Source organism: Oenanthe melanoleuca, chromosome 1 (assembly GCF_029582105.1).
Source record: "Oenanthe melanoleuca isolate GR-GAL-2019-014 chromosome 1, OMel1.0, whole genome shotgun sequence".
NCBI classification, from domain to species: domain Eukaryota; kingdom Metazoa; phylum Chordata; class Aves; order Passeriformes; family Muscicapidae; genus Oenanthe; species Oenanthe melanoleuca.
The window spans coordinates 2,325,866-2,470,044 of NC_079333.1; the positions used below are offsets into that span (position 1 = coordinate 2,325,866).

The window sequence follows — 144,179 nt, forward strand, 5'->3', positions numbered from 1 at the left end:
TCCTAGTGTCAAAAACATGTGCTTACATAAGAACACACACTTCTGGGGGAAAAAAGCAAAGCCATTAAATGGTAAGATGTTAGTAAATCAGCCTTGGGTCACCTCAGCCCCACTGAGCACCTGCACATGCCTTTCCCTGTGCTCCAAAGCCCCTCTGCCACATCACTCACTAAATCAATCCATGTTTCACTGAATGAAGGAGCTCAGAGCAAGGACTGAGTCACAATATTTATTTGAATTTCATTGACCCCTGGTGGGAATGAGGGAAGAGGTGGCACAGTCCAGTTCTGTGAGTGCAGTTTTCTTGTCCCATGCCAAGAAACTTTATTTTTACTGGGACAACTTCTGAGTTGGAGACATAAATAGCAAAACCAGTATTCCTGCTGGCCACCTCCTCAAGTGAGGACTGGATGGGGAGGAAGGAGATTTTGCTCAGCTTTTGCTGTCACCAGGCAACAAAAGAATAAACACAATGACACAGGGCCAGTGTAGAATGAAGTGATGTGTTTTGTGTCTTTAAATTCTGTATTGATTATGCTGCATACAAACATATATAATAAAGATGTGTTTCTGCATAGGAGTATCTGTGTAAAGGCTAGTAAAGGTTTATATTTTTATATATATGATTTAACATCATAGAGGAGGATTAGATACAAGGATAGAGGTGAAGTCCAAGCCTTAATTATATTTTTCCTCCACTCCAAACATGACAAACATGATCAAGATGGTGGAATTCCTCCTCATACCTCTTCCTGCTCCTAAAAATTGTGTTCTTTATTTATGTTCACAAAACTGCTCCTCTCAGGTCTGTCAGCTCTGTAAACCCACTTGGGATGTCCCATCACAGCCTCCAAAACTGGAGAGTGACTCCTGTTGCTAGGATTATTCTATTTACGTTCCTTGTAGATGAGGAAAGCAGCAAAATTAAGTGAGTTATAGTAGGAAATGGGATGTATTTATTTTCCTTCAGGGCAATCAGCAAAACAAATGTGGTGTTAATTACCTCTAAATATTCCTGCATAGCAAAAAACCACAAAATAAAATAACATATCTGTTGACTGAGCTACAACATATCTTGGTGCAATGTTGACTTTTCAATTAGCCCTTAAAAGAGTGAAGCAGTTATTGTTTTGATATATGGCCCATAATATTTCAGATCCTGTGCTGGCCTGGAAATCAAACTTAATGATCTCCTGGACTCTTGAAAATCCCTGACCCTATAACATTGAAGCCCAATGCAAATAATTTGTCAGGATTTGCAGCATCTGAATTGCTGCCTGGGTTATTCCAGTTTTAGCACCTGGGTCCACTTGAGCACACTGAGGCCTTTGGGTTGTGTCATGCTGCTGCAATGTTTTGGTAAGTGATGTTGAAAACTTATCAAGATGAATTACTCTTCTTTGGACACATTACCACCAAAATGGCCCAGCATTACCAGCAGCACTGCTGCACAGCTCTGCTCACTTGACAAATGGGCTTTAATAGCCTTAACAAGAATGTAAAACTCCTCACAGCTGGTGCTGAGATGAGATCAGCAGCTAGCACAGCTCAGGTGGCAACTGGTGCCTGTTCCCTGCAGCAAAACCAGCCAGGTTTCTAGGACGAGTGGGATCACAGAAACACAGAATATCCTGAACTGGAAGAGACCCACAGGATCACTGAATCCATCTCCTGTCCCTGCACAGACACCCCAACAATCCCACCCTGGGCATCCCTGGCAGTGCTGCCCAAACTCTCCCGGAGCCTTTGGGGCTGTGCCCATTCCCTGGGGAGCCTGGGCAGTGCCAGCACCTCTGGGGGAAATCCTAAATCAAACCTAAACCTGCCCTGGCACAGCTCCTGCTGTTCCCTGTCCCAGAGAGCAGAGATCAGTGCCTGCCCCTCCTCTTCCTCTCAGGAGGAAGATGTGGAGTATTGGGGCTGTCCTGTGAGCACTCAGCCATGTGCTATTCTCCTGTGCATTGCAGGGTCTATCAGCAAGACTAAAATATCATGAAGAGGATTTCACCTGGCCTACTTCTTCAGGTTTTTTATGGTTTTTGTTTTCAAACTCTAATGTTCCTGTGAGGGAATTACAGAACAATTCCTGCCATGTTTCTCTGTGTGCTGCAGGTTTGGGAATTTGGAGGTTGGTTGTGCCCACTTGTGCAGCTGGAATCACTGAGACAGTGATGTTACCAGAGTTAATAAGCACAGATTTTATTTCTCTCTTCCACCTAATCAGAGTCAGATTTGCAAGTCTGCTCTCAAAGGTTCCTTTTCTAAACTCTTTCTGTGCAATATTTTCTAGTAGAGATTTGAAGTTTTTATGTTTTTAAGATACATATACATCTGACTGCTAAATAGAAGTGTGGTGATTGAAAGTTTGTCTCATCTTTGCCTCATGTATTGATATTATCAATCATATGAGAGATGTCTATAACCATTAACTCATGCCTAAGCATGCTTTCTTTCAAAATTTAAAAAAAAATGCTAATATGGACTCCTGCAACAATTATCCAACTTCTTAATAAAAAATGTCCTTAGGGAAACCACAGTAACAATTCAGTACCATAAAGCATACAAGCAAAGAATAGAAGGTTATTAATGATTTCTTCATGACCATCTCTGTTCCAGAACAGTTCAACTGCTGTCAGAGAAGGGAATAATGTTTGGAAGTTTCCTGCTCTGAATCAGGTCACAGCAACTGCAAGCCAAACTACACTTGCTGGGAACACCCTTCCAGACAGGAAGGATCTTGGCTAATGAATGCATCTGGGAGATATGGGTCTAATAAACTTGGCACATATTTGCTCTATCTTGAAAAAAAAAAAATAGCAAGAGTAGGGATCTGGAAAAGTGGAGTTAGGAAAAGCCTGTCAGTGCTATGCACTTAACAAGGTTTTATGACTGTTACCATATTTTCTCTACTCTATGGAACTGAACTATGACAAATTCCTCAAATAACAGTGTTTTACTTGGGAAAGAAATGAAAATTCAGGATTTAGTCACCAAAATAGATCTAGACTTTGATACCTAGATTGAACTATCTGCAAAACTTTGTTGCTATGAGCAGTGTTTGAGGGTGCAACTAAGAAACCGACCTGTCAGAAATTATTATTCATATTAAACCACAGTATGTTATAGAGAGTGAGAATGATAGAACTATTTAGGGAGAAAATACAGAAATTGGACTCTTACATTTTCTTACCAGTGTATCCTGCACTAATCTTTTTCACAGAACATGGACTATCACATCCTTGAATGAGGAAAAAAGAGCTGAGGCAGTAACAGCTCTCTGTTGGGCTTCAAAATCTTGTGGGCTTGTATTGTACAGAATTGCATTGCTGGAGACCAGTTCCTTTTCTTTTTCCAGCTGCTTTTGCATGGATGTATTTATTTAGAGTCATGGATGATTCCTAGGATGATTCTAGGATTGTACAGCAAGCAAAGAGAGGGAGAGGATGCTCATTTGAGCTGAATTCAAGCTGAGAAAAAAAGATCCTCACAAAGAGCATCAGCTTCAGAGTGACCTTCATAAAGTGAATTTAGGGAATGGACAGTATCCCACTCTTCTCTGGGGACTTTCACAGCCCCTTTGTGAAAGTAGTAAAGTAATGAAAGTAAAGAAAAGTCTGTCCAGGTTCTTCCCTCCCAATTCCACCTGGGCCTGTACACATGATCCCATCCAGAGCTCTGGAGGGAAATGTCTCACAGTTATCACAAGTTTCCTCTCTCAGCCTGCATCTCCTATATTCTCATTTTCTACACTTGATCACACTTCCCAGCAGTTAATCCCCACACAAAACCAGAAGCCATTGTCCCTCATGGTGTTCTTTTCTAAAATACCATAAATATTTCCTATCAAAGCAGACCAAATTCTCGGCTGCTCCAGGACAGCTTTGGTTTATAAGCCAAGCATCACATTACCCCACACTTCCACATCCATCACAGGCAGCTGTCAGTACAGCCTGAGCTCTACTCTTCATTTACTCTTGCTAAGTTCTAACTGGAATGTGGGAAAAAACTGATTCTTAAAACAGGAGTGTGAAAATGGTATGGTTGAGACTGCAATAAAAATGGCATTGTACCTCGAGGTGCTTTTCATTTTTGGGGAAGAAGGAAACCTAAGGAAACCCCTCCTTAAATTCAAGTTGATAAGATGAACTTTTCTGGTTTACACAAGTGAACAAAAGATGGAAAAATAATGAGAATTAAAGAGAAAATGCTCACATTTATTTTGAAATCTAGTTTGAGCCAGTATGTCCAGACACAGAGGCAGCAGCACAGAGCTGACAAAACAGCAAAGGACCTCCCCTTGCTAAATAAACAAATTGTCCCTTCAAATCCACTTGGATGCTGAAGGTTTCCAAATGATAATTGATAATTGCCATTGTTAGAATCTGAAAAACATATTCTTATTCAGACCAGGCTGATGGTTATATTGCAGTCTGGCAACTGAGAACTTCTTTAGTTCAACTAAAACAAAAAAGCTGTCAGTTCATCTATTTCTTTTTAAAATGGAGAAAATATTTATATATATATATATATATATATATATATTCATATAAAATACTGATTCCAATTCAGGATAAGCAAACTAAATTGTTGTCTCAGAAGGTGCTTTAGTGAATAATTTTATGATATCATAAAACTATAAGAGCTCACTGTAAGACATGTAGAATCATTAAATTCTCCAAAATAACTTCATCTTTTAAATATATATGTATATTATGGATTCCTGTATATCCATATATATATACATGAAATATCAGATCTGATTACACCTAACAGTTTATAGTCTTCCTCGAAATGACAAGTCCATTTAAACACCTAAACCCAGGAATAATGCAGATTTCAAACAAGTTTATGTACTTTTTATGATGAAACAGTTTCCAATCAAAGGCAAGAGCTCCCTCTAGACAACAGCTTGGGAATTTTTTCCTGCTTGCATTTTAAGTGAACTTCGAAGAAAACAAAAAAAAGGTAATGGATGTGGGAAGCACACAAGAAATTGGCCTATTTTTTATAAAGAGGAAGAGACTGAGAAGAAACAGGGCACAAGATTTAAATGACCTGGGGCATTTTGGAGCAACCTTAATTTGTTTCATTTGAATTTAAAGCCTTCCAGCTATGGCAGGAATTGCCTGGATAAAGCTGTCTCAGTGCCAGAGAATGGTGTTGGTGTCCCATCCCTTGGGACTGTCCTGTCTGGGATCCCACACCAACTTCTTGGTGTCCACATCTCTGTAACCACATCATCTCCTTTTGGAGAACAACCTAAACATCTCCTACAGTTTCTGGATACTTTCAGAGGAGAAACTTAATTATTCCTTTCTCTGCACGTATGTGGTGTTTAGTTCTAATTAATGATGGTTTTTTCTTCTCCAGGACATTTGCTGCAGTTGTTAAGGGTCATTCTGAGCTCCTTCTGCCACCCAGTGTGCTTCACTTCTGTCCACATTGTCCACCAGCTGTTGGGACTCCTTTCTCTCCTTCACTCTTCTCCACAAAAACAGGATTGGAAACCTGCCTGCAAATTCTTAAGAGGAAGACTAAAAGCTCAATCAAATTCAAATGAGCAGATCTGTGTTCTCCAACCTGTTCCTTCCCTATTTTATAATGAAACCTTGCTCTGTACCAGTGATATTAACTTCATAAACCTCTTCATTCCACTTTTGCTGAAGATATTAAATGTGTCAAAACCTTAAAGATGTTTAGTACTTTAATTTGGACTGAATATCAAGCTACTCCTTTTTGGGAATGCAAGAAATGTTTCCTATAACTATGTCCAGAAATACAATTTTTAACATGTGATACTGCTATTATTTGCATTTTGATTTGCAAAACTTGGCAAGTTCCAGTGAACCCTTCAGTGCTGACATATTTTGCCAGTAAACAGCAGTTTCCAGAAACCAGGAAAGAAATAATAGTATCAACTTACAAGCTGGTTTGAGGGAATTCTAGACAAGAATCAAAGCATCCATCAATGATATTTTCACAAAGTGATTTACATGTCTACATCACAGCTAAGAGAATCAGAGTGATTTGAAGAAAATTTTCTCTCAAGCACAATTAGTTTGGTTCTAATCACAGAAAAGATTCAGCCTTTTCCAATTAGGCTGCCTCTAAGCCATGTATTTATCTGGCTCAATAATGTGTAAAACAAAAGCATTTCTCACCATTTTTCCAGAGTATTTTTGCAGCTCCTTCTACCAAAAAGGAAACTCTATGATAAGGATGAGATTTCTGTTCATGAGCAGGAATAAATTCTCACTTTACCTGATTGTTTTATGAATATTGAAATCAAAATGGTTTGCTGCCAAATATTTTACTCATTTTGTGGTAATGATAGTCAACATTTTCCATGTTTATGACCTTTTTTTACAGCAAAATATTTCTCTGCCACCACCACCACCACCCCTCCAGTTTAGCTATAGAGGAAGTTCTGGCTGTAGAGGGAATTTTGGACCCTGTTTATGACCCCCAGAAGAGTCTAACCTGCAAAACAGTGCACTGGCAATGTTAAATGCCAGAACATAAATGAGGAAGTAAAAATAAAGTATTCAAGGGACTGTTCATAGAACTTCAGGGTAGATTTTCCAGCTGCAGCACAGAGTTGGGCATCTCAGCATTGCACAAAAGCAAACTGCACACTTAATTAAATTAAAAATTAAATTAAATTAAACACTTTTAGCTGGTGAAAAAGCCTTAACTTGCTGAGCCCAGAGAAAGGATTGGCAAAAAAACCCCCAGAAGCACAAGGAGATGGTTCTGGTTAAGACAGCAGGAGTGCACTGACATGCAAGCCAGAAATTACAACCCAAAATATCCATGTGCCTGCCAAAAAATGATGTCAGGCTTTGGTGTTTGGTACACATCAGAATACCCCTGCTACCAGAAACAGAGGCAGGTATGTGTGAGCTGTAGATAAATTTCCCAACTTAAGAGGGCCACACACCTTGAAAATGGGTAAATTAATGGTCAGCATCACAGCACACATTTATGTACAGTAAGATTCTGTATAAAATGTTAAAGATAGATTAGAGTTTGGAATTTTTATTTGCTATTACACACCTGGAAAAGATTAATAGGCATTTAGTTTCCATTTGATGGGGAAAAAAAACCCCCTCCTACTTCAAGTAAAGGGTTTATAACAGTATATGAAGAATAGGGAATACTTTTAACAATACAACCTTATTAATAAGACACATCTTTCTTGTTATGTACAGTTTAAGAGGCAGGAGAATTCCCTCAGTATGAATAATGTGAGGAGGCTAAAAAGATTTAAAAATATGAGAAATTATCAAAACACTGGTTTTGGAGGATCCCTGAGAAACTATGCAAAATTCAAATGAAGGTTTTAAAAATTATGAGGGTATTTTGTCTCTTCCCAAGCAGGGTCTCAGCTCTCTTTTGCTTTTCCATAAATCTTCTGAGAAAGGTTGGCTGTAAATATTCCTGTCTTCTGGCTCCTGAATGGATATCAGAGCTTAAAACCCAGAAACTTCCCTAATATGGTTTTGATAGCATAGGCCCAAAGCAAGCATGCTTTCATCTTTGAAATATTTCTAGACTTTTAAAAGGAATTTTACCCAGGACTGATAAGCAAACCCAAGCAGTCTCTTCACAGGCAATTTCAGCTGCCTTGATGGAGAGATAACAATGGGGAGGTAGGAATCAGCTCATTCAAGAGACAATGGGCTGCAGACGTAAGACAAACACTAATCCAAAATGCAGCAACGCAGTGGAAAGTCATAATAGATCCTGAATAACTTCCTTTTCCTCCCACACATCCAGGAGCTGAGAAAATATTGAGGGAAAGATGAGAAAATTCAGAGTCATTTCTCTTGAGTGTAGAGCCAAGCCTGCCTCCCTCCTCCCAGTGGAAAAAAGCTCTGTGACCATCTCCTGTGCAGAACTGGGGAGCATGAATCACTGTGCTGTTGAACAATTCCCTTGTCCAGACATTTCTAAAGGGCTGCCAGCTTTCTGATTCTTTTACTGCCATGCCTCCAGCGATTCCTGTACCTGTGAGAGAGCAGGAAACAACTGTGCTGCATCTGCAGGTGACTTATACAGGAGTCAGAGCTTAGCTGGAAAAATAAAGCAGCCCATTCCTACTGGTTTATGGGGTAAGTTAGGATCCCAATCAGATATCTCTGCTGCAAAGAGCAGCCTCCTGCAAGGAAAGGAAGCAGATTATCCCCCAGTCTGGCACAGACTGGATTTCAGAGAGGGTAAACTCACAAACATTAGAGAAGAGGCTCTGCCTTCCTTCACCACCTGTCCCTCTTGTGTTTGTACTCCTTGTTGAAACATTGCACCTCACAGTGTACTCACCTCCTGGCTGTGTTACAAGTCCCATAAAGTAATAAAGAGTAAATAGTGATAAAAAAAAGTGGTTGTCAGAAACAGGATAATGACTTTCAAACACAGGATGGTGACACAAATTGTAAAAATAGGACTCTCCCTTTTTCAAAGCCCTCTACTGAGCATCTTTTTCCTACAAGCCTTTGTAGGCAGTGACATGGAGCTAAGAAGGGAAATAGTGGTTACAGCTGTGCAAGTCCTTCCCAATCCTGTTCACATGGAAATCTGCTGCCTTTCTGGGGGATCAGCCTCATTCACTCCCCTCAAGGCAAAACTTGAGTCAACAGGGACCTCTTGGTGAAGAGTCATCTCATCCTGAGAACTGCCATGACACCCTTCATGCATGATCCTGCAAAAAAAAAGGATTGGGTTCAAACTAACTAGGGAAGGGAAAACACCAAAGATTTTCAGCCATCTCCTCAGAAAGTGTTGAGCAGCCTTTGAACTGTGGATTTGCATTTGGGATGTGCTCAAATGTAGCTCATTGGTACATGCTGGAAGTCACAATACATCCTTATGAAATATGAGCTTCTATAAACTGCTGAAGGTCATGCAGATTTTCCCAGGGATCTTTTGTTCTGTCTCAGGAAAAGGGACATCCTTTCCACCCTCAATGAGCTGTACCAACATCCCACATCCTCTCATAAAAAATCCCAGAGTGGGAAACACTACACCTAGAGTAGGAAATTAAATCATGCCCAGGCATATTCCTGGGAACTTGGGATGTGTTCATGGAATTAAACTGGAGGACCAGACAATGACTTTTTGGCCTTCACTCTCCTAAATGACTCCTGGTTTAGGCAGGGCACATTAAAAGACCTGAAGAAATCATCTTCTTCCATTTCAGAAAAGACAGGATGGAATAAACTGTGTGAAGCTGAGGTCTGAACAGCCACCCAAAAACTTTACTGCCCATGCAATTTCATGTGTAGGTCAAATATCCCCAGAGTTGTAAAATCCTGGGTTATTATCTTTGCATGACAGGTGGGAAATTGATGATCTAAAAGACAGATTACCAGGGAACATTTCACCTTTTAATAGCCTTGTAAATCTAACAGGCTGGCCAAGGCTGGACAGGAAGGGAAGTGATGAAGCAGGTTATTGGACAAGGATGTCCTGAGTGCTTTATTGTCACTATGATCAATGGATTGTCCTGCCCTTCAATGCCACTGCCACTATGCTGGGCACAAAGTTTAAATTATGCACAGACTGTGCCAACAAATGAAAAGAGACAAATCTAGTAAGAATTTAAAATCAAGTTGTTTGCTTCTGAAAAATATGGGGTTTTTTTCTGTTTGATTATGAAAATTATAATGTTAATCAGAATGTAGGTTATTTAAACCCTTCACAGGAGTGAAAGCAAAGGTATTTGTTTTAGTGCAGCTTAGTCAAATAACAATAATAATTGAAGAAACACCTTGTGCACCTGCTGATCTCACATGCCAGATGTCCTGCCTTTAACATAATAGAAAAAAAAAAAAAGCAGGTTTAACATGGTGTAATATTTCTCAGATTATCTCAAGTCTACAAAATACAAAGGTTAATGATGGGCAAAAAGCTGCATCAGACTATTCTGCATTCCCAGAGTTTCAGACAATGACAATTTATAGTGAGTTAGAAGGAACTGAGAGCACCAGAAGTAACTAAACACTAATCTGCTGGCTTGGAGGATCTGGATATCTCTCCACAGGGAATATTACAAGGAGTAATAGAAAAAATATGAATTTGTTACCATGCATTGTTAGCTAGGGAGCTGCACAAATCACATTCCCATGCAGAACAGCAAACTGAGCCTCACTCAGCTTTGGAACCACACAAAATTTTAAGTTGGGCAGTTTCTTTGGCAATTTAGGAGTGTTAGGTAATGTATAGAGCATGTACACATCAGGATCCAGCATTTACAATACTAATTTCACATGGATCAGGAAAAAATGCCTAGAAAATATCTAGTATATACTAAAATTTCCTGGCAAATTGCTAATGAAAATGCTGAGGACTAATGATAGGACCATCCCATGAAATGATTTAATCCTGTATTTAATCTGCATTTCCTGTAGTATTACTTTTGAATTTTAACAATTTCACATTATAATTCAGTACAAAAGAGGGGGCAGAGAACCCTTATTAAAAATTGTGCATAAGAACAGGTATACAGCAGACATTTTGGGCTTTAATTAACTAATAGAGAGACCTGCCCAATTTGCCAGACACATGGGGTTTATTTCTGAACAGCAAAGACAACTTAAAGAATTTTGAAGGCTTTCCAAAGGGCTGAAAAATGCAAATTCATCATATAGAACAAACAAAACAAAACTTATTTGATCAAAAGGAATTGGTGCCAGAAAGTTCAACAGCCACAGAAAACATGCAAATCTCTCCACAAGGCAAAGTGGATTCTAGAAGGAGGGAGAAGGGAGATACTTTGCTACATTTCCCCTCTTGCTTTTTGCACTGTGATTTCACCAGTGCCACCCTTTCCAGTCTTGGCAGATGTGTGCTCTGAGAGTGCCTCTGTCCACCTTCCTCAAGCCAAAAAAAAAAAAAAAAAGTCTTCAAATTGAGAATGAAATCCCTCTGAAATCCAGAGGGTTTCCTCTATTTAAGTTAACAGCTGGTGAGTAGCAGCATGGATATCATCTCTTGATCATGATAACTTATTTTTTGCTATGTGAGCCCCATAAATACAGTTAAATTTTATAGTTTATTACTTGATTGATCATCTAACATTCTCATAATTTATCCTATTTTCTATCAGAGCACATTGTATTGCAGTGTCCAAGCCTTTCTTATCCAAGTTTCTGCACTGCCCAAAATTTGGTCATATCACTACAACACATTGATGGAATTTTACTCATTCAAAGCTGAGTTCCCCTTACACTTCTGGTGCTCTGCTGTCTCCTTTCACTATTCTCAACAGCCTGTGTGTCTCCTGGCAGATTATTGATTTTTCTGTTTCTGGGAAGAGTTTTGTAGGGAAGACAGATTCCTCTAACTTAATATTTAAAATAATACTGGCTATTTTTATGATCCTTACATCAATTCTGCAGTGTTGAACCAGTTAACTTTAATAGCATCCTTAATTGCATTTTTCATTACTTATGCTGTCTTCCTTGTATAGTATTATTTATGCTAAGTAATATTTACTTAAACTCCTGCCATTAGATATCTTGTAAACATGGATAGAACATTTGATATTCATCTCAGAGGAATTTAAAAACAAAGATTTATTTAAAATAATATTAGATGAATCCAGGAGAATCTTCCAAGAACTCTATGGAAAAACAGATTTATAAGGTGAAAACTGGAGAGCAGAATGCATCTCTTACAACCAAAAATTCTATTTCAAATCAGATGGATGCAGGAACCTCATTCATATGCCAATAATGTTTATATTGCCATTGTTAAGACTTGTGTCTCCTCTGTTTACAGCTGAGTTGCAATGTTCTATTTTGGCCCTCTCCTACTTCTTTTTGATTTAAAATGCCCTCATGGTTCCATCACTGCTGTTATATTCAACATTTTTTTACTATTATGTTGGGGTTTTTTTGCTGTAGTTGTGACTTATTACTCCTGGCTGGAAGCCATAAAGGGATGGAAAATGCAGAGGTGGCACATTTGATATTGCTGGAAATGGCTGAAAAGTCTTCCTGAGGGCCAGGCATAGGCCTAGGGACTGATTGGGTTTTTAAAGAAAATGCTAAGTTAATCTTGTTGTCTTAAAGATTTTCTCTCTTATCATCCATACATTCTTTTACCTTTTAGTATCTATATAAATATGTTAAATTTGTATCTTTGTACTTTTAATATACAGAAATTATTCTAAATACTCACTCTATAGTATTTCCTATTTTTTCAAACTTCAACAGGTTCAAAGTCACCCCTGTAGATACTTATTATTTTTTCCAGTCTGTTATTTTGATGGATACACTGATCCCCACACTGATCCCCCTCAATGGAGAAAACAAATAGCCATAAACCCCAAAAGGCTGAATTTGAAGGTTGAACAGCAATTGAATTGGACATTTGGACATGGACAGAATTCATGAAGTCATTCATGGTGTCTTAAACCAGCAGATCATAAAATCAGAACCTTCTGGTTTCACTCAGAGCTTTGGATTCATACTAGGAGGTATTCATATTAACAGCTATCCATGTTATATGTACATAACTCTTATTGAAGTCCAAATGGAACAGCCTTTCTGAAACCTCAGAGCACTAATCCAGGAACATAAAAACCCTTGAACTGGATTTCCTCTGGAGCATTCAGCTTTGGTTTATGCCTCTGATTCTTTTCCTTTTGAATTGGTATTAGTAAACATACTGGACTCCTTTGAAGGTTTTTCAGGTTTTTTTTTTTCCTTTTTTTCACAGCATCTAAGACTGGAGGAGTTTGAAAGGCACCTCTGGAGATCATCTCCCAGCAGAAAAGATTCTCCATTTGCCTTTTAATTCCTCCACAAATGCAAACTCCAGTAGCTCTCTGGGGAATCTCTTCAAGTGTTTGTCCTCTCCTACAGTAAAAAGTGCTTGGCTGTGCTCAGAGAAGTGTCTGTGCTTCAGTTTGCACCCACTGCCTCATTTATCCCTGTCTCTGCAGGGCTGAGCTCTCACTCCCTCATTCCCATGTTTATCCCCATGCAAAATCTAATTTTTGTGGCTCCCTCCTCTGAGCCCACATGTACTGGGAGGACCAGAACTGATCACTTCATTCCAGGTAACTCTTTTCACCATTGCAATAACTGTACTGGCAGCAGCTCCTGTTCCTGATAAGGTTATTGCAATTCTTTGTGTCCCTGAGGAGCCAACGGACTGGTTCCCTGCTGCTCAAAGGGAGAAATACCCCAAGAATCTTCATTTAGTAGCTAGACATTCTTATTCCTCTCTACATCAAGATCCCAGTGTTCAACTCCCAACTTGCAAGTGTAGGCAAAATATGCTTTTATCTATAGAAAAATAGGGTGTAGTCTGGAGAAGCTGAGTAATTCACTGATGATCAGTCTTGGCTACAGTGATGAATATTTATCGTTTTCCCTTAATAATTGTTTTTAAATAATCTCCTTCTTGCTTTTGATGATTTAGATCTAAAAAGAGCTCAACTGCTTTCAGTTCACTTATTAATGAAGGTCAACAGTTGCTTCAAAAATTATTCTATTCCTTTACTGAATTATGGACACCTTGTTCATACACCTCCAAAAAATTCCCCTTTTCTCAGTGAGAGTTTTCACATGACTAAAATAAACACTGGTGAATCAGAATTCTTCTCAGTCTGCACTGTTTTTTATATACTCCATCTATACATCAAGCATTTTAATTATGAAGTTTAAGTCCTGCCTTTCGAGAATTTTCTGCTGCACTTAGATACTTGTGTTTCTTAATATACAATTATTACATTCATTTGTTTTCCACAAAGATAAAACACTTCCATATTTCTATCATGTTTAAATAATTGAAAGTTTTCCACTAAGGATCTGTCTATGAACTCTGCAGAATATTAGGGTTGGTTTTGACAGTCCTGTGCCCTTTTAAAATCCTCACCTAGACACTGCTCCCTAACAGAACCTGTATTTTAAAAGCAGGATGAAAACTGCTCTTTGCTATCTCATCTGATATCTCAGTTTCTTTTCCCTCTCAGTAAAAAGTTCAGCAGAGATAAATATCTCTCAAAAACATTCATGCAGGAGCAAAACAAGAAAAAACTCTGGCCATCAGATATCTCCACAATTTTCTTCTTTTATTTTCTGCCAAATAAAGGACATTATGTAAGGGTGTGTTTCAATACCTTTGCCTCTCCAGGAGAAATCTTCAAGATGAGTCAAAAATTTTGGAAACTTTGTGGAAGGTTTCCAAAAATAAAAGAGTCAGAGCAAGATCAGCATTCAGGTAGGTCTTGCCTGCTCTCCTATCTACTGTAAACATGATTACACAGATACTGGTTCAATATCTTTTTTTAAATTAAATATTTAGAAAGTTCAGAACAGCTTTTTGGCTGGAGAGTTTATTAGAACTTAGTACTAATGAAGGAAGGCTTGTTTTAATTTTAATTAGGGTTTGGTTTGGGTCTTTTTGGTTTTTTTTTAACACTAAGATGTGCACCTCCTAATTTTAAACACTTATTCAACGAAGTCCTTAAATATATGCTTTGTTTTAAGTGGGTACTTAAAAGTTTTCTCAAATAAGACCAGTTCCTACATGATTAAGCACATGCCAAAATAAACTCAGAAATCTGTAAGCTGGAATCATATATTTGGTTTAGCTTTTCAGCAGAGCACATGGAATGAAGAGAATTCTTCTCCTTTTTTGGCTCCACTCAAGTTCCACTGCCAGCACCTCAGGCAGAACTGCTTCACTTTTCCCAAAGGACTTTTCTGGACACTCCTCATCTCCTGTTCTGTCACCCAGCACAGCTAGAGCCAAAACTTCCAATGGAGTGATGGACTCCTTACCCCAAACATGGATTTTTTTTTTCCTTCCACTGTGGATGAAAGGCTTTGTTAGGCCTGGCTTAAGCTGCAAACCCAAACCTATGAGTCTGAAGTGAGGAGAGGATGATGAAAGAGCCAGGTTTTGATAAAAGGGAATGATGATTGTTATTTTCAGCCTTCCTGGGCTGGTTTTTCCAGATTCCAGCAGGGAGCATGGAATGCCTGCCAGGGCTGATCAGATCCTACCAGCCTGACACTGGAGATCTCTGCAATTCCTTCCTACCTATACTTCTTCCTATTTAAAACTCCTAAAAGATTTCAGAGAAGGAATGGGACAGGATGAAGATTTCAATCTCCATATATCTCGTACCTCTTTCTTTGCAGTTGTGGAAATTTTAATTCTACTGGCTGCTGTAAAGACAACATTTTGTTTGGGATTTTTTTAAAACTATAGAACATGTCATCATTAAAATCATTACAAAAACATCATTAAAATTACAGTCCCCTTTAAAAAAAAAAAAAAAAAAGTGATATTCAGTACAAAAAATCAAAAAACCTCCTGAATTCTGTTTAACTGAAAACTTCTGAATTCTAAAAGCATCTAAATTCTGTCCTAATTTATAGGTACAGGAAGGAAATGTTAATTCTGCTTCACAAAGTGGGTTAGGAGTCTACATTTGATTGAAAATTCTACAACATTTCAAAAATATTCATAAAAAAGAAAGCAGCACCAGCATTTCTATTTCAAATTTATTTCATTTTAGGGCGTGGGTAAGGGCAAGATAGCAGAAATATTGGTTCTTTGCTTGGACTACCATACCCAAAAAAACCAAAAAGGCCTGAGAGAAAAAGGGGTGGCAAGTTTTGAGGAAAGACAATCACTGATTTAACTTCCAAAAGCTGTGAGTAAGAAAACTCTGCATAACCCCTCTCTCTTTTTAAAGAACTGTTCAAGAAAATAACTGCTGCCATTAGCAACAGAATTTTTATTGCAGCAAAACCAAGATTTTAAAAAGAAATCAAAAAAACCCAAAAAAAAAACAACCCAAAAAACCCAACCAACCAACCAACCAACTAAAAAAAAAAAAAAAAAAAAAAAAGAAAAAAAAAAAAAAAAAAGAAAAAAAATAAATCAAAAGATGAAAAACTCTTAAAAATATTTGAGATGGAATAAGTTGGGTTAGGACGATTTTTATGGAATTTCACTTGTGCTTTGTGATACAAAAAGCACCTGCAGGCCCCAGATCTGGTCATTAAGTACCATGTGTGTGGTGTGGACAGAGGATAATGGAAAAGAGTTAAGGGAAAAGGTTATTCATACTGCCTTGGACTGGATCAAAAGCTAATAGAAAATACTGTGGTAAAAGAGAAATCAACATCTGTATTCTGGGAAAAGGCTGAGGAACACAAACGTCAGAAAAAGAGAAAGAAATAAAAAGAGAGAGGACTGGGAATTCTGTCAGTGATGTCTTGGAGGAAAGCCTTAAATAAGTGCAAATTACAGCAGTCTCAAACCAGAACTGGTTTATACTGGTAAATGCTGCAGGAAACAGCTGGAAAACAACCCACTAAAGCTCTGTCTTGTTCCTGTTGCTGCCTGATTCTCCCTCCCTCATCTTTCTGCTGAGAGCCAGGAGTGCTTTTAGCCCCAGCTGCTCTCTGGAGTTCAGTGATGACATTGATTTCTTCCTGGAATTGTGTAAAAGCTGTAAGTGCTCCCCTTAGGTAAGATAAAGGAACTCCACTGTTTCAGAATGTCAGTTCTGAGGCTACTTGCAACCAGAAAAAAGTGTCAGCTCCCAGCTACCAGGCATCTTCTTGGAAGTTTCCTGAAATTCCAGCCAGAAGGAGAGCCATGCATAGGCTTTTTTTTTCCAAAGTTCTAACTTGTGGTTGCAGTCAGGGAAAAGACATAGCAAAAATATGTGACTAAAAACAGGAATTGTATTTGCAAATAGATAATGCAAAGAAGCAAAAAGAGTATTTCACAAAATTAACTCCAAATAATATATTTGTTCAGTATTTCAAAGAGGCAAAACACCACAGTTTTGTGTCATTAACCCTGCTCATTGTTTCATTAAGGCAAGATCACTATTTCTCAAGGAGTTTTTAATGCTTACAGTGAGAAAGGTTTGATAGCTTTATCCAAATGAAGGTGAAAAGGGCTTCAACTTTTTAACTTTTATGGAGACTCAGAGCTATTTTCTCCACCTCAGCATTTCAGGGCCACTTTGGCTGACTGACAGATCCCCAAATAAACAATCTGTTCCACCCATTCTTCCAAACATCAGCATCTATTAACTAGGAACTGATTTCCTGAGGAATAATTGGTTATATACTACTTGAAAATCTAAGGCCAAGGAATTGAAAACTGGGCATAATTTTGACTCAGAATAAAAATACTTCAATTCAGACCTGCCATAATTGTTCACCACTGCTCACCCAAAGAGTGACTCCTTGTTGCCATCACTTTCAGATTTTCTTATTATTTCTTTGTCACATAAAATTGAGGCAGACTGGACAGTTTCTTCTCCAGGAATATTTTTAAAACCCCAAGCAAGCCAATGTTGGTTGGTATGAGTATTCCATGTGATCTAAATCATTTGAGGGTGGTTTTATGTGCCAGAGATAAAGATTTTTCTCTGACAGCTTGCTTGGACATAAAGAGGATAAGGAATAAGGCAAATATAAGTGTAGCCACTGTCAGAGCCACTGAAAAGGAATTCAGAAACTGGTAATGTAAAGGTTCACCAAATTAGAGTTATGTTTTTGTTACCACACAAAAAGTAATGTTCCTAAAGTTTTTTTCCCTCTACATTTCCATGGTTATAGATAAGCCAATGCATTCACATTAGAAATTAATTTAATTTTTTTAATAAATGGGTGCACTCAGTGTAATTAACCTGCACGTCTGTGGTGGCCAAATATACAACAGCAAAAAATGTGGCTTTGATTCTAGTTACAGACACAGGATATAGTCTGTCTAGACCATCAAATAATGCACCTCTAAAGTGAAAGTTTTACATGTGAGATTGCATCTCTGAAATGAGAACTGCTGCAGGAATATTGGCCAGAAAAGGGAAAAACTAGATTCCTTTACACTGTCCTGTTTTTTTACCCACCTACTCTTCCAGCCAGACCATTGGAAACCTTAATTTGCAATCTATTGGATATGTCAGCTTTTCATAGAACATAAAAATCAGGTGCCATCTGCCTTCCTCTAACACCTTGGAAAAATGCATATTTTTCATTTCATTTCATGACCAAATTCAAAGAAAGCAAAACAGACAACAGATAGAAAAATTAATGATCCAATACAAAGCTTTACAACCCATAACAAAGTTATTAACTTGCAGACTTAAATTCATATGACATTTCAAATGACTTTTTTTTTATTTTTTTTTATTTTTCTATTATCTCAAGCATGGATTCAGATTCACTGAATCTTGGGCTGGGAGATGTCAGAAATGTGATTAATGTGATTGAAAACTTAAATATAAGGACTAATTTTGTTTTGTCAATTTGTACTGTAGGGTCATGAGGAAAACCTCTTGTTCCCAGCAGTGCAGCTGATGCCTAAAGGAAGCAAAATACACTTAAAGAATTAGAATTAAGGCAATAAAAAACCCTGCACTGCCTTGAGCATCTTTGTCTTTTATCTTCTGCATCAGGGAAATAACAGAAAACAGGTAGACTTCAGAAAGTGCTTATGAAAATGGTGCCCTCACTGATCCTGTGACCAACACATCATACTTGGGTAGAAAAGGAGGGCAGAAACACATCTCGTGTCTCACATTGTCAAAAAAAAGCTCTTCCTTTAATTAACACCAATTATGAAATAGTTCTGACACAGCTGCCATTATTATCGAATTATTCAAAAATATAGTTTTTATTTTCAATCCTTTTTCTACCTAATCTTTTCTCATTGTGAAAATTCAGTTGTTTCAGGCTCATGTTTGGCTATGTTTTGTAGTAAATCAAAGAAATCAGGAGAAATTGTAAGATGTGGAAAGATATTAAATAAATACTGATATTTCATGAAGGGCAGAGGAAGAAATTTCCTTCACCTTTAAGTGATTTACAGAAACTATTTTCTGGCAAGACATTTTGGCTTAATTCACCATTGGATATCAGCATCAGTAACAGACTGGATGTCTACCATGGGTCTTCAGGAGCTCAGTGAATTCCTCTTGTAAATTTGGAGGAAACACAAGAAAAGTATCCAAAGTAACAGAACTTATTTTTTGATTTCCATGCCTGGAAAAATTAGAGGCTCCTAGTCAAGCAAACATTGGTTTGTATTCCCTAAAAAAGTGAATTTTTGCTGGGAACATGTGCTTGGTTATAGCCCTGAACTCATGTTGGACCAATGGCCAAATCTTTACTCCTACCTAAGAGTCAAAATGTTTATTTTTCAGCAAATTCCAGCTAATCACTGAGGATATTTGATGGATGAGGCCTTTGCCAGTTAATTGACAGAACACTGCTGGAAAAGCAGTTTACACTTTGGAAAACAAAGTGATGTCTCCCAACATTTCCCAGGCATTTGTTGAAAAGCTTGTTAATAAAATTGTTTTCAGTTTTTCCTGACAGTGCAACTGGAAATGATTGCTGCTTTGATTTAGTGTTTATCTGGTGGGAGCTGAGAAGAAGATATTTGGGTACCTGAATAGAAATCAGGTAGACAAGGCTGCACATGGTACAAATCCCTAGAGCTGGGTAGAAAAAAGGATTCCATAATTTTCTGTAGCCAGAATCTGGAGAATTAAACAGAAGTGCATTAAAGCAAACATTTCCTTGGAAATGTGGTAATAATGTGTGGGAAACAAAAAGTAAAATCTGAGCCTAAGTTCAAGCAAAGTGCAGTGAAACAGGCATTTAGAAATACTCAAGGCTTGGGCCACCTGTGTAAATGACTGGAAATATCTCATTCCCCATTATATTTGCTTTCTCTTTCCACACCAACTCCCTCTACATCAAGTGGTGACTAATGGTGACAGTCATTAACAGGTTTCTCTGTGCAAATAAACTTGACTTTTTATTTCACTTGTCCCACTTTCAAGTGAAGGAGAACACAGGATATCTGGTAGTGTTAAGTTATCCATTCTGAAAACATTCAGGAAAGCAAGGTCTTTGATATTTAATATATATTATTGATGTAGAAATTCTAAACTCTTTGATTTGTGGATAGGCAGTAAAGTTGTTTTCTCCCCATCTTAATAGTGGGGAAACAATTCCCAAAGTACCAGACTGTGAGACAAGACAGATTTTCAGGCATCACCCAGAGCAGTCATTAGGGTTTGGAGAATCTCTATGCTAGCACTAAATTAAGGAGCACCATTCTCAAATCAAGACATCTGGCCATGGAGCACAGGGAAAAAAGGGAGGCACATTCAGGGAATAAAGTGCTGGAGGAGATTTCAGCAGGAACACTGAACCTGTCTGTGCTGTGCTATGCTGGATGGAAATGGTTTTAAAAGGCAAAACAAACCCATAAAACTGCTCAGCTAATCAGAACTACAGCAAGAGCCAAAATATCCTTATTCATTTCACACTGATGACAGTTCAGGAGGACACAGCAGAGCAATCCCACCCTGCCCAAGCCTGACATTTACAGTCTGGCACATCAGGAGCAGTCTCTGAACCAAGCAAAGCCATTCCTGGAAAAGTCCAATTACCTGGAATGTGGGAGAATTAAGGGTGTCTGCTACTGATTTTCAGTCATCCCAACAGAGAAAAGCTGCAATTTGTTTTTAGAATTTACGTCTAAACCATGTGGAAAATGTGTCAAGCTCAAGACAGAGCTTCTCTCCCTTGCTCCTATTTCTATTATCCTCACAGGTTTTTAAGACCACATTTACCACCAGCAAGGGGCAGGCTTAATGACATCTGTAAGCCAAAAATAAAACACCCACAATCTGAATTTCATGCCTGAGAGAAAAACACCTTCAAATACAGAAAAAGTTGGGGAAATTTGTCACCTCCAGGCAACCCCTGAAGTACAAAATTACTCACATGCTATTTGGGGGCCTAGTGTGAAGAAAGCTGAAATGGCTGTAAACCTTAATTAATCAAATAGGACACCCACAAAGACAGATGTTTGTGACTCATGTGGCCACACTGTGTGCCCATTTCCCCTTTCATTCCATAAAAAAGGTAAGGGTAAGTCCATACAAACCATTTATAGAATCCTAGTAACCTGGTAGAACTTCCAATTTTCATTAAGAACAGCACTGAAACTGTGAAAATAAGATAAATGAATGGAAAGGAGAGGCTTTCTATTTCCTAAAACAACTTTTGTGCCTTCTTATAGGAGCATAATGTTACCAAATTAAAACATGATGGGCTAAAAACATGACAGAAGAGTCAGTAATTATAGAGGTTTCTGTGGTCACTGTCTTTTTACTTGGGTATTATCACAGAATTACAGGATGGATTGGGCTGGAGGGGGTATTAAAGATGATCCAATGCCAACCCCAGCCATGGGAAGGGACACTTTCCATGATCCCAGGGTGCTCCAAGCCCTGCCCAGCCTGGCCTTGGACACAGATCCTCTGGTAACTTTTTCCAGTGTCTCACCAAGTTCACAGTGAAGAATTTCTTCCTGATATCTAAACTAAACCCCTTTTTTTTTTTTTTTTTTTTTTTTTAAAGCCATTTTCCCTTCTCCAGTGACCCTGGGAAACCTGTGACAGACACTGCTCCTGTTCTATCCACTTCAGGAGTAGGACAGGGAGAGGCAGACACACAGACACACATCAAGCCCAGGAGCTGGGTGAACACCTGCATGAGTGCAACTGTCCTCATTTTCCTAAATATAGCTCTTATCAGTGTCTGCATCTCATATTGCTTTGGGCCAATTGATAAGCTGGGTCTGTACCCAGCCTGCTCCTTTCTAGGAACACAGCTCCCCAGGCAGCCCCATCAATTCACACTGCCCATCTTTTATCCTGTGATTGCTCAGGTGGGAGCAGGAGGGAGAGAGGAATGTCACATCTCTCCATTCCCCAGCAGATTACCTCACCAGATCGCTGCCAGCCTGACTCACACCAAAACAAACCATAACCACACAAAAACACACTTGGATTACAGCAAACTGCTCCTATACATCTCCTCCTGCTGCCACACATTCCAACACGATTAGTCCTCATCAGGTGAAAGATTCTCTGCTAATATGTGCATTTGGGAGCCAGCCAAATCCAACAAGGCTCATGCCATCAACAATCTCACTGACTTCACCTCACTGTTGATGAGGAAAAACTCCTCTGTGTTTGTCTTGCAACTGTGGGTGCTACGAGACAATGGATCTATTTATATTGTTTATAATTAAAGAGCTTGAAAAAAAATAAAGGAGGGAGATGGTGAGTTGCTAAGGCAGACATTGGAAATTTCTCCACCCAATAATCCTCTGGAACTTAACTTTCTTTTAGGAACAATTCTCAACTATCAGCTCCTAAGAATGTGGGGAGATATTGGGTGACTTCTCCTTATCTGGAAAAAAGAAGTTGATAGCAATGTGAGCAATACTCCTTTTCCTGTCTGGGCTTTGATGGTGCCAGAGATGGGCAGAAGTCACTGAGACCTGCTCCAGATTTGTCCCTTAAAACACACAGCAGCATTTACTAGAAACTGAGATTATAGTCCAGATTTGTCCCTGTAAAACACACAGCAGCATTTACTAGAAACTGAGATTATTTCTAAAATCTCTATGACAGACAGCACTCAGAATTTTCCCTGGCTCCCAACTGATAAACAATCTACTCCCTCATGTAAAATAAAGCTCCATGTTGTACAGGTGACATTCTATTAACCATGGCTTAAAAATCCATATTCCCATTATTTTACTGTTTTCCACAGGACTGGGCTAGAAGTATCACTTGTCATCTATTCAGCTGCCATTTGGGGCTCTAATTCTGCCATATTCCTCTTTGGACAATTTTCTGAACCTGCTCTTAAAAATCCTTGAATAATGGGTGCAGGGCTTCTGCTTCCACTGTTTCACTTAAACATGAACTTCATGTATTCTTCCTAAAGCGAATTCCATGTGAAATTATTATTTATTTGGAGAGGGAAAAGAGGGGATGTGGCAAAGCCAAAATCATGCATCTACACTTTAATTTTTTTCATTTCAGATGAAGACAACAGTTCTGCTCAAGAATGTGCAGCAGTCTGGGAGACAGGCTGCAGAACAATTGCAGCTTGCCAAAGAAGCTGGATTCCCAGTCTGTGGGAAAATAAAGAGTTCTTGGAATTGGTTTCAATCCAAATGGGACAAAAAAAAAAAATAAAGAAAAAATATACACAACAAGCCCCCAAATACTAACAAGCTGGATCCAGTAAAAGGTACAAAAGGTGAGTTTCATTCAGCCACGGGGGTCACCCAGTGATGCTGCAGATGTCACCAGGCCACCCATGAGCAGCATCTCCCTAATTTCAGGGAGGACCTGCCAAACCCAGCCATGTGGCAACACTTCCTTTCTTCCCCAGAAAACTTCCAGTGAGCAGCAGCCACTGTGCTTGCGAAAGCACGCCCTGGTCTTGGAGAGCAGAGATAATTTGAAAATGAGGAGCAATCAGAGTTTGCTGTCGCCACCAATGCTAGCCAGAGCACTAACTGTGCTGCACTAACACGCTAATTAATTAATTATCCTTCAAATTTGGTATCACTGTATGGAAATTAAATTTTTACTTCTATTCATCAACATTTTATGCTTTCAAAATATGTTTTAAGAAGCCCATTAACAGGAGCAGATTTTTTATGCTGGCTTTGGTGATTCAGACAAAAATCCCGTTATTTTACACAGTAAAATCCCGTTGAATCTCCATAAGGAACTCCAGTGGAAAACCCCACTGGATTATCATTTGACATCAAATCTGGCACAACACAACCTGAAGACATCTGACTCATGGTGTTGGAAACTTCCAAGGAGTCTTTCCAGTATTTAAACCAATTTAATTCCCTGGGAAAGAACAAATCTGAAAACAAATTTGCCTTGAGAAATTTTTGAGTGATCCCATTCGGGAAGGGATTGGCTTTCTCTGAAGGAACTGGTTGGGAATTCCCATTTAGGTTTTGTGGAGGATGAAAATGGACACCTTGGGGGAGTTAGTAGTTTCCTATAAATGTGAATTAGTCATTTATACTACGAATTCTGCTTATTAGCTGGGTGGGTTTTTGTCTGTCTTGTTTTTTAAACAGAAAAAGTAAAAGACTTACAGAATTGATTGATTTCCTGATATTGTCATTCATTATCATTAATATCCTGATATAGGGCACCAATTAGTGGATTTAATTTATAAGTATATATACACACACACACAAGTTTTATTAGGTTTATCTGCAGATTCCCCCCCAAAAAAAAATATTTTTGCCAAAAGCACAAGTTTCTGGATCCCAATTGACTGCCTGGCTTAATTTAAGAAAATTCTTGCAGCAGTGGAGGAAATTATGGTCCTGCATTATTAAAAGAATACAAAGTTGCTTTGAAAAAAAAGAAAAATCTGATTTATATTTTTCATATAAATTGCAATATTCCTTGAATATCAGTGCATGAGAGGGGAATGAGAAATGCAAGCAACACCAGCTCCTTATCATTATCAGACTGGGCAATACCTACAGAAAGAACTACTTCAGGTTTAAATAGTTATAGACAGAATGTGAACTTCAAACTTTAGCTTCTTGCTTTGGAATAACAAAAAGCTGCTGCCAAAATGGTATTTCAAGTTCACAAGTTTGTGGCTTTTTTCCCCAGATCTTCTCCTGACAATAAATTAATTAGATTAATTGGAATTGAACTTTTATTGATGTGTTCTACCAGTTTTAATTCATCAAGTCTGCAAGCTGAGATCCTCTGATGACAAAGTTGTTCATTGGGATTTGTTACCCAAATATAGGTTGAACACCCAGGAATGAGGACAAGGACTTGGCAAAATGGAAGTGAATCAACTCTTTATGCTCATGTAACAGCTTTATCACCAGCCTGATTTCTGTGAGTCTGAGGGGGACAGAGAAACCTGCCTGCCTGACCTCAAAAAACAAATGACAGCCTGTGACCAGTGCCAAGTCATGCCAGGTTGTCATCAATTTGCCCTGTAAAATCTTTTCCCTCCTTATTTTAAACACAGCAGGATGAATATTCCACCATAAAGAGGAAATGTTCAAAGCCTTAAAATGATGCCATATCTCACAGTTCTTTCATTTTTTTGTGTTGGTTTTTTTTAACATATTGACCATGGCTCAGTCGTATTCTGTAGCAAACTTCTCATTCTAATTACCACCGAAAGGTTCAGTAGAAAGGATAAATTCTAAATATATGTTGATTCCCTGATGACTATATTGACCATAATGACATTGGTTTGTGCACCTCTGACTAAAGGCACAAAATTTTTCTTTCACACCTATATTGCCTTAAATAGTTTTGAAATTTGGTCTGAAACTACAGTAAAAGTCTTTAAGCTTAGATACAGCTACAATTTTTTTCAAAAAGGTGAATCCTCCAGTGAGTCATAAAAAAAATATGCACATCTCACCATGGAAAAATATAGTTCTGAACTGACTAAAGGAAGAAGATGGAACTGAGTAAACCTTGTCTGACTTTTTCCTTAAGACAGGTAAGGGATGCACACTTTTGTTCATACATTCCACACTCAGGGCATGATTGGCTAGCCAGAATTTGCCTAAATAAGGTTCTGTGCATGGTCCAAGGAATTTTAGCAAGCCCTTTTTTGTTCCTGCACATCAGGAACACTCCTGGAAACAGCTGAGTGTTTCCACAAACAACATTCCTATTTGTAATCTTTGCAGAAGGAAATCATCTAGAACCATTTCAGAAGCAAACAGCATTTCCTTCAGCTTTATTTACAAAAGATTATTTGACTTCCCTAAAGCCCATTGTAATTAAAGTTCCATATGGAAGGCCATGTTTTTAAAAAAGAGCCCTGGATTATTCTCTTATATAGATCCTCTTGTAGAGTTATATATCAGTATAAGGAAATAGACACCCCAAAAATGTGCCAAGGCATATGTTCCAAACTGTGGCCCTGTTTCATTTGGCAGCCTCATCATCTCCCTTTGTTTTATAATAATATCTAAATTAAAATTAATTACTTGACATCTTGATTCAACTTTTTATCCCTGGCAATGCCACAGCTAATTAGCTTAAAGCAAGTTTTGCTGAGTAAAATTGTAGAATCATAAAATATCCTGAGTTGTGTTCTCCTGGAACATGTCCAGGGATCCACAGCTCCTCTGGGCAGCCTCACATTTTCTTACTGCTCCATGCTCTTGCTTAATACTTACTTAACATAGATATTCATTATCAATACAAACCATCAATCCAGAGCTGAATGAACAAAAAAGAAAGGCACACTCAGGGCAAGAGTAAATGCACAATCTCCCAGCAAGCAAGGTATGGCAAGGGGAAAGCAGGAATTAAAGCAAGGAGGACAGGAACTGGAGCACTGGAAAGCAAAAGGAATTTAAAAAAAACAAGAGAAGAAATCATAAATAAGTCAGAATGATGGCAGTTAAAAGGAGCTATTCAGAGGAATGATTGATGAAAAGAGTGAGAAGATGAACCAAAGAGGGAAAAAAGGCACAAAGAAATGGAGTTAGGGTTAGTTTGGTATGTTGAGAGGAGAAATTTATTCAGACACAAAATTTCACAATGAACATTTGAGGGCCAATCTTTACAAGCAGGAATTTTCAACAAAACAGGATTTTTTTCCTGTCTTTAATTTGTAATTTTAAAAATTTCTAACAAATAATAGGGAACCAATTCCTCAGAATGTCTGCTCCTGGGTGGCATGACATCTAGCCCATGATGTCAGATGTAGCCCCAAAACACCTGCCCCTCCAAAGGCACCTCCAGCCCAAGGTGGGGAAAGGAAAATGTGTGCCAAGTGTTTTCACTTGAGTTGTTCAGCACCCACTGGAGGGAAGCAGAGTGAGCCTTTTACTCCTGCAGTGTTTCTACAAGACCAGGGAAGCCTCTCAGTCTCCCATGGGACATTTTGCCACCCTAAGGAAATCAACAGAGCAAACCCCAGGATTTATGTTACATCATTAATGATGCTTTCTGTGTTTCACAAACCATGTCTTGATCCAGAAGGTATTCTGCTGGGAAAACCTTAGGGTTATACAAGCAGAGAATCCTTTTCCCAGTTCTCTTGAAAATGAAATTCTGCTCTTTCCAAAAATTAGTCAGAGCAAGCCACATCCTCTCAGCACCATGTGAGGATCTAATGCCACAAGATGCTGTATTCCTAAAAACATGATGAAACTGCTGAGGGTGTTTCAATCCCTGGTCCAAATTTAAGCTTGACATCCTCAAATGCATTTGGAAATTATAATAACCCAACCATTAAACCAGATAAATCTCTGTTTCCTGCCTGCCAGTAAATTAGGTGTTTGCCAGCAACAAGCTGCTTTGCCAGACACACAAATGTTTAATTACCATTGCTTCATGCAAACTCAACAAAGCAAAATGAATGTTTGGAATCAAAAATCTCAATACATAGTCCAGAGTTGAAGAATAGAAGCAAGTCATACCCATATTAATCCCAACAGCTGTCAGGCTTAAATTGGTATTCTGGGGAATTAATGCCATGATGCAAAAATGTCATCCCCTATGCAAATCATGTTATGAAATATCCAGGAATAAAACCTCTTCCTTCTACTGACTATTGAAACAAAACAAAGAAATCACTCCATGTAACATTTTCCATGGATCAGGATGAATAAATTAATAAAGAATATCTCCAGTTCACACCACACCTGTTGAATGAGATCTTTATGACTGTTCAGGTTTGACATCAGGAGCGTGGGCTAAAAATTCAAATATGTTGTGAGAAAGAATTCAGGAGCGAAGACCCAAGTGATATTTTTATGTTGCCCTCCCAAAAAATTTAATAAAGAAGGCAAAATGAGGAGAAAGGGGGGAAAAATAAACCTCAGAGAAGCTGTGGCTGCCCCAACTCTGGGACTCCTTCAGTTCAGGCTGGGGGAGCAGCTTGGTCTGGTGAAAGGTGCCTGGCAGCAGGTTTGAACAAGATATTCTTTAGGGTTCTTTCCAACCCAAACCATCCCATGATTCAAGTTATGCATTTGGATTAAGAATGGCCCTGTTGCTGTGAAACAACCTGGAAATATCAATAACTACAAAACAGTCACTGAGCATATTTGTACAAAGTGGTGATAAAGGAGCATTTTTACACATTTAAAAGTACACACTAGTGCACACTGAATTCCACAAATCAAAACCTATTTTCTTTTCATAAAGATATATTTTTAGGCCACTAACACTATGTGGGAAAGCTTAGAAAACAGTCAAATAGCAGAATGCACTTTGGGGACTAATCTTCTTTTAAAATCTTTACTAATATCTTTAAAACAGAATATAAAACTATCAAAACTATCTGTACATAAAAAAAAAAGTTATTTCCACTAGAGGAAAAAAAAACCTCACAATGAAACAACACAAACAAACAAAATACAAACAAGGTGAGGAGATGATGTTAGCTGGATTAAGAAAGTCTGTGAACAATAAAGGATTATGTGGCAATTGGGGGAAAAGCTGTTCCCCCTAAACTTCTCATTTCCAGAATGCAATGATGTATTTCTTAAAACCAGCCAGAGGTATGGCATTCCTCCCAGCTTGGGAGTTTGGGATGAATTTTTTTCAAGGATAAGGGGCAGGTGGTTGGGCAAGCTGGAGGCCTCTGAAACACACTTCCACTCTAATTGTTTTTCCACTCCATTGTTTGACTTGTTAATCTATGCACCATACCTAAGAATGAAATGTTTAATACATATTAAGGCAGCAGGAAAGTTTTCTGAGCACATTTTATACTGCAAACGCTGTTAGAGAGAATAAATCCCATTTGTTTTGTTTCAGTCACCAAATGTGCAACCCAGGAAGGGTCAATGTGTGTAAAGCTGGGTCCCAGCAGGTTGTAAAAGCCATTCTCACCTGGCTGGATGCAGCAGGGCAGGAATTTCCACGGTCTGTGGGTGCCACCTGCTGCCCATCTCCAGAGCTGGAGCCCTTCACTCCTCCACCCTCCCTAGTGCTTTCCAGAACTGGAATTTATTTTGAATAAATGCAAACCACACAGAATATTCACTGGAAACTTCTCTGCTAATCAGTGCCAGGGGATAAAATTCATCCAGAATCTGATCTCACAAGAAAAACCATCAATAAACTTCCCACTTTAGGGATCTTTAGCCACTCTACCTCACTGCTGCCACAGACATAACCTGAACTGCAGCTCCATTGCACAGATGTCAAACAGCTCCTCATGCAAGGAGAGGCTCAGCATGGAATTACAAAACTGCTCTAAGACAATAAAACTCAAATAAGCCTAAAAGAATTGCAGGGCTCCTCACTGAGATCCAAACCATATTATCTATAACTTTACCTGGAAAAATCTCCATCATCTGTGCAAATATTATTTTTCACAGGCAGAAAAATAATCCATTATTACTGCTACTACTTCTGTTGACTGTGTAAGATTATTATCAGATTCACAGGGCTGCATCAAAGTTTAACTGATGGATCTAACACAGGGTTATGGCTCTGGCCACTGGCACTGTCACAGTGTCCACTGTCCCTCTGGGATGCTCATCCCAGGCAGAAGGAGTGGGAGATGAGGGCTAAGGAAGCTGAGGATTCTGAAAACATGCAAGAAATAATAAAATTCACAATCTACTTCCAGGAAACACAATGGACAGGGGATATGGACTCAATCCCTTGTGCCAAACCATGGAGAAAATAAAATTCATATTCTGTTCAGGCACCTGCTCAGATCCTGGTGTTTGAGGGAGGTCAAATGAGGCTGGGATTTATCAGCTATGGAAATCTTTACAGCAAGGCTGTTTATCTTTAACAGGTGTGGCTTATATATTAAAATGCAAATTAAGCCAATGCTGGAAGATTAGCAGGGAGATAATTATCAATGAGCAGTATCATATTGCAGTAGGCCTAAGAATTAGCTTTAAACAGGCATTTTCAATTTCAGATTTCTAGGAATATTAAGTGTTATTTTCTGTTTCCCATTCCATTGTTAATAGTACTCTCTGATCTATTTCAGCCCATTAATGTGGACAAATTACAGTAATAAATGGACAAAGTAGCCAAATAAATGGAAAAAAAAAGGACTTTCCATCTGTCTGCACTGAAATTAGGTGTTTTTTGAGAGTCTATCAGATATCTATCTGCAGACTAATTTCAAGAAGAAAATAGTAGCATTCAATTCCTTTTTCCAGGTCCCTTTCCTGATCATTTCTCTAAGGAGAAATATTATTCTCTCTTCTTTCTGTCATTCATCCTGAACTCTGCCACCTTTCCCAGGACTCGTCCCATAAAAGATGTTACTTCACAAAGTCCATTAGAAAATGTTTTTGTCATTTATTAAACATTCAGCAAAGAATTTGAAACTAGTATTTTTGGAGGGTACCCTGCATGATGTCAGGACTGAACTTGAGAGCAGGAACATAAACAGCTTATTAAAAAAATTAATAAAATAAAGCTGCCTTCCTGTTTCTCTAGGAGCAGCTGAAACAGGAGTGCTACCCTGGAGTTTTATTTTAGAATGCCATAGCATAAAGGCTTTCATATTTTTACTGTGAGAAAGAAGCTGAGAAGTGCTGAAATTATATGAAGAGGAGAATAAAACTCTCATAAAATGGCAAGAGGCAAAAAAAAAAAAAAAAAAGCAGGAAGTGAAGGAATATCCCACTCAGGCAGTAAGGAGAAGACAAAAAGTGGCAATGACTCACGTTTCCTTAAAAAAAAAAAAAAAAAAAAAAAAAAAGAAACTGAACAGCTGAGAGCAGATAGAGTGAGAAAGTTGTTAGGAAAACTGTCACACCAAGCAAGGGACAGGGCTCAGAGCCTCCTTGCACATCCCAGATGCTCATCAGCAAATGGAGTTTTAAAACCTGTGTGTCACCCTGCAGCTCCGAGAGGAGTGGGATACATTTTCATCCAGCATGATTTAATGTTATTTGAGTTGACCTATTTCCTTCAGTTTCCCTTTTAAGGGAAGCTTGGATTCTGCAGAAAGCAGAGGGCTCAGTTCCACATTCTGCCAGGAATCTGCTTTGTGTCTCTGACCATGCATCTATTTTTCTTTGCCTCTGTTTACCTTCTCATCCATTTTCTTGGCTTTATTCCAAGCCTCAACGGGCTGGAAGAGAAATCAATGTCTTCAGTACCAAGCTGAGAAACACAGGGAGGAGAGGAAAGGGGAAATTACCCTGGATTACGTGTAAATTTCTTGTGTTATTTATTTTTTTCCTAACCAGTAGAAAAAGCCAGGAAGAAAAATCATCTCAGACAAAAAAATCTGACTCAGCATAAGACACTTTGTTCAGGAATTGTAAGAAAAACATGGGAAATGAGCAGCAAGCCCTGCAGCTGATGTTTCCCCCAGAACTCTCCCACAGGAGCACCAGGAGAGCAGAGGCACAGCTGGATGAACCACCTCAAACTTGGGCATTTTACCCCATTCCCAGAGCCTAGAGGGGGGTTTGGGGACCTTAAATCTCAGCTGGACTGAGGGAAAGTGGCTTCTCAATTTCCTAGAGAGGACATCCCACTTTCAGCCTCTGCTTTGCTGTGTTTGGGAAATGGCAGGACAGCAGTGACAGCCTGGGAATGGGGGCAATTCCCAGGAAAGTCTGGGAGAAGGCAGGATTCACCCTCATTTCACACAGCTCAGGTAAAGCCCTTTTGAACAGCAGGGACTGAACTTCCTGAGTGCACCCTCTGGAGAACAAGCATTTAGCTCAAGAACTGATGCTTCACTTAGGAATTTGTATTAAAATCCAAATTCAGCACACAACCTTCACTTACATCCCAAAACCAACCAAACAAACCAATCCAAAATGAAAATTCCCCTCACAAAAATCCAAGTAACAACACAACACTGAGTGAAAGAGGACAATTAACACAAATGTGGGCAAAACCATCCCATGACTGTTTCCTGCCCCATTGTTAGTTTGGGAACAAATGTTAACCATAACCAAGAGCTTCCTCTTTTCCACCTCTGCCCTTCCTTTCCACTGTGGAAGTGTTTTCTGGTACTTAGAAGCTGCTACTCCACCAAAATATCTGGAAAACACATGGGAAAAATAACTACCAGTGAACAGGTAACAAGTGCAATTGTGTATTTACAGAAGGATATTTCCAACTCCCTAACACAACTCAGAATTAGCTTCCAAGCCTGGCTTAGCATCACTTAAAATGTGAGAAAAAACAAACTAATTTGATGTCTTTTTGTGTAAGAAGCCTTCAGCAAAATATGTGTTTGAGAGACTGAATGAGAAAAAAAGTCGCCTGCAGTGATTTTCAGGCATGCATGATGTGCTGTGCAGGACAAAACTGGGTTTTATTCACATATTGATTAATGCAAAGCACTTATTTCTTTATATTCTTTCTTTACATGCTCACTGCTTGAGCAAGTGATGGTGGTGACAATACCTTTATCTAAGGAAATATTTAATACCTGGTGAGCTTAATTTTCTGTCTCCAATTATAAATGACTTGTGTGATCATCCTTTCCTGCAGCATGGCAGGAGCCAAAGGGGAGGCCAAGCTTTTTTCTGTTGGGTCATTTTTTCTCTCCTAACAATATTGCTGCTCTAATACAGAAATCTCAGAAAAGCAAAGTCTGCACTCTATTCTTTGAGACTCAGCAGATGTCTTTAAAACACTTAGTCTATTAAAGCTTATAAAGCATGATTAATGACCTGAGAGCTGCTGATCTGAGGTGAAAGACTCAGCAGAATTTGCCCAATGGCTTTTGCAGATTTCTGTGCTCTGCATTAGAGACAGAACCATCAGTGTAATTATTTCACAGAAGCTCAGATGCAAAGCTCAAAAAACCTCTCCAAAATACTAAAAAGCAACTTAACAAGCAAAAGTGAAGAGCTCTGTAGCTCCAAAGTACCAGCTTCTGTTTGCTCCTTTTTTTTTCATAGTAATGTAGGCAGAAACTAATTTATGTGTTTATTTTCATAAGATCCCATTACAGTTTTACCCAATTAAAACAACTTTTTATCCAGATCAAAAAGAAATTAATTTTCTACAGACTTTTCCCTCTAGCAGAGGACATGGGTTAGTAGTTTTCATGGTAGACATTCCTCATTTAAAAATCAGTGCCTTGAAGTGCCCATTTGTGTGGTGAAAGTATCACTTTGTTCAGCTTATAAATAATGTTTAAAAAAAAAAAAAACCATCCATTTTGCATTCCTTTCTGGATCTGTAAGTAAAGGGTAGTAGTTTTGAGAGAAATAAATGCTTCCCAGCCAAACATCAACCTCAAAATAGTATCCATAGATGGAAATATGAAATGCATTTAGTTAATTTAAATGTTTTTATCATAATTCTATTTTTGAAAAAGTTGTTGCTTTTTTATTGTTTATCTTTGCTTATCTGGTGCATGATAAAAGTACTTAGAACCTTCAATTAGAGCATAACTCTTTGTTCTCAGGTTCCCAAAAGAAAAAAATGTGCAATAAGGGCTAATTCTGGAATATTTCCGAGTCTCAGTAACCTTATATAAAAAAATTAATTAAACCTGCCCTTTTTGGGTAAAAAAATGTCATCTCTTGTTCACTCACTCCAGGCTTTAGTAAAACATATCACTCATTCTGTACATAGAAAACCTGCTGGAGTTGTTAAATAATGCTGATCCCAATGTGGATCCTTGGGAGACACAACTTGTTACTCATTTCCATTTGCACATCAAGCTGCTGACTGCTGAAATCAGCCACCCAGACAATTCCTTATCCATGTCACACTCCATCCATCAAACCCATATCTTTTCAATTTAGCAGCAAGGGATGCTGGGGGTGACTTTGCACAAGTCCAGGTAGGTGAAAGAATGTACATTAATTAATTGTAATGTCACTGCTTTCCAAAGTGAACTGGGGAGTTCCCAACAGTTTTATTTACACTCCAGTTTTCCCAGGCACGGACTAATCAGTAAGATTGGAGATAAGACAGAGAGAAAGAAGAAAACTCATTTTGTGGCAACCTCCCCCCCATGGCCATCTGAGTGCCCGAGGCTTAAGCAATCCCAGTGCTCACCCCTAACCTTGATTTATTGATCCCAGCCCTTCTGAAGTGTTCCATGAGCTCATGAAATATGAACAGAAGGGCTCCTGGTTTTGCAGGGCCTGGGTTTTGGTAGCAGGGTGGCCCCAAGGCTGGCTCCTGTGAAAAGCTGCTGGAAGCTTCCTCCACGTCCAGCAGGGCCAATCCATGATGGTTCTGAAGATTCTGCTGGCCAAAACTGGGCCAGTGAGAGGGGCTGGACACGCCTCTGGGATGACATATTTAAGAATTAAATCACAACAAAGTCACACAGTTTGTCTTCTAGTCATAGGAGAAAAGGAGTGAGAACATGTAAGGGAGACAACAAGAACACCAAGTGCAGGAGGAGGGGAGGAGGTGCTCCAGGTGCCAGAGCTCAGATCCCTCTGCAGGCCATGGTGAAGGCCATGGGGAAGCATTTCTTCATTTTTTTTCTCTCCTCTGCTCAGCTGTGGCAGAGGAGGGTGAGCAAGCTACTCTCATGGGTGCCTGGCATTGGGCCAGAGTTAAACCACATTAGTTCCCAAACTGAGAAATGGGGAAATAAGTGAAATGGTGTAAGAAACAACCACAGGGTTTACCTCAGGATAAGTGGGAAAAGGAGAAAGATGAAGAATCATGAAACTTCTTTCAGACTACCTAAACTTGTCCTAGGCAGTGTTTAAACTCTCTCCATCACATCTGGTACCAGACTGCCATCATATGTCTAAATACATAACAGCGACTGAGGCTACTTTTATATAAAAACATCACTTTGCATCCAGTCTCCAAGATTCAAGTTCACACATATTCTTTGGCAAACACACCCAGCCATGTGAACTCCATTCAGCTGTCAAAACCACCAGTATTTATAGACAAATCTTGTCGACTTTACTCCCTCAAGTCCTTTCCTTTGAACAGGGTCTGAGATTGAGCAAACCTCCAGGTTAGAAGTGGATGGGCAATGCTGTCTTTACAAGAACTAAAGCAATTAGGAAACAGAGAGCTCTTGGTATCCTTAAGTAGTTCTCAAGGCCTTTTGTGCTGAGGCAATTAAGCATCAGTGTAATGATCCCCTAGCCCCAGGCAGGGGCACAGAGCTTGTCCTCCTCCCATCCAATGCCCTCCCTTGCTGCTTTGAACAGTGGCAGCAGCTTGGCTGACAAACAGCACAAGGTGGGGTTGATTCTGGCACAAGGAGCTCCAGAGGCACTACCAGATGCTGCTGGGAACAGATTTCAAGGTTTAGGAGCTAATGGTCATCACCAGTCATGGTTGTGTTCCCCCTCCTGAACAAGGCACCCTCTGTTAGCAGACACTTCAGAGAAATAATGGAAAAGCAGTCACATGAGAGTTACTCCCGTGACAAAAGCAATTTGTGATGTTTCCTATCCCATCCCATCCCCTCCAGCATCTGCTCATTCCTGCCCTCCTGAACTTTAACAGCCCCTCCTAACATCTGAGCTCACTCTGTCACCCAGACTGCTGAAATAATCCAATTTGGAAGGGAAGGAAAAACCACACAACACACATACACACCTAGTTCAGAATAAAAAATAATTGGGAAACAGGGAGTGGATACTTTCTTTTTTCCAGTGCTGATTATTCCACTGAATTTGTTTGTGCTGCATCCCCACCAAGGTGTGGGTGGTAAACTCTGCTGCAGGATGTGCCACAAGTAATCAGGAAACTAGGAAAAGGTCCCTGTAATCACATCCCGTGTTTTTTACAGGCAATAGGAACATTTCTTGGAGTGCCACACACCTACCTGTGGGATTTGGGGATCTTTGGAATTACCTACAGCAGGGCTCATCTTTAGCAGGGCTCTCAGGAAGGCACAGAGAGTTTTACAGAAAATTTTTGGATGACAACAGCAGAATCTATCTGGCTTTTCAAATTAGCAATGTCAAAATCATGACTAGGAATTATGATGACAGCCTTGGATGTAGAAGTTTTGCGATATAAACCATTTGAATATGCTACACAGGCAAAAAAGAAAACATCCCTCCGAGTTCTGAGCATCTACAAAGCCATAGAAAGAAAGATTCTGTCAGAAATACTAAAGTTTTCAACCTTCCAGGTGCATGGTACTTTGTATTAACACTTTTCACCAGAAAAAAAGATGCATGTCTGATTTTAACTCCTCAACTTGTATTTCTGCAAGAAATCTGTCTGATCCTAAAACCTAAAGCAGATCCAAACTCCCCCAGATGTGTCAGGATAAAAACAGCCAGGCCACATTGCTTCCATGGCCAGGATAACAGCCTGGTGAGCTGAGAGGCCTCAGGTTAGATCATACCACAGTGGGGCTGTGACCTCTTAAAACTCCTATTGCAAAATTGTCTATCCTTTGATCCCTGAGGCACAGGCTCTTGAGGGCATTTGTCAGGAAAGGGATAACAGATCACTCTGGGCAGTGGAACCCTGCTCAGCCACCCGAGGAGACTGCCTCTTTCTGCCAGATTCCAGCTTTTTGGACACTCCTCAGCAGCTCAGGACATGCATAAGCACATATGGTGAGTGTTACAGGAGGTTTTCTTAACCCAGGCACTCTCTGAGCTGAACAGAGCTCGGGAAGGAGCTGGAGGCAAAACATGATGGATCACCTGCACTCTTCCCTTTCCATGCTCCTTCTGTCACTGCAGGATGTGCTGGAGATCAGGTCTGCCTTTGGCTGAGAGCCTCTCCCCTGCTGCTGTTTTCTTCCTCTCAGCCTAACAGGACTCCCTCAGCAAGGAAACCATGTCCCTGTGATTCTGTGCTGGGAGAGCTCCTGTCCTCTGGTCTCTCCTCTGCAGAGGAGCTGCTGAAACTGCTTTTCCCTCCTGGTGTCAGCCATCCTCCAAGGAATTTAGCAGAACAGAGCATGAAATTAAGTCTCCAGTAATATCAGGGTAATTTAACCTGATGGCTGTAAAAAAATAATATAACAGAGTAGAACTATGGGTAGGAAATTACAGCACAGGATTGATGTTTTCTATTAAATACCATTAGGATGACTCAGGTTTGGGTACCTGTGCTCTCTGGAAAAGCTCTGAGAGGGAGACAGAAAAAGGCACTGACTTCACAGCTCTCAGAGGAGGAAGGACTGATCTCAGCCCTTTGATACCCACCTGAACTATGATACAGACCTACAACTGGGCCTTTCCCACCCTTACCCTTTTTGCTCCATGAAAATATTTTGCAGATGCAAATTTGTTTACAACAGCATTCTATCCAGCTCTTATAATGAGTTTTGTGTAATCAAAGGCTGCACTTTTCATGTCCTATAATGATTGGAAAGTTTATGAAAATTCCATTTTGTTTCATTATCTCCCAATATCTTCAATATTCCTTCAATTTCCTGATGAAAAGAGGTTATAGCCAAGTAGTGGGTGGCCTCTGCTCCCAGGGAATAGGGACAGGAGGAGAGAGAACAGCCTCAAACTAGACAAGGGGAGGCTTGGGTTGGACATCAAGAATTTCTCCATAGAAAGGGTGACCAGGCCTTGGAACAGGCTGCCCAGGGAGGCTTAAATCCCCATTCCTGGAGGTGTCCAAGGAAGGCCTGGATGTGGCACTCAGTGCTCTGGGCTGGGGACCAGGAGGGGATCAGCAACAGATTGGATTCAGTGATCCTGAAGCCCTTTTCCAACCTAAACAATTCAATAACCCTGTCTGCCCAAGCTCACTCCCCTTGATATCCAATTATCCCAGGCAATTATGGCTGGGATATGCTCAGCATGAGCCTGAAAATTCTTGAGCAGCATTCCTGGTCACTCCTGTGCACCTGAGGAGCTCCTGCCTGCTCTAGAGCACACTGGATCCATCTGCTGGGCTGGCTGCAGCAGAAAAAGAAGACAAGGGAGCTGTTTAGTAGCTGATGGATTCTTCTGGGCTGATGGCATTGTTGCTTGGCTCCTCAGGGTGCTGTCAGGGCAGCTTTGTGGCACGGGAAGGATATAAAATGTTCTAATAATGCTCATGATGGTCTGGCTGGAGGCATCGACATGTAAAGTAGGTCAGAAAGGAAATCTCTGCTCCAAACAGGACAGTGGCAGCAGTCCACTGCACAGAAGGGTTTATGTAAGGCAGTGCCTGGGGCTGCTGCACTTGGAGTTTCACAACCAGCACAAAGCCCAGCACTGAAAATGCCTTGCTGCTCCACAAAAAAGCAGGAACCAGCTTATGCATGAACATATCCCCAGCACCACAGTTTTGTACTAATCTAAACATTCAAATACACTCAAAGAACATTTCTGTCCCTGTCACAAAGGATACACTGAAACAGTATCTTTGAAGGCACAACCAAAGTTCAGTCAGAAGTTATTCCTATGGTGTCTTGCTCTATTCCCAGATATTCCAGGGCTTCTATGTGCCATCCCACGAGAGTAAAGAGACTTTAAAAGGATGCAATCAGCTCCCTGGACCCTCTGAAAGAGATATAGCTCATGGAAAGGGATGTCTCAGCAGTGTTCCCCAGCTCTGGCAGGAATCACTATCAGCTGTGTAACCAGGGAAACTTGTGCTGTTCCCACATTTTCAGCCGCCACAGGCCCATGAGAATGAGGGGCAGAGAGATACAGAAAGCATCACTCATGTCACAGGAGGTCCCACTCTGGTGACACACCAGGAGCTGGTTGAGACTAAGCCAGATCCCATGACAAAGGAGGGAAAAGTGGCTTAAAGCAAACTGAATTCAGCCCCATCATTTTCACCTTTGCCTGAGGGTGCTGGGAAAGGGGATCTCCCTCATGCTTCAACTACTGGACACTCACTGACTAAATAAAGAGACTGGGCTTAGAGACACAGCCTTATTCAGGGAACTAAATAATTAAATGGACACTTCTGTGCAGCATAAATATTTGCCCATCAGTGATTCTGCTGCTGGCCCTGCTGACTGTGCTCTTTGCAGATCCTTGTTTTTGATATGCTCCAGTTTCCAGAGCCAGAACCTGAGCTGATCCCCAAGGGCAGAAGCACATGCTTGGAAGTGGCAGGACCCAGAGGATAAAATGTATTTTGGAGTAACAAGACCTTCAGCACATTGGGAAGTAACTAGTTTGGAAATCATTCTCTCACATTGAACAGCCTGCCTGGAAAGGGCTGATATAACAAAACAAGTCTCTTTCTCTAGTAAACACACCAGGTGAATGTATTGAACTAAAGAAACCCTCTAGTGGATCATGTGCACATTTATTCTGAAATAAAAAAAGGGAATATTTCATCCTGAATGCTTTGGGCTGTGCATAAACTTACACTGGGCCAGGAACAACAACAACAGCAGAAAATCAGTCCCTGGAGCAGCCCATTCCCTGCTCCAGAATTTGCTTAGCAGATTTTCCAACTCTCCTAGGCCTGACCTTTCACTTTTAGCCCTCTGTTGACTGTACATGACCAGGCAGTGACTGGAAGATTTTAATATCTCCCATCTATCACAATGGGCCATTAAAGCTGATGCCTATAAACACACAGACCATGGGGTTATTGGATCTGTTGCACAGTCTGGAATTAACATGTTCCCTGCTATGCTATTAAAAGACAACTGCATTGCTTAAAATATTATTTTGGAGCATTTTCATGGCTTTAAAAGTCAAGGTGATGCCCCACAGTGCATTGAAGGATCTGCATAAATAGACTTTTAGAGATGTGGTGTCCTGTAAGGGATTAAAATAAACATTTCAGACTCCTCATGCATTCAAGCACTAGATGCATATCAGAGACAGGAGTTTTAAGTAGTGAGGAAAAAAAATCAGAGAAAAGAGTGAATCAAAGAACTGTGTAGCTGCAGTTTAATCAGGATGGTGGCACACTGGTGTCTGGCAAATGCTGACATCTCTTCATACAACCAACTTCTGTAATTTCTTTTTATTTTCATTTCTAGGAGCTAAACCTTACCAAACTACACCAGCTCCCTTGTTCCTCTCTAAAGTGAAAAGGGGCTTTCATAGGCACTTTCCTATGGCAGACTTCCTTTGAGTGTCTCTCACTCTTTAATTGAGATTCTTAATTATTTTTTGCATGCTTTTCAGATGTTACAAAGTACTTAACAATTGGCATTGTGATGGAACTCTGCTGAATGTTTACAACTTTGTTTACACATTTAAAAATGGTATTTAACAACTTTGTCCCCATTATATTCAATTTGCAGAAGCTTGAACAACAGGGCAGCATTTCACTCCTCTGATCAGTGCAGATACAAGTCCAGTCATTGTTTATCAAAATAATCTTACACCCTTGAATCTAAGAAAAAAATGTTCATATCAAGTATTTTCATGCATCAAAAATCTAGGAATGAATAACAAAATTACTGGCAAGAGACAGCATTGTGAATCCTGCCATAATATCTGGATTTTATCTGAATTTGCTAGTACCCATGTTGTTCACCAAAGAGCAATGTGATCATGTTTGCAGAAAATACCTAAAAAATCTGTTTTGGGAAAAAAAAAAAACCCAGTCTCAGTAAGGTAAAAGCCAAAGGTTTTGTGCTGGCAGCAACATTGAAAGGTGAGAGAAAGGAGCAGCAAGGATCAGGAAACAACTCATCTCTTTTTAAACATGGACTGAGATCTCCACTAAAATGTAAAATCTCAGGAAAGAAAATATCTAATGAATCAAGCAGTCTTGCTATGCTTTCACATAATTTCATCAGAATGTTAAAAAATCAGTTTTCACTTTTCAATAGAATATTTAAGCAGTTTTTGAGTAAGCAAAATCAGTGTAGGGTCAGGGGAGTATGAAACAGCCCTGGTTAGCCTTGCACAGACTCTTCTGCTCTCTGAGCTCCAAAATTCCTCTCACACTGATCAGCAAAGTGCCATTTTCTGTCTGCAAGCAACTTCTCCTGTAGCAATGGACACAGTGACAGCTCCCTCCTTACTGCTGCTCTTGTTCCAGGAATCCAGCAAAGGGCAGGAAAACTGGGTGTCACCTCTGTGAAGGGACAGCTCCTCAGCTGGGGACAGCTCAAAGATGGGGGGTGGGTTTGCACTCACAAAAGATACCTTAAAATTCAAAATCAGTGGACAAACATCCCTGCTAAAGGACAGCCAGACTTTATAAAGAACAAGGGAGCCTGAAGGAAAGATGGAGAGAGAGAATTCACAGGAGCAGGGAGTGAAAGGACAAGGGGAAAGGGCTTCAGAGAGGAGGTTTGGATATTGGGAAGGAATTGTTCCCTGGGAGGGAGGGCAGCCCTGGCACAGGTGCCCAGAGCAGCTGTGGCTGCCCTGGATCCCTGGAAATGTCCAAGGCCAGGCTGGACAGGGCTTGGAGCAGCCTGGGATGCTGGAAGGTGTTCTGCACATGGCAGGGGCTTGGAACCACCTGATCTTTAATGTCCCTTCAACCCAAACCATTCTGTGATGATTCTGTGGTGATGATTACATGAATTAAGTTAAGAGCCCTCCTCAAAGGCTCCTTTCAAAAATCTCAGAACAAATCCCAGAGATCAGTAATTACAGGCTCAGTTTCTGCTCCCTCTCCCTCCACGACACTTCACTTGTGGCACACCACAAAACACATTTCTGCCTCTCATTCTGCTCAGAATAAACCATAAAAGGAATTTCATAAGACTGCAAACACAGCTTTAGTGATTTTGAGGTCACGGGGTCCTTGATTTAGCAACCCCTTCTTGCAAAATGCAGACCACAGAAACTCAGCAATTTTTAATGCTGAGAGCACTGAACTTGTCTATTTAAAAAGGTATTTAGGTAAGTCAAGATGGTACAAAACAGAAAAAAAGAAAAGTATTCATTTTCTTCTTTGCTAAAAAAGTTGCTTGAAAGAAATTCCATTATCATCATTACACAGCCAAAAATCACCTTGGAACCTGTCCCTTTTTAAACAGGTCTGGGTTTCATTCAAGATTGTCTTCAATACACATTGAAAACAACTCAATGCTTTTATTTTTCAACTTAAAGGCTGAATTACAGAAAGGAGCTACACAAATGCCTTGCATTGGAATGCCTTGCTTTTGTAATTTTGGTTGATTCAGAGGTGCACTTTTTTGTGTTTGAGGAAAAGCTGCCAGTGAAAAATAGAGGTGAGATTCTGAGACTCCTTTTCCATCATGTGAGCTGGAGCTTGCACAGGGACAAAGCCAGGCAAAAACAAACAGAAAAAAAAAAAAAAAAAATGGAGCACAGGCATAGTTTTATGGAAAATTTAGTTTTCTGCAATATCTAAGAGCCTCTGCCATAAGGATTTCCAGGAAGAGGTCATCCTTCTAGGTCACTAAAATCTAGTAACATCTTAAATGGAAAAGGATATATAATTTAATTTTTTTGTGTGCTTTGGGTAGAAACCCTACAGATGGCAGGGCCAAGACAAAGGAGGGGATACTCAATTTTTAATTTATGTCAGCATACTCCTAGTCTGATTTTCCCCCTAAAAAATTGGTAGCAAAGAGTGACCTTTCCATTACAGCATCTGAGGGCACCACAGTGATTGATTTTATCCTCCCTATTGCCTTTGAAGTCGAGATAAATGACTGGTCCAAGGTCACATAAAAGGCTGTGGTTGATCTGGGAACCAAAGTCAGATTTTTCGTGTCTGGACCTCTGCTTTATCTCTGTAATAAACCTTGGTAGGAAGAGCAGACAAGGAAAAAGCTGTTTAGAGGACAGTAGGTTACATTCAGAGAGAGAAAGCTAAGAGAATAGAGAAAATAATTCCTCCATGTGAGATGTCTTTAAGGCCAGTTGGTGTGTGTTTTATTCAGTTCTGACTGTTCTCTGCTCTCTTCTAAGCAGTTTTAAGTTTTAACATTTATTTTTCAAAATATGGTTGGGCCATTCTGTACATTGATGAAGAGATCCTCCTCAGAGCTGTTTGTTTTTTCTGCAGTGAAATTACCACAGTGAGTGGGGAAGGGAACACTCCAGAGGGAAAAACCAACCTGCAGGGAGACCTGGATAGTCTGGAAGAGCCTCACACCCACATTCCAGTATTTAAAGGGGGGTGCAAAGAGGGTGGAGCCTCCCTTTTTTACAAGGAGTCACTGGAAAAAGATGAGGGATAATGAGCAAAAGTTACAAATGGGGAGGTTCCAGTTGGTCAGCAGGGGATAATTTTGCACAAAAACAATCAGCCCCTGGAATAACCATCCCAGGGAAGTGGAGTCTCCACCTCTGGGCAAATGTAAGGTTCAGCAGGACAGGGTGTTTGGCTGTCTTGTCAAGACTGTGCTGTTGCCAGGAAAGGCTGGACCAAATGATCCTTGAGATTCCTTCCAACCTCTTATTCTAAAATTCTGTGATTTATTTTAGTGCTTTGTTTTCTCCCCTAGTTACTGAGATTTCAATCCAAAAGCTAATCAGAAGTCAATCAGAAAGAGTTGCTTGGTTTTAGTGCATTCTATATCAGACTTCAAATCTTTTATTTCTAGGTATTAGGAAAAAAAAGTCTATGCAAACTATATATATATGTATAAGTAGGCATCAGTATTAAGTAAAAATATTAAAAATTATCATAACAACTGTAGTTTGGATGTAATAAATAAATTCCATTAAATCCTGAAACTTTATCAAAGTTATTACTAATTTCATAATTTATATTTTATATAATCTATTCATTCTAAATTATTAGTAAAATCTAAGATAAGTAGTTGTAAATTTGGAATTATGATTCTCAATTATTATCTGCATATCTCTATAATTACCATTTGCTGTGAGTTGTACAAGTGTACTATGTATTACCTGGTTCCTATTTCAAAACCTTTCAGAACTGAAAAGAAATTATTTCTTGTATTGTCTTTTTTTACTTCTGTACAAGTTGTGAAATAATATTATAAGAAATCCAGGAATTTGCTTTTTCTCTAATGTCCAGCCAATGACGAGCACAGCTCAGTTTGTTTATAAACAGAGTAATTAATCTACTTCTTGATTGCTTTTAACAAATATTGTCACTTGGACTGTCCTCTCTCTTCATCCATCTTTTCATCACCAGAAAAAATTCAATCAAGTCTTGAGCCAGATTGCAATTCATTTATTGTCAACATTTCATTGACATCTATTCTTTAAGATCCTCTCAGTATATATATATCTTTTATTTCTCACTTCTTGACATCTCAACGTCCTTTCAGGAAATTTATTCTGTTCTATGAGTAAGCCTTATTTCTTTAGCTTTACAAAATAAAAATATTAATCATATTAAGAGTGGAAGCAGAGACTCATGAGTCAATTTTTTGGCATTCAAAGCTTTTTCTTTTTTTAAATCCAGATGTCAGCTATGTACACCAGTGTTTCTGCAGATGGAAAGATAAGAAGAAATTAAAAAAAAAAAAAAAAAAAGGATGGAATAAAATATAAGTAATAGCCTAAAAATCTAGTTGAGGCAAACACAGATTGTGCAGCTCATTTGTCATACAGAGATGGGTTTTTTTTAGTCCTCCCTGATAAAAAAACCCCAGAATAATTTAGTTCTTCAATGCTCAAAACACCATCAAATGCCATGCTTTACTACTTCAAGGAAATGGATGAATGCAAACATAAATAGGAATTTCAGTATAACTTGCAAAAACAGATCAGATCTTTGACTAAGGTAACTACAGTAAAAACCCTCAAGTGCAATAATGTGGAGAAATGTCTCAGGGGCAGTAGGTTATTCTCTTTTTTAGCTTTACTTCAAGTTTTTAAATGGTTTCATTTTCTAACAGTTTAGAAACCTACACCTGTGGAACAGTGTTATAAAATCTCCCAAATCAAAGCATTTATTATTCTGTGATAATATCCAATGCAAAGAAGAATTATTCTAATTCTAATCAATTCTGTTTGAATTAAAATTCAAAATCTAGTTCTAATCTTGCAAATATCCCAAATGTATCTTAGTGGAAATAAACTGCTCACAGCAGAGCAGCTGCTTCACAGAGAACAGACTTTAGCTGGCTTTGGAGTTACTTTACTGCAAGTTTGTGTATTTTAAATTATGTCTTCATTTCTTTTCCATGTGTCAGATAAGCACAGTAGAATTTCTTTCTGGATCAATGACTTTAGTGTTTAGAGTGAGAACTACTTAACAATAACTAAACTACCAGTATGTTATCAGCATTATTCTTAGATCAAATCCAAAACACAGCACTGTGTCAGCTCCCAGGAAGAAAATTAACTCTATTTCAGCTGAAACAAGGACTCAGGATCTGAGAAGGCACTGCAATAATTAATGCCATCTTTTTAACATGGAAAATTTTAATGTATCTGAATAGTGTGGTGTTTCATTAGGTGAAATAAGATATCACACAAGATTTTGTATTTAGGAGTAGAAGACAGTTACCCTTGCCTCCTTTAGGATACTGATGTTGAAGAAGCCTATCTGCCAGATGTCAAAAATAAGACTGAGGCTTGAAAAATATCTTCTGAAGAGACTAGAATGTTTTTTTAGTTTTTTTCCCCCCCCAGTTTTGGCAATTGTGTCTGAACATGAGCCCAGGTGTGTCCAAGAAAGCCAAGGGCACCTGGGCTGTGGCAGCAATGGTGTGGCAGCAGTTCCAGGGCTGTGACTGTCCCCTGTGCTGGGCACTGGTGAGGCCACACCTTTAACCTGGGGTCAGGTTTTGGCCCCTGATGACAAGAAGGACACTGAGAGGCTGGAGCATGTCCAGGAAAGGAAACACAGTATGGGAAGGGGCTGGAGCAACAGGAGAGGCTGGGTGAGCTGGGAAAGGGGCTCAGCCTGGAGAAAAGGGGGCTCAGGAAGGACCAGTATTTCCTCTGTCGTGCCTTCACCTCTTTTTCCCCTCCAAGCCTCCTGTACTCCCCATGCAGACACCAATATGGTGAAATAGTGAATCCTGGTGTTTACACCTCCTGGCTGGAACAGGACAGCAGATAGGACATCAGCAGGTGAGCTGTGCTGGGAAATGTTGGTATCTCCCTTTGGCCCCTCCAAGGACAGCAGCTTTAACCTGTCAGAGCACTGCTGAGCCACTGCAGTGGGGCTGTGAGAGCAGACAGGCCACACCAGGACATCTCCAGCTTCTGCCCACTCATCTGCAAACAAAATATAACCCAGCAGATTTTGGTTATGATTGCTCCACATGAGGCACTCGCAGTAGGCGAGCTTGAGCTGCATAGCAGCGGCAGGAGCTGAAAATACTTCTTGCTCAAAAAAACCCCAAGCTGAAAGCAGGGCCAACATCTCAGGGAATGCCCTCCTGAGCAGCTGCTATAACTCATTCATGCCCTCTGATCTGCACAGGGGCAGAGCAGCTTCTCCATGGGTGACCAAGGGAAGCAAGGAAGGCAGAGAAAAAGCTGAGGGGTCACTTGGTTCCATGGAAAGCTCATGCCAAAGCCATTGGACTTCTGATTTCAACCTTTGCAGCAACTATGCACACAGAGCCTATTTTAAATCCATGACATATTTACTGTTGCCCTCAGTCTCTTTCCTATTGTTTTACACTCAGTTCTTGCTTTCCTGTCTTTAATTAAGCTGTGAGTTGCTCAGGGCACCACCATGACTACTCCTATTTATACAATGCCTGGCACATGGATTCTGAGGCATTGCCAAATGTGGGGAGAGAAAGAAAAAAAAAAAAAAAAAAAAGAAACACAAGACAGCAAACTATTAGGAAGGAAGGTCTGACTTAGGAATCTATTTTTCTAGACTATGTAAACTCTGGTGATTCAGCTCTGGAAAAACAAAAGCAGAGAAATTAGTGGAAAAACAATCAATAGAGAGAAAGATATAACAACATAGACACATGCCCAGGAAACTGGAAATGTAAGAAGGCAGGAACAGCCTCATTAGAGCCCAACCTTGGATCAGTAGGGCAGCAAAATGTATGCAGGTGTCTTCCAACAGGAAGCCAAACAATTGCTATGCCTTAGAATAAAACAAAAATAAACAGTCCCTATGACTGTTGCCCTGGATTCTGACAGGGAGCAGGTTTTTATTCAGTTTAAGGAGCATTCACTGCCCTGCAGAGCATTTTAAATCTTCAGGTAGAGTATGGGACTTAGATCACATATAGACCTTCACTGTTCAAAGGGGACTCATATCTGAAATCAGGAGAAAATTACACAGAAGAGATCAGGATAAACCCATGTGATTATGTTTTTTCTAGACTTTTTCCTCACTAGTATCATTTCAGTATCATCAATCCTCACGTGCATCTTGCATCACAACACCAGGCGTCCATAGAGCTTTCCATGACAGATTTTATTGAACTGTTTGATATTTATTGAGCTGAATTAATTTACATAATGGTGAAATGGATGGAAAAAACACAGCAAACAAACTCTCCTTTTATCCAGGCAAGCCTTCATTGCAGACAAGGCTCTAATTGCAAACATCTCTTAAATATTTTGTTTAATCAAATGCCTTTGCTTCTACTCCAGTCACATCTTTATTGTGGTGTGTAGGTCTGTAATAGTCTATAATCAGTCAATAATTTTATCTTTCTTCTGGTCTTGCAAGTGTATGAGGGTACCTGAAAACACCTGATTATGTCAGGAACTTCACATGGAAGGCCAAAAGATTAAATTATACCTCTTTCTTAGGGAGAGAAAAACAAACAAACAAAAAAATCCAACAGAATGGGGCTCAAAACCACCATTGAAATCAAAGCATGAAGATATTCTGCAATATTCCTTTTCCTAACAGTAGAACTTTTCATCTCTAGAACACCTTAAAAAAACCACAAAAATAAGTGAAAAAAAAAAAAAAAATCAACTTAAAAGCTCCCCATCCACAAGCCTCAAGACAGGCAGCTGCATGTGAGCACTTTACAGGTCTTCAGTGCAGGGCTTTGTTCTGGAAGCTGCTCCTCCCCTTCCCGCAGCCCTGAGCTCATCACGGAGCCTCAGCAACTGCTCAGGGTGATCCAAGCCCTGGGCTGGGACATACAGCAGGATGACATGCTCCAGGAAAAGCTTTTTCCTGGAGCAGAAGGGGATAGTTATGGCAAACAGATGCAGGGGACCGAATCCAAACACACTGTGTGACCTATCTCCGATAGAGTCGTTTTGCTTTTTGTTCTGGCAGCGCTGGAGCATCCCTGGTGCCAGCAGAATGTTCCTGAGATGAGGATCTTGTCAGCAGGCTCCAGGCTCCAGCCCTCCCCCATCAGGATTTAATGGACAACATAGCCCAGCACTAAATACTGACTGGAGAGAAGCTTATACAGAAAATAACATTACAGGAAAGCAAAACAAGAGTATTTTTTCAGAGTCGAGGGAGCACATCTTTGCCTTCCAGCTATGGGACAGGCTTGATTTCACACTGGCCAGACCAAGGCTCCTAAAATCCATGGATAGAAAAGAAAAATAATTCTAAATAGGGCTGTGCCCCATTGTTAATCTCCTTAAATCAAAGTGGGGAAACAGAGTGCTCTTTCTCTGTTAGAGATCAACATGAAAACATTTTATGTATAAAATGGAAAGTCCTGGAGCCCCACAGAGATTTGCTACCAGAGGCATGGGTCAGGAAAAGCAGGGACCAAGACTACCATCTGACAGACCTGGTCCTGCACTTATGAAACTTTTGATTATTTAATACCTGTTCTCTAGAAAGAAATCATCACCCTTCAATGGCCTGCTAAAGCCAATGATAAAAACTGGGAGAGAATACAGAAGAAAGCAAAAGAAAGCTACAAAATAGCCACATCCCCAGCTGAAGACATTCTGTGTGGCCTGTCTTCTTTTGTGTGAGTCAGGAAGAGAAAGCATCACAAAGAAAAACGTCATTGATATTAATAGTGGAGAGCAGAGTAACACAAAACATCCCCAGTGCAGACATTTGAAATTTATGGTCCCTGTGTGTGCCAGGAGCTGCCGCCCTTCTCAAGCTGCCATCTCTGCTTCTTTTGGGGGCTTCCCCCAGCCTGTCCCACCAAAACCAACCCCACATCTCCTCTCACCCTACTGGACTAGTCTGGCTTTCTCCTGCTTGTTCATTCAGGGTATTTGTGAGCCTGTGGAGGAGCACGGGGCTCACCACAGGGTAGTTTCTATTTATTTTAGATAACCCTTTGTGACCTCTGCCCACTGCCTGTCTATTTTCAGGACTATGGTGGTGCTTCAGATTTGAAAGGTCTTAGACATTCTCAAGAGACTTGGACACTGAGGTCCTTCTAAACCCTCCTTTAGTCCAAAATCCTCCTTTAGTCACAGTAAAATGCTGTAGGGTTTTCTGTGCTGGGGACTGTTTCTGCCTCTGTTTTTACACCGCCAGAACAATAAGATTCAGATGTGGAGCAAGGCCTGTGGGGACTCCTGTAATACAAATAACACATTAGTAGGACATGCTGCTGGAAGTGTGAAAACCAGGGTATAAAATCCCAGCAGCTGTATTCCTCTGCTGTCCTGGCAAACAGAACTCGATGGCAAACACAGAAAATGAATGTAGGAGCACCTGAAGCAAAACTCTCAGCCCAAGGGACGTGTAGTGGAAGCTGCTGGGCAGCCTGTGCCAAGTCCCTGTCCCCAGTGAGTGCTGAGCTGCCTTTCCCACATACCTCCCTGGGGAAACCAAGGAGCTGGGTGCCAGGATTTTTGCTGGCTTGGCATTGCACAAAAGCCCCGTGGGGTGGGTACAATGGAATTTAGGCTGGGCACAGAGGCAGCATGGGTCTCCAACAAACAATAGCAACAGCAGGATCAAAACAGCAGGCAGAAAGTGTGTGCACAATTACCAGAGCAAAACAGCTGAGGCTGCAAGGACATCACTGCCCCAGCCCTGTCTCCAAGCAGGATCCCACTGTTGTTAACTAACCACCAAGGGATCAGGCAGGTATTCCACATGATGCAATGAATGTTATCCAGAAGGGAAGGTGAGAAGCAGAGGGATTAACCCAAGGCCATAAATTCCATTCAGTTCCTCCTGGTTGACATGGTATTAAACAACCCAGTGTCCATAGAGGCACAGGCATGAATGTGCACAGGTATCAGGACAGAAATTCATGACAGGTGACAGAATCTGGTACAGAAGAAAGCAGGGAAATAAACACAATCATATCTGAATTGCAAGTGCTCAAATGAGAAACACTGGAGAAGAAAACTACTCTTATTTGTAAAGAAACCTGACAACTTAATCCTCCCTTTCAGAGGAGAGGAGAGAAGACAATAAAATTTATTTCTGCTGTCTTTATTGAATAGACTGTAAACACAACAGATAGTTGAAAACCAGCTAATTTGTTTTAGGATGTTTTCAGGACGAAAAAATCTATTAAAAAAAGTTCAGTTCAAAATATGAACCCTTTCACTTAATATTCATGAGACTAGCATCTCGAGGTTCAGAGCTTCTGAAAGGCACCTGCTCTGTATGAGATCTGATGTTTGTCCCACCTTTTTTTTATACTGGCATTGAGGAGAGAGGGAAAGATGAGGATAAAAATGATAATATGGGAAGTAAAAATGTTAGATTTAGCTTTTGATCACAGCTTTATCAGTGAACCAGGGACATCTTTGTATGGCCACCAGAATTTAGTACACTCAGGTAATAACTTGTAGAACTAACTCAATCCTTGGGGATTTAGGAAAACTTTGCTGGCGTTCCACACTACAACAAGAAGACAAGAAAAGGATGGAGAAGATTTATCACATTTTAATAACTAGCCAAAGCACTAAAATCCTTTCTCCAGAATGATTATTTGGGCCAGAGAATTGTGCTACAGACAGAAAGAACAGGTTTGATGTTGTTGATACCTTTCCATATTTGTCTTATCTTTTAGAGTTACACCTCTGGTTGTTTCTTCCTCAGGATATTTTCTTGAATTTGAGACATGTGCACCAGAAGTTAGAAAACAGCTCAAAGCCCAACCTGAAAAAATGGAGCCTGCTCAAAATTAGTCTTCAAATACTACATGGAAGCTTGAATAGGGAATTGAATGGGACTTAATTCTGGGGAGGCCTGGAAAATGAAAAGGCCTTCAGTTTATACTGAAAAATAACACACACAGCTACTTAAAACCTTTCTCACCCCTCACAGTGGAGCAGTTCAGTTCTGCCAGCACAGCACTTCCCAGCTCAACAAGTGACAGACACAGAATAGCTCTCAGTCCACACACAGAAGAAACCTGTCAAGTCAGAATATTGTATACAATACACATCAGAAAGAGCTGCCTGGTTTGATTTTTGGGTTTAGGTAGCTAGAGGAGATTTCTAAATCTGTTCATGTCAATATTATGCAGGAATTTTGTGATGGAAATGGAGAGAGAGTTTTACAATATTTTTGTAAGAGACATCTTTATGGTTATTACATGGTAATATCTCATTATAACCATTTATATATCATTTCAAGTGCAAAGGACACCATCCTTAAATACAACAGCCAGCACTTCCCACAATTTTATCTGGCTTGCAAAGGGATAAAATATGAATATCTACAACAGTGTGGAAACTCCTGATGTGAGGTATCTGCTGCTGATTAGAAAGGAGCAAACCAGAGTCAGGGCATCAGTGTTAATCCCTTACCTTTAAACATTTGGCCCCAACATGGAACCACCTTTCAGCAGGATCTGGTATAAAAGTGAACGTGACAGATTGAGCAGCAGCCTGGTGCAAGGAGATGTGGCAGAAGCATGAGTAACAGCTGCTGATAAAAGCTAATCAGCAACTCCTTAAGGCCTACCTGGAACTGACTTCCTGAAATGGCCTGCAAGTCTCATCTTGTCAAATGTTTTTTTCAAGTGCAATAGTGCCTGACTGGACCAAAAAAAAAAAAAAAAAAAAAGTAAAAAAAAATTTAACTGAGAACTGAAATGGCCAAGAATCCCACTCTGTCTTGAGGCAGTTTTAATTTTGTTTGTTTGGTGTTGATATAGAAAATAATTTTTAAAAAAAGGTTTTACTCTTATTCAGATCTCATCTGCCATGTGACTCATCCAGTCTTGACGTTTTCCCAGCAGCTGAGAGGAAAAGAGAAGCAATGGCTCATTCTTAAGAGAGAAGCTGAGCCTGGGCAGGTGAATGTTCCCAGAGATTTCTGAGCTGGTGCTGTGCTCAGGATGGTTCTTCCCAGAGATTTCTGAGCTGGTGCTGTGCTCAGGTTTGTGAGGAGAGGGGGAGAGGAGCTGCAGAGTTAAAGAAAGGGGAAGCAGGGCTCAGCCACTGTGCCTCACTGGAGCCAGGCTGATTGCTGAGAGCACTGGAGGAGCAGCCCTGGCAGCAGGCAGCTCTGCAGCCTCCAGGACACCATAAAACAGGAGCTCCTTTTTTCCACAAGAAGAAAAGGGCAGTGTCTCTGCACAAGCTCTTTACCACATGGTGCTCTTGGTGGGGAGAGAAAGCCTGATGCTGCAACTCAGCAGCCAGGGGGAGGAGAAGGGAAACCTGCTCATTTCCAGTGCTCCTCTACAGCCCTCTTATTTGTAGGGAAGAAAACACGGGCAATGCAAGCACATCAGGTTCTTGTACCTGCTATTTAGCTGTTTTCTAAATTCTTTGCCACCAGTTTTCTGACACAAAACCTGTGCAAGGACTCTACAGCATTATAATTCTACATTTCCCATCTCACAGCTACCCAAGGGTGGGTGGGCTCTGGTCTCCATCTGTAACACCCTGGTAACACCATTTTCTCCTTCAGACCAGCCTTCATTAACAATCTGCTAATGATAAACACTTAACTGTACTTTACCTTCAAAAAAGGGAGCAGGAAAAGCTGGGACAGTCACTCCAAAGACAAATGAACTTACTGAAGACATGCAGATACAGCAGGATGTCTAAACAGAGTAACCTGCTATTAGGTACTGACACCACAGAAAAATTAAAACCTTTATTTACACAAGCTGGATTTTTGTGACAATGAAGTTCACAACTGGGGTCTTTAGTAGTGTAGCAGCTAAATTTTTATAGATATAAAATTCCAGTGTAACTGGTAGATTTTTAACTTAAAAAGTGACACAGGATCTGAGTTTATGAAGAGCTAGGCATTTCAGAATTCTTTTCCTCTGTTTTCAAACTCCTACAAGGCTCTGATTCTAGCAGAAGTATTGCAGGTTTGCAGTCATTCTCCATCACAATTTGCTGACATAACTGGAAATAATAATAATGCAGCAGCAAACCACCTGAGTATTAAGTGTCTGCCAAAAATTTCTGCCTCCTCTCACACCAATCTTGCCAGCTCTGCATGTGAAATCGTATTTTTATTCACTGACTTCATAAAACTACTTTTTTCTTTTTTTTCCCTATCTATGTGCTCACAAGCTGACTTCATCAGCTTTAAAGATGCAGTCTGGAAGCTGCAGTGCTTGAAGTAAAGCTTTAGGAGGAGAAGATTTGTACCTCAAGAAACAATCACACCTCAAAAAGTCAAGTGACCATAAAGGACCAGTTTGAGAAGTGCCTCCACATGTTGTGTTTCCCTTCTTCTGATGTGACAGAGCCCATGTCAGAGAAGGCAGCTATGATCACCAGGGCCTTTACACCAGGGTGTGAGATTTGTTGGGCCCTGGCTGCCCTTGGTGTTTTGAAATGGAGATTGCAGAAGACTTATCTGGAAGAAATATTTTGAAATTCAGATTTTCCTTCATACTCTTCAATGAACCGTGTTTAGTAATTCTGCAGTGGAGCCAGACAGGGTTTCAAGTTGGAGCAGCCAAAGGAGAGACATGTGGAGAATGTTTTCATCAGCATTTTGTACAGGTTTTATTAGATGTTATCTCCCTCATGCTGGTTGATTACTTGCTCTAACCCCTCCCACACATCCCTCAATTTATTCATTCCCCCTCACCCCAGGAAAGACCAAAATAAAATTGCCATTTGTTATGCCCACATGTAATATTTCTTCTCCTTGCTTTTTGTCCCATCTATTTAAAATCATAATCTATTCAAGACAGAGGCTGTCTGGTTTTCTGTGTTTGTAAATTATGTGACAGATGATACCCAAAGTGAAGACAGGCCCTCAGGCACGAGCAAATGAACTTTGGCACTTCTTGATGAAGTGATTAATGCATCCTCTCTCACATTTCTGCCAGAGGTCACTGTCATCCTGGAGCAAAGGGAGATATAAACTTGCTCTTCAGCTATCTCTCACTTCACAGCTCGGGGTAATAACAGGAACAGCTTCTCACTGTCTGTACAAGTTCCTGTGCCAGGCTGAGCATTGCAGCAACCAAGGAAAAACAATCAAAATGTTCATCTACATCTTCCAAACTAATTTCCTCACCTGCAGACTTTCATTCTTTAAAATACAGATTTTATTTCTGTGCTGTCATATTTGACACTCCAGAAGAATTTGCACACAATGGATTGTACAGCTCCTTAGTAAACATTTTCCATCTTTCTCCATCAGTTTGAAGGGAGGTGCTGTAGGAACCATAGAAATTTCTGTGCAGCCACAAGAGAGCTTTTATTGTGTCCCTGGTTCTACTGTCTCAAAGAGCAGAACAATTTAGTAATTAACAAATATTTAGAGGGATTTGTTCAGTGGCCTGAAGCACAATTAGGCAAACTCAACTCCTGTTGAGTTGGAGAGCTGAATTTCCAATTACCCCTATGATATGAACATCTCTCACTCCATAATATAACAAACACAATTTGTGCTAGACAAATAGATAACAACACAATTATTTGGGGTTTAGCAGTTACATATTTCACAGCAGATCAGGAATAGGACTTAGGACACTTTGTGTAGTTTCTTGGATTCCTTTTCCTGGCTGACACACCCCTGTGACCAGGGGAGAGAAGTTTGGGCCACCAGATTTTTACATACAAAAGCTCATTGTGAAAAAAAGGAAGCAGGGGACAGAAAAAGAGATCTTATGGGATCTAACCAGCCCATAAAGATAACATCATAATTTCTTGTTTCCTTCACTCTCAAAGATGTGTTGGCCAGACAGAGCTGCACTCCCCACAGATAATGTAAAAGGAAATTAGCAGGGAAGTCTTGCAGCAGCAATTAGCAAGAAAAGGAGTTAGGGGCAAAAATCACCTGATCTTCAAACCCTTCCCTTTCTTAAACACTGTTTTCATCCTTCCTCCCAGATTTCCCAAGAGTTAACCTCCCTTCCTGGCCTTACCCTTACCCTCAACAGCCTTCAGCCAGCTCCAAGGGGAACTCAAACCCAGAGCACACATTTGTGTCCTGCTGTGTCCCAATCTTTTTTGTGTCCAGCTTTTATCCAGCAGCAGTGTTTGCTGTGGGCACTGCCCAATTCACCTTCCAGTTCAAGTCTGCACACAGCTCCAGGGGTTTATGATTCACTGGGTACCAGTGGTCAGGTCCAGCCTGTGGAATACAAGCTGGACAGCCCTGGATTTTACAAATTCACCCTTAAACACTTCACTTCTCTTTTTGTTAAGGTTCAGGATACACCTTCCTAAGTTGTTCCCCCTGTAAATGTGTAAGGACATGGATCAGTGCATGTGGCTCCAAGGTTATGTAAGAACACGTCTGTTATCACCGAAAATATGGAAAGGGAGACTTATCTATTCCATATTCTTAATTTGTTCTGGGAAAGAGGATTCATTTAATCAACCCAGAACTTTCTGCTTGACTAATCTTTCTCTCTCAGCATTTCCCAATCCACATTCTTCTAAAAGGAGAAAGGGCCCTAAGCAATGACATGTTTGAAGTTTACCTGGCAAGGAAGGAGCTCTTGGACTGAAATGTATGTCCACAGATAAGGTGGGAAATGAACACTTTCATGTCTTATGAAACTTGCAATTTTTACTACAGGACAGCCAGACTGTGTTATTTCAAATATTGGCTGAACACTATTTACTGATTACTCTTAGATACAGCAAAAAAATGATGTAATGGTTTGGAGTTGCTTTTTGTTTGCTTTACAGCAGTGAAACCTTCTTCAACAAAAGAGTGTAGAATAGTTTCCTTTTTCTGCTATAAAATAGAAAGGCTTGAAAAAAAGGTTATGAAGAGCTATAAAACAAAGGCAGACTTAAAAAAAAAAAAAAAAAAAAAAAGACTGTTTACTTTGTGTAAAACAAATTAGTTTTGGTTGTTTCACCCAACCCTTAAATCATGTACAAAGTACTCATTGTATGAGTGAAATAATGCATTTATATATCCTTGGAGAAACTCATAGCTGAAATAGCTGAATTTCAACTGTAGGAGATGTATTTTGTGTTTGACGTACATTTAAGAAAAAGCAATATGGCACCAACTGTAATTTCCATCAAGAATAAAGTACATAAAATATTTTAAGAGTGAATGTATATATAAAAATCTGTTGAACAGATCTGAAGTTTACTAAAATCTTTACATTTCTTCGTAAAAGCCTGCATAATAATACCATTTTTTCAAGGTCTAGGTTATCTTCCATTTATGGTTCCATCCTATCTCAGCAGACCCTTCCTGTCTCACTTTTTGGCTCAGGATGCTCCACTCCCTTTTGTTTGAGCAGCAGGAAGTTCACAGCTCCAACAGGAAGGCTGCACCTTCCCAAGACAAATCAGATGTTATTGCATGACTCACTTTGCAGGGATAACCTTGATAATATGACATACAATTATTTAAAAAAAAAACCAAGAAACAACTATATAAATAAAAAAATCCAAACCAAGAAAAAAACCCTACAGGAGTTTCATCTGAGTTTTGCCTACTCCTTTTTACTTTCCTTGTATTTTACATACCTGTGCCACATTTTCTCCTTTCTTTAATGCATGAAAAGCTTCCATTCCTTACTGTATATTAAAGAGTGAAAAATTTGGCCTGTTTTCTCAGTCTTTGCAAGTAATTGAAGGAAATTTCAGCTTTTTATGCACTAAATAGTCTGTATAACTTGATATCTGCTAGTCTAAATTAATACACAAATAATGTGAACTATTACCTTGTTCAGACTTGGAGAGTCCTGTGTTAAAATCTCGTGTCATTTCCATGAGCTGAGACTTGAAAAATTTATCCTGTTAAGGAATTCACTTAGCAACACAAATTAACATGATGCAACTATAAGAAATAAAATGGAAACTCCATGAGAGTCTCATGCGATTTGGGAGCCCAAGTTACGCTTGTAGTTTTCTAGACATTCAATTTCTAGACATTTAGAAAATTATGTAAGGTTTGAGTCTAAAATATTTCAGCAAAAGCAGGAAACATTTCAGAGCTCTTTGTAACTATCACTGTGATAGCTGAGATGAGCAAAGATCCTCAAGCATAAAATCCTGACCAAAACTATGTGTGTGAGGAAAAAAAAACCCACTAAAAACTATTGAAAAGTCTAAAAGCCTCACAATAATTTTAGAGTTTTCACTGAAGAAGTGGATTATGGCTAAGATTAACTCATGTCTGCTGCAGCATCAATTCTATTGTGTTAAAAATATGATTTGAGATTGTAAATTTTACTCAGGTTCATTAAGGAAACATTTAATTGGAAAAGAAGTCAAAGAGGGCCACTGGTTCTCAAGGAGCCTTTCCTGGCAGGAGTCAAGTTCATCCCAATTCCTCATGCACCACAACAGGCTCATGCCAGTCTTCTGGATGGCTCAGCCTTGGCTCATCCTCTCAGTGTCCTGCCAGGGACTTCTGGCACTTCTGTTTATCCTGCCAGGGAAATTCCAGCTCCAGCTGTGGCTGTGTCCCAGAAAGACACGAAGCTCAGGATTACTGGTCTCATTGAAACAGGGGTGAGCTGTCCCAGGTGATGCAGCTGTCTGGCAGTGCAGAGGGGCTCTTTTCAATATTTTCCCTGATGGTATGGAGGACATTTGCTGTGGTGAGGTGGGGTTACAGCTCAGGGAGGGGCATGGCCACTGATAAAAACCACTTCTCCACTTCCAGCCTCAGACTTGGAGATTAGTTTGGCATTTCCTGTTTCAGCAGCCAGGACAGTGGCAGGGGAGGGACACTGGGAGTTTTTGGCAGGACTCACCTGCCTCTTTTCCTCTCCAGTACCCACTGAGGCAGCAGGGAATGGGCACAACAGAGGAGCAGGAGAAGGAGGCCAGTCCCCCTCCAGCCCCTCAAAATTTGTTTAGCCAAGTCACAGAACTGTCAGTCTTCATTGTTCAACATCACATCTTCCCTGTGAATCCCTTCCAGGCAAGAGTGAAAGGAGAAAGACACCTTTCTTTCCAATGTTTACCCCAGACGGGAGAGAACATGGGAAAATGTGGCAAGAGGCATCAAGTGGCACAGCCATGAGGTCTGGGGTGCTCAGGGAGAGACATTTTTATCAGAGGGCAAAGAAAATGAATTTCTGGTGCTGTCCTGTGCAGAGCCAGGAATTGGACTCCTTGTGGATTCCTTCTACTTCAGGATATTCTGTGACTCTGAAACTGAGTAGCTTGATGTTCTCTGTGGTGTATCAAGAGGAGTGGGTGGTAACTGCAAAATTCTCAAAAAGCTGTTCTGATTACACTGTGATATGTGTTACACATATGACATTTAAATATTACACTGTCTCTCAAACCATTTTTATAGAACCCTGAACTTGAGATTTCATCACTTGTACCTCTCCTGGGCCACTACTTCACCCTTGCCCTGAAATGATGAGATGTACTCTGCTCTCAGGGTGTGCCATGACACAAATTCATGGCATTTCATTTCCTTTTCAGGTGTCCATTCCCATTTACTCATGGCCTGTACACCAGCCCGTCTCATGCACACACAGCCACTGCAATATAACCTCAGTCAGCATCCTGTTATCCTACACAGATCACACTGGGGCTGGAAGGAGGAATTCTCCATGTGGAAAACTAATCCTGTGACATTTTCAGTGTGACAAGAACCAGGACAGGCTGTAATTCTAACCAGACAATGTTATTGAAAGATACATGGTCCAATTTCTTCTCTAAAATGCAGATTTTAATAGGGACCAGAGCTTTGGGGTGCTAATCCAAGCCAAATTAAACTTTGTGTACTTTGAGGCTTAACTATCATTACCATATTGTGTAACTCTTTCATTACTTCTTGTTTGTCAAGTAATGTCTCCTTTGTAATTTTTTATGAAAACTAATGCAAAATGTTAGAAAAAACAAGCAGCTCTGTATGTTAGACATAACTAACACTGTAATACATTTAAATTAAATACTTTCTAATTTTTATAGGGTTCATTCAGGAAAAAACAAACTTCTGTCTGAAATCTATGGAAGGAGATGAAAGTTTCATATGGAAGTTCAAGGGGGCCATAGAAGAGCATGGTGCTGGTGTCTGAAGATAAGGTCAGCTGCTTTCAGCCTTAATTTCCAGTGGCAACCTTGGAGGCACCTCCTTCAAAAAGAAAAAAAAAATCTATTTTGAAGTTAGAAGTCATGGAAACAAGTTGGAAGTCAACAGAGAACCAAAAATTTTGCTAGAGGCATTATTGACCAACCTGTGTCCTCTAAGTTGGGCAAGAGACCCTAAAATTATAAAAAAAAAAAAAAAAAAAAGAAAAAGAAAAGAGGAAATCTATGCCAGTGTGCCTGAAAAGCTGACATTGAGCTGCATATATTATGCAGACCAAACTCTCAGTAATGCTCTTTCCTAACTATCTCCATCTGGATTACTGTGTTCTGAACTACATAACAAAGCTCTTCCCATTTGGATCCTGATTTTGACCAGAGCATTATATATCCCAGAACCTCTGGGCCAAGGGAATCTGCGTCATTAAAATGTCCCAAGAATTGTGTTACTGAAGGTGTAAATCATAGGTTGCTGTTTACCACAAAATGCTCTGGGTTATGCTGGCCAGTACCAAACCAAAGTGAGGAATTACAACTGCTTTTGTACATTCTGCATCCTGGGCTGACATGTATAGCAGCATTGTTTGTGGAGCAGAGGTCCCTTCTGGGAGCATCTGAAATTGCTGAAGTCCTTTTAAGATGATCTCACTGTCTGTAACAATTTGCATTCACGAAAGCACAAAGGCCAGAAGAAAACTTGTTTGAGTGCTCCAAGATGTTTGTTTCACTAAGAGTCCCACAGCTCTGACAGCTCTGACCAAAACCTGCCTCCAGGTCTCCACAAATAATCTTTGGTAGGATTTGTGCATCCAACCCTGTTGGAGCACCCAGGAACACTTGCACACATTGCTACACACGGATTTTGTAGAGCTAGAACAGTTATCAGTGGCAATGTAAAGGAATCTAAACTCAGCTGCTTCAATAAATGTAAAATAAATCTAAATAAATCTAAACCTGTTGGACTCATGATGAATCTGCTGGTAAAATTTACTGAATTTAACCAGACTTGTGGGGTTGGGTTGGTAAAACCAAGTGTTGGTGTAACTGTGACCATGGATGAGACCTAAATTAGGATATAACCCACACTGTCAGTGCTTCTGGGACCTTACTGCATGTGACCCACAATCAAGTTGGTTATTAGCAGAAGTTCAGCCAAGATGCACCAAGCCCTTTCATTTCTGAAGGGGAAATCAAGGGGGTTCATTTCTGTCAAATTTCTGTACTCTTAATGCAGCAGTGCCTCTGTTCCTGACCCTGTCCTTGCTCCAGGGGCTGCCTGGCCATGCCTGGGGTCTGTGACCAGCCCTTGTCACTGCCCTGGGCTCATTTCAGCCTGGCCCCTTTCCAGCCCTCCAGCCCCAAAACAAACCCCTTTATCTGGGCAATTAGCAGATCAGTTAAAGGCACTGAATAAAACAGTGTTGATTTAATCCCTCCTGTGAACAGTGTCTCCTCATCCTGAGCACATTTAGCTCTAACTCTGGGAAATGGATTGCAAAGCTGTGGTCAGAGGAGAACCCCTGTCAGCCGTGGTGGAGGTGCAAGCCCACAGGGATGACTCACATTTTCCAGCAGAATCCAAGCACAAAGGTGGAATGTGCAAGGGTTTATAAGGAGTACCAGGCTGGAAGCTCCACTCTTCAGTTTTTCCACAGACTGGGCACAGCACAGCCATGGCAATGAAGCGAGGTCTCACTACCCACCCCGCTGAAAAGTGAGTTTTAAGCCACCACTACAGGGTGGAAAGTTTAGCTCTGTCTCAGTGCCCATTCTATGTTTGGCCTTTGGGCTCAGAGTGCCAGGAGCAGGTTGTATGAGGTTACTTTACATTCAGTGTATGTGGTCTGGTGTTCCCATCTCCTGTGTGTGCCCCCAGCCCCTCAAACACACACAGCAGCCTTGCAATAACTACCAGCCTGGTCCAGATTTGGATAACTGCCTTGAACTGCATCCACTACAAATTCCTGAGTCACCCTGTTCTGCAATAAAAAAATAATTTCCAAACTGGAGGTCCAGTTCTTGCTTGCTGTGTTTTAGACTTGGACCTACAGACGAAAATTTAAACAAACAGAATCTTTTATGCATCACAATGTTCTTTTAAGCCATGCACCCTTGTGCTGGTTTCAGCTGGGGTAGACTTATTTTTCTTCCCAGTGGCTGGTGTGGGCTGTGATTTGGGTCTGATAATACAGAGGTGGTTTTGTTGTTGCTGAGCAGAGCTCACACAGAGCCAAGGCTTTGCTGCTTTTTGTGCTCCTGGGGAGGAGGCTGGGGGTGCAGGGGGACACAGCCAGGACAGGTGACCCCAGCTGACCACAGGGATGTCCCAGTGACATCCTGCTCAGGAGATAAAGTGCAGGAAGAAGGAGGAAGAGGGGACATTTAGAGCAATGGGGTTTGTCTTCCCAAGTCACTATTAGCTGTGATGGGGTTTCCTGCTCTCCTGGGGATGCTGAGTGCCTGTCCATGGGAAAAATTAAATTAATTCCTTGTTCTGCTTTGCTTGTGTGCAGCTTTTGCTTTCCCCATTGAACTGTCCTACTCTCAACCCATGAGATTTCCAGCATTAACCTTCCAGTTCTCTCCCTGATCCCACTGATGGGGCAGGGATTGAGGAGCTGTGTGGGGCTGGGCTGCTGGCTGGGATTAAACCATGACAACATTTCAAAATGAATTTCATTTTGGCTTCTACAGGTATCAAGAAATTTCAGACTGAATTTATCTGCTCATCTAAATATATCTGAACTCACATTTATAGCTCCATTTCTCTTCATGAACATAACAAACTTTCTTAAAGGTCCAATTTTTTAAACAAAATTTATCTTCCTATTTTTATGACATAAAACCATATGAACAATAATTTCCAAGAAACACAATAGGTTTGTTATTGTCAAGTAAGAGACCATAAGACAGATATAGCACTACCAGAAGCAACAAAACTTCCTGTTTAAAAAAGATATTATACAGGCATAAATAATCCCAAAGTATGATTTTATATTTACATTATATGGTGGGATTTTTTATAATACTTTAAACAGCATTAAACACAACTCTTTTTTTTATCTGTTCATTTTTTGTTTGGAACCCAAGTCAAAAAATCCACAGATGACACACAAAGTGATCTCTCCTCTCACTGGTTTCTGACAAGAACTTTAGGACAGTGATACCTGCTGTATATTTGATTTTTATGAAACCATCTCTCTTAATTTTCTTGCTGTTTAAGAATCTAAGATGTGTGTGCTTGGAACAACGATGACATTAATAAAAAGGTCAAATAAAAGTGCTTATAATGAGCCAACAAAGTTGGGACATGAGCCAGACATTTATGGACTAGTTTTGGCATAAAAAACCACTTTCCACTCTTCTGAAAGCCAGATGGACTTGGTTGCTCTCCTCACCACTGCAATCAGAATTCTTTGATGATTCTGAAGCTAGCAAATTACTTTTTAACCAATTATTCAGCTCCTCCCTTACATGTCTACAAGGAATTGAGCTCTCCTGTCACAGGCTTTATCTCAGATTTGCATAGGCAACACTCTCAGCTACCTCTGGAAGAAGAGCAAAGGATGGAATAATTCCACAGAAAGGCCTCCAGCCTGTGAACAGGAGCAGATGAGCAACTGTCCTTGGTTTGGTACTCTAGACCAGTTTGCTGGGGCAAGTAAAGTCCAGGAGAGAATGAGACCAAATGCTGAGTAGACAGTGGAACTGGCACATTGACCTCAATATTAATGGAAATACTGCTGCATTAATTCTTCCTCTGTGGTTAAGACATTTTCTTGGACAAACCCTGGAATTAATCTCCCCACGTATTTTTTCCTCCCTAGCTGGTGGATTTTGGTGGGATACTACTGCAGAGTAAGGTATTACTCACACTAAGCCACTGCTTTCCATCTGCTTGGGAGGGGCTAAACCTGAACTGAGCACTGACAGGGGAGGGGAGACACATCAGAAACGTGGCATTCAGAAGAGGATAAAGAGTGGAACTTCCCACCCCCGTGCCAAGATTCAGCAGCACTCTGATGAGGTGGTTCCCTCCCCACAGACACTTCTGATAATAAAACTGAACCGAATCCTTCTCGGCCCCCTTATCCCCCCCATAAATTCACACTTCTGTTGCTGTTGGAACATGTTCCCTTTCCCTGAGAGATTTTCCAGGAGAAAGAACTGCTGTCCATAACTCAGGTTTTAAAGGACCAAACTACTGTGTGCAGAAAATAGCTGGAGCTCTGTCAATCCCATCTTCTTTGGCTCTGGCAACCCGACTGGAAGGAGGTGTCACCGGCGTTTGCTGCCTTTGGGACAAAACCTGTGATTCTAAGAATGTGGTCTTTTTCTGGGGTTTCTGTCTTCCTGACAGACAAGAAAACAGTATTTTTTTTTCCACATTTGAGGTCTGCTCAAAATCAGAAATTTCGACACTAAAGATAAAGGCAATATCTAAATATAATTTTTAAAAAATGCCTGTTTTACTTGCATAAGATGCCAATAGTGGCAAAAATGCCCAGTCCTTAACTTTTTTTCCTGTAATGCTGTGGATTAGAGACTTTTTCAATGCATATACTACTACTACTACTACTACTACTACTACTACTACTACTAAAGCAGATTTAAATTTACATGAGTGCAAAAACTAAAGCTACTGTATAACTGTCAGAGGAGCTGAATGGTTAATATATAAGATGACCAACCTGCTTTAAAGATTATTTTAAATGAACTTTCATTATCTTAGGATATTAAACCTAGCTGAAGGTGGAAAAACTGCTTAAAATAAGCATTTCTTAAAATAAATTACCTTTTTCCAAAAATGAAATATTGCCACTATCCTAATAATGCTGCTCAGGCTTAGTGGAAGCACAGATGTTTCCATCAGCTTCAATCCTATTTCTTGCAGCCTTATCCAATACTACTGAATACAGGTAATTTTCCTTTTATTCTGTAGAAATGAGATATAGTCTTGGAGAAGACTTTGGGAACTTTTAGGATAAAAAAGAACACACCTTCTCTAGAGTTTGGATTTGAGTCACTCAAGGAGGAGGATGAGAATTACCTGTGAGCTCAGAAGACTTTGTTGTTCAGAGACCAACACTTAGGAGCCTACTCAGAGGTTGGTATTTTCCCAACATTCCCAAGTTTGCAGGTAACAGGTCTCCCATTCTGGGGCTCCAAAGCTCTTACCTCAAGTGGAATTCTGGAATTCCTAAGTTCTGGTGTCTGTGTCACACAGACTGATGAAGAGCTGGAAGCCATCAGGTTCAAACTTCTAGGTTTGTATTGCACAAAAAAAAAAAAAAAAAAGTTTCCATTCCTGGAAGATCTGAATTTTCCAGATTCACTTGTTTGGCAGATTATACTCAACAAATGTTCTGAGACAGAGCAAAATCCTTTCTGGCAACATGCCAGATTTTCCAAGGAGCAGAAATACTCACAAATCCGACAGAAAAAGATGCATCACTGTCAATCCCTTAACTGCCAGAATTCAGCTGGAAAGCTGGTCAAGGGAAAACCTCTCAAAATCTGTATCAGAAAATTAATTCCAAGGGAAGAAGCAGATCCAAAATTTAATGTGTCTAATGCTTCTGAATGAAACTTTTCGGTCATCAATGTATCTAGGCCTGGACTGACAACTTAAGAGATTAAATCCCTATTTTAAAAAATGAGATATCAATAAATTCTTGCTTTGCAACTCCACAGAACAGAATGAAATCCCCTTGGGATTCATTTTGAACTTGAAGTGATATTTGGGTTAGGATGCCTAAAAACTGTCTGAACCAAAGACAATTCATTTTCACTACATGTGATAAAAAGCCTAAAGTCAGTTTAGTGGTGACTGAGCCTTAACATATAAACTATAAAACTGAGAAAGACAAAATAGAAATGCTGACATAACAGTATTTGAGTATGACTACTTCTTTTTTTAGCAATTTGGCGTCTTTATAAAAATCTATTTTCTTTTTTTTTTTTAATGAACTCACACAAATTCTTTAAATGTCAGCCTGCAAAAATTTTCTCCGTGCCAGTTATTTTCCTGGTATATGGGAATAAAGTTCTTTTTATGCTAAGCTTTTCCTAGAAATGTTTTTTCTACTGAATAAAATAACACTATTTAAACAATAACACTATGCCTATGTTTTTTGCTCATGGACATGGATTTGAATGACAACCTGGATACAAACTGATGGAAGCACATTTACTGAAGTGAATTCTTCTCTGCAAAAAACAACCAAAAAAACTAACAAACAAAACAAAAAATCCAATTACCAAAAAAAAATAGTTTCAAATTCTTTATATATTGAGTGACTCCAAAAAGGAGAGAGGTGAAGTTGTGAGAGACTGAAATATTGAGATAGATATAAATATATATATGTATAAATAGGAAGAGACATTTTCTATTACAAAAGTTCCAGTGGTTTGTTTGTAGTTTGCTTGTTGGTGGTTTTTCTTCCCCCTTAAAAAAGAAAGTATTTTTGGTATGTTTTGATCCTTATTTAGCAAACATTTTTAATTAAAGCAATGCTGTGTTTTGACCTTGTTCTCCTGGGTCATTCATTGCCTGTGTGGGAGATTTGTATGCATAATGTAGCCCCTGGCTCAAGAGCTGGGAAATACAAAATATGTCCTCTCTTTTTCCAAATAATTGGTGTTCTTAGCAACATGTTGGTCCAGGGGTTTCATCTTTCAGCACTAAAATTTAAAAATCAGTGCAACATCATCCTCAAAACTAACCAAAATTAGTGATCGAGCAAGGTAAGTGAGCTCATTGGACTAATAAAATAATTTTGATATAATTGATATAAAAATTTACAATATGTCATTATTGAATTGATGAGAACTAAACATACCAACTCAGACTGTGAAAAATCCTCCACATGCTAAAACAGTTCAGTGAAAACACACAGCATTATCACAGGCATAAAATGAAAGTAAAAATAAATCCTTGCAAAGTTTGCTTTTGCCAAATAAAATGTAATTGTCTTTCATTCTGACATCAAAGGCATAAATCATAATTTAAAAGAATCACATTGCCTTTTGAAGTCCTTATTAAAATCAGGCATTGTCCCAATGTGCATATCCTACTTCCGTAAGGAAATATTTTATTTTTGCTTGTAGCTATAAAAAGAATTCTTTCTGCTTTTTAGATAAAATTCCTCTTCTTAAATTGACAGGTTAAAGGAGCTGGACATCAAAAGAAAATAGAAATGTTTTATTTCTGACTTACTCTAGTCAGCTTCTTTAATTGTTGCTTTCCTGGACTTAGAACATGTCACTGGCCTGAGGGAGGTCAACCAGAAACCAAAAAGTAAGAAAAATTAAATAACTCTATTGAAGACATAAACACAAAATTATACAACAAGTAGCAACAAAAATGGAGCTCACAAAAGAAGCTTTATAAACGAAAAGTTTGAGAATCAAAAGGGGAAAAAAGGAGGGACTACTAAAGAGGAAACATGCAAAAGATCTTCCATAAACTACCTTGACAACTCCTTTAAAAAACTGTTTCTGTGGCTGGCAGTTCCCTGCTTTTTCTGGCTTCCTGTGCTTAGAGAAATCTGGGAAGACACAGAGCACTGTGTGCCTGGAAAGGCAATGGGTGCCTGAGCCCAGTGGGAGGGAGCAGCTCCAAGATCCTTCAGGATTTCCCACTCCCACAAATCCCAAAAAAACATGAGTTAGGCAAAACGGCTGGAGTGTGAACCAAAGAACCTGTAAGCAGGTATTTCTTCTAGAAAATGTGGAGCAAAGAAATCTCTCACCCAAGGAAAACCCTTGTTGGGCAGGAGGAGAGCTGTGAGTGCTCCACATCCACATGGGATCTTCTGTGGGATGAGACACACAGAAACCAGCACCCACTGCAGAGCTTTTAAGGGACATTTTATATGGGAACTGAAAGTTGCATCTGGGGATGCTCCTCCCATCAGGCAGGCCAAAACCAGAGGTAAAATAACTCTGCTGACGTCAATGGGAGTCCTGCCACGGGCTGAGGCAGGGCCAGGACTTCACTCCAGGATTTTTTTTCTCAGGTGGTTTATCATAATTGATTTTATCTGGCAGCTTCATAAGGGAGAATCCATTCAGACTTCTTTCTATATAGCACTAGAATGTGTTGTTGTTGTTTAGAAAATGGGACATATGTCACAGCAAGACATTAAACACAGAGATGGGTGTTGAAATCACACCACTGTGCAATGTCTAATTTGTGTTATTCTCCTTTCTAATTGTGGTTGCTGCTGTTTGCATGAGAGGGTGTCCTGTGGATTTGCTGAGGATTTGTCTCTTCCTTTTGTGGTTCTTGCTCCTCACCAACAAGAGAGGAAGAAATGCTCCCACTCACAGGGAGGTTAACATCTGGAGTTGAGGATAAAGATATTTTTATAGTGTCCTAAAGGTAGAATTGAATTGCTATTTCTGAGAAAAAAGACTCTGCTTGTCCTACTAAAGTACAAACAGTAGCAAGGATAATGAACTTCTATAGGTGCTCTCTAAATGTCATGAAACACAAATACTCTCTCTCTACTAATTCAGCAAATAACTCATATAAATACACTGCAGAAAATAACCAAATTACAAATGAAATGAATTTATTTTTCTTGAAATTTTGCTTTCAACTGAAAAATTGTGCAAACCAATTAAAATGAAGGGAGCTGAACTGAAAAGTCTCTTAGAATATTCATACCATTTTTCATCTTATAATGTAAGAAAAAATGCACCACTTGTGTGGTGTTTATTTCAAAGACAGACAGGAAATATTTAAAGATTTTGTAATGGTTGATTTTTTACAATAGATGTTTCCCCTCCTTCAGGGTCACTCCTACATGGTGAATGGATGCACTTCCAGGTGCAGCTGATTAACGGGAATACAAAATCTACTGGAATACTTGCAGAAAAGTCCAGCTTAGGAGATTACAAGATTCAAACACAGGAATGCAAACACACAACATTCTTCCCCAAAAACCCCAGAAGGCAGGAGAGGAGCCAGGGGAATAAAGCATCATGTGTATAGGGTTTATTCTTGAAGATGAAAAAACTTGCATGATTCACTGTGTTAGAATTGCATTGACCTATATTTCTACAAAAAAAAAAAAGCCACATGGGCGAGTCAGGATCAGATTTTCAGATCTGACTTATTGGCAGCTACAAATAAGGAAGTTTAGCAAATAGGCACAATCTTCTCCATACTTCTGCTGTGGATTAGGCACACCAAGACCAAGGCTGTTTGACTACCAGGGAGAAACCAGACCAATTTTCATCCTCTTTCATGGTACAATGCTGAAAATTCACCCTAAATTTAAACTCACAATAAACACAACATAAACAAAACATAGCACTGAAGAAAAGCAATTCTTACAGTCTTTTTACTTATCACAAAGAAACTCACCTAATACTGAGATTTGCCTGCCCACTCATATCACATATATTTGGTTTCCCCATTTAAAAATACATATATATACAAAATACATATTAAAAATTATATAAATATATATATATACACACACAAAACCTAAAAAGTCTACTTCTATTCTAAATTTTTTTTTTTTTTTAATTAAAAACTAAAGCTAGACGAAAATTGTTTTAAAGCATGATGCACCATTATAAGCAGAGTAAGCAAAGAGATCCTTTACTTCTTTTTCTTTGGTAAAATCTGGCATATTTTTTTTGGATTCAAACACATTTTGAGAATGAAAGAAGGGCTGGGCAAAGCAGAATTACACAAAAAAAGGGCACAAGCTGGTAACTTGCATTACAAATATTTTTTTCCAGGAATTGAATTTAAGGTCAGTTGCAATATTCCCAAATCTTGCCTCTATCTTCTGTTGGGGTAGTTTGAAAATGAAAATGAGGACTAATACACTGACAAGGTATATGCACTAAATAATTATTAAATGAATTCAACTGTTAAGTTTCCATCTTTCACAAAATATTATGCACTGTCCGCTCCATACAGACTTGGATCTAGGCCTCAAAATGTCCTTGGCTCCAGAATGGTTCCCAATAAAGCCTGGAGCCAGAGAAGGCATTTTCTTGGCATTAGGTGGGACTGTCCCTGCCCATCCCAGAGACCAGGACAATAAACAGCACTCAGTTTACAGTTTTATACCATAAATGAATTAACTATTTGCTCAGGCCTTTGCAAAAGGAAAAGGGGTCTGACAGAAGAGGTAGAGAAAAAAGGTGGTTCTAACAGAAGGAGGGGTCATGGATGAACACAGAGCATCTCATTTCTCCTTAAAATACTGAGATAATTCTATTGTATTGACTTATAGAGCTGATAACTGCTTTCTTTTAGTTAGAGCTTAACAGAAGGTGAACTAGAATATTTAAAAATAAGGATGTGTTACTCATCCAGCTTAATTTATCCAGAGTCCTGCACTAAGAATCACTGAAGTGTTTTCATGACACTTTGCAAATAAACAGAAAGCCTTGAACCTCCTCAGTGGATTCATTTTTTTATTGTTGTTCAGAAAGATATCAGTGCACTGGTTTTGTCTAATAAGGGAGTTTCAAACAATTAGCCTTTATCTAGGCCTTCACTTAAAATGAAGACCAGAAAAAACCACCTGTATTCAAACAGGCTGATTATGTTAAAAATCGGTTCTGCACCCATGGAGTAAGGCACTGGATCAGTGGCACAGTTAGTGCTGTTTATAAACAGCAAAGCTCTGTATACATTTCCTGTTAAAAAAGCTTTAAACAGTCTGGAACCATTTTCTGCAGGGATAAAAAGAAAAAGCAAGAAACAAAGGCAAAAATGTAACACTTCGAAGCAAACTCAGCTTGGACTATTTCTGTAGTATTACCTCACTGCTGGGAAACCACTGCACTGTGGCCATTTACTGGAAAACTAAATGCATAGAATATGGGAGACATAAAAATTTAATAAACTGAAGGTAAAAGCAGGGAACTATGCTAAAATCAGGTTTTGAAGGATTTCAGTTAAAGCCAACTACTTCATACGCAGAAACCAAAATTGGTCTTGAGAATTTTCACTTTCTTGTCATGGTTACAGGCAGGTGAGGGCTTCCAAGAGCTATCACTTACATTTATTTGACTTGCTCAGTCTTTCATTTAATGTCATTAACAGATGGCTAACCTCAAATGTATTTAACGCCAGTTTTACAGCTTAAAGCAAATCCAGGGCTCCAACTGCGTTTATTTGTTTCGAAGCCCAAACTGTGGGAGAAGGAACAGTTCCAGTGAATATTAAAATCAGTGACATTCTTCTGCTCCCTGAAGACAAGGTTGACTCAAGCCACCCAATCTCAGGTGATGCAATTTAACTCCTGTGCTGTGGAGAGCCTGTGACTGGGATGCCTGGTAGGTCCTCAGTTCCTTCCCTAAAGAACAGGGGAATTCCAGAATGGAGTTTAGAATGAAAGCTGGATGGACACATATAGCTAAATATTGAAATTACAAATGACAGCTGAATCGTGAAATACAGCATAGCACAAGAAACCTAATAAATTAGCCTCAATTCTTTATTTAATTAATTAAAAATTAACCTCAAATGCATTAAATGCCGCTTTTACAGCTTAAAGTAAATCCCGTGCTCCAACTGCATTTATTTGTTTACTGTTGTTTCCCACAGATATGTAGCTTTATTATACTTCATATTCTTTTTGGTCTGTAAAAGCTGACATTGCTTGTGGATGTACCCATTGTGTGGAAATCCAAACTTTTGTTCAATATTCATTTTTATTTTGTTTACTTTAGCAGGTTTGTTGCCAGGTAAGAGTTCACAAACAGATGGGAGCTCCTCTAAATCCACATCCTTAACCACCTGAATGGCTTCTTTCAATTCCTTCAGTCCCATGAGAGTATTCCAAGTACTTTTAAAAATTTTTTTAGCTTTCATTTCCTCCCACTTGTCTTCAACTTACACAGAAGACTATTTTTCCCCCACTGAAAATGTCAACATTTATTGCTTTGTTGGGCCAGCCCTGAAGAAACAAAAATTGACCTGAGGTGTGAAGTCCACTCTCTTCCTTTTCCTGCTTTCCCTCCCTTTCCCATAAATTAAAGCAAGGTTAAATAAAAACCTTGCTGTGAGTCCTAGAACAGGTAGATCTCTGTCAACATTTTCTTATCCCTTCTCATCAAAGGTTTTAATACATACTAGAAAAGTTAGTAAAAAACTTCTCTATTTATCAATTTTACCTATTAACTTTTAGTGTCATTATAACTATTACACCTTATGTGGGTAGTCTCTACACCTAGGAAAGAATGAAAAAATTTGCATGTATAAAAAACAAAACAGAAAGGAGCACATGCAAATATTCAAGTTATAGAGTGCCAATGGATGGACCTGCTCAATTTAACCATTTTTGGGGTAAGACCAAGTGAATATAATTATTTGCTGGCACTGCTCAAGTAGCTAAAAGGTACAGATATTTCAGCCTTGCTTCTGCTTCCCTTCTTTAACCTCCACCTATGCTGACATATCTACCATAATAACATCCAAGTACCAAGGATATGCCCACCACAGACACTGATTGTATTATTAACTGGATAAAAATGGAAGATCTAGGATTTATTTCCTGCTATTAAGCAGGTATGTGCATTTTCAAAAATTCAGATTAGATTTTTATCACCTTCTCTGATGTAATACCAAGAACACTACAACATCTTTTGTTATAATTACCCTCTACCTACACACAGTTGTCACAGACATGAGGAAATCAGTGAGAGCAAGTGATTACCTAAAGCTGTAAAAGTGGGGTAAAGGATCTTTTTAAACCTTAACCAGGAGCTGATTCTCCTGACAAATCCAGGGCCATGTGAGCTTCTTCACATGTATGATCCCACCCAAAAAGTAACCAGCTCCTTCTAGCATCCAACTGATGCTTTGATGTGCATCTTCTGCACAAACTGACCTGCTGTTTGACAATGCCACTCAGAGAGATGAGAATGTTCTTTGTAGTGCACACTGGGAAGCACACAGGTTGTGTCATTCCTGAGATAGTTCAGCTCTTCACTTCTGCACTGCTTTATTTTATAAATACAAGCTCCCAGCTCACCAGAAATGATTTGTGAGCAGTGTGCCCAGTTCAGGTGTCGCTCCCAGCCAGGTACTGAGCAGGGATTCCCAGCAGAGCCCTGCAGAGCTGCCTCTCCATAAAAACTCATTCTCAGAGCACCTGGAAGGGCTCCTCCAAAGCAGTGGGAGCGTTCAGACTGCAGTTCTCCCTGGGACAAAGACCTGCTGGCTGCAAAATGTGCTCTGGAAAGGGGTGTTTAGACCAGGAGGCCTCAGTGGGCTTTGCAGGGCAGGATTTCAGCTGGAACTGATGGAAAACCAGGGCCTGTGATGTCAGAAGGGCATCAGCCTCAATGAATCATTTTATCTCATGGAAACTCCCCTCTTAGCTGGCACTGGTTTCAACCCACAGCTAGCACCCACAGGAGCAGGTGTCACAGCATGGGCAATCCAGACATCTCTCCAAGAGAGCTGAGACTCACAAAATTCCCTGGCTGAAAGTCTGCAAAAACAAAACAAAGTTCTCTGACCTAGTCTAATCTTACTCTCATGCCATTTTATTTCAACACCCAGAAACCAAAGAAAGCTGCTGAGAAGAGAAATCCACTCCATGTAAGAAAATTTAACACCTTTTCTAACTGCCACTAAGAAAAACACTGAAAAATGCTCATGTTTTCATCTCCTCTATTTCAAGTTGCTTTATTCTTCAAGGCCATCTATCCACAAATTTGGTGAAACAGAGAACAGTTCTATTACGCCTTGGCAATCTATCACATATATTTAATTCTCCTTTATTTGGCTCAAAATTTCTGTCCCCATGCCCCCATCATGCTGTAGGTTCATTATAAACTCTTTTTTACATTGTATTTTTCAAAATATCCTTATGCAGCCCTTCAAGAGATTTGACAATTGAAAGTTCAAGCTAACTGAAACAGTTAAAAAAAATACTTTATAACTAGATTTTCTAGATTTGAGTATCTTCCTATTCCCCTTTTTCCTTGTGTTACTTCATAGTGACAAAGAAAAGGGAAGAAAGGATAAAAAAGAAAAATGAGGTGGTAATGGGGAAAGAGAAATATTAAGGACCTGGATATAGTGATTTTTTTTTAGTGAATTAGTTGGGTTTTTTTAATCAGCTTCATGGCTATCTCAACCAACACAAAAATTTGACTCAAATCTCTTCATTATGCAAAACTCCAGGAGATTTACTGCAGCTGTCTACTGGTGTGTTTGTACTGAGTGTGGAACGGAGAAAAGAGGAAATTAATAATGAGACTTTCTGTCTCTGACGTGCCATCCCAACGCTCTGGGATCTTCCTTGATGTTTTCTCAGTTTGTTTTCATAAAAATTCATAAGTTCTGCATTTAAATTTGAGTTCTGGCTTGAATAAATACCAAGACTCGCAGTGAAGCGTAGCTAAGACTGCCAAAATTTCATGCAGCTGTAAATCAAGACCATTCAGGACTCCTGCCATCACCACCTAAAACAATAGATTGGCCAGGTTCTCTTCAAATGTGACAAGTGTGTCCCTAATTCAGTGTGAACTCTTTGGCCCAAGCAGAAAATCAGTAATACTCTAAAATTAAATGGAGTTTTGTCTAGACTGATTTTTCAGTTCTGATGAATGCAAGTAACTGAACAACAGGAAACCAAGCAGTTCTGCTTTGCTCCCTACTCAGTGTATTTTGCCCATTTAAAAAATGTCTATTTAGAATTTATGTTTTCATTATTATATAAAAGAATTTTACAACCAAATTATGCTATGAAAACCAACAAAAACCAGAGATGTTTTCAAAACCAGCATGGGACACACAAGTTACTTAGAGCTCTCTTTGAACACAGGGAGTTCCTCATGGATTTTTTTTTCCCTTATTCCTTGTTGTAGGAACACTATGAAGGAAAATTGTGACTTGCCATTCATGCATATTTTAGATACAAAAAAATAGAATAGTATGAAAAATATAAATAATAAAAGCAGAGAGCCTGCCTCTGTATGTTCAGGTCACCAAAATATTTCAGAGTCTTCCTGCAACCACAAATAAGACACTGAGGAAATACCATCAGCAGTATTAAGAGAAACAATAAATTTTTCTCCTTCCAGGAGAAAAATCTGTATATAACAGAATTAGAGTTTATATCTTGCCACTAAAGGAAAAGAAAAAAGAATTTATGGTTTTCACTTTGCTGAATTTCTATATGATTTTGTGATGACCTAGTAGTAAGCCTCTAGAAAAATTCAGTATATATCTTTTATCTATTGACAGGGAGGAGTTTCTTTTGTGCTCAGTTGCTGAAAAACTTCTTGTTAACTACCCATTGTGTCTAAACATGAGCAACAGAGCCCAGGGAAATCTCCAAAGGTGTTCCTAGAACGTGTGTAAGTCAGGCCACCAGGATTCAGGACAAAACTCAGTCGTGGCTGCTTCTCTGTACAAAGAGAAGGCAGGCAAAGAAACTGCTGCTGCTGTGGAGGAATTGATGCTGAAGGAATGGAAAAAAGCTCCCGTTTGACCTGGAACAGAGAGTTCTTCGAGAGCATGGTCAGGGAGAGAGGCCCTGTGCTTCCAAAATACAGACTCAGGAACTGGGCTGAGCCACCTTTTCGACTTTGAATATTTAAGGGAGGTTTAATTAATTAATTTCCTTAATTTATTGCTAGAAAGCATAGAATTCAGAGCAAGAGAGCTGCCACTTACTACCTATAGACCAACAGATAAAACCAGATGAATTTTCACTGGATGTTAAGTGGGAATGAGAACAGTGGATCACTGGGGAGGAATTTTTCTGTGGAGGGAAGCCACCAGAAATTTCCATCTGTGACAATGCCAGGCTGACTATGACAGCTGAGGAGTAGAAGACTCAATAGTACTCATTAATTTTAATTGTTTTCAACAAATTCAATGGTATCTGTAGAGTCTCCCAGCACTGCTTTATTTCCAAAATGAATAATTAACATCATATCGAATTCATATCAACACATTATTGTGTCTTTTGGTGACTGTGCTGCTTCCTGATTCTCTCATCTAGATGAGGTTTTTTTTTTTAATTATCAACATCAGCTTTCTGCTCTTCACTGATTATTATGACTTTTCATTGATTTTTAAATGGCTTTTATAAATTATTGATGCCACTCCCAGTACCTCCTCATCAAAAATTCTGTGTTGTCAATAAGACCCAAAATATTGGGGTTTGAAGTTGCTGTAATTTAATTTAATTTATGATCTGGTTACATATCCAATAAACATGTAGTATTTGGGTTGAATATGAAGGCCTGAATATGAAGTTCTATTTAGACAAAATTTGGAATTCAAACACTCTGTAACTATAAGAAAAAATGTATCTGTTTAAAAGCAAGGGAACTCAAGTGCAAATTTCAAAGAGAAATACAACTGTTTATGTATTAGTTTTCAAAATTAAAATTGTAAATTAATAATTGTTACAAAAAAACCCCTTGAAGATCTCACTGAGATTCCTTTTGTTACTTTTCTATTAAAATTTTATTATTATTTAAAAAAACCCCTAAAAATTTTATAAGTAAAGGATACAGAGGAAGAATTGGAGTAAGGGTTCATTAATGAAAATAAAGGAATTCAACAGATTGAAAGTGCTGACTAAACTGGACTCTTTTAAGGGTTTAGGTAAAGGTTTTGGAAAAAAAAAAAAAAGACAGCAAATACAGGCAGCTATAGATACAAAATTTATATTCCTAAGTACAAATAAATCCAGTTTTAACTTGCAGTTTATGATCCCAGAGAGAACTGGACACACTGAATGGAAACTTCAAGTGAGAGCACCACACCCTTTACCTATTGAAACCATGCCAGGAAAAAAAAAAAAAATCAAAACCTAGTGTGAAATGTACTTTATTCTTAAAAAAAAAAAAAAAAAAAAAAAAAATTAAAATTACTCTGATTTTTTTCAAAAAGTTGATTGTTTATAACGCATAATATTGTACTTATTCTGCCACCCCTAAGTCTGTTTTTCACCACAAAATGTAAATATACTGGAAAGAAAGCAAACGAATAAATTTTGAGGAGCTTGGCACAAGTCCCACATCTGACTCTTTGTTTTTAAAGTTGGTGAGTAGTTTAGAAGTGTTACAACCTCACAGAAGGAAAGAAATGGAATGCCGGTGGAGAAGGAAAATTATTTGCTCCTTGGATTTTGGCCATCTTAATATATATATAAGCCAAAAAGAATACTCTGTTGGGGGTTGTATATATTATAAAACTTATTTTATATGAAAATAAAGTTTGTATAAATAACAAATCACTTGAGATTAAAAACTTCATGATATAAAGAGCTATTTTTTCAATATTGTATTTTATACCTGTCAGTACTTTCATGTAATTTTTAGGAGTGGTCTAACAACCTAAGCCCTCCATACAAAATAAGATATATATGACAATAAATTAATCGATTTCAAATTTTTTTCTCCAGATAAGCAGAGCAACAATTCTGAAAACTGATAAAATTAATGCATTTCACTTTGTGCAAATTGAATACTCCAACTCCCTTAAAATTTAACTATCATTATGAGAGGAAAACCACATTATTGGCACTTCTGGAAGGTGAAGTTTTTCTGCACTGGCAGCATGAAAGGAACTTTGGACAGGCAAAATTCATGGCTGAAACTGCATTTTGCATTTAAGGCAGACAAGGACATGAAAAAAATTAACAAATCCCCAGTTGTTGGTTAGGGGTTTTTTTTAGATGCAATCCAAAGCCAAGTCTTAAACCCCAAAGTTAACAAAGCAAACATTGTCTCCCAGTGTCAGCCTGTAATAAGGCCCCTAATATTTGGTGATGGATGCTGTGATTAACAAATATCAGGCTGGTGAGTCAGCACCTGCTTTCAAGATGCTTGGAGGGCAAAAATCAGGTTTCCCAGACACCAGCAAAGCATGGCAAATCACTGCCCTCAGTGCTGGCTTTCTTAATCATTCACCTTTCTTCCTCTGGAATTTAATATTCTCAGTTCCCACAGAAAACCGCCTTTTTTTTTTTTTTTCCTAACTAGCTTAGAAAAAGAAGGATATTTAATCACTTAACAACTTAAAAGTTAAAATAAACTCCTTTCACTTTTGAACTGCAAGTCAGTAATGTATAATTTCAAGATGCTGCAGGAAATAACATGGATGGAAAGGGTGTGACCATGATTTTTAGACAGAATAGTAAAGGTGAGAGCATGAAAACCAGGAGACAAGATTAAAAAATTATGTGATCTTGTTTTACCTTCCTGCTGAATATAAGGATGAGTTTTATCATTTTTAATGTTATGGTCAGGGACCTCTCCGTGCTCACCCAGTAAAAGGCCCTTTCCTCCATCCACTTCTGTTGAATCACCACCTTCTTTAAAAAATCTCCTCTTGCTTCATTTAGCCATTAGGAGTTCCCAAAGCATATTTTCCATTTAATTTCCATTTTCAATTTTATACATTTCTGCTTTTGCCTTTGCATTGTCTGGACTCTGTTCACCACACAGGCAGGAGTTGTCCACGTTTAAATAACCAGGTTTGCTAAGAGTAATATCAATGAAGTAAAACAATAAATGTTACAGCACCAGGACCCACCTTTTCAGGTATTCAAATACACCAACAAGTGTCCCTGCATATCCTTCTGCTTCCAAAGGAAAACTTTCTGGAATAATTCTTTAGGTATTAATTATATATCAGACACACAGTCACATTAGACTCAGGATAGGTTGGAGATGTGTGCCTTGGCGGGAATGTGAAATATTCTTCAAAAATTATAATTAACAAAAATATTGTTTATTAAATTAAACTTCCACAATTTTTTAAACTGTTTATTGAAATCTCATCTAAACCTTTGACTCAAAGAGCACTTAGATCAAATAATTCCAGTCTCATTTCTATGTGGCAAGTCATGAATTAATCTTTTTTTAGTGGTTAGGAGCTCTTTTCCACATCTTCACAGAGTCATCCAGCTTGGAAACGAACTCCAAGATCATTAAGTCCACCCTGTGACCAATCCCCACCTTGTTACTAAACCATAGCACTGAATGCCAAATCCAGTCTTTTCCTGGACACCTTCAGGGATGGGGATTCCAAACCTCCCTGGGCAGCCCCTTCCAGTGCTTAATGCCCCTGGCAATAAAGAAACTCTCCCTGACGTCCAAACTTTCAAACTGGTTTCAGTTTTCAGAACAAATTGTCCTAAATATTCCTGTCTTAAATTTATGAGTCATGAAGATAATAAAGAGCATAAAAAGCACCATATTCAAATTATATGTATATATTATCACAACCATCTCCTGAGATTTCCTTAGCAAAACTTTATGAAGAGCTTCTATTATGACGGAAATCTCATTGCTGACTCAGAGGTGTTGCATCCCTATCATCAAACATGATTTCACTAGAAGTTATGAAATAATTTTATTTGTATGAAATGTTTAAAATACATGTATTTAAGGCTTCTAAGTGAATTTCAATTTCAGATGTCGAACACTTTGGAGTTTAGGTTGAGCCTGCTTGTATTATTCATCCAGGACTGAAAATAATTAAACTGAACGTTCTAATTTATTATTAGGAGGAACCTTATGAGGTACCTTAGGAAATGCATATTGATAAAGCAGATTACCTTGGCCCTAATCTCATCTCAGCCACATATTCCTCAGCCAATCCTTGAACTGAAATTTTATTTATGATTAAAGAGTATGGATAAAAATTATGCCTTGCAATGCAAGTGTAGGCCTCCATGGAGTTGCATATGTCAGAGGACAGAAATTGCTCAAAAAATTTAATAAAAAATCATCTCCTTTGCCCTCTGCCTGCAGGCAGATTCCCGTTTGTAACCTTAGGATTATTCATGATTAATAATGCACGTGTTAGAAATGAAAACTTTTTTCTCCTTATCATATCCCTGCATCCATTAATAAATATGCTTGTAATTAAAATCTCATCCCTTTCCCTTCTCCTTGCCAGCAGCAGATTCTCTACACTGATCCTGCTTTTATGAGCCATGACAAATATAAGAGGTTAAAATCATCTTTCTCCAGCTTGAGAAGCCCTTTGCAACCCACTTTTCTTCTTGGCTTCCTGAAAATATTTTGGGGGCAGCAATGACTTTTCTGCAGTGCATCTTTCAACCTCGCTGCCACTTGTCTGAGCTGATTCGAGCAGGTTGCTTGAAAGCAGGAAAAAAACAAGCTCAGGAGGTCTCTTTGCCATGTGCATCTTGAGCCCCCACACTATGCAAGAGAAGCTTAACCAGGCTATGGGGAAAACTGAGAAAAACCACCAGTGTGGGATTGTGATTTTCAAGCCAATTTATGTATTAATAATTGAAAACTGAAGTCATAAGCTCATAGCTTTACAGAAGAAGGCTAGTTTTTCCTTGACAGATTCCCCCTTCCAGGACATTTGGAACAGGTAAAATGTTGCCAGTGCTGTTCTTTCTTGCAGAATCACTGAATTTGCAAATATTACTCCTAAAGGTCTGTAGAGAAAAAAAAATATAAATGGGTACTACCATAAAAATACCGAAAATGCCACTATTTGATTTTTGATTACCCAGACACAAATGACAGTTGTAGTTTGGCATTCCTTCTGGAGAGATTTGCAAACGAGGATGGTTTTATGATTCTCCTGAGGCCCCCTGAGTTGCACAAATTTAAAACAAGGGCTTTGTAGGCACAGAGCCCTCCAAGGGTGTTAGAAGGAGGAATGCTGATTAATGGAACCGAGGGACCAATAAACAACTCTTCAATCTAACACAGCCAAATAAATGAAGACAGTACACATAAATCAAAAACAACAATTCCATTTCATCTCCCCCCAGAAATGCTCAACAGCCAATTTTTTATCAGTGAGTAGAAGTGGAGGTGGGAGGCTCTAATGTAATTCAGTTGCAAAAGCCTTCAAGAAGTACATTCCAAAACATTTAAAGAAAAAAAACCAACAAAACAAAACAAAACAAACTAAAAAAAACCACCAAAAAGCCTTGTGTCAACAGTCAGATTGTGCTGATACTCAGCTGTGCTACTTTTGAGTTGCAACAGAAATTCCCAGGGACTCATGTTTATCTCTAAGTGTCTGGAGATCATGAAGTGACTTGGATTAGTTTGAAATCACATCCCTATGCTACAAGAGATGGTATTGATAAATGGATACATTCATAAAAGAGAAACTATTGTAAAGGTTACAAAAATGACAGTGCTGCCTTACCATGGCATGGAAGAAACAAACCAAACCAAAAGCCACAAACCAAAGCAAACAACCAAACAAAAAACATGACACAGACACACAAAAAATAAGATCCTTGAGAAGGACCGCAAATTACACTTGGAATATGGAACATATCCATGGGCTTTAGGAAGCAGGAATCCTACTTTAAAAGAAAGGAATGTATTCAATAATGACCTGTCAGAATTTTCTCAAAAACAGAAGAGAATGCTCCTTCAGAAATTGTCTAAGGAAAATTATGAATTGTAAAATAGACAGTAAGAGGTACATTTATTTTTGAAATGTGGGCTGTCTACATCAGCCTTTGTGGGTCCAATAGGGATCAACCTTGGAAAAATCTGGTTTGCCATTTATTGTTCCTCATAAACCATTATTTGAATGAGTTATGGAATCATAGAATCAGATTGGAAAAAATCACAGAATTAGGCTGCAAACATCAAAACCAAATCCAACCTATGCTTTGTTATAAAGTGAATTTTGATCTCTGACCATCAGTCTTCCACTCTGTTGGGGAAAAGTTGTAGGATATAAGCAGATGGCGTAGGAAACTGGAATTGAAGCTGAAACTGGAAGTTAAGACCCAGCTTAAAAACTGGAGAATTACACAAGACAGGTAATCTTTTCTGGTCTGGTATGTGATGATGAGGCACAAAAAAATTCACAGGTGCATTTTGCCTACACATAGAGTCCCATCTATACCTCCAAGTGAAAAAAGCTTAAGTAGGAGCTGCAAGAAACTGATGGCCCTTCTAGGGTATTTCAAGTCCAGTTATAAATTCTATAGTAGACATGCAAAATTGCATATAAGCTTTTTATTTCTAGGAGGATCTATAGAATATACAGATTTTTTGAGACCTCAATACATAGGACACGGCAAACCCATCACCACCCTAACTACCCAATGTGAGTGACTTTAAAAAGAAATCATAAGATTCTAGTTCAGTACAACAGCATTTATGGGAATTTTGGAGGTCTCAAAGGAATTTACCCAAGTTGAGATTTGGTCTGATATAGAAAGGACAGTGTGTTTGCAAGGGTTCCTGCTGGCTGTTACATACCATAGTGCTTTTCTCAGCTGAAATTCATTCAAATGAATTTTGAGTGCTTGAACTTGTAAAAATTGACAATACTCATAATAATGATCAAGTAAACTAACAAGAGACAATTATTTCTGTTTAAAAAGGGAAAACTATTATGTAATCAAGTTCCTTTTTTAGTTTCCTAAGAAGTAAGTTACTTTTATGTTCCATTTAGTAAAAATATTAAACATTCCAGTCATGTTTAGAGCAGAAACCAAAGATGAAAAGACCTATTTACTATGCAAGCAGTACAATCTCCAAGGGAAGAGCCTTCTCACATTAAATGCAAAGTTTGGTTCCAGTTCCAGGGAACTGAAATTTTATTACTGCATTCCTTAAGAACAACATGAGCTTTGTAACAATTATTAATGATTATAAACAAGGTCAAGGTAGATGACATTTCCCATGACCTGCCCTGAAACCTTCAGGTTTTCCTGCATATGCATGGCCAGGACTTTGCATGTCAGACCAGGCTTCAAGTTTTCATGGCTTAGAGGTTTCTTGGGGGGATGATGTCAGTTTGTTTACTTGGTCTTTAATCTGATATTTTGCCTCTGTGCTCTCCTTTGGAAAGTACAACACCTTAAGGCGTGGGAAATAAACACCCCATCATATGTTGTGAGCTATGAAACAGATATTTAATAAAATTCTATTGGTTGTATTAGCTCAAAGTCGATCTCTTGATCAGATCTCAAACCATCAGTAATTAGTAGTATTAGCTTGGCCATCTAATTGTCCCAAAGGAGCTCCAAACATGAAGCCTCTACTTGTAAATAAAATTCTAAATGCACACTTTGAGGATATTTTAAGCTTCAGAAATGTCTGTGCAATTTTAGGAGACCCAGGGGGTCTATTATTACCTCACTCTATTCACTCTGTCCTGTAGGAGCCCCTCACCATTACCTGAAGGAGGCACCTGCTGGAAATGAAAATTGAGGACAAAAATTATCACTGGTGGTTTATGCAAATTGTTGACTGCATCTGCAGTAACCTAACACATAGGCTCACCTAAGTCCTGACAAAATTTCTCTTTATACTGAACACTTCAATCTAAAAGGCTATTGTTCTACTGCAAAGTGTTCTGATTTGGATTTTTTTCTGTTGAGGAACTTCTTAGTGCCTTAGGTAAAGGGTTCTTGTTTGAAGTCCCAAAAAAAGGCACTTCCTAATCATCACACTCACCTTTTTTCAGTAACACCTAAAATGTTGCTTTTGCAGTTTGTTCCACTTCTAGATACAAGCAGAAAGAATTTTTATTCCTTATACACTGAGAAATAAATTTTAGGGGAAAAAATGCAGGGGGAGATATGGAGGGTGAAGAACAACAGTATAGAGGAATGTGTACATCCAAAGGAAAACCATTACCAACATTTGGCCACTTGCTCTTAAATGATAAAATATAAATGATAAAATATATATAAAATATATGTTTTGACAGTTACTCTGTCAAAACCAATAATGTCGCAAACAAAGGACATTAATTAATTGTTGACTAAACTATTTCATAAAGAGATCACACATCCTAATTCAATGCAGGTTTTCAGTGCCCACAGCACGTTGCTGTCAATGCATTTTAGGATAATGACATCATAAAATTCTTGGCATTCGAGTTTCAATTTAGTAAATACAGACTTTTCTCAGTACTTGGGAATATCCTGATATTCAAATCTGAGGTCAAGCTTAAGCATGAGTATGAGGTTAACTCCATTAGAAAAGGAACAGAACAAAGAAGGAGAAAGACAAATACCACAGGAATTAAAGTTTTTAAATTTTTTAAACACTCCATACAAAGCAGGTATGAATGGGAGAGCTCTGGATTCCCTTGATTCATCAGTGATGCTTTCATGATCAAGAACAAGATAAAGGAATACGATAGAAGTGGTAATTGGTAATAGGATGCTATTCCATCAAAGAAAACATATTTTCCAAGCTTACTGAACTTTAGTGCATTGTATCTTGTGTTAATGGAGTTCCCTGAGTAAACCAAAGACAAAATAATGGGATTTATGGGTGCTGAGTGTTTCATAAAGGACAAGAGGCTAAATCTAAAATATATTCAGGAATTTGTCCCCAGTCTAGTGCTCCAAAAATAATCTCCAAACCATGAGGTGCTGTTTCACTCCCATCCTCCTCCAATCACAGCATCCATCACCTTCTGTTAATTACAGTGAATTACAAGAGTATTAGGGTGTCCTACCTTTTATGTCCAGCAACGGAAGCTACATCAGCTCCAAGAACTCAGGTTTTGGGCATAAATCAACCAAAGCCATGGCTCTTCCACAGCTTCCTTTGGTGAATTTTTGTACCCATACATGTATATATTAACTATTTCTAAAAATGTATATGCAGGACTCGTTACATGTAAGGGGAAGAAGAGAAAAGTTGGAGAAAAAGCTTTATTTGAAGTGATCAGGATGGCATCTTTGTAAATAGAGTTAAAAAGGAACTTGGGAAAAATAAGGATTAAGGATCTCTTGCACTGCTGTAAACACAACATGCACACTAACTTGAAAGATATGGCTCTTATTAGTGCCACCAAAGCACAAGATAAAAAACAAAGAGAAAATATATACCACAAAGCATGAGTGATTTTAACCAGTGACACCAAGAATGCATCGAGTCAGTACAACCCTAATGTGAGTGAAAATATTGCAAGTGGCTGTTGTTGATACTAAATTTTCCTGCTACTGCTGGTTTCTCTCTCCATGCCTTATGATGCAAAACCTCTCCAAGTGCAAAACATTTTAAAATATGTTTTAAAAACCACATTATATTAAAATCTCTGAGGGTACCTAAATGGGTGTATCCAAAATCCTTTCTTCCCCAGTGAATTTTGTGCATATTTAACGTCTTAATTGAAACTCTGAAAGGGAACAGTTCCTCTACACTGAGCAGATTCCCATTTATTCCTATCCAGAGATCACACCTGGAATATATCACTCACTGCTGCCTTTTCTGCTGCAGTGCAGGGCACTTAGATAACAAAGCCACAGTGGGAGAACCAGCTAAGATATAAACTGGAGTGCAACTTTTAATTGAACCTGTAAAACAGAGCATTTGTAAGAAGCATAAAAACCCAAAGAGAAACAAAATCAAAAGGAGATCAATGCTACACTTTGGGAGTGACTTTTTCCAAGTCCTCTGAATAATTTTCTTAATATTTTTAAAAGCTGCGTTGTACTCCACAATGGAAGAGGAATTATGTTACAGTTTCAGATGAGGTGTGTTGAAAGAGCCAGGGCTAATGCAGTTTGCAGCCTTGGAGTTTGCCTTCTTACTTCAAAGCTCTGTGCCAGTCTCAGGCTCTGTGACTGAGGCAAAAGCAAGAGTGCTCCCTGTGTATGTGACCCCGTTTACGTGCAGCCCTTCAGGATCTGCAGCAGACACTGGAAATGTGCTCAATCTCCACCAAACCCAGGCAGAGATTCCAGTGGCCAGATAGAAGCTCTGTTTATCAGCCTATAAACAAAACTCACTGATAAAGCTGGCCTTTTCTTCTTGTCCATAAATCTTCCCTCTGGATTCTTTCTTTTCCCTAAAAACTGTCACGATGCTGATGAAAAACAACCTCTTTGGCTTTTTAAACCTGGTGTCTCTCACGACAGCAATCTTTTATATAACCAAAGAAAACAGAAGAGCAGTGCTTTAAGAGAATGCCTTGGTGGATTTTTAGGTTTTTTGTTTTAATAAAACCCAGTAATTCCAGATGAAAAAAGCAGTGAAAAACTATTGCACTTAATAGCTGAAGCAGTTGCCTTATAAATAGGTTTGAAAGAAACCTAAATTATTTGAAGGCAGTTCAGTAGACCATACCCATATACAAGTTTAGTATCCAAAATAATACTGCTGATACTGCATTTTTAGATTCCCTTACTTGCTTTGTAAAAGGATGACATCACCTGAAGACTTACTGGGATTTTTGGTTATTGAAGCACAGTTTATCTACACTTTTTAAATAGACTGAAGCAGAGAATATTTCAGTGGGTACAGCATAAGCCATGACTAACCAAGTCCTGCCTGCTAATGTTGGAAATGTGATTTATTTTCTTCACAATATTTGAAAAGTTGATTCACCTCCCTTCCAGTTTCATTTGTGTAACAACCACTTTGAAACAGATAATCAAGCAAAAGCAAAGCAAATACGAAATTGTGCGAGCTGCTTGTCATACTCTTAATTCTTCCTTTTTTTGTGCTTTACCTGTCCTTTCTGTCACTACCATTCCATAAGCAACCATTAGAAAACCCTGATTTAATTCTTCTTTAACATAGTGAAGCGTAGGGAAATGCAGATATCCCTAGAGAGCAAATCAGTGAGCAGTGAGACAAACTGAGGGAGGGTGGAGACTTATTGTTATTTTTATTTGAATTCCATTCCCAGCTAGCAGAAAATATAATGAGTTCAAACTAGGCATCATCCCACTGCAGATTATTTTCATCATGGAGCAGAGCCCATTATGAAGCATGATTTTGGCCCACCACATCCAAATTATTTTTCCATTATCAGAACTCTCTGGATGCTTCACAAAAAGAGAAAAAAGTGACCAATCAGAAATGCCCCAGGACATTACCAGAAAATGGTGAATGGTTAAATAAATATACATTATGCACATGCCCAAATGTTCACAGAAAAACCCATTCTCTGTAGTATTTTCTTACCTTGAGCAATATTGAAGAGGGTAGAAAAGAATGTTAAAAATATATGTGTATGTTTTATTTGTACTTAATATGGCTGTAATACCTCTCTGCGTGCAGCATTCTCTTTCTCCATAGATGTGTATTCTATGCCCAAAAAGACCAATTCTATAAACAGTTTGTCAGCCCATTCTCCTAAAGACAGAGAATAAGAGAGGGACAGGCAGTGACAAAGGTGTGACCAGATCTTAAATCAGAAGAAAATTCTGTTAAAATTCTGTAAAAACAGTAGCAAATATACTGTTGTTAGACTCTTAAACTTGAGTACTGACAAATGTATAAATATTTTACAATGATCATTGAGTTTGGTGAATAACTGGTGAACAAGATGCCTGAATGTAGAACGAAAAATTTACAGGAATCTAGAGAGCCATATTTTCCGTGAAATTACACTGATTTGGAGAGAGCTGATGACATCAGCCACAGACAAAGAAATTTTTAGCAAGGAAAGGGCTGGGTAACCTTTAGTACACCTTAAGTCTTCAGAGAATAAGTGGTCTCTTTTCATTTAAAAAATCAGCAATATTTCAAAAGAAACAATAATAAACAGTAACTAACACTGAGAGCAGGAGGACCACCTACCACAAAATCATGAAGATAGAAAAACACCATCAAATCATTGAGTCCAACCACTGACCAGACACCACCACATGAACTAAACCAGAACACTGAGTGCCACATCCAGTTGTTTCTTACACCCTTCCAGGGATGTGACTCCACCAATTCCCTGGGCAGCCCCTCCTGATGCTTGGTAAAACTTTCAGCAAAGGAAATCCCTGAAATGTTCAGCCTGAACCTCCCCTGGTGCAGCCTGAGGGTATTTTTTACTCAAAGATTGAATTCACAGATGTCAGTATAGATTTAACAGAACATGAATACCACATGACAGAGAGAATTCTGAATTTGACAAGTAATTTATCTGATGTTTTACAGCTGGATTTCCTTGGTCAACCTATTTTTTTTCTATACAAAATTCAAAATTCTCATTGCCCAGTGTTCAGAAATTTTTAACAGTATTTGGCTATCATAACTCTAAGGACAGGTACAGAGGAGAACACACAAGAGAAAAACTTTGTTTTCCTTCTGTTTCAATGCCCTTGAACAACGGGGGGGAAATTGCCCAGATATTAATACGTCTGGTGGTCACTGATTGGAAAAATGGAAGCACAGAAGCAATTCAGTTCTGTAAATCAGCCTGAGAGAAACAGATGGAACTATGTCCTCCCTCTGATAAAACTATTATCTGCATGGTCAGGGCATTTCAGGACAGCTGCTGGAACATCTGATGAGGTGTTTACAACAAAAATGAGAGGCACCTTGCATTGCTGTGCTGGCCCAGAGCACTTACACAGATCGAGGAGCATTTATTTGGAAGGAATGTGTCCATAAGTGATAAAAGGGGAAATTCTCATCTCATTACATGGTGGGAAGCTCAGCAGATATCCAGGATAAAAGATCAAATAATGATGGTATTTTTGTTTATCGAAATCTCTGTGAACCCCTCTCAAATACTGCACAAGACAGTTTACACAGATCCTTGGAAAGCATCAGTCTGACAAATCAAATTTGAAATTCATGCTTCCAGATAACCAAGTTGTCAAAACCCTTGTTAAAAGGGGGAAAGAGGACAAGAATATTTTCAAAAAATCTTAAAAAAATATTAAAATGAAGCTCTCAATGGAGGAGATAATTCTGTAACTATGTCACTCAACGAAAAATAATTTAAAATAATGTTGAAATCCCTCTTGGAAAATTCAGACACCAAAATATTTTCTTCTTTTCCTGCCTAAATGACTCTTCTTTTGGAGCCACTAAAGTGAGAAAGCACAGAGGTGCGTAGATCCATTCAGCATTGTATCTTTCTAGAGCAGGCCAGGAAATGCAGGATACTGAAGTGAAACTAATCAATTTTGCTCTCTCTGCTTCCCCGTGAATTTTAACTCTAATATATTTAATGGGTGCCAACTGCACATAGATACTCTGGCAAAAATTTGACCAAAGGAGAGGTTTGACCCAAATTCAAATTCAATTCCCAAAGAATTTAAAAACTATCATAGACCAGAACAGAGTCTACTTTAATATTTCATGAAGCTGAGAATGACAGTTCTGGTCTCATGTGCCTGATTTATAATGTAAATAAAGAAGGGAACAGAAGTCCAGAGCATGCAGATTTTCTAGATGCAAAACAGAACCTACTCAGATTTCTGAACTGCAATGTCAGACCCACACAGTACTCAAAAAGTTCAATCAATAAATAAATTAAGATATCTGAATCTACATAAAGAGGATTCCCATCATAGACTTTAGAAGGCTTGAAAGTGAAAAAAATTCCTGAATCTTACTTAAAGTGTTAATAGGATTTACCAGCCTATCAGTGCAAAAAATGTCCTCTCGTGGATGAAATCACTTCAGTATCACTGAGTGACTCCACCTCAGGAAGCTTTATCTGGGCTGCTTCGGGCCAACCCATTTCCAGCTGCTGCTTCCCCTGCAGCATCCCATCCTTTTCCCGCTGTTTTCTGTGGAATTCAGCAGCTCTGGCACGATCTGTGTTTACCTCTCCCTGTGGGGACCAGCGGTGAGTGAAGAAAACACTGTGCTCTTGTTTGCACTGCACAGGCAAGCGAGGGAAAGGCTCCAGTCCTGGCATCCTGCAGGGAGGCTGCCCTGTGCCAAGCTAGGAGCACAAAGACACTCCAGCAAATACAACTTTGGCAGTGCATGAAACTTCCCTTATTTTGGGAGAGTCTCTGGCTATTAGACCTCTGCTAAGGAGCATCTCTCAGACTTTACCCCTGTGATTACCGTAACAGCACTTTGAAAGCTGGTTTTAAGGTGAAAAAAATTGCCTCAAGTGGGGCTCTGGCAGATGAATGCAAACTGAAGCAGGCCTGACCCGATACCTAATTCCGAAGGGATGCAGGATGCTAGGATGCTGAAGATAGTGTTCAGATTTCTCCTCCTGCCTCATTTTTTGGTGCCACATGGAATTTGACTGGATCTACCTAAACAAATTTACCAGCTGCCTACACCCACCACCTGTTCACATTAATTCCAAGCAAACATTACATGATATTACAACAGGCTTAGTTTTACACTAGTACTACCACTCCTCACTTGGTCATATAGCAAAAACACCAACTACAAACCAAAAAATAAGGACAGATAGCTCACAGAATTTAATTTATTTTATCATATGGCTCACACACTCCTGAGTGGGCTCAGGGATGAAGATGTAGTTTAAATAGAATTAGTCTGAGTGTGTTCTGGAATAGGCTACAACTCGGGAACACTCATTTTTCATTGTATAGTACAATTTCCTCTGATGGTTTCTGCCCAATTGGTTACACTCACTGAAATCATCTGAAAACAAAGAAATTATAGAAGCTAAAACATTTTACAGAAAGCAATACATTAATTCTTTCCATGCAGAACGCACAAATCATTCCCCTACACACTCCATGTTTCAGATTGAAATTCAGAATATGCAAATGATTGGTGCTGCATTATCCTATGCCTAAAAAGGTATTCGTATGAATCTGGACGAGATGACAGGAAAGTCCAGCGCGATCCTGGAATATAAAAGGCAGAGAACAAAAACATGTCACATAATTCCATACTCGGGATCCACTACAGAGCTGAACAATCGGAAAAGCTCCAGGGAGCAAACTGAAAAAGCAAAAGCAAACACAAAAAAGCCGCCTCACCATACATAACTCCACGTGACTTGCGAACACACATTACAAATAATGAAAACAAGAATTCTTAAAAGGGCAAAAATTAAAATAAAAAAACACTAACTCCCGTACCTCGTTATCTCACGGTATCTCCAAAGGAAAAAAACACATTAAAGTCTGAGAAGCTCCAGCACCCAAAGGGAAACGCCACCCAACATCCCCACATCGAGATCCTCACGCCACCACCCCCAGAACCCCTGCAGCTGCCCAAAAGCCCCTACACTTCAGCTTGACTCACCACATCGACCTCCGCCAAGTCCCACGCCGCGCCGGGAGCCGGGCCCTCTGGGCAAAAGAAGCTGGGCACAAAGCAAAGCAGCGCGCAAGAGGTTGCACCCCTGCTTACAGGGAGCTCAAGCCGCTGCCTGCACTGAAAAGTGCCCGGGACTCCAGAGCACCGGCCCCGACTTACAGGGCGGCCCTGGTCCCTGAGGCCTAAGGAGGCTCCTTCTCTCCAATTCTGGCCCACTCCCCACTAACGGGGTGAGGGTGCCCAACGCAGGCTGCCAGCTGAAGGGAGCACAAAGGCTCCCAGACCCACAGCCTGCTTACAGGCCGGTCCACACCCAGGGAGCCACGGAGCTCGGCCTTTCCCCACGGCAACAGGAAGCACATACAGTCAGGCAGCCCAACTCCTGGCCTAAAGGCCAAGGGACCCAAGGGCCCCAGGGGCCGGGAGCCCAGCCCCAACGACAGGGAGGGCACACGCCCGGCCCCACCACTCCTGGCCCCGCGCCTCTGAAAGGCCGCGGCCAGGGATACCCGCCTGATTACAGGGGGTCCCTCCAACCGCCCGCCGAGACCAGGGGGCGCACACAACCCCACTTACGGGGCCGCCCCCCGCTGCCCGGCACCCCCCAACAAGCACCACGGAGCACGGGCTCCGGCCTGCGCCCCACTTAGGGGCCGGCCGCAGCCCGGCCGCAGCGCAGCACGGCAACACAGCCGTCTGCAGGAGCCCCTCCAGCCTCCGCAACCAGGCCGCCAGCAAGGTGGCACCAGCACTTCTTCAACCTGCACCCTGCCAAGGGCCTGGGAGCAGTCGTTCCTGTCACCTGGCTAAAGCAGCCTCCACAGCCCTGCTTACAGGGCACAGGGGCTGCTCCTGGGGACAAAGGGACAAGCAAGCTCTTCGCACATGCCCCGACTACAGGGCGGCACGCTGCCACTTCACCACCACAAAGGGCACCGTAGGCCCAGACCCAGGCCCTGGCTACAGGCGGGTCACGCTGCCCACGCTACCGCTAAGCGGCTTCGTACCCTCCTCAGAGAGTGGGGGCAAGGCCGGACACTTGCTCCACACAAGCATTTTGGGGACCGGCTTGTGGCTGCACAGAACTCCTCTTTCCCTCCCGGGAAGTCTAAGCTACACTGCTCTATCTCTAAAGGGAGCCTAAAGCCCAAACCCACATCTTCACTCACACCAACTAAGGGGAACACTGGGGAGGGAGGGAGGGCAAGACAGTCCCAGAAGAGGGAGCGAGTTCCGTGCAGCCAAAGGGCTCAAGCGAGCCATCCCCACCGCTCAGTGGGAGGCAAAAGCATCGCACCTGCACCGCACTACACTGAGGGGAGGGCACAGGGGCCTCGACGCGCTGAGGCGTTTCAGGGCTGCTTCAGGGACAAACAAAGGCTGTGACGCGCCCCGACTACAGGGGGTCACGCTGGCCAGGGGCCAGCAGCAGGCACAAAGCTGCCACAGCTGGGGAAAAGCCCTGCCCTGCTTACAGGGCGGCCGGGCTGGGGGCTCGGGGAGCTCCGTTTCCCCCCTCAGGTGCGGAGACAGGGGCTCTCACCCTCCTTACAGGGTTGCCCCTCTCTCCAGGCAGCCAAAGGAGCACAACGGCAAAAGGCCAACCAGAGCAAAGACCCAGCCCTGCACACAGGGAGGTCGCCCAGCACAAGCAAACTCAGCCGCGGCACCTTGAAGGTGCCCTGGCCATGCCACTAAGGCCCTTTGCCCAGAGGGCCTCTCGTGCTCCTTCTTCAGCTGCAAGCTCACTCTTGCCTCGCCGTTCCACTCTTGACCTCGAAGCTGCCTCTCTCATCCAGCTCGCTCTTGCCTCGTCGTCCCACGGCTTCTGCAGATCGACGACGACACACTCAGGCCTCAGAAGCTCCAACACCCAAAGGGAAACGCCACCCAACAGCCCCACATCGAGATCCTCACGCCACCACCCCCAGAACCCCTGCAGCTGCCCAAAAGCCCCTACACTTCAGCTTGACTCACCACATCGACCTCCGCCAAGTCCCACGCCGCGCCGGGAGCCGGGCCCTCTGGGCAAAAGAAGCTGGGCACAAAGCAAAGCAGCGCGCAAGAGGTTGCACCCCTGCTTACAGGGAGCTCAAGCCGCTGCCTGCACTGAAAAGTGCCCGGGACTCCAGAGCACCGGCCCCGACTTACAGGGCGGCCCTGGTCCCTGAGGCCTAAGGAGGCTCCTTCTCTCCAATTCTGGCCCACTCCCCACTAATGGGGTGAGGGTGCCCAACGCAGGCTGCCAGCTGAAGGGAGCACAAAGGCTCCCAGACCCACAGCCTGCTTACAGGCCGGTCCACACCCAGGGAGCCACGGAGCTCGGCCTTTCCCCACGGCAACAGGAAGCACATACAGTCAGGCAGCCAACTCATGGCCTAAAGGCCATGGGACCCAAGGGCCCCAGGGGCCGGGAGCCCAGCCCCAACGACAGGGAGGGCACACGCCCGGCCCCACCACTCCTGGCCCCGCGCCTCTGAAAGGCCGCGGCCAGGGATACCCGCCTGATTACAGGGGGTCCCTCCAACCGCCCGCCGGGACCAGGGGGCGCACACAACCCCACTTACGGGGCCGCCCCCCGCTGCCCGGCACCCCCCAACAAGCACCACGGAGCACGGGCTCCGGCCTGCGCCCCACTTAGGGGCCGGCCGCAGCCCGGCCGCAGCGCAGCACGGCAACACAGCCGTCTGCAGGAGCCCCTCCAGCCTCCGCAACCAGGCCGCCAGCGAGGTGGCACCAGCACTTCTTCAACCTGCACCCTGCCAAGGGCCTGGGAGCAGTCGTTCCTGTCACCTGGCTAAAGCAGCCTCCACAGCCCTGCTTACAGGGCACAGGGGCTGCTCCTGGGGACAAAGGGACAAGCAAGCTCTTCGCACATGCCCCGACTACAGGGCGGCACGCTGCCACTTCACCACCACAAAGGGCACCATAGGCCCAGACCCAGGCCCTGGCTACAGGCGGGTCACGCTGCCCACGCTACCGCTAAGCGGCTTCGTACCCTCCTCAGAGAGTGGGGGCAAGGCCGGACACTTGCTCCACACAAGCATTTTGGGGACCGGCTTGTGGCTGCACAGAACTCCTCTTTCCCTCCCGGGAAGTCTAAGCTACACTGCTCTATCTCTAAAGGGAGCCTAAAGCCCAAACCCACATCTTCACTCACACCAACTAAGGGGAACACTGGGGAGGGAGGGAGGGAGGGAGGGAGGGCAAGACAGTCCCAGAAGAGGGAGCGAGTTCCGTGCAGCCAAAGGGCTCAAGCGAGCCATCCCCACCGCTCAGTGGGAGGCAAAAGCATCGCACCTGCACCGCACTACACTGAGGGGAGGGCACAGGGGCCTCGACGCGCTGAGGCGTTTCAGGGCTGCTTCAGGGACAAACAAAGGCTGTGACGCGCCCCGACTACAGGGGGTCACGCTGGCCAGGGGCCAGCAGCAGGCACAAAGCTGCCACAGCTGGGGAAAAGCCCTGCCCTGCTTACAGGGCGGCCGGGCTGGGGGCTCGGGGAGCTCCGTTTCCCCCCTCAGGTGCGGAGACAGGGGCTCTCACCCTCCTTACAGGGTTGCCCCTCTCTCCAGGCAGCCAAAGGAGCACAACGGCAAAAGGCCAACCAGAGCAAAGACCCAGCCCTGCACACAGGGAGGTCGCCCAGCACAAGCAAACTCAGCCGCAGCACCTTGAAGGTGCCCTGGCCATGCCACTAAGGCCCTTTGCCCAGAGGGCCTCTCGTGCTCCTTCTTCTTCAGCTGCAAGCTCACTCTTGCCTCGCCGTTCCACTCTTGACCTCGAAGCTGCCTCTCATCCAGCTCGCTCTTGCCTCGTCGTCCCACGGCTTCTGCAGATCGACGACGACACACTCAGGCCTCAGAAGCTCCAACACCCAAAGGGAAACGCCACCCAACAGCCCCACATCGAGATCCTCACGCCACCACCCCCAGAACCCCTGCAGCTGCCCAAAAGCCCCTACACTTCAGCTTGACTCACCACATCGACCTCCGCCAAGTCCCACGCCGCGCCGGGAGCCGGGCCCTCTGGGCAAAAGAAGCTGGGCACAAAGCAAAGCAGCGCGCAAGAGGTTGCACCCCTGCTTACAGGGAGCTCAAGCCGCTGCCTGCACTGAAAAGTGCCCGGGACTTACAGGGCGGCCCTGGTCCCTGAGGCCTAAGGAGGCTCCTTCTCTCCAATTCTGGCCCACTCCCCACTAACGGGGTGAGGGTGCCCAACGCAGGCTGCCAGCTGAAGGGAGCACAAAGGCTCCCAGACCCACAGCCTGCTTACAGGCCGGTCCACACCCAGGGAGCCACGGAGCTCGGCCTTTCCCCACGGCAACAGGAAGCACATACAGTCAGGCAGCCCAACTCCTGGCCTAAAGGCCAAGGGACCCAAGGGCCCCAGGGGCCGGGAGCCCAGCCCCAACGACAGGGAGGGCACACGCCCGGCCCCACCACTCCTGGCCCCGCGCCTCTGAAAGGCCGCGGCCAGGGATACCCGCCTGATTACAGGGGGTCCCTCCAACCGCCCGCCGGGACCAGGGGGCGCACACAACCCCACTTACGGGGCCGCCCCCCGCTGCCCGGCACCCCCCAACAAGCACCACGGAGCACGGGCTCCGGCCTGCGCCCCACTTAGGGGCCGGCCGCAGCCCGGCCGCAGCGCAGCACGGCAACACAGCCGTCTGCAGGAGCCCCTCCAGCCTCCGCAACCAGGCCGCCAGCGAGGTGGCACCAGCACTTCTTCAACCTGCACCCTGCCAAGGGCCTGGGAGCAGTCGTTCCTGTCACCTGGCTAAAGCAGCCTCCACAGCCCTGCTTACAGGGCACAGGGGCTGCTCCTGGGGACAAAGGGACAAGCAAGCTCTTCGCACATGCCCCGACTACAGGGCGGCACGCTGCCACTTCACCACCACAAAGGGCACCAGTAGGCCCAGACCCAGGCCCTGGCTACAGGCGGGTCACGCTGCCCACGCTACCGCTAAGCGGCTTCGTACCCTCCTCAGAGAGTGGGGGCAAGGCCGGACACTTGCTCCACACAAGCATTTTGGGGACCGGCTTGTGGCTGCACAGAACTCCTCTTTCCCTCCCGGGAAGTCTAAGCTACACTGCTCTATCTCTAAAGGGAGCCTAAAGCCCAAACCCACATCTTCACTCACACCAACTAAGGGGAACACTGGGGAGGGAGGGAGGGAGGGCAAGACAGTCCCAGAAGAGGGAGCGAGTTCCGTGCAGCCAAAGGGCTCAAGCGAGCCATCCCCACCGCTCAGTGGGAGGCAAAAGCATCGCACCTGCACCGCACTACACTGAGGGGAGGGCACAGGGGCCTCGACGCGCTGAGGCGTTTCAGGGCTGCTTCAGGGACAAACAAAGGCTGTGACGCGCCCCGACTACAGGGGGTCACGCTGGCCAGGGGCCAGCAGCAGGCACAAAGCTGCCACAGCTGGGGAAAAGCCCTGCCCTGCTTACAGGGCGGCCGGGCTGGGGGCTCGGGGAGCTCCGTTTCCCCCCTCAGGTGCGGAGACAGGGGCTCTCACCCTCCTTACAGGGTTGCCCCTCTCTCCAGGCAGCCAAAGGAGCACAACGGCAAAAGGCCAACCAGAGCAAAGACCCAGCCCTGCACACAGGGAGGTCGCCCAGCACAAGCAAACTCAGCCGCGGCACCTTGAAGGTGCCCTGGCCATGCCACTAAGGCCCTTTGCCCAGAGGGCCTCTCGTGCTCCTTCTTCAGCTGCAAGCTCACTCTTGCCTCGCCGTTCCACTCTTGACCTCGAAGCTGCCTCTCATCCAGCTCGCTCTTGCCTCGTCGTCCCACGGCTTCTGCAGATCGACGACGACACACTCAGGCCTCAGAAGCTCCAACACCCAAAGGGAAACGCCACCCAACAGCCCCACATCGAGATCCTCACGCCACCACCCCCAGAACCCCTGCAGCTGCCCAAAAGCCCCTACACTTCAGCTTGACTCACCACATCGACCTCCGCCAAGTCCCACGCCGCGCCGGGAGCCGGGCCCTCTGGGCAAAAGAAGCTGGGCACAAAGCAAAGCAGCGCGCAAGAGGTTGCACCCCTGCTTACAGGGAGCTCAAGCCGCTGCCTGCACTGAAAAGTGCCCGGGACTCCAGAGCACCGGCCCCGACTTACAGGGCGGCCCTGGTCCCTGAGGCCTAAGGAGGCTCCTTCTCTCCAATTCTGGCCCACTCCCCACTAATGGGGTGAGGGTGCCCAACGCAGGCTGCCAGCTGAAGGGAGCACAAAGGCTCCCAGACCCACAGCCTGCTTACAGGCCGGTCCACACCCAGGGAGCCACGGAGCTCGGCCTTTCCCCACGGCAACAGGAAGCACATACAGTCAGGCAGCCAACTCATGGCCTAAAGGCCATGGGACCCAAGGGCCCCAGGGGCCGGGAGCCCAGCCCCAACGACAGGGAGGGCACACGCCCGGCCCCACCACTCCTGGCCCCGCGCCTCTGAAAGGCCGCGGCCAGGGATACCCGCCTGATTACAGGGGGTCCCTCCAACCGCCCGCCGGGACCAGGGGGCGCACACAACCCCACTTACGGGGCCGCCCCCCGCTGCCCGGCACCCCCCAACAAGCACCACGGAGCACGGGCTCCGGCCTGCGCCCCACTTAGGGGCCGGCCGCAGCCCGGCCGCAGCGCAGCACGGCAACACAGCCGTCTGCAGGAGCCCCTCCAGCCTCCGCAACCAGGCCGCCAGCGAGGTGGCACCAGCACTTCTTCAACCTGCACCCTGCCAAGGGCCTGGGAGCAGTCGTTCCTGTCACCTGGCTAAAGCAGCCTCCACAGCCCTGCTTACAGGGCACAGGGGCTGCTCCTGGGGACAAAGGGACAAGCAAGCTCTTCGCACATGCCCCGACTACAGGGCGGCACGCTGCCACTTCACCACCACAAAGGGCACCATAGGCCCAGACCCAGGCCCTGGCTACAGGCGGGTCACGCTGCCCACGCTACCGCTAAGCGGCTTCGTACCCTCCTCAGAGAGTGGGGGCAAGGCCGGACACTTGCTCCACACAAGCATTTTGGGGACCGGCTTGTGGCTGCACAGAACTCCTCTTTCCCTCCCGGGAAGTCTAAGCTACACTGCTCTATCTCTAAAGGGAGCCTAAAGCCCAAACCCACATCTTCACTCACACCAACTAAGGGGAACACTGGGGAGGGAGGGAGGGAGGGAGGGAGGGCAAGACAGTCCCAGAAGAGGGAGCGAGTTCCGTGCAGCCAAAGGGCTCAAGCGAGCCATCCCCACCGCTCAGTGGGAGGCAAAAGCATCGCACCTGCACCGCACTACACTGAGGGGAGGGCACAGGGGCCTCGACGCGCTGAGGCGTTTCAGGGCTGCTTCAGGGACAAACAAAGGCTGTGACGCGCCCCGACTACAGGGGGTCACGCTGGCCAGGGGCCAGCAGCAGGCACAAAGCTGCCACAGCTGGGGAAAAGCCCTGCCCTGCTTACAGGGCGGCCGGGCTGGGGGCTCGGGGAGCTCCGTTTCCCCCCTCAGGTGCGGAGACAGGGGCTCTCACCCTCCTTACAGGGTTGCCCCTCTCTCCAGGCAGCCAAAGGAGCACAACGGCAAAAGGCCAACCAGAGCAAAGACCCAGCCCTGCACACAGGGAGGTCGCCCAGCACAAGCAAACTCAGCCGCAGCACCTTGAAGGTGCCCTGGCCATGCCACTAAGGCCCTTTGCCCAGAGGGCCTCTCGTGCTCCTTCTTCAGCTGCAAGCTCACTCTTGCCTCGCCGTTCCACTCTTGACCTCGAAGCTGCCTCTCTCATCCAGCTCGCTCTTGCCTCGTCGTCCCACGGCTTCTGCAGATCGACGACGACACACTCAGGCCTCAGAAGCTCCAACACCCAAAGGGAAACGCCACCCAACAGCCCCACATCGAGATCCTCACGCCACCACCCCCAGAACCCCTGCAGCTGCCCAAAAGCCCCTACACTTCAGCTTGACTCACCACATTGACCTCCGCCAAGTCCCACGCCGCGCCGGGAGCCGGGCCCTCTGGGCAAAAGAAGCTGGGCACAAAGCAAAGCAGCGCGCAAGAGGTTGCACCCCTGCTTACAGGGAGCTCAAGCCGCTGCCTGCACTGAAAAGTGCCCGGGGCTCCAGAGCACCGGCCCCGACTTACAGGGCGGCCCTGGTCCCTGAGGCCTAAGGAGGCTCCTTCTCTCCAATTCTGGCCCACTCCCCACTAACGGGGTGAGGGTGCCCAACGCAGGCTGCCAGCTGAAGGGAGCACAAAGGCTCCCAGACCCACAGCCTGCTTACAGGCCGGTCCACACCCAGGGAGCCACGGAGCTCGGCCTTTCCCCACGGCAACAGGAAGCACATACAGTCAGGCAGCCCAACTCCTGGCCTAAAGGCCAAGGGACCCAAGGGCCCCAGGGGCCGGGAGCCCAGCCCCAACGACAGGGAGGGCACACGCCCGGCCCCACCACTCCTGGCCCCGCGCCTCTGAAAGGCCGCGGCCAGGGATACCCGCCTGATTACAGGGGGTCCCTCCAACCGCCCGCCGGGACCAGGGGGCGCACACAACCCCACTTACGGGGCCGCCCCCCGCTGCCCGGCACCCCCCAACAAGCACCACGGAGCACGGGCTCCGGCCTGCGCCCCACTTAGGGGCCGGCCGCAGCCCGGCCGCAGCGCAGCACGGCAACACAGCCGTCTGCAGGAGCCCCTCCAGCCTCCGCAACCAGGCCGCCAGCGAGGTGGCACCAGCACTTCTTCAACCTGCACCCTGCCAAGGGCCTGGGAGCAGTCGTTCCTGTCACCTGGCTAAAGCAGCCTCCACAGCCCTGCTTACAGGGCACAGGGGCTGCTCCTGGGGACAAAGGGACAAGCAAGCTCTTCGCACATGCCCCGACTACAGGGCGGCACGCTGCCACTTCACCACCACAAAGGGCACCATAGGCCCAGACCCAGGCCCTGGCTACAGGCGGGTCACGCTGCCCACGCTACCGCTAAGCGGCTTCGTACCCTCCTCAGAGAGTGGGGGCAAGGCCGGACACTTGCTCCACACAAGCATTTTGGGGACCGGCTTGTGGCTGCACAGAACTCCTCTTTCCCTCCCGGGAAGTCTAAGCTACACTGCTCTATCTCTAAAGGGAGCCTAAAGCCCAAACCCACATCTTCACTCACACCAACTAAGGGGAACACTGGGGAGGAGGGAGGGAGGGAGGGCAAGACAGTCCCAGAAGAGGGAGCGAGTTCCGTGCAGCCAAAGGGCTCAAGCGAGCCATCCCCACCGCTCAGTGGGAGGCAAAAGCATCGCACCTGCACCGCACTACACTGAGGGGAGGGCACAGGGGCCTCGACGCGCTGAGGCGTTTCAGGGCTGCTTCAGGGACAAACAAAGGCTGTGACGCGCCCCGACTACAGGGGGTCACGCTGGCCAGGGGCCAGCAGCAGGCACAAAGCTGCCACAGCTGGGGAAAAGCCCTGCCCTGCTTACAGGGCGGCCGGGCTGGGGGCTCGGGGAGCTCCGTTTCCCCCCTCAGGTGCGGAGACAGGGGCTCTCACCCTCCTTACAGGGTTGCCCCTCTCTCCAGGCAGCCAAAGGAGCACAACGGCAAAAGGCCAACCAGAGCAAAGACCCAGCCCTGCACACAGGGAGGTCGCCCAGCACAAGCAAACTCAGCCGCAGCACCTTGAAGGTGCCCTGGCCATGCCACTAAGGCCCTTTGCCCAGAGGGCCTCTCGTGCTCCTTCTTCAGCTGCAAGCTTACTCTTGCCTCGCCGTTCCACTCTTGACCTCGAAGCTGCCTCTCTCATCCAGCTCGCTCTTGCCTCGTCGTCCCACGGCTTCTGCAGATCGACGACGACACACTCAGGCCTCAGAAGCTCCAACACCCAAAGGGAAACGCCACCCAACAGCCCCACATCGAGATCCTCACGCCACCACCCCCAGAACCCCTGCAGCTGCCCAAAAGCCCCTACACTTCAGCTTGACTCACCACATCGACCTCCGCCAAGTCCCACGCCGCGCCGGGAGCCGGGCCCTCTGGGCAAAAGAAGCTGGGCACAAAGCAAAGCAGCGCGCAAGAGGTTGCACCCCTGCTTACAGGGAGCTCAAGCCGCTGCCTGCACTGAAAAGTGCCCGGGACTCCAGAGCACCGGCCCCGACTTACAGGGCGGCCCTGGTCCCTGAGGCCTAAGGAGGCTCCTTCTCTCCAATTCTGGCCCACTCCCCACTAACGGGGTGAGGGTGCCCAACGCAGGCTGCCAGCTGAAGGGAGCACAAAGGCTCCCAGACCCACAGCCTGCTTACAGGCCGGTCCACACCCAGGGAGCCACGGAGCTCGGCCTTTCCCCACGGCAACAGGAAGCACATACAGTCAGGCAGCCAACTCATGGCCTAAAGGCCAATGGGACCCAAGGGCCCCAGGGGCCGGGAGCCCAGCCCCAACGACAGGGAGGGCACACGCCCGGCCCCACCACTCCTGGCCCCGCGCCTCTGAAAGGCCGCGGCCAGGGATACCCGCCTGATTACAGGGGGTCCCTCCAACCGCCCGCCGGGACCAGGGGGCGCACACAACCCCACTTACGGGGCCGCCCCCCGCTGCCCGGCACCCCCCAACAAGCACCACGGAGCACGGGCTCCGGCCTGCGCCCCACTTAGGGGCCGGCCGCAGCCCGGCCGCAGCGCAGCACGGCAACACAGCCGTCTGCAGGAGCCCCTCCAGCCTCCGCAACCAGGCCGCCAGCGAGGTGGCACCAGCACTTCTTCAACCTGCACCCTGCCAAGGGCCTGGGAGCAGTCGTTCCTGTCACCTGGCTAAAGCAGCCTCCACAGCCCTGCTTACAGGGCACAGGGGCTGCTCCTGGGGACAAAGGGACAAGCAAGCTCTTCGCACATGCCCCGACTACAGGGCGGCACGCTGCCACTTCACCACCACAAAGGGCACCATAGGCCCAGACCCAGGCCCTGGCTACAGGCGGGTCACGCTGCCCACGCTACCGCTAAGCGGCTTCGTACCCTCCTCAGAGAGTGGGGGCAAGGCCGGACACTTGCTCCACACAAGCATTTTGGGGACCGGCTTGTGGCTGCACAGAACTCCTCTTTCCCTCCCGGGAAGTCTAAGCTACACTGCTCTATCTCTAAAGGGAGCCTAAAGCCCAAACCCACATCTTCACTCACACCAACTAAGGGGAACACTGGGGAGGGAGGGAGGGAGGGAGGGAGGGCAAGACAGTCCCAGAAGAGGGAGCGAGTTCCGTGCAGCCAAAGGGCTCAAGCGAGCCATCCCCACCGCTCAGTGGGAGGCAAAAGCATCGCACCTGCACCGCACTACACTGAGGGGAGGGCACAGGGGCCTCGACGCGCTGAGGCGTTTCAGGGCTGCTTCAGGGACAAACAAAGGCTGTGACGCGCCCCGACTACAGGGGGTCACGCTGGCCAGGGGCCAGCAGCAGGCACAAAGCTGCCACAGCTGGGGAAAAGCCCTGCCCTGCTTACAGGGCGGCCGGGCTGGGGGCTCGGGGAGCTCCGTTTCCCCCCTCAGGTGCGGAGACAGGGGCTCTCACCCTCCTTACAGGGTTGCCCCTCTCTCCAGGCAGCCAAAGGAGCACAACGGCAAAAGGCCAACCAGAGCAAAGACCCAGCCCTGCACACAGGGAGGTCGCCCAGCACAAGCAAACTCAGCCGCAGGCACCTTGAAGGTGCCCTGGCCATGCCACTAAGGCCCTTTGCCCAGAGGGCCTCTCGTGCTCCTTCTTCTTCAGCTGCAAGCTCACTCTTGCCTCGCCGTTCCACTCTTGACCTCGAAGCTGCCTCTCATCCAGCTCGCTCTTGCCTCGTCGTCCCACGGCTTCTGCAGATCGACGACGACACACTCAGGCCTCAGAAGCTCCAACACCCAAAGGGAAACGCCACCCAACAGCCCCACATCGAGATCCTCACGCCACCACCCCCAGAACCCCTGCAGCTGCCCAAAAGCCCCTACACTTCAGCTTGACTCACCACATCGACCTCCGCCAAGTCCCACGCCGCGCCGGGAGCCGGGCCCTCTGGGCAAAAGAAGCTGGGCACAAAGCAAAGCAGCGCGCAAGAGGTTGCACCCCTGCTTACAGGGAGCTCAAGCCGCTGCCTGCACTGAAAAGTGCCCGGGGCTCCAGAGCACCGGCCCCGACTTACAGGGCGGCCCTGGTCCCTGAGGCCTAAGGAGGCTCCTTCTCTCCAATTCTGGCCCACTCCCCACTAACGGGGTGAGGGTGCCCAACGCAGGCTGCCAGCTGAAGGGAGCACAAAGGCTCCCAGACCCACAGCCTGCTTACAGGCCGGTCCACACCCAGGGAGCCACGGAGCTCGGCCTTTCCCCACGGCAACAGGAAGCACATACAGTCAGGCAGCCCAACTCATGGCCTAAAGGCCAAGGGACCCAAGGGCCCCAGGGGCCGGGAGCCCAGCCCCAACGACAGGGAGGGCACACGCCCGGCCCCACCACTCCTGGCCCCGCGCCTCTGAAAGGCCGCGGCCAGGGATACCCGCCTGATTACAGGGGGTCCCTCCAACCGCCCGCCGGGACCAGGGGGCGCACACAACCCCACTTACGGGGCCGCCCCCCGCTGCCCGGCACCCCCCAACAAGCACCACGGAGCACGGGCTCCGGCCTGCGCCCCACTTAGGGGCCGGCCGCAGCCCGGCCGCAGCGCAGCACGGCAACACAGCCGTCTGCAGGAGCCCCTCCAGCCTCCGCAACCAGGCCGCCAGCGAGGTGGCACCAGCACTTCTTCAACCTGCACCCTGCCAAGGGCCTGGGAGCAGTCGTTCCTGTCACCTGGCTAAAGCAGCCTCCACAGCCCTGCTTACAGGGCACAGGGGCTGCTCCTGGGGACAAAGGGACAAGCAAGCTCTTCGCACATGCCCCGACTACAGGGCGGCACGCTGCCACTTCACCACCACAAAGGGCACCATAGGCCCAGACCCAGGCCCTGGCTACAGGCGGGTCACGCTGCCCACGCTACCGCTAAGCGGCTTCGTACCCTCCTCAGAGAGTGGGGGCAAGGCCGGACACTTGCTCCACACAAGCATTTTGGGGACCGGCTTGTGGCTGCACAGAACTCCTCTTTCCCTCCCGGGAAGTCTAAGCTACACTGCTCTATCTCTAAAGGGAGCCTAAAGCCCAAACCCACATCTTCACTCACACCAACTAAGGGGAACACTGGGGAGGGAGGGAGGGAGGGAGGGCAAGACAGTCCCAGAAGAGGGAGCGAGTTCCGTGCAGCCAAAGGGCTCAAGCGAGCCATCCCCACCGCTCAGTGGGAGGCAAAAGCATCGCACCTGCACCGCACTACACTGAGGGGAGGGCACAGGGGCCCGACGCGCTGAGGCGTTTCAGGGCTGCTTCAGGGACAAACAAAGGCTGTGACGCGCCCCGACTACAGGGGGTCACGCTGGCCAGGGGCCAGCAGCAGGCACAAAGCTGCCACAGCTGGGGAAAAGCCCTGCCCTGCTTACAGGGCGGCCGGGCTGGGGGGCTCGGGGAGCTCCGTTTCCCCCCTCAGGTGCGGAGACAGGGGCTCTCACCCTCCTTACAGGGTTGCCCCTCTCTCCAGGCAGCCAAAGGAGCACAACGGCAAAAGGCCAACCAGAGCAAAGACCCAGCCCTGCACACAGGGAGGTCGCCCAGCACAAGCAAACTCAGCCGCGGCACCTTGAAGGTGCCCTGGCCATGCCACTAAGGCCCTTTGCCCAGAGGGCCTCTCGTGCTCCTTCTTCTTCAGCTGCAAGCTCACTCTTGCCTCGCCGTTCCACTCTTGACCTCGAAGCTGCCTCTCATCCAGCTCGCTCTTGCCTCGTCGTCCCACGGCTTCTGCAGATCGACGACGACACACTCAGGCCTCAGAAGCTCCAACACCCAAAGGGAAACGCCACCCAACAGCCCCACATCGAGATCCTCACGCCACCACCCCCAGAACCCCCCACAGAACCCCTGCAGCTGCCCAAAAGCCCCTACACTTCAGCTTGACTCACCACATCGACCTCCGCCAAGTCCCACGCCGCGCCGGGAGCCGGGCCCTCTGGGCAAAAGAAGCTGGGCACAAAGCAAAGCAGCGCGCAAGAGGTTGCACCCCTGCTTACAGGGAGCTCAAGCCGCTGCCTGCACTGAAAAGTGCCCGGGGCTCCAGAGCACCGGCCCCGACTTACAGGGCGGCCCTGGTCCCTGAGGCCTAAGGAGGCTCCTTCTCTCCAATTCTGGCCCACTCCCCACTAACGGGGTGAGGGTGCCCAACGCAGGCTGCCAGCTGAAGGGAGCACAAAGGCTCCCAGACCCACAGCCTGCTTACAGGCCGGTCCACACCCAGGGAGCCACGGAGCTCGGCCTTTCCCCACGGCAACAGGAAGCACATACAGTCAGGCAGCCCAACTCATGGCCTAAAGGCCAAGGGACCCAAGGGCCCCAGGGGCCGGGAGCCCAGCCCCAACGACAGGGAGGGCACACGCCCGGCCCCACCACTCCTGGCCCCGCGCCTCTGAAAGGCCGCGGCCAGGGATACCCGCCTGATTACAGGGGGTCCCTCCAACCGCCCGCCGGGACCAGGGGGCGCACACAACCCCACTTACGGGGCCGCCCCCCGCTGCCCGGCACCCCCCAACAAGCACCACGGAGCACGGGCTCCGGCCTGCGCCCCACTTAGGGGCCGGCCGCAGCCCGGCCGCAGCGCAGCACGGCAACACAGCCGTCTGCAGGAGCCCCTCCAGCCTCCGCAACCAGGCCGCCAGCGAGGTGGCACCAGCACTTCTTCAACCTGCACCCTGCCAAGGGCCTGGGAGCAGTCGTTCCTGTCACCTGGCTAAAGCAGCCTCCACAGCCCTGCTTACAGGGCACAGGGGCTGCTCCTGGGGACAAAGGGACAAGCAAGCTCTTCGCACATGCCCCGACTACAGGGCGGCACGCTGCCACTTCACCACCACAAAGGGCACCATAGGCCCAGACCCAGGCCCTGGCTACAGGCGGGTCACGCTGCCCACGCTACCGCTAAGCGGCTTCGTACCCTCCTCAGAGAGTGGGGGCAAGGCCGGACACTTGCTCCACACAAGCATTTTGGGGACCGGCTTGTGGCTGCACAGAACTCCTCTTTCCCTCCCGGGAAGTCTAAGCTACACTGCTCTATCTCTAAAGGGAGCCTAAAGCCCAAACCCACATCTTCACTCACACCAACTAAGGGGAACACTGGGGAGGGAGGGAGGGAGGGCAAGACAGTCCCAGAAGAGGGAGCGAGTTCCGTGCAGCCAAAGGGCTCAAGCGAGCCATCCCCACCGCTCAGTGGGAGGCAAAAGCATCGCACCTGCACCGCACTACACTGAGGGGAGGGCACAGGGGCCTCGACGCGCTGAGGCGTTTCAGGGCTGCTTCAGGGACAAACAAAGGCTGTGACGCGCCCCGACTACAGGGGGTCACGCTGGCCAGGGGCCAGCAGCAGGCACAAAGCTGCCACAGCTGGGGAAAAGCCCTGCCCTGCTTACAGGGCGGCCGGGCTGGGGGCTCGGGGAGCTCCGTTTCCCCCCTCAGGTGCGGAGACAGGGGCTCTCACCCTCCTTACAGGGTTGCCCCTCTCTCCAGGCAGCCAAAGGAGCACAACGGCAAAAGGCCAACCAGAGCAAAGACCCAGCCCTGCACACAGGGAGGTCGCCCAGCACAAGCAAACTCAGCCGCAGCACCTTGAAGGTGCCCTGGCCATGCCACTAAGGCCCTTTGCCCAGAGGGCCTCTCGTGCTCCTTCTTCAGCTGCAAGCTCACTCTTGCCTCGCCGTTCCACTCTTGACCTCGAAGCTGCCTCTCTCATCCAGCTCGCTCTTGCCTCGTCGTCCCACGGCTTCTGCAGATCGACGACGACACACTCAGGCCTCAGAAGCTCCAACACCCAAAGGGAAACGCCACCCAACAGCCCCACATCGAGATCCTCACGCCACCACCCCCAGAACCCCTGCAGCTGCCCAAAAGCCCCTACACTTCAGCTTGACTCACCACATCGACCTCCGCCAAGTCCCACGCCGCGCCGGGAGCCGGGCCCTCTGGGCAAAAGAAGCTGGGCACAAAGCAAAGCAGCGCGCAAGAGGTTGCACCCCTGCTTACAGGGAGCTCAAGCCGCTGCCTGCACTGAAAAGTGCCCGGGACTCCAGAGCACCGGCCCCGACTTACAGGGCGGCCCTGGTCCCTGAGGCCTAAGGAGGCTCCTTCTCTCCAATTCTGGCCCACTCCCCACTAACTGGGGTGAGGGTGCCCAACGCAGGCTGCCAGCTGAAGGGAGCACAAAGGCTCCCAGACCCACAGCCTGCTTACAGGCCGGTCCACACCCAGGGAGCCACGGAGCTCGGCCTTTCCCCACGGCAACAGGAAGCACATACAGTCAGGCAGCCAACTCATGGCCTAAAGGCCATGGGACCCAAGGGCCCCAGGGGCCGGGAGCCCAGCCCCAACGACAGGGAGGGCACACGCCCGGCCCCACCACTCCTGGCCCCGCGCCTCTGAAAGGCCGCGGCCAGGGATACCCGCCTGATTACAGGGGGTCCCTCCAACCGCCCGCCGGGACCAGGGGGCGCACACAACCCCACTTACGGGGCCGCCCCCCGCTGCCCGGCACCCCCCAACAAGCACCACGGAGCACGGGCTCCGGCCTGCGCCCCACTTAGGGGCCGGCCGCAGCCCGGCCGCAGCGCAGCACGGCAACACAGCCGTCTGCAGGAGCCCCTCCAGCCTCCGCAACCAGGCCGCCAGCGAGGTGGCACCAGCACTTCTTCAACCTGCACCCTGCCAAGGGCCTGGGAGCAGTCGTTCCTGTCACCTGGCTAAAGCAGCCTCCACAGCCCTGCTTACAGGGCACAGGGGCTGCTCCTGGGGACAAAGGGACAAGCAAGCTCTTCGCACATGCCCCGACTACAGGGCGGCACGCTGCCACTTCACCACCACAAAGGGCACCATAGGCCCAGACCCAGGCCCTGGCTACAGGCGGGTCACGCTGCCCACGCTACCGCTAAGCGGCTTCGTACCCTCCTCAGAGAGTGGGGGCAAGGCCAGGACACTTGCTCCACACAAGCATTTTGGGGACCGGCTTGTGGCTGCACAGAACTCCTCTTTCCCTCCCGGGAAGTCTAAGCTACACTGCTCTATCTCTAAAGGGAGCCTAAAGCCCAAACCCACATCTTCACTCACACCAACTAAGGGGAACACTGGGGAGGGAGGGAGGGAGGGAGGGAGGGCAAGACAGTCCCAGAAGAGGGAGCGAGTTCCGTGCAGCCAAAGGGCTCAAGCGAGCCATCCCCACCGCTCAGTGGGAGGCAAAAGCATCGCACCTGCACCGCACTACACTGAGGGGAGGGCACAGGGGCCTCGACGCGCTGAGGCGTTTCAGGGCTGCTTCAGGGACAAACAAAGGCTGTGACGCGCCCCGACTACAGGGGGTCACGCTGGCCAGGGGCCAGCAGCAGGCACAAAGCTGCCACAGCTGGGGAAAAGCCCTGCCCTGCTTACAGGGCGGCCGGGCTGGGGGCTCGGGGAGCTCCGTTTCCCCCCTCAGGTGCGGAGACAGGGGCTCTCACCCTCCTTACAGGGTTGCCCCTCTCTCCAGGCAGCCAAAGGAGCACAACGGCAAAAGGCCAACCAGAGCAAAGACCCAGCCCTGCACACAGGGAGGTCGCCCAGCACAAGCAAACTCAGCCGCGGCACCTTGAAGGTGCCCTGGCCATGCCACTAAGGCCCTTTGCCCAGAGGGCCTCTCGTGCTCCTTCTTCAGCTGCAAGCTCACTCTTGCCTCGCCGTTCCACTCTTGACCTCGAAGCTGCCTCTCTCATCCAGCTTCGCTCTTGCCTCGTCAGTCCCACGGCTTCTGCAGATCGACGACTGACACACTCAGGCCTCAGAAGCTCCAGCACCCAAAGGGAAACGCCACCCAACATCCCCACATCGAGATCCTCACGCCACCACCCCCAGAACCCCTGCAGCTGCCCAAAAGCCCCTACACTTCAGCTTGACTCACCACATCGACCTCCGCCAAGTCCCACGCCGCGCCGGGAGCCGGGCCCTCTGGGCAAAAGAAGCTGGGCACAAAGCAAAGCAGCGCGCAAGAGGTTGCACCCCTGCTTACAGGGAGCTCAAGCCGCTGCCTGCACTGAAAAGTGCCCGGGGCTCCAGAGCACCGGCCCCGACTTACAGGGCGGCCCTGGTCCCTGAGGCCTAAGGAGGCTCCTTCTCTCCAATTCTGGCCCACTCCCCACTAACGGGGTGAGGGTGCCCAACGCAGGCTGCCAGCTGAAGGGAGCACAAAGGCTCCCAGACCCACAGCCTGCTTACAGGCCGGTCCACACCCAGGGAGCCACGGAGCTCGGCCTTCCCCCACGGCAACAGGAAGCACATACAGTCAGGCAGCCCAACTCCTGGCCTAAAGGCCAAGGGACCCAAGGGCCCCAGGGGCCGGGAGCCCAGCCCCAACGACAGGGAGGGCACACGCCCGGCCCCACCACTCCTGGCCCCGCGCCTCTGAAAGGCCGCGGCCAGGGATACCCGCCTGATTACAGGGGGTCCCTCCAACCGCCCGCCGGGACCAGGGGGCGCACACAACCCCACTTACGGGGCCGCCCCCCGCTGCCCGGCACCCCCCAACAAGCACCACGGAGCACGGGCTCCGGCCTGCGCCCCACTTAGGGGCCGGCCGCAGCCCGGCCGCAGCGCAGCACGGCAACACAGCCGTCTGCAGGAGCCCCTCCAGCCTCCGCAACCAGGCCGCCAGCGAGGTGGCACCAGCACTTCTTCAACCTGCACCCTGCCAAGGGCCTGGGAGCAGTCGTTCCTGTCACCTGGCTAAAGCAGCCTCCACAGCCCTGCTTACAGGGCACAGGGGCTGCTCCTGGGGACAAAGGGACAAGCAAGCTCTTCGCACATGCCCCGACTACAGGGCGGCACGCTGCCACTTCACCACCACAAAGGGCACCATAGGCCCAGACCCAGGCCCTGGCTACAGGCGGGTCACGCTGCCCACGCTACCGCTAAGCGGCTTCGTACCCTCCTCAGAGAGTGGGGGCAAGGCCAGACACTTGCTCCACACAAGCATTTTGGGGACCGGCTTGTGGCTGCACAGAACTCCTCTTTCCCTCCCGGGAAGTCTAAGCTACACTGCTCTATCTCTAAAGGGAGCCTAAAGCCCAAACCCACATCTTCACTCACACCAACTAAGGGGAACACTGAGGAGGGAGGGAGGGCAAGACAGTCCCAGAAGAGGGAGCGAGTTCCGTGCAGCCAAAGGGCTCAAGCGAGCCATCCCCACCGCTCAGTGGGAGGCAAAAGCATCGCACCTGCACCGCACTACACTGAGGGGAGGGCACAGGGGCCTCGACGCGCTGAGGCGTTTCAGGGCTGCTTCAGGGACAAACAAAGGCTGTGACGCGCCCCGACTACAGGGGGTCACGCTGGCCAGGGGCCAGCAGCAGGCACAAAGCTGCCACAGCTGGGGAAAAGCCCTGCCCTGCTTACAGGGCGGCCGGGCTGGGGGCTCGGGGAGCTCCGTTTCCCCCCTCAGGTGCGGAGACAGGGGCTCTCACCCTCCTTACAGGGTTGCCCCTCTCTCCAGGCAGCCAAAGGAGCACAACGGCAAAAGGCCAACCAGAGCAAAGACCCAGCCCTGCACACAGGGAGGTCGCCCAGCACAAGCAAACTCAGCCGCGGCACCTTGAAGGTGCCCTGGCCATGCCACTAAGGCCCTTTGCCCAGAGGGCCTCTCGTGCTCCTTCTTCTTCAGCTGCAAGCTCACTCTTGCCTCGCCGTTCCACTCTTGACCTCGAAGCTGCCTCTCATCCAGCTCGCTCTTGCCTCGTCGTCCCACGGCTTCTGCAGATCGACGACGACACACTCAGGCCTCAGAAGCTCCAGCACCCAAAGGGAAACGCCACCCAACAGCCCCACATCGAGATCCTCACGCCACCACCCCCAGAACCCCTGCAGCTGCCCAAAAGCCCCTACACTTCAGCTTGACTCACCACATCGACCTCCGCCAAGTCCCACGCCGCGCCGGGAGCCGGGCCCTCTGGGCAAAAGAAGCTGGGCACAAAGCAAAGCAGCGCGCAAGAGGTTGCACCCCTGCTTACAGGGAGCTCAAGCCGCTGCCTGCACTGAAAAGTGCCCGGGACTCCAGAGCACCGGCCCCGACTTACAGGGCGGCCCTGGTCCCTGAGGCCTAAGGAGGCTCCTTCTCTCCAATTCTGGCCCACTCCCCACTAATGGGGTGAGGGTGCCCAACGCAGGCTGCCAGCTGAAGGGAGCACAAAGGCGCCCAGACCCACAGCCTGCTTACAGGCCGGTCCACACCCAGGGAGCCACGGAGCTCGGCCTTTCCCCACGGCAACAGGAAGCACATACAGTCAGGCAGCCCAACTCATGGCCTAAAGGCCAAGGGACCCAAGGGCCCCAGGGGCCGGGAGCCCAGCCCCAACGACAGGGAGGGCACACGCCCGGCCCCACCACTCCTGGCCCCGCGCCTCTGAAAGGCCGCGGCCAGGGATACCCGCCTGATTACAGGGGGTCCCTCCAACCGCCCGCCGGGACCAGGGGGCGCACACAACCCCACTTACGGGGCCGCCCCCCCGCTGCCCGGCACCCCCCAACAAGCACCACGGAGCACGGGCTCCGGCCTGCGCCCCACTTAGGGGCCGGCCGCAGCGCAGCACGGCAACACAGCCGTCTGCAGGAGCCCCTCCAGCCTCCGCAACCAGGCCGCCAGCGAGGTGGCACCAGCACTTCTTCAACCTGCACCCTGCCAAGGGCCTGGGAGCAGTCGTTCCTGTCACCTGGCTAAAGCAGCCTCCACAGCCCTGCTTACAGGGCACAGGGGCTGCTCCTGGGGACAAAGGGACAAGCAAGCTCTTCGCACATGCCCCGACTACAGGGCGGCACGCTGCCACTTCACCACCACAAAGGGCACCAGTAGGCCCAGACCCAGGCCCTGGCTACAGGCGGGTCACGCTGCCCACGCTACCGCTAAGCGGCTTCGTACCCTCCTCAGAGAGTGGGGGCAAGGCCGGACACTTGCTCCACACAAGCATTTTGGGGACCGGCTTGTGGCTGCACAGAACTCCTCTTTCCCTCCCGGGAAGTCTAAGCTACACTGCTCTATCTCTAAAGGGAGCCTAAAGCCCAAACCCACATCTTCACTCACACCAACTAAGGGGAACACTGGGGAGGGAGGGAGGGAGGGAGGGAGGGAGGGCAAGACAGTCCCAGAAGAGGGAGCGAGTTCCGTGCAGCCAAAGGGCTCAAGCGAGCCATCCCCACCGCTCAGTGGGAGGCAAAAGCATCGCACCTGCACCGCACTACACTGAGGGGAGGGCACAGGGGCCTCGACGCGCTGAGGCGTTTCAGGGCTGCTTCAGGGACAAACAAAGGCTGTGACGCGCCCCGACTACAGGGGGTCACGCTGGCCAGGGGCCAGCAGCAGGCACAAAGCTGCCACAGCTGGGGATAGCCCTGCCCTGCTTACAGGGCGGCCGGGCTGGGGGCTCGGGGAGCTCCGTTTCCCCCCTCAGGTGCGGAGACAGGGGCTCTCACCCTCCTTACAGGGTTGCCCCTCTCTCCAGGCAGCCAAAGGAGCACAACGGCAAAAGGCCAACCAGAGCAAAGACCCAGCCCTGCACACAGGGAGGTCGCCCAGCACAAGCAAACTCAGCCGCAGCACCTTGAAGGTGCCCTGGCCATGCCACTAAGGCCCTTTGCCCAGAGGGCCTCTCGTGCTCCTTCTTCAGCTGCAAGCTCACTCTTGCCTCGCCGTTCCACTCTTGACCTCGAAGCTGCCTCTCTCATCCAGCTCGCTCTTGCCTCGTCGTCCCACGGCTTCTGCAGATCGACGACGACACACTCAGGCCTCAGAAGCTCCAACACCCAAAGGGAAACGCCACCCAACAGCCCCACATCGAGATCCTCACGCCACCACCCCCAGAACCCCTGCAGCTGCCCAAAAGCCCCTACACTTCAGCTTGACTCACCACATTGACCTCCGCCAAGTCCCACGCCGCGCCGGGAGCCGGGCCCTCTGGGCAAAAGAAGCTGGGCACAAAGCAAAGCAGCGCGCAAGAGGTTGCACCCCTGCTTACAGGGAGCTCAAGCCGCTGCCTGCACTGAAAAGTGCCCGGGGCTCCAGAGCACCGGCCCCGACTTACAGGGCGGCCCTGGTCCCTGAGGCCTAAGGAGGCTCCTTCTCTCCAATTCTGGCCCACTCCCCACTAACGGGGTGAGGGTGCCCAACGCAGGCTGCCAGCTGAAGGGAGCACAAAGGCTCCCAGACCCACAGCCTGCTTACAGGCCGGTCCACACCCAGGGAGCCACGGAGCTCGGCCTTTCCCCACGGCAACAGGAAGCACATACAGTCAGGCAGCCCAACTCCTGGCCTAAAGGCCAAGGGACCCAAGGGCCCCAGGGGCCGGGAGCCCAGCCCCAACGACAGGGAGGGCACACGCCCGGCCCCACCACTCCTGGCCCCGCGCCTCTGAAAGGCCGCGGCCAGGGATACCCGCCTGATTACAGGGGGTCCCTCCAACCGCCCGCCGGGACCAGGGGGCGCACACAACCCCACTTACGGGGCCGCCCCCCGCTGCCCGGCACCCCCCAACAAGCACCACGGAGCACGGGCTCCGGCCTGCGCCCCACTTAGGGGCCGGCCGCAGCCCGGCCGCAGCGCAGCACGGCAACACAGCCGTCTGCAGGAGCCCCTCCAGCCTCCGCAACCAGGCCGCCAGCGAGGTGGCACCAGCACTTCTTCAACCTGCACCCTGCCAAGGGCCTGGGAGCAGTCGTTCCTGTCACCTGGCTAAAGCAGCCTCCACAGCCCTGCTTACAGGGCACAGGGGCTGCTCCTGGGGACAAAGGGACAAGCAAGCTCTTCGCACATGCCCCGACTACAGGGCGGCACGCTGCCACTTCACCACCACAAAGGGCACCGTAGGCCCAGACCCAGGCCCTGGCTACAGGCGGGTCACGCTGCCCACGCTACCGCTAAGCGGCTTCGTACCCTCCTCAGAGAGTGGGGGCAAGGCCGGACACTTGCTCCACACAAGCATTTTGGGGACCGGCTTGTGGCTGCACAGAACTCCTCTTTCCCTCCCGGGAAGTCTAAGCTACACTGCTCTATCTCTAAAGGGAGCCTAAAGCCCAAACCCACATCTTCACTCACACCAACTAAGGGGAACACTGGGGAGGGAGGGAGGGCAAGACAGTCCCAGAAGAGGGAGCGAGTTCCGTGCAGCCAAAGGGCTCAAGCGAGCCATCCCCACCGCTCAGTGGGAGGCAAAAGCATCGCACCTGCACCGCACTACACTGAGGGGAGGGCACAGGGGCCTCGACGCGCTGAGGCGTTTCAGGGCTGCTTCAGGGACAAACAAAGGCTGTGACGCGCCCCGACTACAGGGGGTCACGCTGGCCAGGGGCCAGCAGCAGGCACAAAGCTGCCACAGCTGGGGAAAAGCCCTGCCCTGCTTACAGGGCGGCCGGGCTGGGGGCTCGGGGAGCTCCGTTTCCCCCCTCAGGTGCGGAGACAGGGGCTCTCACCCTCCTTACAGGGTTGCCCCTCTCTCCAGGCAGCCAAAGGAGCACAACGGCAAAAGGCCAACCAGAGCAAAGACCCAGCCCTGCACACAGGGAGGTCGCCCAGCACAAGCAAACTCAGCCGCAGCACCTTGAAGGTGCCCTGGCCATGCCACTAAGGCCCTTTGCCCAGAGGGCCTCTCGTGCTCCTTCTTCAGCTGCAAGCTCACTCTTGCCTCGCCGTTCCACTCTTGACCTCGAAGCTGCCTCTCTCATCCAGCTCGCTCTTGCCTCGTCGTCCCACGGCTTCTGCAGATCGACGACGACACACTCAGGCCTCAGAAGCTCCAACACCCAAAGGGAAACGCCACCCAACAGCCCCACATCGAGATCCTCACGCCACCACCCCCAGAACCCCTGCAGCTGCCCAAAAGCCCCTACACTTCAGCTTGACTCACCACATCGACCTCCGCCAAGTCCCACGCCGCGCCGGGAGCCGGGCCCTCTGGGCAAAAGAAGCTGGGCACAAAGCAAAGCAGCGCGCAAGAGGTTGCACCCCTGCTTACAGGGAGCTCAAGCCGCTGCCTGCACTGAAAAGTGCCCGGGACTCCAGAGCACCGGCCCCGACTTACAGGGCGGCCCTGGTCCCTGAGGCCTAAGGAGGCTCCTTCTCTCCAATTCTGGCCCACTCCCCACTAATGGGGTGAGGGTGCCCAACGCAGGCTGCCAGCTGAAGGGAGCACAAAGGCTCCCAGACCCACAGCCTGCTTACAGGCCGGTCCACACCCAGGGAGCCACGGAGCTCGGCCTTTCCCCACGGCAACAGGAAGTACATACAGTCAGGCAGCCAACTCATGGCCTAAAGGCCATGGGACCCAAGGGCCCCAGGGGCCGGGAGCCCAGCCCCAACGACAGGGAGGGCACACGCCCGGCCCCACCACTCCTGGCCCCGCGCCTCTGAAAGGCCGCGGCCAGGGATACCCGCCTGATTACAGGGGGTCCCTCCAACCGCCCGCCGGGACCAGGGGGCGCACACAACCCCACTTACGGGGCCGCCCCCCGCTGCCCGGCACCCCCCAACAAGCACCACGGAGCACGGGCTCCGGCCTGCGCCCCACTTAGGGGCCGGCCGCAGCCCGGCCGCAGCGCAGCACGGCAACACAGCCGTCTGCAGGAGCCCCTCCAGCCTCCGCAACCAGGCCGCCAGCGAGGTGGCACCAGCACTTCTTCAACCTGCACCCTGCCAAGGGCCTGGGAGCAGTCGTTCCTGTCACCTGGCTAAAGCAGCCTCCACAGCCCTGCTTACAGGGCACAGGGGCTGCTCCTGGGGACAAAGGGACAAGCAAGCTCTTCACACATGCCCCGACTACAGGGCGGCACGCTGCCACTTCACCACCACAAAGGGCACCATAGGCCCAGACCCAGGCCCTGGCTACAGGCGGGTCACGCTGCCCACGCTACCGCTAAGCGGCTTCGTACCCTCCTCAGAGAGTGGGGGCAAGGCCAGACACTTGCTCCACACAAGCATTTTGGGGACCGGCTTGTGGCTGCACAGAACTCCTCTTTCCCTCCCGGGAAGTCTAAGCTACACTGCTCTATCTCTAAAGGGAGCCTAAAGCCCAAACCCACATCTTCACTCACACCAACTAAGGGGAACACTGGGGAGGGAGGGAGGGAGGGAGGGAGGGCAAGACAGTCCCAGAAGAGGGAGCGAGTTCCGTGCAGCCAAAGGGCTCAAGCGAGCCATCCCCACCGCTCAGTGGGAGGCAAAAGCATCGCACCTGCACCGCACTACACTGAGGGGAGGGCACAGGGGCCTCGACGCGCTGAGGCGTTTCAGGGCTGCTTCAGGGACAAACAAAGGCTGTGACGCGCCCCGACTACAGGGGGTCACGCTGGCCAGGGGCCAGCAGCAGGCACAAAGCTGCCACAGCTGGGGAAAAGCCCTGCCCTGCTTACAGGGCGGCCGGGCTGGGGGCTCGGGGAGCTCCGTTTCCCCCCTCAGGTGCGGAGACAGGGGCTCTCACCCTCCTTACAGGGTTGCCCCTCTCTCCAGGCAGCCAAAGGAGCACAACGGCAAAAGGCCAACCAGAGCAAAGACCCAGCCCTGCACACAGGGAGGTCGCCCAGCACAAGCAAACTCAGCCGCGGCACCTTGAAGGTGCCCTGGCCATGCCACTAAGGCCCTTTGCCCAGAGGGCCTCTCGTGCTCCTTCTTCAGCTGCAAGCTCACTCTTGCCTCGCCGTTCCACTCTTGACCTCGAAGCTGCCTCTCTCATCCAGCTTGCTCTTGCCTCGTCATCCCACGGCTTCTGCAGATCAACGATGACACACTCAGGCCTCAGAAGCTCCAGCACCCAAAGGGAAACGCCACCCAACATCCCCACATCGAGATCCTCACGCCACCACCCCCCGAACCCCTGCAGCTGCCCAAAAGCCCCTACACTTCAGCTTGACTCACCACATCGACCTCCGCCAAGTCCCACGCCGCGCCGGGAGCCGGGCCCTCTGGGCAAAAGAAGCTGGGCACAAAGCAAAGCAGCGCGCAAGAGGTTGCACCCCTGCTTACAGGGAGCTCAAGCCGCTGCCTGCACTGAAAAGTGCCCGGGGCTCCAGAGCACCGGCCCCGACTTACAGGGCGGCCCTGGTCCCTGAGGCCTAAGGAGGCTCCTTCTCTCCAATTCTGGCCCACTCCCCACTAACGGGGTGAGGGTGCCCAACGCAGGCTGCCAGCTGAAGGGAGCACAAAGGCTCCCAGACCCACAGCCTGCTTACAGGCCGTCCACACCCAGGGAGCCACGGAGCTCGGCCTTCCCCCACGGCAACAGGAAGCACATACAGTCAGGCAGCCCAACTCCTGGCCTAAAGGCCAAGGGACCCAAGGGCCCCAGGGGCCGGGAGCCCAGCCCCAACGACAGGGAGGGCACACGCCCGGCCCCACCACTCCTGGCCCCGCGCCTCTGAAAGGCCGCGGCCAGGGATACCCGCCTGATTACAGGGGGTCCCTCCAACCGCCCGCCGGGACCAGGGGGCGCACACAACCCCACTTACGGGGCCGCCCCCCGCTGCCCGGCACCCCCCAACAAGCACCACGGAGCACGGGCTCCGGCCTGCGCCCCACTTAGGGGCCGGCCGCAGCCCGGCCGCAGCGCAGCACGGCAACACAGCCGTCTGCAGGAGCCCCTCCAGCCTCCGCAACCAGGCCGCCAGCGAGGTGGCACCAGCACTTCTTCAACCTGCACCCTGCCAAGGGCCTGGGAGCAGTCGTTCCTGTCACCTGGCTAAAGCAGCCTCCACAGCCCTGCTTACAGGGCACAGGGGCTGCTCCTGGGGACAAAGGGACAAGCAAGCTCTTCGCACATGCCCCGACTACAGGGCGGCACGCTGCCACTTCACCACCACAAAGGGCACCATAGGCCCAGACCCAGGCCCTGGCTACAGGCGGGTCACGCTGCCCACGCTACCGCTAAGCGGCTTCGTACCCTCCTCAGAGAGTGGGGGCAAGGCCAGACACTTGCTCCACACAAGCATTTTGGGGACCGGCTTGTGGCTGCACAGAACTCCTCTTTCCCTCCCGGGAAGTCTAAGTTACACTGCTCTATCTCTAAAGGGAGCCTAAAGCCCAAACCCACATCTTCACTCACACCAACTAAGGGGAACACTGAGGAGGGAGGGAGGGCAAGACAGTCCCAGAAGAGGGAGCGAGTTCCGTGCAGCCAAAGGGCTCAAGCGAGCCATCCCCACCGCTCAGTGGGAGGCAAAAGCATCGCACCTGCACCGCACTACACTGAGGGGAGGGCACAGGGGCCTCGACGCGCTGAGGCGTTTCAGGGCTGCTTCAGGGACAAACAAAGGCTGTGACGCGCCCCGACTACAGGGGGTCACGCTGGCCAGGGGCCAGCAGCAGGCACAAAGCTGCCACAGCTGGGGAAAAGCCCTGCCCTGCTTACAGGGCGGCCGGGCTGGGGGCTCGGGGAGCTCCGTTTCCCCCCTCAGGTGCGGAGACAGGGGCTCTCACCCTCCTTACAGGGTTGCCCCTCTCTCCAGGCAGCCAAAGGAGCACAACGGCAAAAGGCCAACCAGAGCAAAGACCCAGCCCTGCACACAGGGAGGTCGCCCAGCACAAGCAAACTCAGCCGCGGCACCTTGAAGGTGCCCTGGCCATGCCACTAAGGCCCTTTGCCCAGAGGGCCTCTCGTGCTCCTTCTTCAGCTGCAAGCTCACTCTTGTCTCGCCGTTCCACTCTTGACCTCGAAGCTGCCTCTCTCATCCAGCTCGCTCTTGCCTCGTCGTCCCACGGCTTCTGCAGATCGACGACGACACACTCAGGCCTCAGAAGCTCCAGCACCCAAAGGGAAACGCCACCCAACAGCCCCACATCGAGATCCTCACGCCACCACCCCCAGAACCCCTGCAGCTGCCCAAAAGCCCCTACACTTCAGCTTGACTCACCACATCGACCTCCGCCAAGTCCCACGCCGCGCCGGGAGCCGGGCCCTCTGGGCAAAAGAAGCTGGGCACAAAGCAAAGCAGCGCGCAAGAGGTTGCACCCCTGCTTACAGGGAGCTCAAGCCGCTGCCTGCACTGAAAAGTGCCCGGGACTCCAGAGCACCGGCCCCGACTTACAGGGCGGCCCTGTCCCTGAGGCCTAAGGAGGCTCCTTCTCTCCAATTCTGGCCCACTCCCCACTAATGGGGTGAGGGTGCCCAACGCAGGCTGCCAGCTGAAGGGAGCACAAAGGCGCCCAGACCCACAGCCTGCTTACAGGCCGGTCCACACCCAGGGAGCCACGGAGCTCGGCCTTTCCCCACGGCAACAGGAAGCACATACAGTCAGGCAGCCCAACTCATGGCCTAAAGGCCAAGGGACCCAAGGGCCCCAGGGGCCGGGAGCCCAGCCCCAACGACAGGGAGGGCACACGCCCGGCCCCACCACTCCTGGCCCCGCGCCTCTGAAAGGCCGCGGCCAGGGATACCCGCCTGATTACAGGGGGTCCCTCCAACCGCCCGCCGAGACCAGGGGGGCGCACACAACCCCACTTACGGGGCCGCCCCCCGCTGCCCGGCACCCCCCAACAAGCACCACGGAGCACGGGCTCCGGCCTGCGCCCCACTTAGGGGCCGGCCGCAGCCCGGCCGCAGCGCAGCACGGCAACACAGCCGTCTGCAGGAGCCCCTCCAGCCTCCGCAACCAGGCCGCCAGCGAGGTGGCACCAGCACTTCTTCAACCTGCACCCTGCCAAGGGCCTGGGAGCAGTCGTTCCTGTCACCTGGCTAAAGCAGCCTCCACAGCCCTGCTTACAGGGCACAGGGGCTGCTCCTGGGGACAAAGGGACAAGCAAGCTCTTCGCACATGCCCCGACTACAGGGCGGCACGCTGCCACTTCACCACCACAAAGGGCACCATAGGCCCAGACCCAGGCCCTGGCTACAGGCGGGTCACGCTGCCCACGCTACCGCTAAGCGGCTTCGTACCCTCCTCAGAGAGTGGGGGCAAGGCCAGACACTTGCTCCACACAAGCATTTTGGGGACCGGCTTGTGGCTGCACAGAACTCCTCTTTCCCTCCCGGGAAGTCTAAGCTACACTGCTCTATCTCTAAAGGGAGCCTAAAGCCCAAACCCACATCTTCACTCACACCAACTAAGGGGAACACTGGGGAGGGAGGGAGGGAGGGAGGGAGGGAGGGCAAGACAGTCCCAGAAGAGGGAGCGAGTTCCGTGCAGCCAAAGGGCTCAAGCGAGCCATCCCCACCGCTCAGTGGGAGGCAAAAGCATCGCACCTGCACCGCACTACACTGAGGGGAGGGCACAGGGGCCTCGACACGCTGAGGCGTTTCAGGGCTGCTTCAGGGACAAACAAAGGCTGTGACGCGCCCCGACTACAGGGGGTCACGCTGGCCAGGGGCCAGCAGCAGGCACAAAGCTGCCACAGCTGGGGAAAAGCCCTGCCCTGCTTACAGGGCGGCCGGGCTGGGGGCTCGGGGAGCTCCGTTTCCCCCCTCAGGTGCGGAGACAGGGGCTCTCACCCTCCTTACAGGGTTGCCCCTCTCTCCAGGCAGCCAAAGGAGCACAACGGCAAAAGGCCAACCAGAGCAAAGACCCAGCCCTGCACACAGGGAGGTCGCCCAGCACAAGCAAACTCAGCCGCGGCACCTTGAAGGTGCCCTGGCCATGCCACTAAGGCCCTTTGCCCAGAGGGCCTCTCGTGCTCCTTCTTCAGCTGCAAGCTCACTCTTGCCTCGCCGTTCCACTCTTGACCTCGAAGCTGCCTCTCTCATCCAGCTCGCTCTTGCCTCGTCATCCCACGGCTTCTGCAGATCGACAATGACACACTCAGGCCTTAGATGCCCTGGCTCTTGTGCCTGGCTCCCTACAGTCCTGCAGTCTGAGTGTCAAATCTCCCCGTTGTGAATAATAGCAGGGTGTGGATAATAATTTTTTTTTTAGTGATGGTTGTAACAATCACTTTGTGTGTGGAGACTGCTCTCTGCTCAGTCTAAATGATTAGCAAAAGGGGTTTGCCTCCATTTTTATCATGGCTGTGTTACATTTCCCTTTTTTTTTTTACTTCTTTTATTTTATCTTTGCTGGCTTTACTATAATCAGTCTTACTTGAAAATGTGTTTCTATAATGCAATCCTTTTTATAATGGCCATAACGTTTTGTCAATAATTCGCATTAAGATCGCTTTGTACATTCGGTACTACCACAAGACAAACAAATTTTTGTGAATATATGCAGTTTGTGATCCTTTTTCCCAAAAGAGAACATTTTTTAAAGTTTCAGTTAGACATTTAAAAACTTTTGTGCTTAAGCTATTGACAATATCTTTGTTCGTCTCTGCGTAGTTTATATACGAATGGGGTCATGTTTGTGCCTTATGACTCAGCAGGATGGATTTTCTAATAGATTTTGCCTGCAGTTCCCACTCTGCCACAACAGTAACTTTCTAAAATAGGTTTTCAGCTAAAAATGTCACCTTTTTCCCTTTTAAGTTATCCCAGATTTCCTGTCAAACATGCTGACTTTGACACCTATGTTAGAATACATTCTCCCTCAAATGCGTTCATTTTTCCTCTTGAAATTACTGCAAATTCACCTGTCAAAAAATGCACTAATTTGTGTCATGTATGTTACCTCAGGTTTTCTAACAAGAAAAGGACTTTGGACCCTCCCTGAAGACTGCCTCTGTTTTTGCCTTCCAAGACATTTCTTAGCTGTGTCCTATACATCACCTATAATTTTATCTCAAAAATACTTGTTCTCTGCCCCACATACTTACACAATTTTCTCTTCAAAATATCTCCTGCAGATTAACAAGTATCTTGCCCATAAAATGTTCTATTCCACAGATTACTTTAGATTTTACTTTCATTCATTCTTTTTCAGAGAAGCTGAAATTTCAATATTCATTCTGGCTTTGAAATATTACCTCAGGTCTTATCACAAAATTTTCTTGCCACATCCATCCCAAATTTTACCTCAGACTCTTCCCCAAAAACAATTTTCTCCTCTGGATATCCCTTCTGGTTTTCCCATAAAAAATATCCCCTCCAAGTCCTCTACACATAACAGCAGCTTTTGCGCCCACTCTACTTAATTTTGCCTCAAAATGTTCATTCTGTGCCCCACAGGTGACGCAATGAAATTCCAGCATTCCTCCTCCCTCAATTTCTTGCTGCCCCCTCTGAGTTTCCTCAGTACTTTATCTCACAAACTGAAACACCATGCCGTCCTGTGATGGCCACCCTCCACCCCTCCTCCGTGTCTCCCCCCAGAGATTGCCCCTTGGCACTCCCCCCCGCGGACGGCAGATGGAGCCCCGCCCGGTGCCTCGCCAGAGGGGGACACAGAGGATTTAAGTTCGCGCCGCCGCGGCTCAGCTGTGCTGGGCGGAGTGGGGCGGGGTCGGGCGGCCGTGGCTCTGTGGAGCTGGGCAGTGCGGGGCCGGGCCGGGCAGCCGCGGCTCCACGAAGAGGGGCGGGGTCGGGCTTGGCGGCCGCGGCTTCCGGGAGCGGGGCGGCGCGGGGCCGGGCCCGGGTCGTGCGGCCGCGGCTCCCGGGAGCGGGGCGGGGCCGAGCAGCCGCGGCTCCACGAGGGAGGGCCGGGCCGGGCGGCCGCGGCTCCGGAGAGCGGGGCGGGGTCGAGTGGCCGCGGCTCCAGGGAGCGCGGCGGGGCGGGGCTGGGCGGCCGCGGTTCCGGGGAGCGGAGGGGCGCGGGGCCGGGCCGGGCGGTCTCGGCTCCAGGGAGCGGGGCGGGGCGGGGCCGGGCGGTCTCGGCTGCGGGGAGCGAGGCGGGCCCGGCCCGGGCGGCCGCGGTTCCGGGGAGCGGGGGGGCGTGGAGCCGGGCCCGGCGGCCGCGGCTCCCGGGAGCGCGGCGGGGCCGGGCTGCCGCGGCTCCACAGGGCGGACCAGGGCAGGGCCAGGCGGCCGCGGCTCCGGAGAGCGGGGCGGGGCTGGGCGGCTGCGGCTCCGGGGAGGGGGTCCGGGCCGGGCGGCCGCGGTTCCAGGGGGCGGACAGGGGCAGGGCCGGGTCCGGCTGCCGCGGCTCCGGGGAGCGGGGCGGGTCGGGGCCGGGCGGCCGCGGCTCCGGGGAGCGGGGCGGGTCGGGGCCGGGCCGGCGGCCTCGGCTCCCGAGAGCGGGGTGGGCCGGGCAGCCGCGGCTCCACGAAGAGGGGCGGGGCTGGGCCGGGTGGTCGCGGCTCCACGGAGAGGGGCGGGGCTGGGCCGGGCCGGGCGGCAGCGGCTCCGGGGAGAGGGGCGGGGCTGGGCTGGGCCGGGGGTTGCGGCTCCACGGAGAGGGGCGGGGCTGGGCTGGGCCGGGGGGCTGCGGCTCCACGGAGAGGGGCGGGGCTAGGCCGGGCCAGGCCGCAGCGAGGAGGGGCCGGGCCGGGTGACCGCGGCTCCATGGGGCGGAGCGGGGCACGGCCCCGCGGCCGCGGCTCTGCGCGGCGGGCCGGGCCGCCGAACCGGAACGGCAGGCAGCGGTCGCCCGACGGGAACCCGCCGCACCTCTCGTGTCCCTCGGGCGCACCCGCATCCCCATCAAGGACAGCGGCAAGCCCGCGTCCCTCCGCAGCGATCCTCACGCCCCCTCAGCGGCACACTTCTGCCCCTGCCTCAGCTACAGTGTACCCCGTGCCTCTCAGAGACGCGCACGAATCCTCCGCCATACCCGAGACACGTGCGTGCCCCAAACTACATCTGCTTTCCCTCAGCAACACGCAGCGCCCACACCACCCCTTCAGTGACCCTCATGGCCCCTCAGCAACACACCCGCCTCAAACCCCGCTGCTGCGTGACGGGAGCGGCCCCGCTCCCCCACATGGCGGACACCTCGCGAATGAGTTCCCGCCCCTGCGCCTGCGATGAGCGCAGTGCGAGGCCGCCGCGGCTGGGCAGGGAACGCTCCGCTGCACTGCGCCACGGCGACAGAAACGGCGTCTACTCCCCCGCCCCCCTCAGGGACGCTCATGTCCCCTCAGTGGCACACAGGCACTCGGCCACTCAATAATCAGTGACATGCGGGGCACCTGCCACTCCCCTTAGTGACCCTCGGGTTATATTACGAAATTTTGTCTGTCCATCCTCCCCAAATCGCCTCAGACTTTTCCCCAAAAACACCTGTCTCCCCGAGAGAGCCCCTCACATTTTTCCGCCCAAAACGTCCGCTTCATGTACCTCAACCATTACCGAGGCTTTTGCTCCCAAACAACTCAATTTTACCCCAAAATGTTCATCCCTTGCCCCACAGCTGAGGCCAGGGTATCCAGCCATCCTCCCCCATCACGTTCTTAGTGTCCCCTCTGACATACCTCATGTTTTCTCCTCACGAACTGCGCTATCCTCTGACGGCCGCCATGTCTCACCCAGGGACTGCCTCCCTGACGGCGTGTAGTACTCCGCAAGGTGCCTCGCCGCTTCGTGAGGTGAGCGAGGCCGAGCCGCCGGCTGAACCCCCCCGGCTTTGTGAGGGGAGCGGGGCCGAACCGCCGACTGAACCCCCCCGGCTTTGTGAGGGGAGCGGGGCCGAGCCGCCGACTGAACCCCCCCGGCTTTGTGAGGGGAGCGGGCCGAGCCGCCGCCGGGACCCCTCCCTCCCCCCGCTTTGTGAGGGGAGCGGGCCGAGCTGCGGACACCTCGCGGCTGAGGCCCCGCCCGTGCGCCTGAGATGAGCGGGGTGCGAAGCCGCCGCTGAGAACTCGAGATAAGCCCGAGTCCCCCCTCAGCAAGCCGGAAAACAATACAGTGTATCACCACTACTGACACAGCAGGCGCTCCGTTCTAAACGAGCTCCGCCGGACAAGCCTGGGCAGCCCCCCACGCTCCCTCTTATAACCTCCCCTCGGTCCAGGATTGGTGGGATTTGGATCCTCGCGGTGATTGGCCCGTTTCCGGAGCTTCCATTGGTCATCAGTGACGTTCATTCTCGCAGGGCGTCGAGTGATTGGGCGGTTCCTTCCACTGTCGCAGCCCGCGGCGCCGCTGTCGCTGGGCAGTTCCCTCCACCTGTCGCAGCCCGTGGCGCCGCTGTCACTGCGCTGACTCATCCCAAGGTGCCACCACGCCCCTCTGGAACAGCCCGCGCCACATCCGGGACTCCTTTAAACCGTTAACTACCATTAATTAACTCATGGCAACACTGCAACCAACCCACAAAAACAACGAGCTCCACCCCTGGAGCTAAAACATTGACTTAGAAAACTAACAGACCCCAACCCACAACAAACATCAACCAAATGTTACTTATAACACTTCGGTGACTTGTTACTCCCTCAGCGACACCAGGGGCACCTGCCCTCCCCTCAGCATTCATTCTGGTCCTTACAGATTAACATTTCCTTTCAGACCTTTCTGATAATTCTGTTCTTTCATTAATTCCTTTTAACTTAGATAATAGGGAATCACTTTGTTCAATGGTTCTCTAAAGATCCAAGATGGTTAAATATCCTAATAAGGCAGTTTTATTTCACAAATAGTATTGCATTTGCAAATAAAGTAACAGTCAGTGGAAAATCATCAGACAGATGGTTTACTCTGAGATAATAGTTAATAACACAAGAAAAAGAGAGAAGAACCCTGATCACAGACTTCCTCTGGAGTAAAATTCCCCATGCTCGGGGTTTTGCAATAGTTGATGTTCTCCTTTGATTGTAGATGCAGCCTCAGGAAAGGAAATTATTCTCTAATTTTCCTCCCCTTTATCAAAAGCTTCCCCTCTTCATGACTAAAGTATAATAGATGCAGACTCTGAACCAAGGTGTCAGGAATGTCTTCTGCTTAAAATACAGAACTCTCTGATGCAGCATCAGAAAAATCTTGCAAATAATTTAATCAGCAGTTCTTTTACCTATACTACTTAATAACAAATTAAACATGCAATATGGAAATGGCCTTTAATCTGCTGGCATTCAGGAGATGTTTTAGGGTAAATCAAATTGTCAGCTTGGTCCAGTTTACAGCAGCAGGCACTGACTGAAACCCTGACAAAGTGCACTGCCACATAACATCCCACAAAACCCCTTCCATTTCCATTTCAATTTCTGTGGATCCCAGTGGTTTAGAGAAATTAGTATGTACTTTCTCCTCAGTGTTAGGGCCCTCTATCCATCTGCAGAATGAAAAGTTCTCTATGCTTTTAATGTAGGTCAGGCTCAGCTCTCCACGGTGTATTCAACCAAAATACAGCTATTAAGCTTCCCTTTAAAACACTCTCCTTTCCCAAGCCAAGGGCCCTGGCATAGCACTGTAATTATAAACTGCAAGTTCCAAAATTAGCAGGTGGTAAAGGTGAAAGAGGATAGAAGCACAACACACCCCTGGCTCATCATTTGTTGAGTGAGGTCCAGCACGGATGGGAAAGCTAGCGAGCACTTTGTGCTTTGAGCTGACTCAACAACACGCAGGGAAAGGGCAATTCTCACTGCACAGCCAGCAGAGCTCCCACTCCAGAGGCAAAGATGCTCCTCCTGCATCAGTGTGGAACTCTGGTGGCTGCAGCTGATGAGGGACCTCTGCAGATCCCTGCAGGGAGAGACACTGCAGCTGCAGGCATCAGGTGTTCAGACAGCCCAAGTGTCTGGCAGAGACCTAAGCAACGATTTCATAGCAACAGTAAAACTTCTGTACATTGGAAACAGAAATATTGTAGTATTTTTCAGCAGCTTTTTCATAGCAAAAGAGTTCAGGCAAAATATAACAATAAATCCTGGGAAAAGTTCGTGGGTGTGATGGAGGCCTTTTCCTAATCCAGAAGTGAGATTTCCTAATCTGAAGACCTTTCTTTTTCCACAGTAAACAGGTGTTAAAACAACAAGGGAAACACATTAATTTCATGTTTTCCTTTCTTGCTGCTTAACTGCATTCCTTTGCTTTTATCATGATCAGTTATTCCCCCTCACACACCTCCTGCCTCACCAGTGAGTTTCCACATTACTATCATAGGGTTTGAGTGCTGTTTAGCATGGAAATAGCATCAGATTACTCAGTTTAAAATAATATTTTTCCAGGGCTCAATAATTGTAGTCAAAGGATGCTTTATTTGTATTTCAGGTAGTAAAGTACTAATTTTCCCTCTTTATACTTGAGGGGAATTTTAAAATCCTGGGTTCAGAACAAGCTAAGCCTTTGTGTTTCTCAGGAGATCTGAAGTGTGTTAAAAAAAAAAAAAAAAAAAACAAAAAAAAAACAGCAACCCAACATTAAAAATCTTCAAGGGTCCAAGTCATACCTGTCCTATCAGAGCTGGGGCTCTGCATAGAGAGCAGGAGGCAGCCCATAAAGGAGCCATTGTGTGGGGAGCAGCAGGACACAATCCTGCATTTATGGAGGATTGACTGTTCTCTCCGTTTTTTAATCAAGCTTTGTCTCAGAGCACCACGGTCAAATATCCCAGCGGCACCTTTGCCTTTCAAGTGCATCCTTCACTTGATTGTCAACATAATCCATCCTTCTGTAAAGACACTCCAGGCTTTGTTTTATTAATGAGATCACCTTCTCTCCTCTACACTCACCACCCTCACTGCCTTGACCTGAGTTGCTTTTTCAAGCTACCAGACTGGCTTCTAGTGCCATCTATTAAAATACATTTTCTCTTTCTCAGCATAAGAACAATGACTACAAGAGCTACATTTTTAAAAAGTTTAACTTCCTGTCTTGCCAAATTATCCATTTCTGGAGGCATCTTGGAACTTAAAAAGAAACAAAGGAAAAGGGAGGTATAATTGCTGTTTTGCTTCTCTCTAAGCATTCTTTTTCATTAGCAAATTTGGGAGAAAAAAGCTTGATGAGAAAGACCTGACGTTCACAGCTGCTGAGTGCCAAGGTTCTCATTACCACAACTTTTTAAATTGGACTGTTTGATTTTCAATCTCTCTGCAAATATTCTCTGACTTATGGGCAAATTTTTTGTATATTGCTTGATCATGTTACCTTCCTACTACCTGTATGCTTTTGCAACCACCAATTTTCACAAAGAGCAAATAGTCCCTGCTCAGTTAATGCAGTTCTGCTTATTTTGTATTTAACTACAGACAGAAAAAACAAAATTGCAGACACCACTTTTTTAGAGGGTCATGTTGTGGTTTGGGAAGGGTATTCTCCAGCATTCTCCCAGTAAAACCACTCCCTCCTCCCTGGGGTGGGATGGAGAGAACTGGAGGCATAAAAGGTATAACTTTCCATTTTTTGTCTTCAGCTTTGAACTTAAATTATGTTAAACATTATGCTTTTAGTTTCAACATCAAGATGCCCTAATTAAAAGAACTATTTAAATTATATTGTGAAGATATACTACAGCTATGTGTAATTCCTTAACATTGAAATTGGTATTTTTCACTAAGTTTGCAATGGAAGCATGAAATAATTCCAAAGAGTTCCTCTGCAGTGTGTTTATCATGGGCCAGCCTTCCTCTCTCATAAACAGACTGTGCCTGGAAACTGGAACTACTCACTTAGCACAGCTTTGTTTAAAAGCCTTCCCCTGGCACCCCCATCCCTCCTGAACCTTCCAGCAGGGAGAACGAGGATGTTTTGGCCCCATTTCACTCGAGAATATGCCTAATTTCATCAGAGTCAGCAAAATACTTAGGCACATGCTGTGCTTTATCTTTTATTTTCTTTTTAAGGTGGCCTCTTTAACTTTGTTAGCCCTTAACTCCTTTTTCAGAAAGTAGAGGGATTTACAAGAGTTCTTAGAGTTCTGTTAAAACAGAAATGAGGTTTTTACTTCTGCAAGTCAATCCTGAAAGCAAAAAAAAATCCAACCAAAACAAACAGCATAAATACACATTTTTTTGTTTTGTTTTTCTTAGGAGAAACAATTTGCAGGAGATAACAACTTTTCCTAGAGTATCTGGCACAGCAGGAGAAAAAAAACATGGACAAGCTTTCCAGCCTGCTAACCCTTCTTCAATTCCAAAACAGGAGTACTGAAAAGCACAAGGAGTTTTTCAGTGGAGTTTTATTAAACCAGGCATTGAGACAGATCCTATCTCAGGAGCCCCAGGTTCAGAGAAGCTGGAGGTTTTCTGTATGAAGTTCTTCTCTCCCATTACTGGAGCAGGTTCTGCAGTTCATTTTCTATTATTTCCTTTTTTCCTTTTTCCTCCCTCTCTTTTATTAGAAATACATCTCTCATGCCTTCCCTTGAAAATTTTATAATAATTTTACAAAGGTGTCCTTTGGGTCTTATTCCTCCTTGCTCCCCTTGAAAAAAAATTGAGTCATAAATGAGACACAAGCACCTGGTTTCCCTGAGAGAATACAAATTTTAGGTAGCTGCCTCTAATTTGACATGTCCTAAAATGCAACCCTTATCAGATTCAGCTAAAATAAATCAAGGTGCAAACAGACAGGAGGGAATAGCCTTATTCTGAGAGGAACAGGAAGAACCTGGAGTGTGTTTGTTCCTGAATAAAGCAAAGGCAGCTATTGATTGAGTCCAGCTTGCTGGGATGATTCAAATTAAGCACCAGATTTAGGTCTTGATGTTCAAATCTCAGTCACAGAAACTTTTCTGAGAGCTTGCATGCAAAGCTCTCTGCTTGTATCACTTGCAAGGATGCACTCAAGGCAGCTTTTCTACTTGTCAGAAGACAGAAACAGCTCAGAAACAGCTAAAAAAAAAAAAAACCAAAAAAAACTGTCAAAATTGTGTTTGAAAGACATAAACAGAAGCCATCAATTGTTTCTTTCTTTGTTTCCAAGAGGGCAAACAGGGACAATACAAGCCTGGGATAAGGAGAGAAGAGTTGGGAGAAAAAGGCAAAGAGAGGAAACTGAAAAGGAAAATGTTCAGAGGAAAAGGAATTTGTAACCCTAAAGGAGCTGAAATAAATGCAGGATTCCTAAACCTCAGCAGGCCTTTACTGTCTGCATATATTTATTTAACCCAGTGAGAAAAGGCACAGTTCATTTCCCTCAAAGGTCTGGGCTCTCATCTGTGCTGAGCAGTAAAAACAAAATCCAAAGATTTCTACTCCCAGTCTGGAGCTGCTAAATAATTAGAACATCCTTATTAGCCAGCATGCCCTCAAGAAGCTTATCAAAAGTCATAGAAAGGACCTAACTTGTATTTTTGACTGTAAAAATGTTTATTTAAATAGATAACATGAAGCAGGATTATTTTTTTTTCAATGTGGGTTAGAAACATAATCAAGCACATTGTAAATGGTATATTCTCTTTACATACTCTTGCAGTTGTTCCATGATCTGCTGTTCAAAATGCTCCAAATTTCAAAAAGGCTACAGGCTCTAGATCTCTGAGACCAGCTTTTGTGAGAAAGTTTTGAAATATTTAATATTTTCAAATACACAATCTGCTTTTCCCACATATCTTTGCATTTATAGACTATAAATATCAAGGAACTCTTGCTACTTTTACCTGCCAAAGTTTTTGTGTGTGGGTTTGACACCTAAAATTAGATTATAGGTGAAGGAAAGAAGATGCAATCCCTTTACTGAGGACACAGATCTTTTCAGGGAGTTTCCCTTCTCAGGAATATAAGAGCTGTTTTCATTCTAGAAATGATTGACTTATCCCCTTCAAGTGGCAAGTATCAACTGGAAACAATTACCTTTGGAAAGAGGAAGTTTTCAATTTTAGGATGAGTTGAGCACCATCTGTAATTTCGTGCCTTCAGGCTGCCTTAACTAAAAAGTTCAATAAGTTAAAGCCAGGAAAAGGGAAGAGAGGGGGGAAAACCCAAACCAAGAAAAAAAAAAAAAAAAAAAAGAAGAAGAAACCCCAAAACTTTAATTATTTCCAGCCAAATGAGTCTTTTAGCCTTTTGTTTGCACACAGATATTATGCTTGTGGAATGGTTGTAAGTTATGCTCTTTTTTTAGCATTTTCTGAGTTTGTTTGAAGTGACAGTGCTACAGCATTGTGAGGATGAAGTCCAGATGTCATCATTCTGAAGTCCAGGGCACATGAAGGATGATCCTCAGTACTGTTTATAAACAGAGGGCAAACACAGAGCCAGCATAACAGCCTGGCTTGTCTTGCATTTTAAAAACATTAAAAAAATGCAACAGATATTGGTTCGTTCAGAAGAGAGTTCTAGAAATGCCATTTTTAAAAAGTATCATTTTACATAAGAAAAAAGCCCCAAATATTCACACAGAAATACTTCCCCTCACACAAAGGAAACATTTCTTTTTTGATCTTGATACAAAGCATTTCAGCCACTGGCAAACTGCAAAACCTATCACTTCTGTTAGAGCAAGTAACTGAAAATGAGCTCTTATCTGAATCTTATCCTAACTCTAGAATATAAACATATTGTTGATCTGCAAAGAGGGCCTGGCAATATCATAAAAACCATTTCTCTGAGATGGTTTTCAATCCCACTGCTTAGGACAGGACTGGAATTACCTTTTTCATACACAAAGCATGGTTTTGTAGTGTTTTAACCCTTCACATCAGCAGAGTTAAAACCATTTTTATTTTCTTTTAAAATAGATGCAAAGAGGTTAGCTGAATTGTATGCAGTAAGGCAAAGGAGGCTTTTAATATTTTATATTATATTATTGTGTTATACCTTATAATTGCCAATCTTATTCAGGCCTTATTTATACCTTAGAATTGCTGATTTTATTCAGGCATCAGTGATATTTTTGCCCATCTATTGTTTGCTTGCTTTTTTCTAAGAACTTTTTAAATTTCTGGATGTCTTATAAACCCTGTTCACCCTCTGCTTTCTCCAAATGCAATTCTTAGCTAAGGAATTGGTTGGCATCAAGGTTTTGATGCTGCATTCAAGCATTATTTATCTGATCATGCATGAAATTCAGCTGGTTTGGATGGTTTTTGTTTTGTTTTTTGGGGGGTTCTGGGCTATTTTTAATGTGTTGTGGTGTTTTTCCTGTGGAATTGATCATATTATATCACTCCCAAGAGTTTTTTTTTTAGCACAAACACAACGTGGAGTTCCCAGTCCTCAGATACTCAAGGGTGGGGAGGGTGAAACAACAAGAGGCAAATACAGAATGATGTGACCCAAGGGCTGCACAGCCCTGTTCTTTCCTGGGGAAGGGGAAGACCTTGATCCACAATTAGGTACAGAGACCTTGTAACTTGGCAAAGAAAACAAGGCCAGACAAGATAAAGGACTAGGCAGGATTTCTCTGTTCCTTTTGTTTGCATGCCATTGTGGGGCCTGATATATTCCATTTTCTGCAAGTTTTTCCTGTTCTTTGCCTCATCCTATTATCACTACCCTTGAACTTAATGGTGTTCATCCCATAACAGCAGTGCCTCTAAAGAAACACATCTGCACATCAAGACACGATTTTCTCTTTTGCTGATATTAAAAAGCCTCTTAAGTGAGCCAGGAAGAAGCTTCTTAAAACAAATATAGAAAGATTGTGTGTCTGAATGAAAGGAAACATTCTGAAATTTTCAGAAGCTTAGTTCACATTTTAATCAGTTTTGGGTGTATAGTAGCTTACTTGTCATTAACATCATGCAAGAAAGGCATCAAAATATTTTTTGAAGTTCTATCCTGCTTACTTTCAGTGAGAGGTGCTTTCTAAACTTCCAAGTCAGCTGTGAAAGAATATACTGTTACCATCTGGATAATGCCTTGGGATTCAGCTCTTTAACTCCCTCTGTCTCCATAGCAACATTCCCAAAACCCCAGCAATGCCCTTTGGGTCCTTCCCAAGGACCCCTTACTCTGTTCCCAGGAATGATTTGGGGTGGTACAGAATAAAATCCAGGTCCTGGCCATGAGTTCTCGTGGCCAATGCAAAAACTAAACCTCTCCTGGCTGGAAACAGGATTCCCTGTTTTATAATTCAGCATTTTTACACCATCCCAAGAAAGGTCTGGAACTGTCCTTCCAGACCCTGTGCCTCCCTCTGAGGCATTCTCTCACCCTGCCCTTCCTCACCCATGAAAAGGGGAGACAATAAACTGGACAAAGATCTTGGGCTGAGGTTACGACAGGGAGATTACCGGTTACCATCACAGGCAAAACAACCAGGGAAAATGAAATTTATTGCCAAATAAAATTCATTTGGGCATAGAGAAATCAAGACAAATTGAAATAGCAGCTTCTACCCATTCCAAACCCTCAGTTCCTTCAGGGGTATTCACCTGCTCCACCAGGATCTTCAGGTAGCTGAGGGAAAGCTTTTAATATATGCAAGCTGTGCTTGAGCTCAGCATGTGTTTTAATGCTTTTATCAGAAGCCTCTGAGAACAGACTGCAGCATGAACACAGCCCTGTTAACACCACTCTTCTCACCTCCCAGTCAAAGTGCAGGGAGAAGAATAAAAACAGGGAACTTTCCCTTACTTTAAATGCTCTCAGCATGCCTGGTTTACATGAATTCCTTTTTAACAACTGAGTACCAGCTGAGACAGAAGATCTGACACTTCAGGCTGACCCAGTATTGAGCTTACATAAGTTTTCATTTCTGTTTACTCTATTTTCTTTCCCCCACCCACTTCTCCTCCTCTGCATCACTTGTCTCTATCCTTCTGCAATTCAATTTGGTTTCAAGTTATGTAAAATGTTTTCACCACTCACTGCTATAAACTATCATCTGAGTGTGCATCCTGTTTCAGGCCACAGAGTCCCTGGAGAACACAAACTCTCCAGGAGAAATGGGATTTCTTTGATGTCACTGCATTGGGAGGAGGAAAGTGGCCAAGGCATCCTTTGAAACCACCCCATTCAACCAGGATGCTTCATTTCCAAGTGTCCTATTTGCAGCCAAGTCACAAGGATGCGAGGCAGTTCTTAAGTCCTGGGTATTTTCTTTTCAAGTACACCATTTACTCAAACCAGCCAAATGTTTTTCTCTTATTGATAAGTGCTGAAACAACTAGAAAACTTGCTACATATAAAGATGCAATTAACAGGCAGCAGACAATCTAAATTCTGCAGAAATTTTTAGTAGTAATAAGGACATGAATAATCCTCTCACAGAATTCTAAAATCAGTGAATGTGTTGCATGTCCTGAGTAGCTAAGATTCCCAGGAAGCACAAGTTAACAACACAAACAGAAACTGCAAGTAAAGACATTACACTGAAAGTTGATAAATGTTTTCTTTATGTTTTTCTTTTTAAAGGATTAATTTGACAAGATCAGCTTTGACATCATCTTAAAGATAGGGTTACAGACCATGAACTCCAGAACCTCCTCACAGAAGTTAGCCTAGGTGTTTTATTCTAGGAGCAGAAAACATCTATTCAACACCTTTTACCTGTTGCTAAAGTCCAACCTCCTCCCCAGTGTGACAGCACAAAAAGCAGGAAAGGACCTGGCTCTGTGTAAGCCCTGCTCAGCAATACAAAACATTTCTATATCATCAATGCTGTGCTCAGCACGAATCCAAAATGCAGCCCCACAGCAGCCACTGGGAAGAAAATTACCTCAGCCAAAAGAAGCACACATGCAAAAAAGCTTCAGAAGATGAATAGTGCATGTACAGAAATACATGCATATATATATATGTGTGTGTGTGGGTGTGTGTGTGTATAAATATCTGGGATTTGTTGGCTTTTAAAAATGTTTTAACCTTGAAAACGTCTTTCTGTTGTTATTTTTTTTTGCATATGAGGAAGGCTTGGAAAGGCTGGTGTGATTCATGCCCTCCTAAGAAAGAGCTGTTGATACTATGAGGTCTGAGTGGCTCCTCGACGGCTGGCAGAGGGGCAGGATCCAGCCAGGGATGCAGCGGGCTGTGCTGCTCCAGCCCTGGCTGTCCTGCCCGTTGTCCCGCTGGGAAGGAGCAGCTGCTCTCCAGTTCCTGCTGGCCTCTCACCTGGACACCAGCTCCAATGCAGCCCGGTGAGACCAAGTGAGATCCAGCCTCCCGACACATTTTACCATTTAAATGACCGTGAGAGGTCAAGTTTCTGCGTTTCAACCTGTGCTGAGAAGTTCACAGCTATTTCAGTAAAGCCTGGGCTCATTTGTGATGCAAATTATCTACTTTGTGTTTTCAAAGGCACCCTCTACAGTGGAGGAGAATCAACCCTTAACAAAGGAGAGTAAGGGCTAGAAACACCTTCAATGGGCACAGTGAGAGTTATCAGGAGTAACAACTTCAAGAGGAATGAGCTGTGCAATTACAGAAGGGAAGAGGTTTCTAATTTGGGAGATGTTGACTCCCTTCAAGGCAGAGTTACCTTGCAGAGAGACCCAGAGGAATGAGAGGGCTGGGAATCACCAGCTGTGATTTTAGGAAAAGTTTCCCCGCTGACACGGTGGTTGAGCACTGGGACAGGCTCCCCAGGGAATGGCCACAGCACCAGTGAGACAGAGCTCAAGAAGTGTTTGGACAACCCTCCCAGGGATGCACAGGGTGGGGTTGTTGGGATGCCTGTGCAGGGCCAGGGGCTGGATTCAATGATCCCCGTGGGTTCCTTCCCACTCAGGATATTCTATGTTTCTATCATTCCATGGTTCTCAGTTTTGGCAGCAGCCTCCCTGAAAGTGAACCGGGAGGATTTCTTGTTGCTGTATGGAGTTTTGCATCATGAGATTGTTGTTTTTGAGTGTTTATATATGTGTTTATCACACTGCCCTTGCACTGACCAGGGCTTGCCTGGAGCAGGATGTACGTGCACACCTCTTGCAGAGAACCCACGTGCCCAGGATCTTGTGCCTGGCACAAGAGCAGAACATTTAATCTGGGATCTTGCTTCACCCACAAACTTCTGTATTGACAGGAATTATCTTGTTAGAGGAACAGACAACAAAGCCATAAATCTAGTCTTGCAGAGAGAGCTCCATGCCTGAGGAAGGCTGTGTGACCTCTTTTCTGCCATGAAGGATCCCATGTTTGGGCAAAACATCTACTCTGGCTGCCTGCATGTCAGGGCCCTTTCCCCACCCTACTTCTTGAATATTTTGACAGGCTGTTATTTTTTCCCTCATCCCATAGGATTTTATGGTGGGGGGGGAGGGGGAAGAGGTGATTATATGATTTTGTTTGAAATTTCAGAGCAGCTTTACTACTGATGAATTTGACACGAAAACTGTATGACAAATATAACACAGAATTTCCCCCCATGCTTTACATGAATTAACATAATACACATTTCTAACCTGCTAATCCATGTCTAACTGCCATTCCCAAGCCTGAACAAGCACGGTGCTGTGGAATTCCAAAGTGTCTTATAGCTTTCTGCACTGTAATTTTTCACAAGAAGAAAATGCATTTTTTTTCCTCAGCTGATAAAGATTTTTCTGCAAACACCGAACCATTTGCCAATCTTTTAATCCAGTAAAACCCAGTAGCAGGTCATTGCCTTCTTGTTGCATATGCACATCAGCTACTGTAAATAATAATATTTATAAACACTCAATGCTTTTCTTTACTCTCTCAAGTTTGAGTGATAAAAACCAATGATCACTGCACACACAAGTAGATCAGCTGCCTGATAAGTCTGGAAATTTCAGGAAATGTATAACTGTGTCTCCTGTGCTTTTTGTATTTTTATTCCCATTAACAATCTCTCTGTTTTCAATAGTTACCACTCACCTCATATTTGTCACTGCAGAAGAGAGGAAACTACAATTCCATCATCATCCGTTAACCAAACTGCTTTTCTCCCTTGCAGTTATTCTTAACACTTTGTAGAAAAAGAAAATACTAACAAAGATTATTTTTCTCTAAATCATTGTTCAACACTGAAAAAATACCACTTTTTAAAACATCACCATTATTAAAGCATGGCTGAGTGAGATCTGGTTTCCTAGGCAAGCTCCAATTTTGCACCACCTCATTTAAATCCACACAGCCCAAGAGATGCCAGTGGGAAAGAGACCAAGCACAAGAGTTGGAATTGATGAATTCTGATCTGTGATTGAAGCTGTTATTTTACTTAAGTTTTCAAAATACTTGGTCCCAATGCATAAAATAAATCTGGCATTTAAAGTGGAGGGCAGATCTCCTGAGGCTGACATAAGAATACATTATTTCAAATCCAGCCTCTGTTTCAAGCCTCTTTTCCTTCCCTATTTCAATTTATTATTTGTATGTATTTTAATGTAGCATTTAATTTTTAATTCTGGAGACTGTAGTCATTACTGCAATATCAGTTTCATTGTCAATACTGAATTAATTGTATAAAATATGAGGAACAAAAAATACTGGAAAAAAATAAAAGCTGCTGGTAAAATGAATGAGGCAAATTAAATATCCATAGAAGACAGATTTAACCTTTATGTCCATGGCTGTGATAGCAACACTTGGCCATAAATCTCACCTATGAGATTATTAATAACAGATATCCTTTTTGATGGTTTGAGCAAATTAATTAGGATCAAGTAAACTGATCAGGTGAATGAAGCACCTCTAAAACTAAGCTGCAGGTCAATGACAGAATAACAATTTAAATTGCTACTCCTCACTGTGTGATAAAGAACAGCTGGCCCTGCCAAGGATCACAAAAATAAACTGGCACCATTTTAAACAATGCCAAATGCTGCAACTCATAGCAGGATGGATGGAAGGTGCTCCAAATGTAAAGAAGGCAGTTACAGAACATTCTTTGCTCAAGGATGAAACACAGAGTTCTATGAGAAGAAGAATTCCCATAAAAAATTATAGGAGAATTATATGGCGAAGGGGAACAGAGAAGTTCTGGGCTTCTCTACCAGGGGGCCTGGGTCTGTCACTTAGGCACTAATTCAGGCTCTCCAGTGGCTCCCCAGAGGTTCTGAGAGTTGAGAAATCATAGGTGACAATGGTCAGTGTTCTACATCCCCCCATCAAACTCAGTGTCCTGTACCCCTCACCAACCTGCATCATTTGTACACTTTGTATTTTCACCTGCAAAGGTCAGTGGTTTCAGGAAACAGGTAGCAGCCAGTAGGAACCTGTCTATAAAAGCATCACTATTGCTCCTTTAGATCAATCTAATGAATGATTTCTTGGTAACTGCTCAGGAGAAAATGAAAAAAACTGTGTAAGACTTTGCTTTAGAAAAAGGGGAGGTGCTTTAGATATAAAGTACATAGGGGTGATGCCAATCTCCTCAGTTTTGAGGTCTGAACTGAAGTGTTCCTATATGCAATGGTACTTTTATTATCCAGGTACATACAAGCCTTAAGGGTGGCACTCCCTGAGATAGGAAATCACGTGTCTATTATTATATTTTCCAGGCTAAACATTTTTCAAAACTAGAGGGAAAAAAATATTTTTTAACATCTTCCTGTGTTCACAATTAAAATCTATCCAGTTTCATTTCTCTCTCCCTTAAAAGCACTTGAGCTCTGCCATCTTTGCTTAGAATGAAGTGCAGTTGACTTCATTAATAGTGCCAGTTATTTTCCATAGAGTGAAACACAAGTAAGACAGATTATATGGCCTGTCCTCAGCTGCACTTTGTGCTGCAGCTTTTTTTCCCTCTTTTCAAATGCAAGGTGTGAATGCAAAACAATTGCTGAGTGGGCTGTTTTGTATCCTAACAAAATATAGCGAGTGACAGGGGAGTTTTATGGTATAAAAGGAAAAATAAATAAAAGAAACATGCAGTACTTGGAATGGAAGGAGCTATAGAGCAGCAGAGAAAGGAAATTATCCTTTAGGAATCTACCACGTGGACTGTTATGCTGCAAGTATTTAATCATATTTCTGAGGAGAAAGAAAATTATATTTTTCCAGTCATTTTGCTGGCATCTTATCTTTCCAATTAAATTTTAATAACAAATAGAGTTCCTTCAATATGCTTTGGTCGATTCCATGGACACATGTCATTCCTGTTTTAAATTCCATGTCCTCCAATAAGGCTTTTAATACATCTACTTATGGGAAATGGAGGGGAGCAAGAGTTCAGACCATAAATTTGAGTTATTGTCTCATCATCAACTTCCATGCAGTGAACACAATTGACATCACTGGTGGTTTTGTCCATGTTAATCACTATTCCACTTTGTGTGGCTGGGAAAAGGGGATGTTTCCCAATTGACTAATGGATTTAGTAGCCTCCCCTGCATATATATTTTTCAAGGTTTCCAGAAGTCTTCAGGTTCAGCTGCCAAAAATTGAAACCAAGCTGAAATTATAATCAACTTCTGTTCCAAGTCCACCTCCATTTCAATATCTCCTTAGAAAAGAATAAATAAAACAGCAGCAAATAGCTGGATGGAGGAAGGTGGAGGACCAGAATCAAGAGTGACAGCTGTGGGCTCCCACTGCAAAAATATTTAGACAAAAACTAGAGACTACCTCTCACTTCTTCCCATCTGGCTAAAAATCTTTCCTTTGCCACTGACGTATTAGACAGTCCTAGAAATTATTGTAATTTTGATTTCCACTGTGTCATATCTATGGCTGAATATTCAGCCATATAATATAATTAATCAGTCATGTTAATACTGAGGTGATCAAGTTCAAGCACATCTCTCTTTTCAAATGTGTTCTTATTATGGTGGAATTTTGAGACTGATAATATATAAAAATTATATCAATATATAAATATGTCAGCAAAACTTCTTCCTTTTTAATACAGACTTCCTTCTGATAATTCAGGGTCTATTTCTGGATAAATTTCTATCATTTTAATGCGATTGATTTTAAATATTCTGAATTTTGACCATGTGGAAATTTACCCTTGACCTTGTTCAAGACATTTGTAGCTGTGGGATGGGACTCTGTTATGATTAAAAAGTGATTAAGTTGTATGAAGAGCAGAGGATAAAATTTTCTCTACTCTGCAATAGAGTTTAAAAGTATTAAAGTTCCTTATCAGGGTTTTCAAGAGTATATTTTATACAACATTTAGCAATACTGAAATACCTGAGACAAATGTAAAATTTAGTGAATTTTTATGAGGCTGTGATTGCTTGTAAAAAAAGTGAAGGGAATTTCTTATTAAAAAAATATAATCAAAAAAATGAAGAAAAAAAAATTTGAAACCCAAAATTAAAAGCCAAATAAGATTTGATGTCTCCTATAATAAAAGATAGGAGGTAATTGGATTTTGTAACGAAAGCAACTATCTCTGAACCTGAGAGTTCTTTGGTTATAAGAATATTTCCAACAGCACTGAAGGAAAATGCCAGCTTAAAAATTAGCCAACAAAATATTCTAAGTATCAACTGTCAGTGCAATAAGTATCTGATGTCACTCTCATAACAGTATCATAACAAATTACACTTATAATTGTCCTACAGAAGAGAAAAATTCAATGGAAAAATCAACTCCACTTACCAAATGACAGTAAACTAAAAAATCAGACAAAATTATTAGCAAGATACTGGCAGAAATATTGAACTGTGGATAAATAGTCTCACATCTTCTTAGTCAACCCCAAATTTAGAGGTTTGTGATTTGGTACCAGAACAAAAATTGTTCAAATTTCAATTATTAGTATTATGAACAAGAGATGTTCTGAATTATTAAAATTTGACAAAGCCAGGCACCTGCTTATGTCGCCAATAAATATATTTCATCACTATGGTTGCAAAAACAAATAGTGACTTGCAAAATGTGGTTAAGTGAAATGAAATGATTGAGAAATGGAATGACACAGGGTCTGAATTGCATTAGCCTGCAGAGTACTTGAGCAAAAGTGGATTTAACTGGATGAACTGGTGGAGTTTTCTGTTTTAACTGCTATAGCAAGATATATTTTCTTCTATTTTAAACTCCAGAACCTGGGAGCAATTCCTACTTCCTTGATCAGGGACTTCAGTCCTTACTGCCACATCAGAGAGAGATCTGTTCTGAATCATCCCATCCTGAATGTAACTTCATTTCCATCGAAAGAAAAGCTAAACATGTGTGCATGAACTGAGCCACAGCTTTATGAAATTCATCTGTCCTTCATTCTGCCCTTCCATTGCTCTTCATTTGCCATCAGTAAACCCTTTAACACCTACTGAAGATAATTTATAGTCTACTATAAGTTGTTCTCTAACTACAACAGACAAACAGAAAGGCACATTTTTTAAAAGTTGAATGTTTGAACACAGTGGAGTGTTGTCAATTTTTTTTTTATTATTTATAGATCCCCTAAACTTTTCCATTGATGGAAAGGACACTGTGTAATAAATCTGGTCTACTGACAATAGATTCTTGTTCCATATTCACTGGTGGGCCACAGGTGGAACAAAATCTCATTTTTGCATAGCAGGTTCCAGAGTAATTTACAATTAACCTGAGGAGCACACAGGACCTCCAGTGCTTGACAGAAATTTCGCCATCACCTGCAGTTTTATGGAGAGTCAGATGTTTTCTTTTGGGGGCAAATCATTCAGTAGGAGTGAAGGAAAGTTAAGTTTGGATAATTTGTGTGTTTTGAGTCAGATCCAAAGCACACTGATTGTCAGAGGGAGCATTTGCCCACATATTCCTCTGCTAGAAAAGATAACTTTTATAAGAAGCAATCATTTTAATGACTCAGAGTATAAATGGATAGCATGAGGTCATAAAGGTATTTCCTTTCCCTCCCCTGCAAATCTATGGCTCTTGCAGGGCACAGCAGTTCATATTTAGAGCCAGACAGGCTGCTCACAGAGGTGCATTGCCATCCTCTATAACCTACAGTGGCAGGACTCAGTTTCATGTGAGAAAAGGTCTATTTAAAATTAGTAGCACTGATCTTTAGGCCAGAAAACATCTCAGCAGTGACACAACTTCACAGGAGAGGTGATGGGTTCTCTGTCTTGTAGTGACATCACACCCAGGCTGAATTTCATTGTGCAGAGTGATGTAAATGTGCACTTAAATTACAGGCAATGAAGTGTGGTATAAAACAAAAGCAACTTCTGGTTTAAATATATGATTTAGAAACATATTGATGAAAATAAACCCTGAGTTTCTGCATTCTGTCAAATGATGTATTCCAACACTGGTGGGATTAATTTTTTAAATTAAAAATAAAGAACAAATAGAGTATACTGGAAAAAAAAGTTCTTTCTTCCTCTGTGCCTGTGCTAATAAAGGATGAGAGGAGGAAAAGTTACATAATTCCTTAGGACATGTGACTGAGCCTCTCCCAGCTCAGGGGTACCTGGATGCTGAGGATCTCAGTCTCCTCAGAGCATGTCAGTGTCCCAACCAAATTCCATCACCGTGCAGTAATGAATGGACAGGTTTTCAGCCTGTAGTATGAGATCACAGGTTTCTCCTAACTTAAAAATTGCTATAAATCACCCACGAGCACCACGGCTGTTTGTTTTTTCAGCAGATGTGTTCATCCCTAAAGAATGTCTAAGAGCTATAAATAACCCTTAACCACCTCATTGAACTGGTGGAAGCACAGCCAGCAGTCAGAAGCCAAATGCTTTCACTATACACCATAAGTATTCTTTTCAGTAAAATAAACTCCGCATACTTCAGGGCTTAAGGCACAGAGACTCAAAAGTTTCAACGTGAGGACAGCCTGCTTTGGTCAATAATCACATTTTGGGAAAATGCAGGATAAATTTCATCATGGGCAGAAGTGTGTTGACTTTCACATGTAAGTGTGAAAGTATTTTGTATAAGCAGAGGAGTTACACCATTGGGTGTCAGAGGGATCTAGATTTGAATTTCCTCAGGGAATGGAGCCACTGTCATTTCTGTCCTTTGCTGTCCCACCAGAAGATGTGAGCAATCCCTGTTCCCAGAGCCCACTGGGGTAGCAGCTTGTGGCAGCAGTTATTGAACAGGTTTAGCTGAGCTTGGGAAAACCACAAATCTCATCTGTTTGAGGTCAGAGGAGCTGATTTGGACAACAGTTACACAGTGCCCACTTTAGGAGTTTATCCAGCCTTTTCAAAGGCCAAACAAATGCAAGTAACAAATTTCAATCCCATCAAGTACAAGGAACAAAAAGAATTCCTGCTCAGAAACCCAGTGTTTCAGGATGTTGTATCTAGGAGTATATATTAGTAATTTAAAGAATCCAAGGTCCCAAATTAGAAATTTACTCCTGTTTATCAGTGAATTACTTCACTGGGAATTCTACTGACCCTCAAGAAAGAAGGGCCTCAACTGAAGGGTTTACACCCTGAATTAAAACCAGTAGCAGAACAGAGGCAGCCAGGAAAGCCAGGGAAGAAGAGATATTTGCATAAATCAGCTCTGGAATGATTAGCAAAAACCTAAAAGCAGAAATATTTTGCACTCCTTGAAAATAAGGGACAAAGCCAGGTCCAACTGACAGCTGAATTGTTCTGCACTTTTAGATCTAACTGTGAGATCTAGATCTAGAATATGGAGTTTTATCTTCAGAAGAAATGAGAATCAGCATCCACAATCAATATAAAAAATCCCTTCAGAAAAAACCCCAACCCCCCTCTGCTCCTGAAGAGGTTTTCTTTTAAAAGAAGATGAAACCCTGCTGTTATTACCCTCAAAAGTTGAGTCACATTATGTGAACAGTTCTGGACTGCAGCAGACTTCTGAAGAAGGGACATCCCTCCCAGCAGAGCTCTGAGATGGGATTTGATGGCTTCTATTGGTTACTTTTTTTGGCATAAGTGAATATAGGGTGATGTTCAATTTTATTATTTCATAGCATCTCATATAATCTCATATAATCTCATATAATCTCATATAATCTTATATAATCATCTCAAAAATTTTTTTGGTAGTATAACTCTAATTGAATTATAACTGCATATTTTTGTTATCTAATTTTCTGTTTCTTTTAGGGAAAATCACATAATTATGAATCTTTCCCTAAAAATTAAAAAAGTCCATTCGGTCATAACCCAAGTGTTGCACACATCATGTGAAGCTTTACAAACACAGAGCCAAAGAGAAAGGACACATATAACCCCAAATTTACAGGCTGCACTTTTCCATGGAAATACACCCTGTACCAAGATAAGCTGAGAGTTCTGTTTTCTTGTAGAAAATGTGTTGGAAACAGCTTTTTTATTTGGACCGACCGTCATGGAAAAAGGATCCAACTGAGGTGTTGCAGTTTGAATTTTGTTGTATTTCTTTTTTTGGCTTTCTGGAAGGAGGGAACAGGTTTAAATAAACATTTTGATTTGGGTTCTGCAGGGCCTTAGAAAGCTGCACTGTGTGGACACTGACGTATTTGCACTTTACGTAAAGATACTTTGCCATTTTTGAAGCCAGATCTAACCTTTGTGTCAACAAATCATACACAAAAACTTCAGTCTGAGCCTCAAGGTAAGAAAACATATACTTAAAGGGATTCTTTGTATTTGATTTTAAAAATACTCTCATTTACAAGCAGATTTTGAATGCCTGCCACCAAGTTTGAAAATAACCTTTCATTTATTTTGAATGTTCTTAAAGATGGGTCTCTTCTAGTAATTTATAATGATCATACAGTATATAAAATAATGGACAATCATGTGTATTGTAGGGTCTGAGCAAAATCCACCAAAGGATTTACAGTTAAGGGTGGATTTAATCTCCTTCTGAAGGACTTCAGGGCAGTTAGAGTGTATTTTACGTAAAAATCAAATTTACAGCTCAGGCAAATGAGCTAAACAAGTGAATAGAATGTGTTCAGCATGAGTTTATCTCAAGCTGAGTTTTTTGATGCATATCAAGGGACTACTACAGAAGGATTGATGAGGAAGAGATTGTCACCCACTGCTGAGGCCACACCTGGAGTGCTGTGTCCAGCTCTGGGCACTCCCAGCAAGGACACTGAGGGGCTGGAGAGTGTCCAGGGAATGGAGCTGGGAAGGGGCTGGAGCCCCAGGAGAGGCTGAGGGAGCTGGGAAGGGACTCAGAAGGAGAAAAGGAGGCTCAGGAGGGACCTTGTGGCTCTGCACAACTCCTGGCAGGAGGGGACAGCCAGGGGGATCGGGCTCTGCTCCAGGAACAGGGACAGGAGGAGAGGGAACGGCCTCAGGCTGGACCAGGGGAGGCTCAGGGTGGAACCAGCAGGAATTTCCCCATGGAAAGGGAGCTCAGGCATTGGCAGAGGCTGCCCAGGGAGGTTTGGAGTGCCCATCCCTGGAGGTGTCCAAGGAAGGGCTGGAGGTGGCACTCAGTGCTCTGGGCTGGGGACAAGGTGATGACTGGTCAAAGTCTCTGCAAATATATTTTGGGAATATAAGCAATTCTTTCAGGATCTAAGTAACAGACATGCTCTATCAAACCTGATGCAAAGGTGTATCCTTAGTATTTTTTGTTTAATATTCTCAGATGACTCAAAATCACAAAGTTGATGGATAAATTAGCATTAACAGTACAGCATCTGTATCCTGCCCCTAAGATCAGGGGATTATAAAGAGACACATGACATCAGCAAAGGCCTGATATTTACACCTGCTTTTCTCACCTGTGCTGTGCACTGCTCTATCTGGAAAACCTGGGCTTGGTAAAAGCTGCAGGAAGGCAAGAATAAAGGAACACCCATCTGAAGAAATGCTCCCAAAGCTGGGAACATACATATGT

The 144,179-nt window shown here is 45.3% G+C and overlaps 1 long non-coding RNA gene across 1 annotated transcript; it reads right to left on the reverse strand.

The window, feature by feature from the left end:
• Positions 1–89,032: 89,032 nt before the first annotated feature.
• LOC130252191 (uncharacterized) lies at positions 89,033–92,052 on the reverse strand. The gene is made up of 3 exons (XR_008840315.1): positions 91,807–92,052; positions 89,815–91,657; positions 89,033–89,411 (listed from the first exon to the last, which is right to left on the reverse strand). It is a non-coding gene; the product is annotated as an uncharacterized LOC130252191 (long non-coding RNA).
• Positions 92,053–144,179: the final 52,127 nt, after the last annotated feature.